The sequence below is a fragment of the Trematomus bernacchii genome, unplaced genomic scaffold, assembly GCF_902827165.1.
Source record: "Trematomus bernacchii unplaced genomic scaffold, fTreBer1.1, whole genome shotgun sequence".
Classification (NCBI taxonomy): domain Eukaryota; kingdom Metazoa; phylum Chordata; class Actinopteri; order Perciformes; family Nototheniidae; genus Trematomus; species Trematomus bernacchii.
Window position 1 is genome coordinate 207,867 of NW_022988043.1, and position 112,323 is coordinate 320,189.

Here is a 112,323-nt window from a genome sequence, read left to right on the forward strand (position 1 = left end):
ATCATCCAGGGAAACGACAGGAATCGTCCTGCTGTCCCGCCGCAGAGCTGTAGTGAGACAGAGCGCTCTTTGTCTCAGGGCTGCGCTCATCGCTCACTGCCTTACACCGTAATGTCTGAAGGAACTTCACATTACACCAGTAAAGTTTGAATACTGAAGAGGACGACTCATTTGAAAATATATTAAGAAATACTCTGTTCTGACTAACCGTTTACACGTTGGATCAATTGTTGAATGCTTCCACTTTTCATTATTGCACTTTATGAGCAATCCAGTGAAATGTAATACGGTTTATTGTACCAGTTGTGTGAGGCTGCATTTTCTTTTATTCCTTTTATTCCTTTTTTTCTCACAGTAGGGAGTACCACTGCTTCTGCTTGGGGCAGCACACATGGACACATGGGCTTTCTGTTTAAAGGGGAATAGATTTTAGTGCAACACAAAACCAGCCGTTAGCCTTCCTGCTGGACCAATTTGAGTTTTTTTTGTGAGTTTTTTTTTGTGTGTGTTTATTGTATTTTTGAGACCAACAAGCTAGTCATAGATATCATTGCCCAAATAGGCTTCAAACAGAACAGAAATTGTATATACTTCTGACTTTCACTCTGGTCTTTTTCTGCCTTAGTCTCCAAGTTTTGCCAGTGGCAACAACTTTCTGCTTTGTTTCAACCCAGTCATTATAACAGCCTTTTGATCATTGCAAATAACAGTGGTTTTCTCTTTTAGATTCTGGTGTGAACTGATTGGTCTCATTATTTGAATTAAACCAGAATGTCCTGCAGGTTGGTAGTTGAACTTTAACTGTGTGATAATGACAACCCGCTGCAGCGTGCCCGAGGGAGACTTTCTATTTTTTCTCTTTGTGAAGGAGTTGTAATAAATATAGAGTTTTGTTTTCTTTAGTCAGATAAAACTATTATTATAACCTAGCTTTGACAATAATGCTTACCGCTTATTTTATATCCCTTTAAATATGAGAAGCTTGAGATATGTCTCAGATTTTAGCTTGACATACATTTTTAAGTTTCTTAGTAAGTTGTGTTATTTCATGTCTTTGCATGTGAGAGTGCTACTTAGAAAGGAACATAAATATATAGTTAGTGCTACCATTATATCATGTATGCCACCCAAGTATTTTAATGGGTCACCAAAACAGATCTTTATTGCAGTTTTACCGAAACATCCTTTAAAATGGTAATTGGAACCAAAGAAACCAAAATTACTTTCTACAGTTGACTGGATTTTCTCACATGGCTAGGAATGCATTATGTTATTATCTTGACTTCCTCTTGGTCAGAGACCAAAGGATCGACGGGCTTTCCACATTGACTTCTCTCGTGTAGGCCTAATTGCTGCCTGGCTTAATAACTGACTCACACAACCATTTCTTTCTGTGGCTGATGTGCAGGGAGAAGCATGACTCCTGTGGGAGGTTTTACCATAGGGACTCCCATACATGTCATAGATCACACACGTTTAAACACATTGGTGCTAAGTTGTCAAATATGACACAGACTTCATTTGAAATATTGTAATCCTGAGTCCCTAGAGTTTATGTATAGGGTGATAACGGCAGAAGGAATGAGGTTAGAGAATTAAATGGTTCCCACAATGCTGCAATATGTTAACTGCAATTGGCAAAGATGTCTGACGTGGAAATGGTCTGGTTCTTGTTATCAATCCACCCGCCTCTCTCTCCCTCTCCCACTCTCTCTCTCTCTCCCTTATACTCACTTCCTCTGTCTTTGTTCCTCTGCCATCCTCTTAGATTAAAGTGGTTTGCTAGAAGGTGGTATACGCAGTGATTCATGTAGTCCGAGCCTGCTGCGCCTCTCAAACAGTCTCCATCAGAACTTGATGCTTTCGCAAGCGATTCGACGCTCTGGTTTTTTCGGTAGGGGGTTAGATCACAATTTAATAAAAACTTGTAATCAATAAAACGCATTTGAGTTTCACAGAAAAATGTGTTTATGTATATGACATGTAGGTTAAAAAGATGTGTGTCACATGGAGGTGTTTTTTTTTTTTGCATCTGGAGTTTGTTGACATGACTAAAGACTAGAGAGTAGAGAGATGTTAAAGGTAGGTAAGTTTGAGAAACCGGCTCGAGATCGCTAGAATTTGAAAATACACAGCCGGAGAAAATCTGCCACTTCCTTATAGAGCCCCTCTTCCAACACACACGAACGCGCACATGACCAATGAGGGCACGAGATAAGTTTGTGCACAGATGGAAAGCTGACAGGCAGGTAGGCCATCCAGTTATTTTAGCCGGGCCGGCTAAAATGATTGGTCGTGCTTTTTACAGTACTACGGCTTCCACAGATGACATTTTTTTTATGGATTTTTTGTTAAAGCACTGAAGATATTTATTGCTATTGGGATGTTAAGAGCATTCCATGGAATATAACAAAAAGTGTATCTCGAGCCGGTTTCTCAAACTTACCTACCCCACCTTTAAGTTGTGAAACCCTACATCTAAAAGTGTGCATTGTAAAGGTGAAGTGTGGAGGGAGAAAAATGAAGCACCAGATGCATATAAAAAAAGAAAGCTAAAGCATGTTGATGGCTCTCACTAAAGGCACCAATTAGGGGACAGCGAGGCAAACCATTGTGTCTTTGTAACGCCCGTCAGACTGACTGACAGTACACCAGCTGTCACCTCCATGACTGACACCTGCCTGTTGATTGGCACCTGGTGCAGAGGACTCCAGACAGTTTTGGTGCAGTTGTCCTCACAATGGCAGTGTGCAGCCTTTTTTGTCCTTTTCATTATTTTTATGTCGTTCGGAAGTCGTAGAAACGAGTCTGTGTGGCATTCAGTTGCTGCTGTCTGGTTATGCTTAAACAAAGTTCATAGTTTACTGTACCTTTGCCAACTCTAAAATACTAATATCTAAAATACTTGTTTGTGCAGATGTTGTGTCCAACATTTTCTTTTGAAATGGGAAATTCTTAAATACGAGACAGACGACAGGGATAGTAAAAGCCTGTACTGTAACCTCACCAATTACATTACAATATGATATGACATCTGATGTTGGCACATGTCTTAATAGAAAGTGTAGTAGAGACATTCAAACTAGGTATTTGACTCTTTTGATTTTCCAATTCATGTTAAATATCTAAAATGTTTGTCTAATTATTTGTGTTTTCACTCATGATTATTGGTTTAATCTCGAAAATGGACACTCGTCTTCTTGCTCAAATATTAGAGTTAAATGTTTCAAGTCTTTTTCACAATTCTATAAAAAACATATTTAAGGGCTCAATTCCATAAATGTAGACAGAAATTAATATTGTAATATAAATTATTATCTCCGTGACTCTTAATACCACATATTAGCATCTGCTTCAAAAATCTCATATTAGTCAGACCCGGGCCTGTATTCATAATTACTTTTTCATCCATCTTCCTTCATGGTAGCTTTTCCTTAGACGGTATCGCAAAAAAGCAAACAAAACTTGATTTTGGTCTGAAGAAATGTGATTAAAATCAGCTCCTGTGCTGTAGGTTACCTTGCTCGGCCTCTCCGTAAAGCTGAAGGGATCAGATTCTGGTGGTCTGGGCCTCCACACTTGGCTCCAAAGGATCAATGTTCATGAGGCAACTTCACTTTCCCACATTTTCTGCCCTAAACAGGGGTTCACTCACAAAGCACACACACGTGCGCGCGCACACACACACACACACACACACACACACACACACACACACACACACACACACACACACACACACACACACACACACACACACACACACACGCGCGCGCACACGCACACACATACAGACAAAAGTGTTTTTTCTCTGTGTCACAGGTTTGGCTATTGTTTGATACTTAAAGTGTGCATCTTTTTTTAACACTGTTTATTCCGTTTTAGTTTCATTTATACAGAGGCAAACATATTGTCAAACATATCAGTTGACTTGACAGGTATTCCTGATTTTCTCTTTTCTGCTTATACTTGAAGATATCTGATGATTTCCTTTAACAGAATCCCAGAACATCTATGGTCATGTGACTGATAAAAAGGCATTACAATCAGAGGAGCTTTGGCCTTCAAAAGTTTCAGTAGGACAGATCCCGCGGGGTCGGAGAAATGTTAAGCCCATTTTATGCTGTCTGAGGAGTCATGGTGCCGGAGGTAGACCACCTTTATAGGTCATGTGATATGTGGGTCATCTTGGGGCCCGCACAGTGGATCCCCAGGATCAAACACTCTTTGACTCATTGGTTTATGGGAACTGAAAGGCAACAGGAGTTCTACAGTTACACATACAGTAGAGACGTTTTACATGGCAGTTAGTGACTTGCAACTTTTAACTTAATGATGTTAAGAAGGTGAAGTAGTAAAATGATACCCATAACTCTAAAACTGAGTAGTTGTTATTATGCTGGGGTCAGGTGGCAAATTCCACTGAGTTTCTGAGCTCCTTTTCAAGTTGTTGGTCTCAGTATGAAACCTGTTTGCTGGAGCTTTGATGGCAACGCATCAGTCTTTGTCAGAGCATGTTATTGATTGCTGTGCAGAAACCATCTTCTGCATACAAGGAGTTCAGGCCTGTCTCAAACTGCTGTGTTGAAGATATATTTTGGACAGATTATCTTAAAATCAATACAATATATGTTTTCCTCTTACCTGTTGTGCTATTTGTCATCTAGATTGAAGGTGGGAGATTCCGGTGATATTGGTTGTAGAGATGTCTGCCTTCTCTTGACTATAACACAACCTGATGGAACTAGGTAGGTGGTGCATAAAGAATACATTTGAGAAACAAAAAAATAATATCCCCTCACAGAAATGATGACACAGTCGCTCAGGATAATCCAAAGACCTTGTTGTGAATTTTTTCATGTAAGAACTGTTTTGTTTTTACCAAACTACACCTCCAAACTGGGTAAGCACATAGAAGAAAGCATGTATCTCAGCATGCATCTGCAGAAGAGGAGCCCATTCACTTTTATATCACAAGCATAAGCCTTATGTCCATTCCTGGATGCACGCCGCCTTCTGTGTAGTGTTAGGGTTGGCGGATCTGTTTTGGTAGAAAGAAAAAAGTTCTTGTTTGAGACTGCTCACAATAAGGACCCCGGAATATCTTGAAAAAACGTGATCATGATTGATGAAACATGATTGATAAAAGAGACATCTTTAGAGGAGATAACTATATCACTTGGCTTCCCACACTAAAACAGTCTAAATAGCAAAACACATAAGAGGAAAACATGTATTTTATTTTGTGTGAACTGCACCTTATTTGTTATTTTCGAATGAAGACTTAATGCCACATTAAGAGGCAGGCTGTTCACATGACATGGGTGATTAGTCAAAATGGATGACCTGTTAACTCCAGCCTTCCCTTTCTGTCTCAGCCGGCACTCATTTCACGTTCTCAGAGTCCGGCTGTCCAGACCAGTCCAGCCTTGCAGAGGATAGATACTGTGGGTAAGTGGTGCAGAGCCCTGAGAAGATTACAATGCACGCAGGTATGGAAAAGGCACTCATGACTTTTCAAAAGGGCCTCGGGCTACAAGGGCAATCTTCTGTGTCAGACGCTTATCACCTCTGCTCCGGCTCTCATGGTGTGAGCGCCTTCAGAAGGGGACACCAATATTTTGAACAATTACTCCGCCCCCATTGACTCCTAACCAGACTTTCCCATCAGTTTGATTCACATGCAGCCTATGTTTCAGCATGTCACACTATAATCATGATACATGTGTAACCTTTTACCAAAGTCATTCATGATGTTGAACTGTTAAGATAAAAAGATAAAAAAAAAAAAAATACAAATTCTGTATTGTGTGCTGTAAAAAAATGAAATGGAAAAATTGCACACTAGCTTTGCTCTCAAATGAAGTAAAGTTTACTTGAAATGTAATTGAAGTTATATGCAGTATAGTGTCATTGGCTTAGTCAAGAGGGTTCACATACATCGCTACTGGAAGTTATAATCAGTGCCTCACACACACACACACACACACACACACACACACACACACACACACACACACACACACACACACACACACACACACACACACACACACACACACACACACCAGTAGCCAATCGTGGTGATTATTAGGCAATAGTTGATCAACTGTGGTCCATCCTCTCCCCCGTGTGGAAAAGACAAGCACAAGGGTTAACAGTGAGCAAGTTGATGACTCTCCTGTTGGATTGTCGTGTATTCTGAGATAACCCATTTCCATTTGAGATTATACATGTATTTAGATGGTCTTCAAACGTTATAATGAAATCCAAACATGATACTTTAAAAACACTAACACATTTCAAATAAAACGTGTGCAAACTATTTATTCTCCAGGTAGACATTATTGATATATTTTTTTCATGTGCGTGGACGAGACCTACAACTGTCCTAAATTGCTAAAAGTTGTTGATGGGACGTTCTCCTTCATAATATTGACAGAAATGTGTTTTTGGAACAACCAGTAGACTGTGACTCAAATCCAACCAGTGACATGTCTGCACCACCCCGTTTCCATTGCGCACCCTTGGATATGGCTGGTGCGCTCTATATGGCATCAACTTGATATTTAATCATCAAAGGCTGTTGAGAAAGAAAGCGATATAAACGTGACTTCCCGAATATAAAAGTTCAATTTTGGCATAATTCATTCTTCATTTAATTACTTTAATGCCATTAAAACATCAGATTTGTAAACCATTCTGAAATAAAGATGTAATATCTCTAAAGTAATGTCACCTGCACAAATGATCGATCTGCGGGATACGGAGCAGTCTGATTGGATGACAATGCACCTCTCAGGCACGGTGCCAAATTAAGTTTGTTCCCCCTCCTCCCAAAGGTGTCTCATTCACTTTTCAGATGGGCACTCTGCCCCTCCTCTCCAGCACTTACGAAATAAGAGCGTGCGTTAAGCAAAATTGAACTTGTTTCTTGCCAGCACTTCACGGTTTCTGTCCCTCCGATCAGAACCAGGATCATCCCGGAGTGGGAACCTGCAGCTCTGGAGCATCAAGGAGAACAGAAAGGTGCACCGGGGAGATAAGTGTTGCGCCGGTTTGGAGTGGACATACTTGGACACATTTTACGCACCTATGTGCTGGGACTAACTGGATTTAAGGACATATCTATCGAAAGTTGTGTATTTTATGGAATAAAACACATTTGACCGTAAGTATTCTTCAGTTTGAAATTAATCAATTGAGCATTTTGCTTTAAACTAGATAATTGACAATGTATGCATTATTTGCTTAGTGTCTTGTATTCTGTTTGATTGTTGATATGGAGCACATATTGAAACATAAAAAACAAACATATATTACAGTTAACTTCTCAGTCCACACACTGTTTAGCACGGACGCACCCAGTGATGCCGTGTTGTCCTCAGATAACCTAAACGGTGTGTCCCGCTACTGAGTGAGGCAACTGGACTTCACAAGTCAGCCCTGCGGATTGGCGACAAGTTACCAGTTAGAAGAGTAGATCCTGAATTAAAACGTTAATAATGAATATCATTATTATAATATTCTATTTAGGCTAGTTGAAAAAGGAACAGGTGTTTTTGTGGAGAAAACTACTAAAATAGAAACGGCAGCAAAAGAGAGCAGATATCAAGTTTTAATCAACTTCCTACAGGATCATCTCGATGGGTCTAAACATTTGCGATCTATTACAGCCCCGTGTTAAAAGTGATGATCTTTCGTTGAATTACTCTTTTTTTTCCGTTTTCCTAGAAACCCTTCTGCGACTGCCTGTAGTTTACGCACATCATTCTCCAAATATAAATGAGTATTATTTACATTAAAACAGGGGGAAAATGCCGTTAGAGATTTACTCTCTCTGTTATTGTCTCTTCAAAGTCTCATTTAATTTATTTTCCATTAGGGTGGGTCCGTTGACTTGGGATAGACTATACAATCACTGCCTTTTTCCCACCCAGAAATATTTGAGATGATGATCTTTTGCCTTGGCCAACTGTCATTATAAGATCTGAGTGTCTCGTTTTTATAGAGTAACACAGTCTGCAGCTCCCTTTGCGACCCGCCACTTGTGTTTATACAGTGGGGTTGAAATGAGGACAGGGGTCTCACTGCTTCTGTCCTCCTGACTACAACATCTCTGTAGTTCGACCCCACAAGAAGCTTTCGTTTTTATTTCTATAGGAACAAATGGACACAATATGCCAGCTTATGTGATGTGTCAGATAAATGTGATGTCCCTTGTTTCCATCGCATTTCAAAGTGTCTGTGTCCTGTTTTTGACGAGGAGACCAATTCATTATTAAGTCAATAAAAATGCTTCAGCAATTTAAGTTTAGATCATGTTATCTAGGTTGAGTATTCATTTTGTAAAAAAAGATTTGAGACTGCTATTATGTTTGTATATTTTATTGATTTGTGACATGTGTTTACACTATTTAATTCCTCTGAAGTGCATGATATCATCTTTAGCAGACTTATCTATTATAATGAAATTGAACACGAATGCACTTAAAACACTGTGAGAAACAACACAAAGGCCATGTATGCATTGTTTCCTAATGCATAGTTTTCATTTTTCCAACAGATGTTGCTCTATATAAAGTTTATCCTGTGGCTATATTGTCTCTGTGAAGCTGCATCTGCAACAAGTAAGTTACATGCCCCGTATCTCTTTCTCAATAACAACTTTTCTACCTCCCTCCTTTTCCCCAAATCTCCCCCTCTCTCTCTTTTTTCACTTTACCTTCCCCTTTCTCTCCCCTCCTATCACTTTTTTTATCTTCCTTGTTTCACCAAACTTAAAGTCACTGTAGACGGTTGTCAGTGTTGCTTAAAAGCGTCACTGTTCTTAAAGTAGCAGACTGTGAAAAGCCCCCTCCAGTCTTTTCTGTGAAACCTGCAAGACTTTACTCAATGCTGAGGTTTGCCTCTCAGGCCGCGTTGGCCCCCCTGGCTCCCCTGGCCCCGTACAGATGGACACCTTTCAATTAGACTCTGCTCGCAGTCTGGAGATAACAGCTGGTTTCACCCCTCATCATAATAAGGCCCTCAGGTAAAGCTCACACAGTCATGCCTCCAGGGCTGTCCCACCACTGTGTCCAGAGCATTCCCCACATTGTTTGCTGTAACCCTGCTGTGAAGAAAGGGAAACAAAGGAGAATCAGAATACCTTTATTAGTCCCACAGAGGGGAAATTTGCATCGTTACAGCAGGAAAGAGCCACAGACAGCTTAATGTTACCTATGTTAAGAAAAAAGTACTAAGTTATGATATAATAAAAATATAATATAAAAAATACAAGTAAAAAAAAAATACTTTCCAAAATACAAATCCTTCCTCTTCACAGAGTAGAGCCTGTTGTCATTTCACATCCCCTTAGATTAATCATATAGAAGTCAAATTGAGATACACTAACTGTGTTGGGGCTTAAGCACAATAACATTTAACCCTGTCTGTCTTCTAAGTAGTGAAATATATTGTGTTTGCTGTGGGATTACATTAAATATCCTTATCCTGTGCTGAAATGTGGGTGTGCAACATCAGTAGCAAGTTTTCAGCTGAGAATAGAGTAGGAGGTCATGAAAAGGAAGATACATATGATTATCTAGTGTGCAGCACACTGATGACATATTTCACTTCTTTCTGTGTGGGTCTACCTGTCATCATCATGTTGGTGAAGGAGGGATTTTTTTTAGAAGGAAAACTAACATGCACAGAACTCAGCTGTGGCCTAACCTGAACTGATGCAATCATGACTCCACTGTTTAACCAATTATCTTTAACTTCATCCAAACATGCTGCAAAGACGCTGCAGTCAGTGTTGAATGTGTTCCCACACCCAGCATTTTAAGGATGAGGTTTGACTTTCCAAGAGCCATTTAAAGGCTATGATGCATGTTTTCTTTTATTAGGCTGGGTGTAGGCGTCACACCCCATCAATGTAAATGAGTCGGGCAGTTTTTAATGTCTATACTTGCAACAGTTAACATTAAAGTAAACAGAAGAAAGACATGTTTTAGCATAGAACAAAGCAAAAGATAATACATAAATAAATAAATAAATGTATATGATTGTAAATGCATTTTTAACCCTTTTGCTTTTTGCCTTTCAGCCCCCAACGCATTATCGATCATCGCACCAGTCACTGGGTCCCTCTCAGGGAAGGTAAATCTTCCCTGCTTCTTCTCCACCATCCCAACCTCAGCACCATTGATCAGTGCCGATGGAATTGCCGTTCCTAGCAGAGATCAATTACGGATCAAATGGACCAAAATAGTTGGAGACGTGGAATCCACAGTGCTGGTGGCACAAAATGGTGCCATCAAAATAGGCTCCGTCTACATGCACCGTGTGTCAGTGCCCAGTCACCCTGAGGATGTAGGTGATGCCTCGCTGACGATGGTAAAGCTGCGTGCCAGTGATGCCGGCACTTATCGATGTGAAGTCATATACGGCATTGAGGACACCCAGGATACAGTTAACCTTGATGTTGATGGTAAGAAATTCATAATATCCTTCCCGGGTCATATCAAATTCTCTAAATTATCTCCCCCAAGATGTTCTATAAAAGTAGAGGGGTTAGCTGCAAGGGTTTTATTATAGTGAAATGCAATACAAGTGGTGATAGATATGTAAACAATATGAGAGAACCATGGGCGCCCTTGTGCTTACTTTGATAGCAGTCGCTACCCACTAGTTACTCAGAATAACCACAGTTTTCGATGCCTTCTTAAAAGAGATGAGTCTTGGGGTCCCTGTCCATACAAAGTACTTGAGTGTTTACATTCCAGTGTTCAGACATCTAAGCCTATAAGTAATTACCCATATATGGATGGTATTCCACAAGTTGACAGAATAAAAGCTATGTTATAATCTCACCAATCCCTGTCATCTTTGGTGCCACCTTGTCAGTGGAGATGTTTCTCTCTGTGGGGCACGCTTTTATTGAATAATACAGTATTCCTTAGTACCCCTCCCCATAAATGATATATATATATATGATGATGCGACATTGGTGCAGTACTCTCCTTGTGGGGGATCCCTACATAGTGTAATTATGTGCACACTATGTGTCACTTGATAAGTATTCTGTGAGATATGACTTATGTTTCGGGATGCAGAAAACATGGGTGGGGGATGCTGGGATAGTTTTGGTTTTCACTAGTTTTCAGTCTGCAATGTTAATTAGGTCTATCAATCATATCCTCTGGGTCTGTTTACTGTCCACAAATATGGGAATTTCAGGGACATGGCATCATCTGCAGTTATCTTGTTCATTTGTGGTAAACTCTAACAGTATTTGGTTTATCCTCTTGGTTTATTGCAAAGCGTTCCCCTTTCCAGAGAAGTTGGGAGACTCAATTATTTCACCCATGGTGTGTGCTTTATAAGACATTTGACATTATTTATGGCACTGAAATTACACTGATGAATTCCAGATTTGTACATTCATGTTTTTATACACAAAACATTTAGTTTCACTTTTGGATGGTCAAGTTTGATCCTATTTCTTGCCAGGTGTTGTGTTTCACTACCGGGAAAGCACCAGCAGGTACACCTTGGACTACCAGAAGGCTGTCGAAACCTGCCAAAATATTGGAGCATCCATTGCTACATATGAGCAACTGAAAGCAGCGTATGAGGATGGCTTTGATCAATGTGATGCCGGCTGGATTGCTGACCAGACAGTGAGGTTAGCTGAGTTTTAATCATCTGCTATGAACTCATTTACTTTAAACAACACTGTTATTTATCTGATGTGTGACATTCTTTGTTCATAGATAAGATGATATAACCTATGATCATTTATTTGTTTTTCTATCCGTTCAGATACCCAATTACAAGGCCAAGGAAGGGCTGCTTTGGCAACCTGAAAACTAAACCTGGTGTCAGGTCGTATGGGACCAGGAAAGCCACAGACACCTACGATGTATTCTGTTTTGTGGACAAACTTGCTGGTAAGTCAGCCATAAATGTGGCTTTTCTAATCCTATAGAAAGGAGGTGTCGTTCAGAGGCAGTGCCACACCCTCTGAGATGAGGAAACCTGCCAAATGATCACAGTGCCAAAGCAAATTACTTTTACTGCTTATAAAACCGATGTGGAAACACGCCTAATTTAGTTCTTTGAATATGGTATTGGTGACAATTTGATTTTTATACATTGTGTTACACCATACATTTTCTCATGTTGCAGAAAATGAGTTAGAGAGAAGCACTTATTGATCTAATTCTTACGCAGGACTCACAATTTATTCCTATAATGGTGTTGAAAAAGTTGGAAACCAAAATGCGATAATGGGGTTTTTTGATTGCACTTGGCAAAGTTTAAGGGAAGTCCTCACATCTCAGCCAGAGTCTTTGAGTGTGTGTTCATTATCCAGCCTCTAACTCTTGTTGGACTCATTTTCACTCACAGCGTTTTATGAGAACTAACATGCCTCTTGATACTTTAACTCCAGTCAGCATTCTGTAGTTGTTCTTGTTATCTGGGATCTATAAAACGCAGCCCTGCTACAGCACAGTTGCAAATCAATTCGTTTCTAATTTGAAGCCATCAGTCAGCATTGTGATTTGTATTTTACATTTTACGAACAGATGTAGACAATGGTGTCAGCCAGGGCGCGTCAACCTTTACATTTGTTTTATGTATGAAGTAAACTGAAACACTTCTGTCTGGCATATTTGCCTTCAGTTTAAAGGAGGCAGTTAACACACCATATGTCTTACACTGGAACTGAACTTGGGACGTGGTTTCATTGGTCTTTAAACTGTAGACACAACACAATCCTCAGGATATTCATTAGTTTAATAATCTTTTTGAATATCTTCTCAGTGACCTACCCTTTATATATTATGGGAAAGCTGCATGTTGTGTTAATGTGGTTTGAAATGCTTTGAAGTTGAATATGTTTTTGACTGGTAAGACATGTCTGAGTGGGAAAAGCATCTCCTTATCTCAATGCCATTGTAAATCAATGGGATAACATCGACATACATCCAAGACTAACTGAAAACATGTAGTCAGCCAGCCATCCTATTTGTAACGTTGTTTTGTTTTAATTGACATCTTGCCTTTCAGTAGACTTTTGTTTAGATGATCCTACAGACAAAGACACATATTCATAGTTGCTGTAGTGCAGTCAGTTTTCAAAGTGAAGACTTTTCCATGAACAGCTAGAGGGAAGGAAACATTGAAGGTGTGAACTTTATCACTCCGGTGGGAAACCTTATGACGTAAACTACAGACACAATCATTGACAGGCTACCACATTGTCTGCATTGCTATCCCACCTCCGATTTATTTAATGAAAGAACTATTGTTGTCCTAAATGTGATTGGTGGGGGATGTTTGTGTCTGTGTCCTGCAAATCGGTGACTTCGTCAGCAGTTTTTTAGGCTGCGTCTGTACTGAAATATCAAACTGATCAAAAAATCTGGAGTTTGAGTTCACTTTAAATAATATACCGTTTAAGCTTTGTTTTTAGTTCAAAATATTGAAAAATGAAATATGGAATGACTTTCTGTCCATGTTTGATACAGAACTGATTCATGGCAATGTTTGTGGAATTATTTGAATACTGTATGAATGCTCTGGGTGTTTGCTCTCTTAAAGTAATCATATTATGTTGCCATGATCACTGAGGATTTGTTGTCATGTTCCTTTTGAGTTAGTGCTTTTGTTAACTGTTCTTTGCATTTTGCCATCTTTGTTTCAGGTGAAGTGTTCTATGCTCCTGTGACCCCTAAGATGACTCTTAAGGAAGCCAGTGCAGAGTGTAGGAACAGGAAAGCTGTCCTGGCATCCCCGGGCCAGCTCCACGCTGCATGGCGACAAGGCCTGGACAGATGTGACTATGGCTGGCTCTCCGATGGCAGTGTACGACACCCTGTGGCAGTACCCAGACTGCAGTGTGGGGGAGGCCTGCTCGGAGTAAGGACCATGTACCGCTACAGAAACCAGACTGGCTTCCCAGAACCAACCAGGAAGCTTGGGGCTTACTGTTTTAAAGGTACAATTACTCACAGTGTCTGGTTGTTAGTATTTAGTTTATTTACCCTACAGTATGTCATGGAACAAAGTGATATCTGCCTCGGTATAGGTTCATTCCTTCGTATAGACACTGACAAAGTGATTGAAGGCACAAACCATTCACTGTTAAAACCAGGCCTGGACTAAGAGGAGTTATGATCTCACGTCTCTATTTGCGTCTGCTCCCCACTTTGATTTTCTGCTCCTTTGCACCGCCTTCCCACATTTTGAAATGTTTACAACCTGTCTCATTTTTTCTCTATTGTTCTAAAAGGAACAATGTATGACTTATTGTGTGTCACATGCCACACTAGTATTACAGATTGAAGAGTCCAGGCAATAACATTTGTCAAGATGGGAGTCAAATCTCTTTACTTTAGAAGCAATGGACATAGCAGTTCTTATTCCAATGCGGGATTAATGACCAACAGTGAGTACGAGTTTGTGAGCAGTCAGTATCTGTCTGAAACCTTAATTAATTCAAGCTGGGCTAATCCATACTGCTTTCTTCTTAAACAACCTCACTTCTGATGTGAAACAGACTACAACTTTTTTTCCTGTTCAAGATTATCACAGCTTTCATTTTAGATAATTTTAACACATTTATAGTCAGTACATTTCTGTAAACTCTTGGACACATTTTCATTTGCATGGGAATTTATCTTTTTTTCAAACCATGGTGACCAAAGGAAGTCAGGATAATAAAGCTATGAGTCCTTATTAATAGTGACACTTCATGGTTCACTGGAGGTTAGCACAATAATGGTAATCCCTTCTCAAAATAAGAGTGTTCTTAACTAATCAGTATCCCCAGGGTGAACACCAAATGATTGCCACCATCTAGATATGCAGCAAAAGTAAATAATACCTCAGCCTTTTTAGTCTCATTATCTAACTCCCTTTACGCCTTTCTCATCTTGTTTGCGCTGTCAGAGTTTGCCCCCTGTCACTCTCACTTGTACTTATCAGAGCAGACGTTTGGATAATGGACACAGCTACTGCTGGACTTCTAAATCCAGTCATCCTTGGCGACCCCTGACCTGGCCTTTCCATCTTTACAAATGAGAGGTTGGACAGATAAGCTGTCCCCTGCCTGGCCATTTACTGCCCCTGAGCTATGCTAGCTCTCGCGGTGATAAGTCCCCATGGAGTTCAGAGGGCACACAAACAGGCCACCCTCACCTCCTGCTCTGTGTATTCCATGTCAACTCTCTCAGTCCTGTTGTATTTACGCTCCTGTCTAAGTGCTTTTCAAGTACCCTTGTTTGGTTGGACCCACTCCATCATTTCCTGCTTTCCCACTCTCAAAAAAAAGTATGTAAACCTACTTCAGTTAGACTACACAGAAAGACAGGGTTAACAGAGGTTGTTGCAAAGGCCAAATCGGGATGGACTGGGAAAACAAAAGCCCCAGTAACAGCTTTGGTGAGATAATGCACTCTCTGAAAGCAGGCCCTTTTTTTCTTGTAAGGAAAAACATGTCTCACCCCTTACATCAGAGATAGTTTCATGAAAAAAGAGGGCTAGTACGTAATGGTCAACAGCTGGCTTTACACGGTCTGTCTGGGCCAGCAAGGAAAGCTTTCTAAGTTTCATTAAGTGGGTGTGAGTAAATGAGAGAGCACGGGAGGACATAGAGGCAGAGGCAAACATAAAGGAAGTAAAGGGATTATAAAGTAGACAAGTTCATTAGAAGCATTCGAAGACCAAAACGGAGGAACGATTAAATCATGGCTGCTGCTCAATGACAGGGCTACATGCAAGTTAAATGTGTAGGAGAGACACAGGGTACAGGAATGACTAAAATAATCATGGCACCTCTAGCAAAACCAAAACACTAGATAACCCAAGGTTGAAATGCTTCCCTGCTACATGTGAATCCTGTTCAAGCAGATCCGGAAATGTTTAAAGTAGTACTGAAAGTGCACTTTAACGTTTAACAGAAAAGAGTACACTTTGACAATAACCTTGTCTGCCGTGAGATAATATTTCTTCAGGAAAATTATCATGATGGCGGCTGTGGCTCAGTGGATAGAGTGCTGGACTTCGAATCAGGGGGTAGCAAGTTCGAGTCCCACTGCAGTCAGCATGTCGTTGTGTCCCTGGGCAAGATACTTCACCCCAAATTGCTCCTGTGGGGATTGTCCACAGTACTGAATGGACTGCTTAACAGAGATAAAATCCTGGCTGAGCAAAAACTTTCTCAACCTCAACGAGAGCAAGACCGAGGTAATCTTTTTTGGACCCCAACCTCCAGCCTCTCCGGTTGATATTCTGGATCTCTCAATAAAAACATACTCCCCTCTGTCATGAACCTTGAAGTGACCTTCACAAGCACTTTTAAATTCGACAAGCAGGTCAGCACCGTAGTAAAATCCTGCTTTTTTAAAATAAGACTATTGGCCAAAACCAAGTCGTATTTATCTTTTAATGACTTAGAAAGGGTTATTAACGCCTTTGTAACCTCGAGACTGGACTATTGCAACACTCTGTACGTGGGTATGGACCAGGCCTCAATTAAACGCCTGCAGCTAGTCCAAAACGCTGCTGCACGTTTGCTGACTGGCCACAAAAAGCGTGACCACATCACCCCAATTCTGGCCTCACTGCACTGGCTTCCAGTTCGGTTCAGAATTGATTTTAAAATCCTTTTATTTGTTTTTAAAGCACTAAATGGGCTGGCTCCGGCCTATATAGCTGAACTGCTCCAGCGCTACACCCCAGCCAGAGCTTTAAGGTCTGCTGACCAGCTGTTGCTGATAGTGCCCAGAACCAGGCTCAAAACCCGAGGGCACCGAGCCTTCGCAGCAGCTGGCCCTAGGCTCTGGAACACTCTGCCCCTCCATGTGAGGTCGGCCCAGACCCTAGGGGTTTTTAAATCTACACTAAAAACACACTTCTTCTCTCTGGCCTTCTAGTTAGAGCGGAGCACGACTCCTGACTTTTCCCTGTGTTTTTTTTAAATATATATCTGTTGTAATTTATTGTCTTTTATTGTGATTGTAGTAATGTGTTTTTATTACATGTACAGCACTTTGGCTCGACGAAAAATCGCTTTTAAATGTGCTTTAGAAATAAAACTTGATTTTGATTTTTTAATTTTTGATTTTGAATGTATGTTAGTCGCTTTGGATAAAAGCGTCTAACAAGTAACATGTAATGTAATGATAGTTTTGGTCTCTCTGATACCTTAACATAATTATTTCCCAACCGTTATCTAGATTAAAGATAAAACTAAGTTTCATAACTAAGCATTGTTTCCATTGTTAAAAACATTATAAAAACAGGACAGAAATGAATGTTAGTATAGGTTATAAACAACATTAGGAGTTAAGAGAGGAAGCCCTCTACAATACAGTTTCTAGGAAACTTTCAACTTTGGGTACTTAAATGTGAAGTGTCACATTGCTATTGCAGCTGTGGCATATTGCTCTTTGACTGCTCTTTGACTCAAGACTTGTCTCACAAACTGTCGGCCTTACAATAAGGTATAACGATGTACATTTGTATCATAATTGTATGTGTAACATTTGATTTAAGTGAGGGGATTGCCATTTGTTGAGTTCATCTTTGCATCTTTCTGCAAATCAGCAGGGCCTTTGGATCCTTAAAGTGTTGTAAACAATTATCTTTACTGCTTTTTTATTGTATCTACTTGTGTGTTCTCAGGAAGGACTAAGGTGATCAACCAGACATCCTTTGTGGATATGTCTGTGGTGGAAATCCTCACCACCACCATCACTTCTCCCACCACCGCCCCTTTGCTGGAGAGTAGCACGACTACACTAACCCCAAAAGCTGAAACAGCGTCAGAGGCAGAAGGGTCTCCCGACTCTGCAGTTCCTACACATATTCCATATATGTTCTCGACTAGCATGTCTCCACCTCTCACCACTCCTGCAGACCAGGAAGAAGAGTTATTCACCATAGTTGCCCCCACAATCAAAGAGGAATATGAAGACCCTGATGATGTATCAGCCACACCAGACGATGACTTAGAAAGTGAAAATGTAACCACTGTGGAATATGATCCCTACAAACATACAACAGAGAGCACTGATACCACAGAGTCAACAGCAAGATCCTACGAAGAGCCGGACGATGAGATAGTTATTGAGATCAGAACAATCCAACCTGATATCCCCATACCAGACGCCTCTCTCAGCACAGAGCCCATGTTTGCAAAGGGGAGCACTGAGGAAACCATTGTAGATCCTGGGATCACCTCGGACCTCACAGACACTCCAACCGAATCAACAGAACTGACCAGTGAGGAAGTGTTCATCCCATCAGAATCACCCTTGACCGCTGAGCTTCATTCGACAACACCATTCCCAGACTACATTGATGAGATTGTGACACAGTTTCTTGTAGAGGCACTACCACCAACTCGACCACCCCAACAAGACCTCTCATCCAGCAGAACAGAGAGCACTGAAGGTACAACTTTCCCCAGAGACACCCCCTTTATGTGTAACACCAGACCTGGCAGTGAGGAGGAGATCACCACCACAACAGGACTGCCAGGGACTACAAACACTGCTACAGAAACCACTCCTCAAACCAAGGATGTAGACACACCTTCTGACATCTACAAGGACGAGACCACATCTACAGCTGCGACATCCGCTATTATTGATGTAGGAACCTCAGCTCAAGATGTGACCACAAGTGTACAAGTATTTGATGAGTCCATCCCTCTGGTGCCAGAGCACAGCGGTGAGTCCCTGCCAGAGGAGCACACAGCAACAGAGTTGGACAAAGAGTTCTTTACATCCTTCCCCATGGCTTCAACGGTGGCTGACAAGACCACCACTCCAGGTACAGAGTCCATCCAAGTGACCACCGCCATGCAAAATGTATCAGGTAAGACATACCAACAATTCATTTGATCTTTGGGGTTTTATTAGCAACATTGTTCTCAATTGAAATGGTTCTAATAATTAAATTGCAGTTCAGATTTGGTTGTGCGAATAGGAACTGGCATATTATGATTATTCAGAACAGTAATGAAATAGTAAGTAATCGGAGGAGGGCCTTCTTAATAACAAACATGTGGGAGATAGTTAAACATTGTCATAAGCTGGCCTGTAATTTACTGTTGTCAAATGATCTCTGCAATCTGGTATACTCATATACTGTGTCCACTTTACTGAAGGGAGATGAGACTTTTTATGTGTTGCTCGAATGTGTGTTGCTGTTTGTTACCAGTTGTTGTTGTTGTGGTGGTTTGTTGTGGTGATATAGGACTTCAAGTATCATTTATTGTCATTATGCAGCACAGTGTTGCACAACAAAACAGAAGTAGTAGTGCATTTTGGAAATGCCTTTTTTAAATGTGCAACAGTATGATAACATACAACAAACAACAGTGAATTATCTGGGCAGATTATGTGGCCAGCATCTTTTCAAAAAAATTAAACATCACATTTTTACCACTGGAGTCCTGCACTCTGTCCGGACGTCCGCCCATCAAGTACAAAACTGTAGCAAAGTTCATGGGACCGTCGTTTTGTATTCTTCAACATACATGTAATGGTACAGAAGCTGGGAGTTGTGCTGTAGGAGGCTCTGCTGTCCAGGGTGCTGAAGTAGAGAGATTGTTTGCTGGAGACAGCCAGTGAAATGTATAGAGGCTGGATTCAACTGACTGTAACTGTAAATGTATACCCATAGGCAATGTATAGGCCCTTAGGTATTTGGCACATGGATGTTGGTTATTTAACCCAGCCAGCTCAAACCAAAGCTCAAGCCAATACTGATACTGATATTTTTTCTGTATGACTTATGTATGATAAAGAAGACTGTTAGCCTTACAGTAGAACCTCCTGCTGACAAGATGGTCTGAAAATGATTTTGACAGAGACAACAAGAAAAAATATGGGAACGATGTCGGGGATAAATGACTCAAATATTCTTGAGTTGTCAATTATGGTATTGAAGACATGACTTGGAGATAATTGTTTCAGCAAATTGGGATATTGGAAATACTTATACAAAGCCATGACTTTCTGCTCAAAAGCTCCTGAAGTTGCATGTTAACAGAGGCTGGATGCTTTTGTTCTCATTTTATTTGCACTCCATCAGAGCTGCATTCGTTGCCATGTTGCCTTTTCCCTGAAGAGCAGCACTTGTTGGTGGGAAGGGATCTGTTATATTTGAAAGGTCAAAAGGGAAAGCGTTGGTAATTAAGCAGTTTTTGGATCTTTGTCTGGAGTTGTGGTAGATGACTGAGAGAGCAGCAATCTGTTCTCCAGGTTATACAAACTCCAAGCTGCCAGTGTGGTCATGAGCACTGTGTATGTGCAGAGGGGTCAGTTAGTTGGCCAAGAGTACCCATTACCAAACTTGTTTGTTTGTGTCCACGTGCAATACTGAATATGAAAGAGATACAACATCTGTCTGTGCGTCTTCTAGCGTGTGTGTATTTGTATTGCAAATCACTATGTATTTGCAGCGTTTCTATCCTTGTGTGTGTGTGCACCAGCTTACTGACAGCGAGCCTGGCAATAACTGAGTTGTGTTGGCAGTCTACCTGAGTAAGCACAGATGCCTGTCTTCAGCAGTGACCAGACACCACCTCACAAGGTGATCTCATCATTAACACAAAGTCTGCCCTCTGTGAGGGCAGCTGAGGCTGACTGAGCAAAGCGAGTGATTCTACAAACTTTTACTGCCACATCATGTGATGTGCCTCAGCTGAGGGACTAAAGGACTTATTTTGCCCTCTCAGTTTGTGTGTGAAAAGGCTTGTGGAAAATATTGTGGCACAGGGATAAGTGTGTCGCCTGGCTGCATGGTAACAAAGAGTAGCTTAATACTGATAGTCGTTGTTTGTGCAGTGTTATTGTCATGTGAACAGTGCCCATGTGTTTCTGATAGACTGAAGACAATTCAATGAATTGTTTACCAAATGTTTATAAGTAGATCTTGTAAGGCGTGCCGACCACAGATGTCACAAAACAATGCACAGAACCACCATCAGTGCTTTGTCATGATTAGGGTTGCAAAGGGGCAGAACATGTATGGGAATTAATGGGAATTAATGGGAACTAACTGGGAATTGAGGGTAATGTAATCTAATTGTATCATATCCAAGCATAAATATAAACATTTTGTTTTGTCATAAGAAAACATCCATGCAAAATGATACAATTAAAAAACATGACATTTCAACAGATTTATTTGTAAGTAGAACAGAAGAAGTTTTAATTATTTTATTGAACAATCATTTGTTTCATTGGAGAACAAAAACATGAATGTTGAGTTAAATATTACTCATCCCCCCAACCCCACTCATTCAAAAATGAACAAAAATGCACCCCCCATCCAAATATCCCCACAAGAAATCATCTGTGCATGTGATGGAGGAATGCACAGTGCCTGTAGGGGGTGTGGTCTCAATAGCCATGCAGTAAGCAGTGTGCTATGTGCATGTGATGGAGGAATGGCATGGATATTCAAGTGTTCTTGAATGGCATCTGTTTGTTTTAGTCAAGATTATGCTAATGTACTTTCCCCAACTATATTTAAGTTTCCTATGAAGAGCCCACCTTCAATTTAGAAAATTCCCAGTTTATTCCCGTTTATTCCGATAAATTCCCGTTAATTCCCATGGAAAGTTTCCATCTTTTAAAATTCCCGGAATTGTGCAACCCTAGTCATGATAAAGCATCTGTTAACATTAATTTGCCATCATTTTCTGAATTGATCCTTGAAGGAAGAGTTTTACGTTTAGGGAGATACACTTTATTACCATTTTGAGACCCATGACTTCCTGGAGTCTCGGCTTGTTGCATCATAGTAACTGGACCCGCCCAATTAATTGTTGTTTGTTTGTTGTAGCTCTTGTACAGAGCCAGGATAGCTGCCTCCTCTTCTGTTTCCGTCTGAGCTCTGAGTTCCCTGGGTGTTAAACAGGTGTCCTTCTGCAGAGCTCAGCTAGTTCAAGTGTTCTTGGTGCAAACAACAATCTGTATCACCATTTGTGGGAAACCGAATAGGGGGACAAGGGGCAAAGTGAAACATAGAGGGAAAGAGAGGAATATTGAGAGAGAGAATGGAGAGAAGTTTGTATACCAAATGATTTCATGTTTTGTGCAAATAATCTTTTCCTTTTCTTTGCTTGTACATTATGCAACCAATGGTAAACAATTGAGGCTCAACAGGAACAAGCTGTTCATTTTAGGATTCACTGTGGCTCTGTTCCTTTTGCCACCTGGCCTAAGCATAATAACACATTTGTCAAAAACAAAGCCCTGTGGCTCACTCTCCAAGGTTAAAAACATGTACAAAAAGGGATGACGGTGAATGAGAGAGATGAAGTTAATTTACCAAAATGAAGGGTTTTTATTTGGGTCAGTCTTCATCAGTGACACGCTACTCTACAGACACATTATATTGACAGTCAGTCCCATCAGGTTTTTCCTCACACCAACCCTTAATTTTCTTAAAAAGAAGTGCATTAACCTAAATCATTTTCTTTAAAAGATGATTAATAATTAAAATGAGTTCAATGAATTGGAGCTTTAATAACCTTTTTTTAGGTGTGTTCTGTAAAGTAGTTTAAGGCCAATATCTTATAAAAAAGGTGAATCATGTCCAGCAAGACAACATCTTGTTTATTTATCTAACTAATAAATGAACAAGGTCAAGGCAATCAGAGGCAAAACCGTGTAGGTGGATGATGATATTGTCTGCTACTGTACAAAGGGAATTGAACACTGCTTCTGTGTTAGTGTTCAAATGAATAGCAGGCAACTGCCGACAACTGAAATCACTTTATCTGTGAGTCTGTGGACCTCTAGTGGATGTTGTAACATTAATCATTCTATACATGTTTTGATTTAATTCTCCTCTTATATTTTACAGTAAGTAGTAGATTGTGAGGATGATGGATGGATTCATATTTTATATCCTACATGCATGGGCATACAACTACAGTATGATATATGCCATAAATGCTGTTGGCATGATGAATCTCAAATAAGCTTCGGATGGCTGTTTGTGTGAATGTTTATAGCTCCTGATGGGCAGGTGACACTTTGTATTGCAGCCCCTGCCACCAGTGTATGAATGTATGTATGAATTGAGGAGTGCTGAGTTGTGTTTAAAAGCCCTGTGAGTGGTTAAAAAAGGAAAATAAAATTGTAGTAGAATATCAACAGGTCAAAGCTGTTAACATTGTTGAATGACTTGGCAATGTCTATGTTCAAAAGGCCTCTTCATATTTGGTTTTCACATCAATTTAGAATATAAATCTTTGAATAGTGGTTTGGATAAAGCTCAGACATTAATATGTTCGAGAAAGATTTATGTGCAGTGTTTCGCAATGTTTGTTTATTTCAATTTCTTTTTTAAATAATGTTTCTGTGGGAATACTCGTAATACTGTGAAAGTTTTGTTGCTGTGCTAACCATATATTTATCATTTTAAATCACAATGGTTTTAGTCACAAATGATACAATTGTTAGACTCTCTCTTTGAAATGTTTGTCTCAAAGGCTAATCCGAGATTACCCTGACTGATCATTTAATTTAATTAGAAAAATGGTGGAGTTCCCCCATGAAATTAGTTTTTTAATTTGTTGGGTGTTTTTCCACTCACAATTAAAAAAACATCTCTTTTATGTGATGTGTGTAACAGTGCGACAATCTTTGATACAATATCAAACCATGACCTTTACTTTCAGATGATTGGCAAATAAATTGTCACAATTTGCCCCTTTTCATTTATTTTCTTTGCAGTTGACCTGGTTATACTACCACAAGATACTCAGTCTCCTGCCATACCAGTTGTGCCTGACCATCCCACCCCCTCCATAGCCGATGGTGAGCCCATCCTGCAGAGTGGAGACCCAGATTTTGCCTCCCAAGCAGCAGTAACCATCACTCCAACGGTTAGCTTTATAAATGGTAGACATGAAATCACACTGGAGCCACACAGCCAGATAGAAGAAGAGGCCAAAGGTACCCAGATTATGACAAATGTGACAACTCTGGGAGCAAGTGATGAAATAACCACAGTGTTTGATTATACCGATCTCCCTGTTGATAGCTCCAATGAATCTATAGAGGAGCAGACGACAATGCTGACCTCTACAGAGATCCTAAATGAGTATGAAACTGATATAATCCCAATAGTCGAATCGACACCTCCTCAGATACTCCCTGGGGTAGATGAACTCACTACAAAAGGCCCAACACAGAATGACACAACCTCTGTTCCAGCCTCAACAATGGAGAACACAGAATCGAAAAGTGCACTAAAAGTTGAAGCTGGCCCAGCTGTCACATACGACACAGAGAGGATGTATAATATCACAGCTACCTCTGCTGACTTTGTTCCTACAGTAACACCAGCTGCATCACACATCACCACAGTAACTAAAGAAACCCAAACCACGAAGGCTGATATGAGAACCACGTCTGTCGTCACCACATCTGCACAAGAAGAGGTAGGCGAGTCAGGGAGGACTCCGCTGTATGTGAAAAGTGACTCATACGTGACTCAGACAGAGAAGCCTAAGGACCAATCCCCTGTTACTTCTTTAACTGAACTTTACACAGTCAGAGATAAAGCAGAAACCACAGAGGAGACAAAGAGCACATCTGCCCCTCCAGCTGCTGAAGACAGCACACAGTCTACATTACAGACTGTGTACACTCCCTTCTCCGATGACGCTGATGAGACAACACTAACATCAACAACTAGTGACTCACAGAGTTCCACTCCAGATGTGGAAGGAGAGAAAGAGACCCAAATCCCAAAAGAATTTGCCTTCAGCACAACAGCTCCTTTAGTATCAAGTAGTTTAACCACTCATAAACAGACAGCCAAGACTGAGATAACACCAGCTATAGATGTACGCAGCACTGAGTCATCAGCATCTGTACCATCTACCCTGGCTGAAAATGTAGAGCGTACAGTCACGAGTCAGGGAGGAAGTACAGCCAGCCAAATGTCTTCAGTCTCATCAGCAGAGAAAGCTACAACTGATGCAATGTCTACACCAGAGGAGGAGGGGTCGGGGGTTCAAACAGTGCAGTTGACAACTGGCTCACCATCAGAAACATCTGCAGGGACAGCAATATCAGGCATTACACATAGAGATCAAGCTACAGGGGAGAGTGAATTAACATCACAAACAGAAACAGCAGGCAAAGATATAACATCTGTTTATTCCACTGGTGAGTTAAAGAAAATGTCAACACCCACCACTATGCATGAAGAGTTGAAACAGGATGAGACAACAACTCCTTCCTCACATAAATCCATTGCAACCACTGCTTCGACTTTATACAGTGCTATTGAAATGATCAAGACAACAATGGTATCTTTCACTGGATATTTCGATTACTCAACACAAAGTGCATCACCAATGACTGAATTACTTGGGGAAACAGTGACTAGTGTGACGGATGAGCACACTTCATCACCTGTGGTGACTTCTATTTCTCCAGTCATTAGCACTGTTAAACCAAATCAGTCTCTTTCAACTGCGGCCTCTACAGCCAAAATCTCAAGCGTAACTGTGGACATAAAACAGACACAAACTCTAACAGTGACCCCAATAAGTAGCATTAGGGAAACAGGTTCATCACATCCCAGCACTGCTCAACAGATTACTGATGACCAAACCTCTGGTATGACATCAAGTGGAGCAAGTGCAGCAGTAGAGAAACCAGTATCAGGAACCACACAATATGAGACAGCTCATACTTCAACAACGGCATCTTCTGCTTTAACCACCGAGATACCAACATCAGTATCACAAGAAATGTCAGAAATCAAAACCACCGAAAGTAAATCAGTCACTTCAGAAATTAGCTCTATTTTCACCCCCACAGATGAGGTGACTTTAGAGGGCCAGACAATATCACCTGATGCTTCAAAGAGTGACATTACAGAAATAACTGTAAAACCGTCAGAGGTAATATTAAGGACTACTGTTTCTCATGACACCAATGGGACCCAAACTCCCTCTTCTGCATTAAACACAGGTGGCGTAGTGACTGGGAAACTAACAGAAAAACTATCCAGTTCACAGGATCCCACAGTTAGTAGCATCACTGACAAAGTTACCATCCCACTGCACACTTCAAAAGCACAGGTTGGCTCTGGAGGTCAAACAACTACATCTTCTGTGTACAGCACTGAAAAACCAACAGAAATGTATGAAGGGACACAAAAAACAGGAGCATCACTACAACCAAGCACATTTACTCCTACTGGTACAACAGAAACAATTTCCTTACCTCCTTTAACACAAGAAGAAAGATTAGGCACACAGACAACTGAAAGATCAAGTGAGGAGTTGGTCACTTTGTTTAGCACTGAGACACCATCAGCAAAGGTCACAAGTCAGACAGAAAAGTTAAGAGACACTACAATGACTGACAAAATCATAGAAAGTTCTGTATTCACTACAACAGATGCCAATGGGTCGGGTGACACAATCCCAGACATGTCTACTCATACATCTTTTGTTTCAGAAACATCATCTCTATACAGCACTGGGACACCAAAGGCAGAAATGTCACCGAAAACAACAAAAACTGTTGAAACCTTTGAGTCAAAAACAATGTCACCTTCAGAAGACCCATCAGTTTTCTCTGATTCTGATATGACAGTAATGAGCGCAGAAACAACGCCTCCAAGTTTGGCCTCTGTTATATCTTCTACTGTTTCAGACATTGAGAAGGAAGATATTGGCACTGCATTATCAATGGTAGAATCAAATCCCTCCTCCAGTGGAGATACCATCAAACACCAAGTCACTGAAGATTTCACAGAAAAGTCAATCATCACAGCAACTACTGTTTCTTCATTGTTGAGCACAGAGTCCCCATCAGTGACAGCATTGGAAGAAACTGACACAATCAATACTTCAAAAACAGCTGTTACTAAAGCTTCATCACTATTCAGTACTGAGACACCAACTTCAGAAACACAGGAGACTGTAACAAGTCAAACTGAAAAAATATCAGCTACACCAGAGACAAGTTCTACAACAACTGATGAAGAAAGCTCAGGAGACAAAACCCAAGATATGTTCCCTCAGACCTTCTCTGTCACAGCTAAATCAACTCCATACAGCACTGAGGTACCAACAGTAAAATCTCCTGTTACAATTTCTGCTGTTTCAGGCATTGAGGATAGAGAGATAAGTGGTGAAACTACAATGGTGGACTCAATTCCTACCTCAATTGGATCAACCCTTAAACCGGAAACATCATCATTGCTTATTCCCACAGGAACAGAGGGTTCTGGAGACATCACTGGTGATTTTGCCCACGAGTCAACCATCAGAGCAACTACTTTCTCTTCATTGTCGAGTACAAAGTCACCATCAGTGACAGCATCGCATGAAACTGAAACAAGTGACACTTTGAAAACAGCTATTACCAGAGCTTCATCATTATACAGTACTGAGAAACCAACATCGGGGTCAGCTAAAACTCAAGATGCTGTTACGACAAGTCTAACAAGTAAAACATCAGCTACACCAGAGACAAGTCCTACTTTCCCAACAACAGATGAAGAAAGCACAAGGGACCAAACCCAAGACATGTTCACTAGTACCTTCTCTGTCACGTCTAAATCGTCTCTCTACAGCACTGAGGCACCAACTTCAGGATCTGTTTTTACATCTTCTGCTGTTTCAGACATTGATAAGAAAGACATTAGTGGTGAAACTACAAAGGCAGAGTATATTCTTACATCCACTGGATCAACAATGAAACCTGAAACATCATCGTTTTTCATTACCACAGATACAGAGAGTTCTGGAGACAGCACTGAAGATTTCACAGAAAAGTCAATCATCACAGCAACTACTGTTTCTTCATTGTTGAGCAAAGTGTCCCCATCAGTGACAGCATTGGAAGAAACTGACACAATCAATACTTCAAAAACAGCTGTTACTAAAGCTTCATCACTATTCAGTACTGAGACACCAACTTCAGAAACACAGGAGACTGTAACAAGTCAAACTGAAAAAATATCAGCTACACCAGAGACAAGTTCTACAACAACCGATGAAGAAAGCTCAGGAGACCAAACCCAATACATGTTCCCTCAGACCTCCTCGGTCACAGCTAAATTAACTCCATACAGCACTGAGGTACCAACAGTAAAATCTCCTGTTACAATTTCTGCTGTTTCAGGCATTGAGGATCGAGAGATAAGTGGTGAAACTACAACGGTGGACTCAATTCCTACCTCAATTGGATCAACCCTTAAACCGGAAACATCATCATTGCTTATTCCCACAGGAACAGAGGGTTCTGGAGACATCACTGATGATTTTGCCCACGAGTCAACCATCAGAGCAACTACTTTCTCTTCATTGTCGAGTACAAAGTCACCATCAGTGACAGCATCGCATGAAACTGAAACAAGGGACACTTTGAAAACAGCTATTACCAGAGCTTCATCATTATACAGTACTGAGAAACCAACATCGGGGTCAGCTAAAACTCAAGATGCTGTTACGACAAGTCTAACAAGTAAAACATCAGCTACACCAGAGACAAGACCTACTTTCCCAACAACAGATGAAGAAAGCACAAGGGACCAAACCCAAGACATGTTCACTAGTACCTTCTCTGTCACGTCTAAATCGTCTCTCTACAGCACTGAGGCACCAACTTCAGGATCTGTTTTTACATCTTCTGCTGTTTCAGACATTGATAAGAAAGACATTAGTGGTGAAACTACAAAGGCAGAGTATATTCTTACATCCACTGGATCAACAATGAAACCTGAAACATCATCGTTTTTCATTACCACAGATACAGAGAGTTCTGGAGACAGCACTGAAGATTTCACAGAAAAGTCAATCATCACAGCAACTACTGTTTCTTCATTGTTGAGCAAAGTGTCCCCATCAGTGACAGCATTGGAAGAAACTGACACAATCAATACTTCAAAAACAGCTGTTACTAAAGCTTCATCACTATTCAGTACTGAGACACCAACTTCAGAAACACAGGAGACTGTAACAAGTCAAACTGAAAAAATATCAGCTACACCAGAGACAAGTTCTACAACAACCGATGAAGAAAGCTCAGGAGACCAAACCCAATACATGTTCCCTCAGACCTCCTCTGTCACAGCTAAATTAACTCCATACAGCACTGAGGTACCAACAGTAAAATCTCCTGTTACAATTTCTGCTGTTTCAGGCATTGAGGATAGAGAGATAAGTGGTGAAACTACAACGGTGGACTCAATTCCTACCTCAATTGGATCAACCCTTAAACCGGAAACATCATCATTGCTTATTCCCACAGGAACAGAGGGTTCTGGAGACATCACTGATGATTTTGCCCACGAGTCAACCATCAGAGCAACTACTTTCTCTTCATTGTCGAGTACAAAGTCACCATCAGTGACAGCATCGCATGAAACTGAAACAAGTGACACTTTGAAAACAGCTATTACCAGAGCTTCATCATTATACAGTACTGAGAAACCAACATCGGGGTCAGCTAAAACTCAAGATGCTGTTACGAAAAGTCTAACAAGTAAAACATCAGCTACACCAGAGACAAGTCCTACTTTCCCAACAATAGATGAAGAAAGCACAAGGGACCAAACCCAAGACATGTTCACTAGTATCTTCTCTGTCACAGCTAAATCGTCTCTCTACAGCACTGAGGCACCAACTTCAGGATCTGTTTTTACATCTTCTGCTGTTTCAGACATTGATAAGAAAGACATTAGTGGTGAAACTACAAAGGCAGAGTATATTCTTACATCCACTGGATCAACAATGAAACCTGAAACATCATGGTTTTTCATTACCACAGATACAGAGAGTTCTGGAGACAGCACTGACGATTTCACAGAAAAGTCAATCATCACAGCAACTACTGTTTCTTCATTGTTGAGCACAGAGTCCTCATCAGTGACAGCATTGGAAGAAACTGACACAATCAATACTTCAAAAACAGCTGTTACTAAAGCTTCATCACTATTCAGTACTGAGACACCAACTTCAGAAACACAGGAGACTGTAACAAGTCAAACTGAAAAAATATCAGCTACACCAGAGACAAGTTCTACAACAACCGATGAAGAAAGCTCAGGAGACAAAACCCAAGATATGTTCCCTCAGACCTTCTCTGTCACAGCTAAATCAACTCCATACAGCACTGAGGTACCAACAGTAAAATCTCCTGTTACAATTTCTGCTGTTTCAGGCATTGAGGATAGAGAGATAAGTGGTGAAACTACAACGGTGGACTCAATTCCTACAAGTGAATCAACCATGAAAGTTGAAACAGCATCGTTCCCAATTACCAGAGATATGGAGAGTTCTGGAGACAGCACTGACACATTCACAGAAGACTCAGTCATCATAGCAACTACTGTTTCTTCATTCTTGAGTACACAGTCAACATCAGTGATAGCATCGCAAGAAACTGAAACAATCAATACTTCAAAAACAGTTGTCACTAAAGAATCATCACTGTATAGTACTGAGAAAACAACTTCAGTGTCAACTGGAACACAGGAGACTGTGACCACAAGTGAGACACCGAAAGCATCAATAACACCAGAGACAAGTTCTACTTTTGCAACAACCGATGAAGAAAGTTCTGTTGACCAAACCCAAGAAGGGTTCACTCAAACCTTCTCTGTCACAGCTAAATCAACACTATACAGCACTGACGCATCAAAAGCCACATCTCATGATACCTCATCTGTTGTTTCAGACATGGAGGATCAATACATAAGCACAACAGCCCCTTTAGTTTCTAGTACTTCAACCGTTACTAAACAGACAGAGAAGACTGATATAACACCAGCACTTGTGACTGCTGATATGTCTATACCAAAGGTAGAGAGTGTAATGGTTCAAACCTTAAATAGTTACACAACTGGCCCAACGTTGCATACTACTGCAGAGACTGCAACATCAAACGCTATAAATACAACAGATCAAGCTCCATGGGAGAGTCAACTAACATCACAAACAGTGAAATCAATAGGCACAGATAAAACAAATGTTCCTTCAACTTCAACACCCACAACTATGCATGAAGAGTTGAAACAGGATGATACAACCACTCCTTCCTCACATGAATCCATTGCAACCACTGCATTCCCTTTATACAGTGCTATTGAACTGATTAAGACAACAATGGCGTCCTTCACCGAATATTTCAGACATTACTCAACACACAGTGTATCAACTATGGAACAAGTTGATGTAACTTATCTGGCTACATCATCTGCCTCAAGCATTAAGGATGAAGACATTAGCAGTGAAACTACAAAGGCTGATTCAGTTCTTACCTCAATTGGTTCAACCCTTAAACCGGAAACATCATCATTGCTTATTCCCACAGGAACAGAGGGTTCTGGAGACATCACTGATGATTTTGCCCAAGTGTCAACCATCAGAGCAACTACTTTCTCTTCATTGTCGAGTACAAAGTCACCATCAGTGACAGCATCGCATGAAACTGAAACAAGTGACACTTTGAAAACAGCTATTACCAGAGCTTCATCATTATACAGTACTGAGAAACCAACATCGGGGTCAGCTAAAACTCAAGATACTGTTACGACAAGTCTAACAAGTAAAACATCATCTACACCAGAGACAAGTCCTACTTTCCCAACATTAGAGGAAGAGAGCTCAGTAGAGCAAACTACTAAAATGTCCAGCAAAGACACTACGGTTCCTACATCTTCTTCGTTGTTTAGCACTGAGAAATCAACTATTCTTTCCATTGGGGAACAAGCCAGTGCTACCACAGCTCAGACACAGAAGTCCTCAGTCTCTGCAATAACTGATAAGACGGAACTAAGTGCCATGGTCACTAAAGCAGCTGAAGATGGCTCAGGTGACCAAACATCTGAAATATACACTGATATCTCTTCTGTCATAAATTTCACAAAACTGCCATCATTTACAGGAGAACCTTCCATTTCTCCATCCTCTGATGAGACACTCACAAGCTCAATGACAATGTCTCCAAGTTGGGCATCTGTTATATCCTCTGTTACGGAAATTGAAGATGATTCTATCAGCAGTATATCTTCAATGGTGGAGTCCATTCCTTCATTCAGTGGACCAACCATAGGCCCTGGAACTGCATCATTGGCACTTCAACCTACCACTCAAGCTGAAAAGTCTGGAGACAGCAGTGTAGATTTCACCGCAGAGTCCTTACTTCTGGCAACCACTCTGTCCTCAATGTTAAACACTGAAACTCCATCAGTGACTGTCACAAGTCAAACAGAAAGATTATCAGCTACACCAGAGACAAAATCTACTCTCTCAAAAACAGATGAAGATGGCTCAGGTGACCAAACCCAAGACATTTTCACGCAGTCTTCCTCTGTCACGTCTAAATCCTCTCTGTTTAGCACTGAGGCACCAACTGCAACATCTCCGGTTACATCATCTGCTGTTTCAGACAGTAAGGATCAAGACATTAGCAGTGAAACTACAACGGTGGACTCAATTCCTACCTCAATTGGATCAACCCTTAAACCGGAAACATCATCATTGCTTATTCTCACAGGAACAGAGGGTTCTGGAGACATCACTGATGATTTTGCCCAAGAGTCAACCATCAGAGCAACTACTTTCTCTTCATTGTCGAGTACAAAGTCACCATCAGTGACAGCATCGCATGAAACTGAAACAAGTGACACTTTGAAAACAGCTATTACCAGAGCTTCATCATTATACAGTACCGAGAAACCAACATCAGGCTCAGCTAAAACTCAAGATGCTGTTACGACAAGTCTAACAAGAAAAACATCATCTAGACCAGAGACAAGTTCTACTTTTCCAACATTAGAGGAAGAGAGCTCAGTAGAGCAAACTACTAAAATGTCCAGCAAAGACACTACGGTTCCTACATCTTCTTCGTTGTTTAGCACTGAGAAATCAACTATTCTTTCCATTGGGGAACAAGCCAGTGCTACCACAGCTCAGACACAGAAGTCCTCAGTCTCTGCAATAACTGATAAGACGGAACTAAGTGCCATGGTCACTAAAGCAGCTGAAGATGGCTCAGGTGACCAAACATCTGAAATATACACTGATATCTCTTCTGTCATAAATTTCACAAAACTGCCATCATTTACAGGAGAACCTTCCATTTCTCCATCCTCTGATGAGACACTCACAAGCTCAATGACAATGTCTCCAAGTTGGGCATCTGTTATATCCTCTGTTACGGAAATTGAAGATGATTCGATCAGCAGTATATCTTCAATGGTGGAGTCCATTCCTTCATTCAGTGGACCAACCATAGGCCCTGGAACTGCATCATTGGCACTTCAACCTACCACTCAAGCTGAAAAGTCTGGAGACAGCAGTGTAGATTTCACCGCAGAGTCCTTACTTCTGGCAACCACTCTGTCCTCAATGTTAAACACTGAAACTCCATCAGTGACTGTCACAAGTCAAACAGAAAGATTATCAGCTACACCAGAGACAAGTTCTACTCTCTCAAAAACAGATGAAGATGGCTCAGGTGACCAAACCCAAGACATTTTCACGCAGTCTTCCTCTGTCACGTCTAAATCCTCTCTGTTTAGCACTGAGGCACCAACTGCAACATCTCCGGTTACATCATCTGCTGTTTCAGACAGTAAGGATCAAGACATTAGCAGTGAAACTACAACGGTGGACTCAATTCCTACCTCAATTGGATCAACCCTTAAACCGGAAACATCATCATTGCTTATTCCCACAGGAACAGAGGGTTCTGGAGACATCACTGATGATTTTGCCCAAGAGTCAACCATCGGAGCAACTGCTTTCTCTTCATTGTCGAGTACAAAGTCACCATCAGTGACAGCATCGCATGAAACTGAAACAAGTGACACTTTGAAAACAGCTATTACCAGAGCTTCATCATTATACAGTACCGAGAAACCAACATCAGGCTCAGCTAAAACTCAACATGCTGTTACGACAAGTCTAACAAGTAAAACATCAGCTAGACCAGAGACAAGTTCTACTTTTCCAACATTAGAGGAAGAGAGCTCAGTAGAGCAAATTACTAAAATGTCCAGCAAAGACACTACGGTTCCGACATCTTCTTCGTTGTTTAGCACTGAGAAATCAACTATTCTTTCCATTGGGGAACAAGCCAGTGCTACCACAGCTCAGACACAGAAGTCCTCAGTCTCTGCAATAACTGATAAGACGGAACTAAGTGCCATGGTCACTAAAGCAGCTGAAGATGACTCAGGTGACCAAACATCTGAAATATACACTGATATCTCTTCTGTCATAAATTTCACAAAACTGCCATCATTTACAGGAGAACCTTCCATTTCTCCATCCTCTGATGAGACACTCACAAGCTCAATGACAATGTCTCCAAGTTGGGCATCTGTTATATCCTCTGTTACGGAAATTGAAGATGATTCTATCAGCAGTATATCTTCAATGGTGGAGTCCATTCCTTCATTCAGTGGACCAACCATAGGCCCTGGAACTGCATCATTGGCACTTCAACCTACCACTCAAGCTGAAAAGTCTGGAGACAGCAGTGTAGATTTCACCGCAGAGTCCTTACTTCTGGCAACCACTCTGTCCTCAATGTTAAACACTGAAACTCCATCAGTGACTGTCACAAGTCAAACAGAAAGATTATCAGCTACACCAGAGACAAGTTCTACTCTCTCAAAAACAGATGAAGATGGCTCAGGTGACCAAACCCAAGACATTTTCACGCAGTCTTCCTCTGTCACGTCTAAATCCTCTCTGTTTAGCACTGAGGCACCAACTGCAACATCTCCGGTTACATCATCTGCTGTTTCAGACAGTAAGGATCAAGACATTAGCAGTGAAACTACAACGGTGGACTCAATTCCTACCTCAATTGGATCAACCCTTAAACCGGAAACATCATCATTGCTTATTCCCACAGGAACAGAGGGTTCTGGAGACATCACTGATGATTTTGCCCAAGAGTCAACCATCGGAGCAACTGCTTTCTCTTCATTGTCGAGTACAAAGTCACCATCAGTGACAGCATCGCATGAAACTGAAACAAGTGACACTTTGAAAACAGCTATTACCAGAGCTTCATCATTATACAGTACCGAGAAACCAACATCAGGCTCAGCTAAAACTCAACATGCTGTTACGACAAGTCTAACAAGTAAAACATCAGCTAGACCAGAGACAAGTTCTACTTTTCCAACATTAGAGGAAGAGAGCTCAGTAGAGCAAATTACTAAAATGTCCAGCAAAGACACTACGGTTCCGACATCTTCTTCGTTGTTTAGCACTGAGAAATCAACTATTCTTTCCATTGGGGAACAAGCCAGTGCTACCACAGCTCAGACACAGAAGTCCTCAGTCTCTGCAATAACTGATAAGACGGAACTAAGTGCCATGGTCACTAAAGCAGCTGAAGATGACTCAGGTGACCAAACATCTGAAATATACACTGATATCTCTTCTGTCATAAATTTCACAAAACTGCCATCATTTACAGGAGAACCTTCCATTTCTCCATCCTCTGATGAGACACTCACAAGCTCAATGACAATGTCTCCAAGTTGGGCATCTGTTATATCCTCTGTTACGGAAATTGAAGATGATTCTATCAGCAGTATATCTTCAATGGTGGAGTCCATTCCTTCATTCAGTGGACCAACCATAGGCCCTGGAACTGCATCATTGGCACTTCAACCTACCACTCAAGCTGAAAAGTCTGGAGACAGCAGTGTAGATTTCACCGCAGAGTCCTTACTTCTGGCAACCACTCTGTCCTCAATGTTAAACACTGAAACTCCATCAGTGACTGTCACAAGTCAAACAGAAAGATTATCAGCTACACCAGAGACAAGTTCTACTCTCTCAAAAACAGATGAAGATGGCTCAGGTGACCAAACCCAAGACATTTTCACGCAGTCTTCCTCTGTCACGTCTAAATCCTCTCTGTTTAGCACTGAGGCACCAACTGCAACATCTCCGGTTACATCATCTGCTGTTTCAGACAGTAAGGATCAAGACATTAGCAGTGAAACTACAACGGTGGACTCAATTCCTACCTCAATTGGATCAACCCTTAAACCGGAAACATCATCATTGCTTATTCTCACAGGAACAGAGGGTTCTGGAGACATCACTGATGATTTTGCCCAAGAGTCAACCATCAGAGCAACTACTTTCTCTTCATTGTCGAGTACAAAGTCACCATCAGTGACAGCATCGCATGAAACTGAAACAAGTGACACTTTGAAAACAGCTATTACCAGAGCTTCATCATTATACAGTACCGAGAAACCAACATCAGGCTCAGCTAAAACTCAAGATGCTGTTACGACAAGTCTAACAAGAAAAACATCATCTAGACCAGAGACAAGTTCTACTTTTCCAACATTAGAGGAAGAGAGCTCAGTAGAGCAAACTACTAAAATGTCCAGCAAAGACACTACGGTTCCTACATCTTCTTCGTTGTTTAGCACTGAGAAATCAACTATTCTTTCCATTGGGGAACAAGCCAGTGCTACCACAGCTCAGACACAGAAGTCCTCAGTCTCTGCAATAACTGATAAGACGGAACTAAGTGCCATGGTCACTAAAGCAGCTGAAGATGGCTCAGGTGACCAAACATCTGAAATATACACTGATATCTCTTCTGTCATAAATTTCACAAAACTGCCATCATTTACAGGAGAACCTTCCATTTCTCCATCCTCTGATGAGACACTCACAAGCTCAATGACAATGTCTCCAAGTTGGGCATCTGTTATATCCTCTGTTACGGAAATTGAAGATGATTCGATCAGCAGTATATCTTCAATGGTGGAGTCCATTCCTTCATTCAGTGGACCAACCATAGGCCCTGGAACTGCATCATTGGCACTTCAACCTACCACTCAAGCTGAAAAGTCTGGAGACAGCAGTGTAGATTTCACCGCAGAGTCCTTACTTCTGGCAACCACTCTGTCCTCAATGTTAAACACTGAAACTCCATCAGTGACTGTCACAAGTCAAACAGAAAGATTATCAGCTACACCAGAGACAAGTTCTACTCTCTCAAAAACAGATGAAGATGGCTCAGGTGACCAAACCCAAGACATTTTCACGCAGTCTTCCTCTGTCACGTCTAAATCCTCTCTGTTTAGCACTGAGGCACCAACTGCAACATCTCCGGTTACATCATCTGCTGTTTCAGACAGTAAGGATCAAGACATTAGCAGTGAAACTACAACGGTGGACTCAATTCCTACCTCAATTGGATCAACCCTTAAACCGGAAACATCATCATTGCTTATTCCCACAGGAACAGAGGGTTCTGGAGACATCACTGATGATTTTGCCCAAGAGTCAACCATCGGAGCAACTGCTTTCTCTTCATTGTCGAGTACAAAGTCACCATCAGTGACAGCATCGCATGAAACTGAAACAAGTGACACTTTGAAAACAGCTATTACCAGAGCTTCATCATTATACAGTACCGAGAAACCAACATCAGGCTCAGCTAAAACTCAAGATGCTGTTACGACAAGTCTAACAAGTAAAACATCAGCTAGACCAGAGACAAGTTCTACTTTTCCAACATTAGAGGAAGAGAGCTCAGTAGAGCAAATTACTAAAATGTCCAGCAAAGACACTACGGTTCCGACATCTTCTTCGTTGTTTAGCACTGAGAAATCAACTATTCTTTCCATTGGGGAACAAGCCAGTGCTACCACAGCTCAGACACAGAAGTCCTCAGTCTCTGCAATAACTGATAAGACGGAACTAAGTGCCATGGTCACTAAAGCAGCTGAAGATGACTCAGGTGACCAAACATCTGAAATATACACTGATATCTCTTCTGTCATAAATTTCACAAAACTGCCATCATTTACAGGAGAACCTTCCATTTCTCCATCCTCTGATGAGACACTCACAAGCTCAATGACAATGTCTCCAAGTTGGGCATCTGTTATATCCTCTGTTACGGAAATTGAAGATGATTCTATCAGCAGTATATCTTCAATGGTGGAGTCCATTCCTTCATTCAGTGGACCAACCATAGGCCCTGGAACTGCATCATTGGCACTTCAACCTACCACTCAAGCTGAAAAGTCTGGAGACAGCAGTGTAGATTTCACCGCAGAGTCCTTACTTCTGGCAACCACTCTGTCCTCAATGTTAAACACTGAAACTCCATCAGTGACTGTCACAAGTCAAACAGAAAGATTATCAGCTACACCAGAGACAAGTTCTACTCTCTCAAAAACAGATGAAGATGGCTCAGGTGACCAAACCCAAGACATTTTCACGCAGTCTTCCTCTGTCACGTCTAAATCCTCTCTGTTTAGCACTGAGGCACCAACTGCAACATCTCCGGTTACATCATCTGCTGTTTCAGACAGTAAGGATCAAGACATTAGCAGTGAAACTACAACGGTGGACTCAATTCCTATCTCAATTGGATCAACCCTTAAACCGGAAACATCATCATTGCTTATTCCCACAGGAACAGAGGGTTCTGGAGACATCACTGATGATTTTGCCCAAGAGTCAACCATCAGAGCAACTGCTTTCTCTTCATTGTCAAGTACAAAGTCACCATCAGTGACAGCATCGCATGAAACTGAAACAAGTGACACTTTGAAAACAGCTATTACCAGAGCTTCATCATTATACAGTACCGAGAAACCAACATCAGGCTCAGCTAAAACTCAAGATGCTGTTACGACCAGTCTAACAAGTAAAACATCAGCTAGACCAGAGACAAGTTCTACTTTCCCAACATTAGAGGAAGAGAGCTCAGTAGAGCAAACTACTAAAATGTCCAGCAAAGACACTACGGTTCCTACATCTTCTTCGTTGTTTAGCACTGAGAAATCAACTATTCTTTCCATTGGGGAACACGCCAGTGCTACCACAGCTCAGACACAGAAGTCCTCAGTCTCTGCAATAACTAATAAGACGGAACTAAGTGCCATGGTCACTAAAGCAGCTGAAGATGGCTCAGGTGACCAAACATCTGAAATGTACACTGATATCTCTTCTGTCATAAATTTCACAAAACTGCCATCATTTACAGGAGAACCTTCCATTTCTCCATCCTCTGATGAGACACTCACAAGCTCAATGACAATGTCTCCAAGTTGGGCATCTGTTATATCCTCTGTTACGGAAATTGAAGATGATTCTATCAGCAGTATATCTACAATGGTGCAGTCCATTCCTTCATTCAGTGGACCAACCATAGGCCCTGGAACTGCATCATTGGCACTTCAACCTACCACTCAAGATGAAAAGTCTGGAGACAGCAGTGTAGATTTCACCGCAGAGTCCTTACTTCTGGCAACCACTCTGTCCTCAATGTTAAACACTGAAACTCCATCAGTGACTGTCACAAGTCAAACAGAAAGATTATCAGCTACACCAGAGACAAGTTCTACTCTCTCAAAAACAGATGAAGATGGCTCAGGTGACCAAACCCAAGACATTTTCACGCAGTCTTCCTCTGTCACGTCTAAATCCTCTCTGTTTAGCACTGAGGCACCAACTGCAACATCTCCGGTTACATCATCTGCTGTTTCAGACAGTAAGGATCAAGACATTAGCAGTGAAACTACAACGGTGGACTCAATTCCTACCTCAATTGGATCAACCCTTAAACCGGAAACATCATCATTGCTTATTCCCACAGGAACAGAGGGTTCTGGAGACATCACTGATGATTTTGCCCAAGAGTCAACCATCAGAGCAACTGCTTTCTCTTCATTGTCAAGTACAAAGTCACCATCAGTGACAGCATCGCATGAAACTGAAACAAGTGACACTTTGAAAACAGCTATTACCAGAGCTTCATCATTATACAGTACAGAGAAACCAACATCAGGCTCAGCTAAAACTCAAGATGCTGTTACGACCAGTCTAACAAGTAAAACATCAGCTAGACCAGAGACAAGTTCTACTTTCCCAACATTAGAGGAAGAGAGCTCAGTAGAGCAAACTACTAAAATGTCCAGCAAAGACACTACGGTTCCTACATCTTCTTCGTTGTTTAGCACTGAGAAATCAACTATTCTTTCCATTGGGGAACACGCCAGTGCTACCACAGCTCAGACACAGAAGTCCTCAGTCTCTGCAATAACTAATAAGACGGAACTAAGTGCCATGGTCACTAAAGCAGCTGAAGATGGCTCAGGTGACCAAACATCTGAAATGTACACTGATATCTCTTCTGTCATAAATTTCACAAAACTGCCATCATTTACAGGAGAACCTTCCATTTCTCCATCCTCTGATGAGACACTCACAAGCTCAATGACAATGTCTCCAAGTTGGGCATCTGTTATATCCTCTGTTACGGAAATTGAAGATGATTCTATCAGCAGTATATCTACAATGGTGGAGTCCATTCCTTCATTCAGTGGACCAACCATAGGCCCTGGAACTGCATCATTGGCACTTCAACCTACCACTCAAGATGAAAAGTCTGGAGACAGCAGTGTAGATTTCACCGCAGAGTCCTTACTTCTGGCAACCACTCTGTCCTCAATGTTAAACACTGAAACTCCATCAGTGACTGTCACAAGTCAAACAGAAAGATTATCAGCTACACCAGAGACAAGTTCTACTCTCTCAAAAACAGATGAAGATGGCTCAGGTGACCAAACCCAAGACATTTTCACGCAGTCTTCCTCTGTCACGTCTAAATCCTCTCTGTTTAGCACTGAGGCACCAACTGCAACATCTCCGGTTACATCATCTGCTGTTTCAGACAGTAAGGATCAAGACATTAGCAGTGAAACTACAACGGTGGACTCAATTCCTACCTCAATTGGATCAACCCTTAAACCGGAAACATCATCATTGCTTATTCCCACAGGAACAGAGGGTTCTGGAGACATCACTGATGATTTTGCCCAAGAGTCAACCATCAGAGCAACTGCTTTCTCTTCATTGTCGAGTACAAAGTCACCATCAGTGACAGCATCGCATGAAACTGAAACAAGTGACACTTTGAAAACAGCTATTACCAGAGCTTCATCATTATACAGTACCGAGAAACCAACATCAGGCTCAGCTAAAACTCAAGATGCTGTTATGACCAGTCTAACAAGTAAAACATCAGCTACACCAGAGACAAGTTCTACTTTCCCAACATTAGAGGAAGAGAGCTCAGTAGAGCAAACTACTAAAATGTCCAGCAAAGACACTACGGTTCCTACATCTTCTTCGTTGTTTAGCACTGAGAAATCAACTATTCTTTCCATTGGGGAACAAGCCAGTGCTACCACAGCTCAGACACAGAAGTCCTCAGTCTCTGCAATAACTGATAAGACGGAACTAAGTGCCATGGTCACTAAAGCAGCTGAAGATGGCTCAGGTGACCAAACATCTGAAATGTACACTGATATCTCTTCTGTCATAAATTTCACAAAACTGCCATCATTTACAGGAGAACCTTCCATTTCTCCATCCTCTGATGAGACACTCACAAGCTCAATGACAATGTCTCCAAGTTGGGCATCTGTTATATCCTCTGTTACGGAAATTGAAGATGATTCTATCAGCAGTATATCTACAATGGTGGAGTCCATTCCTTCATTCAGTGGACCAACCATAGGCCCTGGAACTGCATCATTGGCACTTCAACCTACCACTCAAGATGAAAAGTCTGGAGACAGCAGTGTAGATTTCACCGCAGAGTCCTTACTTCTGGCAACCACTCTGTCCTCAATGTTAAACACTGAAACTCCATCAGTGACTGTCACAAGTCAAACAGAAAGATTATCAGCTACACCAGAGACAAGTTCTACTCTCTCAAAAACAGATGAAGATGGCTCAGGTGACCAAACCCAAGACATTTTCACGCAGTCTTCCTCTGTCACGTCTAAATCCTCTCTGTTTAGCACTGAGGCACCAACTGCAACATCTCCAGTTACATCATCTGCTGTTTCAGACAGTAAGGATCAAGACATTAGCAGTGAAACTACAACGGTGGACTCAATTCCTACCTCAATTGGATCAACCCTTAAACCGGAAACATCATCATTGCTTATTCCCACAGGAACAGAGGGTTCTGGAGACATCACTGATGATGTTGCCCAAGAGTCAACCATCAGAGCAACTGCTTTCTCTTCATTGTCGAGTACAAAGTCACCATCAGTGACAGCATCGCATGAAACTGAAACAAGTGACACTTTGAAAACAGCTATTACCAGAGCTTCATCATTATACAGTACCGAGAAACCAACATCAGGCTCAGCTAAAACTCAAGATGCTGTTACGACCAGTCTAACAAGTAAAACATCAGCTAGACCAGAGACAAGTTCTACTTTCCCAACATTAGAGGAAGAGAGCTCAGTAGAGCAAACTACTAAAATGACCAGCAAAGACACTACGGTTCCTACATCTTCTTCGTTGTTTAGCACTGATAAATCAACTATTCTTTCCATTGGGGAACAAGCCAGTGCTACCACAGCTCAGACACAGAAGTCCTCAGTCTCTGCAATAACTGATAAGATGGAACAAAGTGCCATGGTCGCTAAAGCAGCTGAAGATGGCTCAGGTGACCAAACATCTGAAATGTACACTGATATCTCTTCTGTCATAAATTTCACAAAACTGCCATCATTTACAGGAGAACCTTCCATTTCTCCATCCTCTGATGAGACACTCACAAGCTCAATGACAATGTCTCCAAGTTGGGCATCTGTTATATCCTCTGTTACGGAAATTGAAGATGATTCTATCAGCAGTATATTTACAATGGTGGGGTCCATTCCTTCATTCAGTGGACCAACCATAGGCCCTGGAATTGCATCATTGGCACTTCAACCTACCACTCAAGATGAAAAGTCTGGAGACAGCAGTGTAGATTTCACCGCAGAGTCCTTACTTCTGGCAACCACTCTGTCCTCAATGTTAAACACTGAAACTCCATCAGTGACTGTCACAAGTCAAACAGAAAGATTATCAGCTACACCAGAGACAAGTTCTACTCTCTCAAAAACAGATGAAGATGGCTCAGGTGACCAAACCCAAGACATTTTCACGCAGTCTTCCTCTGTCACGTCTAAATCCTCTCTGTTTAGCACTGAGGCACCAACTGCAACATCTCCGGTTATATCATCTGCTGTTTCAGACAGTAAGGATCAAGACATTAGCAGTGAAACTACAACGGTGGACTCAATTCCTACCTCAATTGGATCAACCCTTAAACCGGAAACATCATCATTGCTTATTCCCACAGGAACAGAGGGTTCTGGAGACATCACTGATGATGTTGCCCAAGAGTCAACCATCAGAGCAACTGCTTTCTCTTCATTGTCGAGTACAAAGTCACCATCAGTGACAGCATCCCATGAAACTGAAACAAGTGACACTTTGAAAACAGCTATTACCAGAGCTTCATCATTATACAGTACCGAGAAACCAACATCAGGCTCAGCTAAAACTCAAGATGCTGTTACGACCAGTCTAACAAGTAAAACATCAGCTAGACCAGAGACAAGTTCTACTTTCCCAACATTAGAGGAAGAGAGCTCAGTAGAGCAAACTACTAAAATGTCCAGCAAAGACACTACGGTTCCTACATCTTCTTCGTTGTTTAGCACTGAGAAATCAACTATTCTTTCCATTGGGGAACAAGCCAGTGCTACCACAGCTCAGACACAGAAGTCCTCAGTCTCTGCAATAACTGATAAGACGGAACTAAGTGCCATGGTCACTAAAGCAGCTGAAGATGGCTCAGGTGACCAAACATCTGAAATGTACACTGATATCTCTTCTGTCATAAATTTCACAAAACTGCCATCATTTACAGGAGAACCTTCCATTTCTCCAACCTCTGATGAGACACTCACAAGCTCAATGACAATGTCTCCAAGTTGGGCATCTGTTATATCCTCTGTTACGGAAATTGAAGATGATTCTATCAGCAGTATATCTACAATGGTGGAGTCCATTCCTTCATTCAGTGGACCAACCATAGGCCCTGGAACTGCATCATTGGCACTTCAACCTACCACTCAAGATGAAAAGTCTGGAGACAGCAGTGTAGATTTCACCGCAGAGTCCTTACTTCTGGCAACCACTCTGTCTTCAATGTTAAACACTGAAACTCCATCAGTGACTGTCACAAGTCAAACAGAAAGATTATCAGCTACACCAGAGACAAGTTCTACTCTCTCAAAAACAGATGAAGATGGCTCAGGTGACCAAACCCAAGACATTTTCACGCAGTCTTCCTCTGTCACGTCTAAATCCTCTCTGTTTAGCACTGAGGCACCAACAGCAACATCTCCGGTTACATCATCTGCTGTTTCAGACAGTAAGGATCAAGACATTAGCAGTGAAACTACAACGGTGGACTCAATTCCTACCTCAATTGGATCAACCCTTAAACCGGAAACATCATCATTGCTTATTCCCACAGGAACAGAGGGTTCTGGAGACATCACTGATGATTTTGCCCAAGAGTCAACCATCAGAGCAACTGCTTTCTCTTCATTGTCGAGTACAAAGTCACCATCAGTGACAGCATCGCATGAAACTGAAACAAGTGACACTTTGAAAACAGCTATTACCAGAGCTTCATCATTATACAGTACCGAGAAACCAACATCAGGCTCAGCTAAAACTCAAGATGCTGTTACGACCATTCTAACAAGTAAAACATCAGCTAGACCAGAGACAAGTTCTACTTTCCCAACATTAGAGGAAGAGAGCTCAGTAGGGCAAACTACTAAAATGTCCAGCAAAGACACTACGGTTCCTACATCTTCTTCGTTGTTTAGCACTGAGAAATCAACTATTCTTTCCATTGGGGAACAAGCCAGTGCTACCACAGCTCAGACACAGAAGTCCTCAGTCTCTGCAATAACTGATAAGACGGAACAAAGTGCCATGGTCACTAAAGCAGCTGAAGATGGCTCAGGTGACCAAACATCTGAAATGTACACTGATATCTCTTCTGTCATAAATTTCACAAAACTGCCATCATTTACAGGAGAACCTTCCATTTCTCCATCCTCTGATGAGACACTCACAAGCTCAATGACAATGTCTCCAAGTTGGGCATCTGTTATATCCTCTGTTACGGAAATTGAAGATGATTCTATCAGCAGTATATCTACAATGGTGGAGTCCATTCCTTCATTCAGTGGACCAACCATAGGCCCTGGAACTGCATCATTGGCACTTCAACCTACCACTCAAGATGAAAAGTCTGGAGACAGCAGTGTAGATTTCACCGCAGAGTCCTTACTTCTGGCAACCACTCTGTCTTCAATGTTAAACACTGAAACTCCATCAGTGACTGTCACAAGTCAAACAGAAAGATTATCAGCTACACCAGAGACAAGTTCTACTCTCTCAAAAACAGATGAAGATGGCTCAGGTGACCAAACCCAAGACATTTTCACGCAGTCTTCCTCTGTCACGTCTAAATCCTCTCTGTTTAGCACTGAGGCACCAACAGCAACATCTCCGGTTACATCATCTGCTGTTTCAGACAGTAAGGATCAAGACATTAGCAGTGAAACTACAACGGTGGACTCAATTCCTACCTCAATTGGATCAACCCTTAAACCGGAAACATCATCATTGCTTATTCCCACAGGAACAGAGGGTTCTGGAGACATCACTGATGATTTTGCCCAAGAGTCAACCATCAGAGCAACTGCTTTCTCTTCATTGTCGAGTACAAAGTCACCATCAGTGACAGCATCGCATGAAACTGAAACAAGTGACACTTTGAAAACAGCTATTACCAGAGCTTCATCATTACACAGTACCGAGAAACCAACATCAGGCTCAGCTAAAACTCAAGATGCTGTTACGACCATTCTAACAAGTAAAACATCAGCTAGACCAGAGACAAGTTCTACTTTCCCAACATTAGAGGAAGAGAGCTCAGTAGGGCAAACTACTAAAATGTCCAGCAAAGACACTACGGTTCCTACATCTTCTTCGTTGTTTAGCACTGAGAAATCAACTATTCTTTCCATTGGGGAACAAGCCAGTGCTACCACAGCTCAGACACAGAAGTCCTCAGTCTCTGCAATAACTGATAAGACGGAACAAAGTGCCATGGTCACTAAAGCAGCTGAAGATGGCTCAGGTGACCAAACATCTGAAATGTACACTGATATCTCTTCTGTCATAAATTTCACAAAACTGCCATCATTTACAGGAGAACCTTCCATTTCTCCATCCTCTGATGAGACACTCACAAGCTCAATGACAATGTCTCCAAGTTGGGCATCTGTTATATCCTCTGTTACGGAAATTGAAGATGATTCTATCAGCAGTATATCTACAATGGTGGAGTCCATTCCTTCATTCAGTGGACCAACCATAGGCCCTGGAACTGCATCATTGGCACTTCAACCTACCACTCAAGATGAAAAGTCTGGAGACAGCAGTGTAAATTTCACCGCAGAGTCCTTACTTCTGGCAACCACTCTGTCCTCAATGTTAAACACTGAAACTCCATCAGTGACTGTCACAAGTCAAACAGAAAGATTATCAGCTACACCAGAGACAAGTTCTACTCTCTCAAAAACAGATGAAGATGGCTCAGGTGACCAAACCCAAGACATTTTCACGCAGTCTTCCTCTGTCACGTCTAAATCCTCTCTGTTTAGCACTGAGGCACCAACTGCAACATCTCCGGTTACATCATCTGCTGTTTCAGACAGTAAGGATCAAGACATTAGCAGTGAAACTACAACGGTGGACTCAATTCCTACCTCAATTGGATCAACCCTTAAACCGGAAACATCATCATTGCTTATTCCCACAGGAACAGAGGGTTCTGGAGACATCACTGATGATGTTGCCCAAGAGTCAACCATCAGAGCAACTGCTTTCTCTTCATTGTCGAGTACAAAGTCACCATCAGTGACAGCATCGCATGAAACTGAAACAAGTGACACTTTGAAAACAGCTATTACCAGAGCTTCATCATTATACAGTACCGAGAAACCAACATCAGGCTCAGCTAAAACTCAAGATGCTGTTACGACAAGTCTAACAAGTAAAACATCAGCTAGACCAGAGACAAGTTCTACTTTCCCAACATTAGAGGAAGAGAGCTCAGTAGAGCAAACTACTAAAATGTCCAGCAAAGACACTACGGTTCCTACATCTTCTTCGTTGTTTAGCACTGAGAAATCAACTATTCTTTCCATTGGGGAACAAGCCAGTGCTACCACAGCTCAGACACAGAAGTCCTCAGTCTCTGCAATAACTGATAAGACGGAACTAAGTGCCATGGTCACTAAAGCAGCTGAAGATGGCTCAGGTGACCAAACATCTGAAATGTACACTGATATCTCTTCTGTCATAAATTTCACAAAACTGCCATCATTTACAGGAGAACCTTCCATTTCTCCATCCTCTGATGAGACACTCACAAGCTCAATGACAATGTCTCCAAGTTGGGCATCCGTTATATCCTCTGTTACGGAAATTGAAGATGATTCTATCAGCAGTATATCTACAATGGTGGAGTCCATTCCTTCATTCAGTGGACCAACCATAGGCCCTGGAACTGCATCATTGGCACTTCAACCTACCACTCAAGATGAAAAGTCTGGAGACAGCAGTGTAGATTTCACCACAGAGTCCTTACTTCTGGCAACCACTCTGTCCTCAATGTTAAACACTGAAACTCCATCAGTGACTGTCACAAGTCAAACAGAAAGATTATCAGCTACACCAGAGACAAGTTCTACTCTCTCAAAAACAGATGAACATGGCTCAGGTGACCAAACCCAAGACATTTTCACGCAGTCTTCCTCTGTCACGTCTAAATCCTCTCTGTTTAGCACTGAGGCACCAACTGCAACATCTCCGGTTACATCATCTGCTGTTTCAGACAGTAAGGATCAAGACATTAGCAGTGAAACTACAACGGTGGACTCAATTCCTACCTCAATTGGATCAACCCTTAAACCGGAAACATCATCATTGCTTATTCCCACAGGAACAGAGGGTTCTGGAGACATCACTGATGATGTTGCCCAAGAGTCAACCATCAGAGCAACTGCTTTCTCTTCATTGTCGAGTACAAAGTCACCATCAGTGACAGCATCGCATGAAACTGAAACAAGTGACACTTTGAAAACAGCTATTACCAGAGCTTCATCATTATACAGTACCGAGAAACCAACATCAGGCTCAGCTAAAACTCAAGATGCTGTTACGACAAGTCTAACAAGTAAAACATCAGCTAGACCAGAGACAAGTTCTACTCTCTCAAAATCAGATGAAGATGGCTCAGGTGACCAAACCCAAGACATTTTCACGCAGTCTTCCTCTGTCACGTCTAAATCCTCTCTGTTTAGCACTGAGGCACCAACTGCAACATCTCCGGTTACATCATCTGCTGTTTCAGACAGTAAGGATCAAGACATTAGCAGTGAAACTACAACGGTGGACTCAATTCCTACCTCAATTGGATCAACCCTTAAACCGGAAACATCATCATTGCTTATTCCCACAGGAACAGAGGGTTCTGGAGACATCACTGATGATGTTGCCCAAGAGTCAACCATCAGAGCAACTGCTTTCTCTTCATTGTCGAGTACAAAGTCACCATCAGTGACAGCATCGCATGAAACTGAAACAAGTGACACTTTGAAAACAGCTATTACCAGAGCTTCATCATTATACAGTACCGAGAAACCAACATCAGGCTCAGCTAACACTCAAGATGCTGTTACGACAAGTCTAACAAGTAAAACATCAGCTAGACCAGAGACAAGTTCTACTCTCTCAAAATCAGATGAAGATGGCTCAGGTGACCAAACCCAAGACATTTTCACGCAGTCTTCCTCTGTCACGTCTAAATCCTCTCTGTTTAGCACTGAGGCACCAACTGCAACATCTCCGGTTACATCATCTGCTGTTTCAGACAGTAAGGATCAAGACATTAGCAGTGAAACTACAACGGTGGACTCAATTCCTACCTCAATTGGATCAACCCTTAAACCGGAAACATCATCATTGCTTATTCCCACAGGAACAGAGGGTTCTGGAGACATCACTGATGATGTTGCCCAAGAGTCAACCATCAGAGCAACTGCTTTCTCTTCATTGTCGAGTACAAAGTCACCATCAGTGACAGCATCGCATGAAACTGAAACAAGTGACACTTTGAAAACAGCTATTACCAGAGCTTCATCATTATACAGTACCGAGAAACCAACATCAGGCTCAGCTAACACTCAAGATGCTGTTACGACAAGTCTAACAAGTAAAACATCAGCTAGACCAGAGACAAGTTCTACTCTCTCAAAAACAGATGAAGATGGCTCAGGTGACCAAACCCAATACATCTTCATGCAGTCTTCCTCTGTCATGTCTAAATCCTCTCTGTTTAGCACTGAGGCACCAACTGCAACATCTCCGGTTACATCATCTGCTGTTTCAGACAGTAAGGATCAAGACATTAGCAGTGAAACTATAAAGGCGGATTCAGTTCTTACCTCAATTGGATCAACCCTTAAACCGGAAACATCATCATTGCTTATTTCCACAGGAACAGAGGGTTCTGGAGATATCACTGATGATTTTGCCCACGAGTCAACCATCAGAGCAACTACTTTCTCTTCATTGTCGAGTACAAAGTCACCATCAGTGACAGCATCGCATGAAACTGAAACAAGTGACACTTGGAAAACAGCTATTACCAGAGCTTCATCATTATACAGTACTGAGAAACCAACATCGGGGTCAGCTAAAACTCCTAGTCCTACTCTCTCACCGTTGATGAGAGAAGAGTCTACAGATGTTTCCCACTTTTCTACCACAATTGAGGCTACTTCTGTATCAGACGCTGAGTTAGAAAGTGGTGATTTTGCTGAACTAGAGGGCTCAGGAGAAGACACATCTGAATCCACAGATAAAACTCCAACAACAACAGCCTTTGATCAACACACAATAATGACCTCTGAGCCATCAATTGCCTCCACTTTTATGGAAGGAGAAAGTTCAAGTGCAGGAGATTTTACAACAGTCCCAACAAGTCCTTTTACCTTAGGAACCTCTCAACCCATGGCGATACCTAGTGTCACTGTGTATACCTTAAAGGAAACCTCCACATTTATTGACATGGAGAGCTCTGGTAGCTCTACCGATGAGGATGATTTGGAATCTAGTACAGATGGATCTGGTGCAGGGATATCCGTGGAGACTACAATAAAACCCCAGAATGAATTTACTGAAGCCACAGATGAGACTGAATTAGATGACAAAGAGAGCACCCCTGACATGTTAAGTGTTGCATCCTCAACTCAATCCAATACACAGCTTACCAAGGAATTTATGACATCAACTCAATCACCACACCTGACAAGCAGTGAGCATTTTATTACTGAACAGGGCAGTGGGGTCTTCACAGATGACTCTACATTGGAGGATGAGAGTTCAGGTGATGATCTTTCTGATGGACCAACTACATTTGAACCAGTCACAAGTCATCCCCTGTCCACAACTGTTGCAGCTAGAAAAGGAATCATGTTATCATCTAGTGCTGTTGCTTTTCCTGAGGAGAGCTCAAGTGACCAAACAACTGCTTTATTGGATATTAATGATATAGAGATAAAGAGTACAGCTTCTTCCCTATTCAGCACAGAGAAACCTAAAACAACAACATCATTTCATGAAAGTGAACCATATGTTTCAACATCTGCTCAAACAGTATCATCTTCTCTCTACAGCACTGAGAAACCAAACATAACAGTATATGCTGTAACATCTGCCCAGTTGGTGAACACGTCTTTATCTGCAACAGCTACATCAACACCAAGTTCAGCCTTCACATTTGGAGAAGCCACAGGTGAAATTGAAACCCTTGTGTCTGTCACAGCAACCACTGATGAGCAGGTTTCCTCACAGTCGGGGGACATTGCTCCAGATACAGAAAGACCCATCACTTCTGAATCGACAGTGCCTTCTGTCTCAAGCATTGGCCAGGAGGAATTTACTCTAGCTGAGCACATAACGCAGTCATCCTATACAACTATCTCCCCCCATACAAAAGAAGCTTCAGTTAGTGATCACTCTGCAATTGACTTCACCACAGAAAGCTCAAGCACTGAACATAAGCAAACTGGAGGCACAATGATGTCCTCCCCTATTCCCTCCATTATATATCAAAGCATCACAGACCAACAGGTTGTCATCATTACTCCCAGTAGCAGCATAGCCAAAACTGACCTAACTGAACAAACACCTACCATGGTCCTGCATGTGTCTAAACCATCAGCCAGCACAACCATCATATTCACAGAGGATGCAAAAGATGAAGATGAGCTTTTCTCTACAGCTACAGACAGTATGAGGGAAGGAAGCCCCACTCCTGAACTTATTACCAAAGATGATAATATCATTGATGCAGACACTATCTCCATAGTTCCCTCTTCTTCCTTTTACCCAACTATTCAGACAGAGGAAGCTGGAGGTGTCACACCAATTACAATGTCTCAAATGTTGGAAGTAACAGAACAATCAGAAGGTTCAGGGACTGATGCCACCTTCTTTACTCCTACACCAGTAACTTTACATGCAACCTCAATCACTGAATTGGCATTAGCCTTATCGTCTTCAGAATATTCAACACCCACTCCAAAACCAACAATTGTGGAAGGTGTAACTAGTATGGAGACATCTAGTGAAGAGGTGGTTACATCTGCACCACAGGCCACTCCAGCTAACACTCTGTCCACACATTTAGTCTCTCAAGTAACCCATTTAACTACACCATATACTGTATTTCCTATTGAGACACAATCAAAACCAGTTCCAGAGCTGGTGGAGAATGACTTTTCAGGCGATGACACTGCTGATAATGTTACTGAGTCTATCACTGAGATTGCTGCTTCATCATTTGTGCCTTCTCAAACTTTAACTGAAACAACAGATTCAAGCTCAATCACACCGGTGTCAAGTGAGGAGTATATGTTCAGCACAGTGGAAAAAGAAAATAACATGACATCCTTACCCACAGCCGGTCCTGACACAAGTCATGGCCCAACAGATGAAACATTAAGTGTGACCATTTCCACGCAAACTGTTGTACCTTCAGTTGCTGCCACACAACTTACATCAGTGTCCACTGAACCTGGCACACTGAGAACAACGAGTAAAGCTTTTGATGAAGAATCTTCAGGTGATGACTCTAGTGAATGGACAGCATCTGAGAAAACAACAACATCTACAGTCTCTTTACTGTTCAGCACTGAAAAACCAACTGTTGCCCCTGAACAAAGACATACAAATGAGGTGATTCCAGGTGAACAAAATCAAAGTATGTTCACTGAGGGCATAAGAACAACAGATAAGGCAGAACACATCTCACCAACCTCACCTGGCACTGCCACAGGAGAGTTTGCAAAGTCACCAGCAAGTGCTCCCTCTTCTCTTTATAGTACAGGGAAACCATCTGTCACTGTTTTGAAAGATGTAACTGATGCAGACACTTCAATTTATCCAACTTCTGCTACAATAACAACTTCAACATTGAAGGTAGAACCAGTAACATTTTCCGTGACCTCAACTGAACCTGCCATGGAGCAGATTGCAATTGCAGTATCACATACTGCTTCCAGTCTTTATAGCACTGAGAAGCCAACTGTCACATCATCTCCTGATGTTACTGTGAAGGATAGCTCTGATGATTACACTGTCACAAAACCTGCAACACAAAAAGATGCTCTTCTGCACAGTACAATGGACCAATTGCTTTCCACAATGACATCACCTCCTCACTACAGCACAGATACATTTTTAATTCCAAGTAACATTGATGTTGTAGGCTCTGGAGATTACCTTTCAGAAACCACAACTGCATCATCTAAGACTTTGACAATCAAGACTGAAAATACTGTGGCCCCTCCACTCTCCCATTATTTCAGCACAGAGAAACCCACCACAATGACCTTAGAGTATAAAACTCAAATGAGTGAGATAACCACAGAGTTAGTGAAAGCATCATCATCAGAAACAGTTTCAACCCCTACCAATGGTGCATTATTAACCCCAGCACATGAAGAGAGCACAAGGGACCACATTACCTCTAAATCTACAAACGAATCAACTTCCACATTGACAGCATCTTCTCTTTCAAGCACTCCAAAGCCTGATGTAATGGTTCAGTTTGTTACTACTTATGTACCTGAACCAGATACGACACAATCTGAGGTGTCCTTCCAACAGGCCCGCTCTGAGATCATGTTCACTCATCATCCACACATTGAAATCTCCTCTGAGAAAACTGTGTCGGCCACAACCAGCCCAATGATGCCAAGTGAGGAGTCAAGTCAGCACTTTGAACCTAGTGATGTGATTTCCCAGACTACAATTACACCCTCATCACTGAAAGATAAAACAGCTGAAGCACAGAGCCAAGCACCTATGACCAACGAAGTTTCAACTGATGCTAGAGGTAGCACAGTTGAAGATAGTAAAACATCTGTTGACGACTCAATAACTTCCCATCTTACTGATCAAACTGTTTATTCTAAAGGGACAGAGCCTTCCTCTGCAGACTCAAGCTCAGTGGAAACATCTGCAGTGAGTTCAAGTGAACAAACTCTAGAAGCAACAGCTTCTTCACTTTCAATGCCAACAAAAGAGATGCCATCCTCAACTGTGTCCTCACTTTTTAGCACCGAGACTCCATTGGTTGCTTCCATTTCTGATGTCACTGATCGAGTGTCTTTTGAAAAGTCATCAACAACATTGCCCAAAACGGTGACAGGAAAGAGAGGAGAGACTGCAACTTCCCCATCCGCCTATCAAAAGTCAACTGCAGTGTCAAGTACATCATCGGAGAGTGAGGAAATCCCTGTTTCAACAGAAACAACTATGAGCATTTTAACAGAAGAAGAAGGTTCAGATTCTGTCACTCCAGCTGTTTCCTCTGTTTCCAATACTATTGATTTGGATATAACCACAAGCACTTTATCACCTGAGATGGCAAACACCCAAACAGATAAACTAGAATCCTCTACATCTGAACAAACCTCAGGTCTGAAGGAAACTGAGACCTTCATCACTGACGCTTATGCAACACAATACCCTGCTGTGACCAGCACTGAAGAGTCACCAAAGACATTAACTTCTGTTGAATCAGGGTCAACAGCTTCTGAAAGTGAAGAGACACAAGATGCAGGCCTAACAAGCACACATCAACCTACTGGTGTTACACATGCAGCAGAAATCTCTATGAGTTCAGAGACTAAAGTAGTAGTCACCACAATGCCAGCGGAACACATTTCCTTTGAATCTACTTCACATGTTCCCTCAAAATCATCACCATCACAGCCTGAAGTCATGGTCCAATTTCTCACAACGTTTTCCCCTGCACAACACCTAACCACTCCCCAGAGGTCATTTGAACAGGCCAGATCAGAGATTGCAATAACACACATCCCTCACACTGATCTTTCTTCTCAGGATACATCACTGACCACAACTCGCCCTATGTTCACAAGTCATGAAGCAAACCAGATTACAGAATCAACAACTGTGCCCGCTACCTCTTCTTCTGTGGCTGAAGCTGTTTCTGCTTCAGTGGAAGATGGGACAGTTGAATCCTTGAATCCTGGTGCAAAGCCAGAACCATCTCCAGATAGAGTTCACCAACCCACCTCTTTAGAAAATATATATGATGTCAATACAGATTATCTCATCCCAGATTATGAAGATCCAAACCTTACCATTGTTGAATCAATTCCACTATCCACTGACACTACATCACAAGACACAGCAGTGTTCCTTACTACACCAGCTGTTGCTCCTCAACCATCTGAGAGTCAACCTACTGACTCAGTAAGCAGTTCTGGAAGTAGCTCAGAAGAAAGGTCTTCGACGAAGTCTCCCGTAGAAGCAGCAGCAGCTATCACTTTCTTGCCTTCTGCTTCAGCTCCCGTCAGTACAGCATCCTCCTCTAGTTCTGAGAGTGGTTCAGAAAGCATTAGCAGCTCAGAAGAAAGCATGTTGATCAAGATAGATAATAATGAAGTTGCGAACGTCACCTCTGAAATGATATCTGCCACGACTAGGTCACCATTTACCCTTAGCACTAGGGCTGAAAGTGGGTCCGTCAGTTCTGAGAGTGCATCCTCCAGCTCTGAGAATGTGTCTGATGAAATTACTACTACAAAGAAACCAAAGATCATCAATACGGAGCAACAGTCCCTGTCCCTAGATGACATTCTGACTGTATTCAAGGTCAATGCTACCACAGCCTCAAAGATAGAGTCCACTAGTGTTGATAGTACCTCTGAGAAAGAAGATGAGAGCAAAATGGACGTCTCTACTTACACTGAAATACCCACAAGGACCCAAACAGAGTTCACAACGGCACCAGCTCAAGCCCAAAGCCATTCAGTTTTGGTTGCATCTCTAGCCACCACTCCGTCATCTTTTTCTGAGGAACAACATAATGACACAACAGTCATGAAAGGAGAACCACCACTAACAGGGGAGGAAACAACTGCAGTAGCTGACATAGGATTCGAGTTGGGGCACACTGTCGTTGGCGAGACTGTCGAAATACAAGGTACATGTCTTTAAACAGCTTATATTCCAATACAACAAAATGTGTATGCTCACAATAATTTCCTTTTCATGCAACTCTTATTTCACTTTTTCATGTACAGACTCGTGTACAGAAAATATTTGTCTCAATGGAGGATCTTGCTTCAAGAGTGGCAGCATCTATACGTGTAGCTGTACTCCTGGTTACAGTGGTTATCGCTGTGAAACAGGTAAGAAACTGTCAATTATTTCTCTCACAATTTCTCACGGCCTTAACTTTGAACCAGGAAGCATCTGCCAAATATTGTTTGAACTATATTTTGTTATTCATTATGTCTGTTTCTTATGTAGATATTGATGAGTGCCAGTCAAACCCATGCCGCAATGGAGGTACATGTTTTGATGCGCTGGCCTCCTTTACTTGTGCCTGCCTACCAAGCTACTCTGGGCTGTATTGTGAAGAGGGTAAGTTTGTGGTTGGTTGGAATGATTCTCTTCTTGTCTTATTTTATTTCAGATAAACCCATTTTTTCATGTCATTATTGTTCTAAATTGGTCCGACTGTTCAGTTAAAATCTCTTAATTTAGTTTACACCATTTTGAAATGACATGATAAAGAATTGTAACCTATGGATAAGTCTTGCATTTGGTAACTTGTTAGGCAATTGTTACTCACGATTGCTGCCCTGGGAAATAAAACAGAAAATATAGACTGTGAGTCACTAATGACACACTCACAATACATCTACAACCTCTATAGAGCATTGTCTTCTGTTTCTCCACTGTATTAGCTGAATCATAAACACTTTAATCATCTCATAACCGCAATCATAAAGTTGTGTCTGTGACACACAGACAGTTAAGGACATTTTGAGTGATCCTCTTTTCAGACATTCATTTCTCAGTGCCAGGTTAAATGTGGTGCACACTACACCTTAGGTATGCTAGACATTGAGTCACTCCTTAAAATGTATTCTGACATTTCTATGTCCCTATATAGTTTTCCAGTTATGGCCACCTTTCTTATCAAATGGGTTGAACCCAGGGCATCATCTGAATTCTGAATCCGATTAGTCTTGACCAGAATCTATACCCTACATTTTGTAGGGATCACTCATCAGTGAATCACACCCGTGCGCTGTACTCAGACACAGATGCTGTCTTAAAAGTTTTGCCAGGAGAACGGGAGAAAATGAAAAAAGAAACAACCCAAAAAAAGATTTTGCCTCAGTGCCTCGGAGGAGTGGAAGGAGTAAAATAATACTTTATATCTGAGGGAAATATACCATTGGTAGGGTCAAGAAGAGGACACTATCAAGGTGTGACAGAGAAAAGTTCAAATGTTTGGTAAAATAATAGGAACATCTAAAAACAATTTAACCTTATCCCAAATCTATTTCATATCGCATCACCTTTTGAGTTTCTGGGTCTGACATAAATTTGCAACTGCATAGCTAATGCCCCATTCATTTTTCTGTCTGTAATTCGGAATCTTGATTTATTGATTTGGTTTTGCAGTCTTGCTTACCTGTGAAGTACTCTGAAAAGAACCATATTCATCTACCTTTTGATGATAATTGGCACTGAATTACATTCCTTCTAGTTTTGCCTCCACCTCCTTATAGTGATGATGTTAAGGGCTGCAATAACTAATCCATAATGTTGTTCCCAGCCAGGTTAGAGTCAGAGATAACAGCAGGCCTGAAGGCTCAGTATACTCAGGTGTTAGAGGTAGTTTGGATGCAGTAGATGAGATAATGTCATTATGTGGTACATCGATTCATGGATGAAAGTAAAATAGGGTTCTTACATTTATTAAATGCATGTAATGTCTATCAATCTGTTGTAAATATGTACCTCATCCCATATTGCTTTCTCTACCATCAGATACAGAAACATGTGACTATGGCTGGCATAAGTTCCAGGGCCACTGCTACAAGTACTTCCCCCAAAGAAGAAACTGGGACACAGCAGAGAGAGAGTGTCGCATGCATGGGGCTCATCTCACCAGCATCCTCTCCCACGAGGAGCAACAATATGTCAACCGTAAGTTAGAAATCACATTTGTAGACTATCAACAAGGGCAAAACAAGATATTTATTAATCCCTCATCATTAAACACCAATTCAGCTTTACATTCAATGCAGGACAATTATTAATCAAAATGCTATCCCTATATCTGTCTTCCTATGTTTGAAACCAGTCCTGGACATTTTTCCAGAGGGAAACGCAATCTGCTGTAATTCACTCTTTCTTCTATGGCAGGTCTTGGACAGGACTACCAGTGGATTGGCCTGAATGATAAGATGTTTGACAGTGATTTCCGCTGGACTGACGGCAGAGCTGTGGTAAGATACTTTCTCACCTTTTTTTGTCTCAAGAAATGTGGCACAGAGACAGGTTAAACATGTGTAACAGCTGTCAATGATAGACACAGTCATCTTGGGAGAGTTATTATTATCTGGGTCTTTGGTGACTTTCTCATGACGTTCTCTCCTGCCTCACATTGTTACACCCTGATGGGTGGCTGCTTTGTTATAGCACATATCGTAAGGTTGTTTTAATAAGTGTGAGTCCAGTACAAGAAAAACAATAGTTTCAAAAATACTTGAAGATTAATCTAATTTAGAGGAGATGGCACAGATTGGAAATGCATGCTGCTCATATATGCAGTGTTTAAAAACAGCACAGAAGTGGAAGCATGTTTAGGATAGTAATCAGCTGCTGAAAATTCCCCTCACTAGATAGGAAAGTTTCTAATTACTATGTGCATCCGTGTCACACAGATAGATGTCCTCACTTTAAAGATAATCATCCAGGAACAGAGATAGGGGAAGCATAGAGGCAGCCTGGGGGTAAAAAGACAAGCAGAGGCTGCCTATGGGGACCCTTGCTCAGCTGAGAGATTGAGGGGGGTTGAGGGTGTGAGTGAGACTGTGTAGAGGGGAGTTTGGCAGGCGTGGACAGGTAGGGTCCCCCTTCAACCCTCACACATATCAGAAGGTCCAGCCAGCAGACAGCCACCCGGGGGAAGGGCTACCAGGCAGGCAGACACACAGATGGACAGCACCTGTGCTTGGCCGCAGAGAGACAAAAACATTGGATGCAGCCCAGGGGATCTGGGTGGGTGGTCACCTCCAGTTGATCTAACTATTAAACATGGATACCTAATAAATAACAGTAACATGTTTGATTTGCAAATATTAAAATATATTTCATTATTATCAACCAAAATTGTCAGGTTGGTGTATCTTTGGTTGTGCGTGTGGGTGATCAAAGTTTGTGTGATTGTTTTGAGTAGGATTCAGGCCTGCTGTGCAGTTGATGGGTCACCCATTTGTAACTTTTAGTGAGCTGAACAGGAAGTCAGTGTGTGTTTTTTAACCATAATGACAGAGTAGCAGAGCCTCAAGGCATGATCGGAGTGGGTGGGTGATGGGGGTCACAGCTTTGAAGAGGCTGTTTGAACCTTGAATGTGCTGAAAGACTTCAGGTAGCAGCAACTCCTGGTTGAATGCCCCACAGCACTACAGCTGTGTGTATACTGTATTACTTTGTAAATGTACATCTGTGTTTGTTGGGATTATTGCAGACTACACATGTAATGCTAGGTATGCAGGTGTGACGTAATAACATTGCATTTATGGTTTTTCATTCTAATGTAGCCCTTTTGGTCAGTACCTGTGGCATTAACTGTATACCGATCATTTCCCATATATGAAGTGACATGTAAGTGTGTTGTTGTTCATTATGAATCGTAGTAAAGGGCGATGGACACTGTCTTTTAGAAACCTGTCAAATCACTGTTATGGCTGCTCATTCCACAGTTTACAATTAGATTTGCTGAACATAGTTGGCAACACCATTTTAAGATTTTTGGTGTAAGTATAATAGACTATATTTACAATCAAAGTTCTTAATTCTCTGCTCTTATTTCAGCAATATGAAAACTGGAGACCCAACCAGCCTGACAGCTTCTTCTCTTCTGGTGAGGATTGTGTTGTGATGATATGGCACGAGGACGGCCAATGGAATGATGTTCCTTGCAACTACCATCTGACCTACACTTGCAAAAAGGGCACAGGTAAAAAGGACTTTTGTGTTAGCACATATCCTCTTTTACTTGACTGGATGCATGTGTTTATGAGAGGAGAATGGTCTTCTTTTACTGTAAAAATACTCACTTTAAATGTTATCATCACCTCTGATTCTCAGTGGCCTGTAACCAGCCCCCTCTGGTGGAGAATGCACGTACCTTTGGTAAAAAGCGTGAGAGGTATGAGATCAACTCGCTGGTGAGATACCAGTGTCGAAAAGGCTTTATTCAGAGGCACGTCCCAACAATCCGTTGTCGTGGAGATGGACGATGGGATAGCCCTAAAATAGCCTGCAATAACCGTAAGTACAAACAATTATATTCTTAGTGTCTCTTACTGTTTAGGATTTTGACAATTACAATACGTGTCTTTATAACTAATACATCCTTTTTTTTCTAACAGCATCAAGCTATCAGAGGAATGTTTTCCAAAAACATCAACACAAGAGTCTCTCCAGCGTAAACAACTTTAAAAGTTGGCCGGACGCAGCCTTTCGTTTTCACCATCAGCGCTACCGGGGAAGAAGAGACAGAACTGAACATAAGCAGAACAGAAAGTAATGCCATTTAACGTGGCACAGCTTCCCCTGGACAAGAACACATGGCTGATGCTTGTGTGAAAGAGGAAAAAGATTCCCCAAGAAAAAGCACATGAGAAAACTCATCAAAAGAAACCAGGCGGATAACCTGCAGCTTTTGTTGCGTTTTGGATGACAATGGAATCTTATGAAGTGCCTTTTGAAAAGATGTTGATACATAACTTTTCTTATCAAGGAGCACAGTTTTATAACAATGCCAATGTGGATGTAATACTTTCAGCTGGCTACTGGAAAAGCAAAAAAGTGTAGCCTACTCATTCTTTTTAAACTGTGGACGTTTTTTATTTTTCCAGCTTATCAAATAATACATTCATGACTGTTGTCTAATGACTTTGTACACCAACTGTTTTATTTAAAATCACCATAAGTGTTCCTTATTCATAGAAAAAAAAGCTGTTGTGAAAATATAGCGCTTATGTTATGTAAAGCAATCCATTATGTTGTCGTGCTGTTTTAAGCTGGACTTCATTTTAAAGAGCATGCATGCATATGCATATATACATATATTGAAGTCCTCACATTTTAACCATGTTTATTCTGTGTCAAGACATCCAAATTCCCACTACACAATTGGAGCCATGGAAATATTTAGAGTCCAGATTATTAACAGGCCCATGTCTGTGATGGAGACCTTCAACTTTCATTAGCTCCATTCGTCAATGGCTGTCATCAATGTGTTGTCAGGATAATGTTTATGAAAACTTTTCTTTACACAGACATTTTTTAAACTTATTAATATTCTTTTGTGTGATTTTAAGCAATTTAATATGAAAGATTGTTCTCTAAGTACTTACGGACAAAGCCTTTATCCACTGATCAAAGTTGATGTCCATCACTACTTTCAAATGAAAGATGGAGGTGTCTCAGCAGCCTGTATCTTCTGCTCATGTGTGTTCAGTGCAAAACTGAGTTGCCACAGCATGTTTACAATAACTTTATTGCAGTTTATAATTACACACCAAATAGTCCTGCTCTCATCTGTTGCTGTTGTGCTGTAGCCTGTGATGGTTTTTCTAGTTTATGCTTTTCTTCGGGACACGTAACCTTTCTGTTATTGTGATCGATTAAAATCAGCCTTTGAGAGAATGTATTTTGTGAAACACTCAAAAAGACTTGAACATAACGGCTGTTTAGGAACAGATGCATATAATTTATTTTCAAGCTGCTCTTGAACTCCTTACTTGTTCTACACTTACAGATACATGTGATGCTATTCCCTGTCCCAGCTGTACTCTTCATATATTTCTATTGTACGATCAAGAGGAGACCAGCCACAATCACAGGTTGTTTGAAGCGAATGGATCTTTAAGGCTAGCAGTGGACCAGAGACTATAGAGGGCCCCATTGGCTGCAATAATGTTCTGTAAAATTAACAACACACTTTTACATGTGTATGTTTGTGTATGTCTCCAGCATTTTTAAAGGGAAACATGTATTTGTTGTGTCTGCCTGTGAATGTCAGTGTGTGTGCCTTAATGTGCACATAACATCATTTTATATTTAAACTGTTTTTTTTTAATTTTATTTTACAATGTGAATGTCTGGGATGTTTGTGAATTCTTTTTAAAGAGCTCAAAGTGTTTTTTCTGCTTTAAATCACCAAAGAAATAAAAATAAATATATGGATATTCTATACTAATAACATTTCATTTGGACTTTTTAAGGAAATGTTTGGGAAATGTATTGGACAGCATTGTACAGTGTTTGAGAGTTGTGTTAAGCAGATATTCAATTAGCAATATGTTTGTTTTTCAGTTTTGTAGCGCTTTTATGGAGAAGCCACCTTTTAACAGTATCTATGTTCAGTATTCAAATAGGCAGTTAAAGAGGTTAAATTAATGCAGATGTCCTCATACACCAAGATACATTTTTTATTGAGTAAGTAGTGTGGTTGTTTCACCAGCAGGTAGCACTATAAGACTAGACCATAACCCTGACATTTTGTCTGCAGAATACCAAAGACAAGGGTAGACCTTTCATTGAATTCTGTAAAGCCACCACACAAAATATAAACATAATATATGGAATTAACACTGAATTCTGTGAATCACAATCAAGCTTTGCAGAGGATCATAACAATGTTCAAAGTAGTGTCGCTTCTTGCACCTACATCAACAAATCAGACACACTACAAGCCTCTTGGTAGACAGACAGTACAGTACATTCAGGGGGAGTGGAAAGGAAGTGGGGATGTGAATGATAGCTAACATATGGAGTTAGAATTGGATTAAGGACGCTTGTTCTGAAATGGCTGATGCTGCAGAACTGTGGACTTGCAATTACAATACAGTTTTCCTTTAGTAGATAACATGGCTGTTTGTGGCTCCTATGTAAAATACTTTTTATGCATTCATGGCCATGCATAAAGGAAACAGATCATTCAAATGGGTGTAAAAACAGAAGCTGCTTTAGTACATTACAATGCACCGCTGTTCCCACTGGCCTCTTTACACTGACTGGAAGTTGTCAGTGATATCCTAATAGGCCTAATATCAAAAAGCAGCATTACCAGAGTAATAACATCAAGTTGGTTTATGTAATCTTCATGTCAGTATGGATTGCTGTGGTTTTTTACTGTGACTGCCAACTCATGTCATTAAGAGCAGACTTGACTTATGATTAAAGGCGGCTACTGGGTGCCCCAGCAGGAGTCATACTCTTACCTCATAAAATGCAGATGTCTCATGGGTGATCAGTGGAAAAACCTGGCCCTCTCAGCCCATTTCTCTCTGGGATTTAACAGGCTTACTTGGTTTGTTTTGGAAAGGAAACCCACCCTGGCTCCTGATTTTTTTTCCGATTTGCCAGGCGTCTAGTTAGATGCAGAGTATCTATCATTCGCTCGCATTGGAGAAGCTTGCCTTTTGGGCTTTCTGAAATAAATCTTAAGTGGAAAGAACAAACATACTAGGTACGTTTTAGAAGGAGATCGGCATTATTCACTCCTTAATCTGCTATTTTCCAGTCACATGTTACTTACTCTGGATGCCTGTAAGTGACAAGCTTTTTGGATGTAGCATTTCCAGACTTCATGGGAGTCAGCCAACATTTATTGGTTGAAGCCACAAAAGCAAGCCAAATAAAATCACTCAGCAATGAAACAGAGGTGGTCCACAAGAGCCTCATTTCACAATTTCTCACCAATTGAACTGTCTGTTTCTAGAATAACCAAACTAAAGGAAAAAGAAAAGTTCACTATATGCTTAAACTGTACAGGCACAAAGTGTGACGAGTATAGTTTACTACTCAAATTTGAGGATTCAATATCATAATTACATTTCTCTATGCTGAAAAAAGTGTAAAACCTTTACTGCAAATTCTCTGTTTCTTCTGTTGCTATCTGCTATAGCTTCCACTGAACAACAAGCTTGCTTCAATGGACTTTTTACCACCACACATTTACATTTCACTGCTGTATAAACCTTAATCTGACCCCATTCCCATGCATTCCCACAAGCAGTCTTAAGCACTGTGTTACTATACCCTTTGTCTAACTTAATGGTGGGCGGGCATGCTGGCACTGAATAAAAAATGCCAAAGAATAAATAAATGTGAGAAAAGTTTAATCTTAAATCCTCTCAACGACATGGGTTCATGCCAGATACATGGCCCCTTATTTGGCAGCTTTAACAATACTGTTTCAATCTGCTTAAACTTCTACGTCCTCACATACTGCATGTAGATTTGGTTGTAGTGGAAATAAAAAAAGAATCACATTTAATGTAAAAGTTGTATTCTTTATTTCGAACTGTTTTGTTGTAAAAAGGTAGCCTACATGGCAATAAGATACAAAAATACCTTCACTTTTTTCATGCACAAGTGTTTACAAATGCACAAATGTGAGACAAGTTTTGCTTTTACAAACAAGTAATCACCATTTTTTCACATGTAGCCTGCAGTAAGTCAGTGCCCAGGGTTACAAAAAGTAAAACACGAGATATCAAATCATTTTTGTAACGGTACCTAAAAAGGGTGCTGTCGTCTAGTTGATTTCTTTATTACCAGATAATGGTTCAGATCATAGTTACTGCAGCATTTAATGAATCGTTAGGGGCCGTCAGTATTACTTACTGTGATATGAAATGCTCTGTTTGTTAGGGAAGGACTACAAATGTGAGACAATCAGGAGTATAAAAGGTTGTGTTCAGGGTATCAGAGGAAAATCTGTACGTATTCTGCATTCACTATAGCTGAAATCGTGCTGGTTTGTATTGTTTTCTAAAAACTAAATTTCACCCAAAATAATCTGCAAGTGAGAGAATTTGTTTTTCCGTCTTTAAAAATAAACATGTCAGCGAAGAAACTATTACAAAATGTTTTATAATAAATGTTAAAACAAGCATGGTTACAATAGTACAACTGTCTTTCAAATTGTAACGAATATGATGTAATGGGAGCTATAGATGCAGAATAGATCACAGTCCATCAAGACATTTCAATTCATTTTCTTGTTAAACAGTACATTTCTCAGGTTGAAAATATGTCTAGAGCTTTACAGGGCAAAAAGAGCTTTACTCTTATAAGAGAATGATCCAGTTTAATGCTGCAATATGAAATCGCTCAATAGTGGTAGTTTTGTTCATGAGTCTTTAATCAATCTTAGGTATTTCATCGATGTGATACTTGATAAATGCATAGCTTATTACGTCTTTTCTTAAGATAATTTTCAAAGCAGCAAATATCATCTGCACATGAGCATGAATGCTATTAATCTTGAACTTCACACATCTGATCATTCAGTGGAGGACAAACCAAACTGAGATAATGTTTCACAACAATCAAGTTTTAGTCTCTGTCACATCACTCATATTAACAGTGTCGCATTTACCCCCAACAGTCTGTTTAAAATGAATGAATGCACAGTAGAGAAAAACAAAACTTAATGGCTACAGAATATTTTGTCAGTCATTGCATATGGAAGTAAGATGTACAGTATTTGTTTTTAAGGAGTTAAAGAGGGTTATCACAGCTTCAGAAAGGTATTGAGCTCATGCTAGGTAAGATCCAAAGCTAATCTGCTTTGTGGTTGTTTTTATTTGTTGTGGTTGTTGCTGCTCTTTGGTGGTTATGACTTCCCTTTTCCTAGCTAAAGCCTTACTGCTCCTTGAAACAGTAGACACCATAAGACTTTTGAGTCTTGTCTGGGAATCCAAGAAGGCGCACTGCAGCTTCGTCGGGGCTGCAGTTCTTGCGGGGCCTGGAAATGGGGTAGCGGACACTTGCGTCAGCCAACCATCCGGCATCGCAGCGATCGTAGCTATCAAGCTTCCAGGCGGAGTACATGTGGCCCACCTTGGCGATCTCTGCACCGTCGTCTAAGCATGCCTGCACGGCCTCATCAAAGGTCAGCCTGTCGGGTTGAACCAGCCAATAGAAACGTCCTGCAGCAGAGAGAGCAAAATGAATGGTCAGGAGAAAATATAACTATTAGTAGGTTTCAAGTAGCGTTGAGTATAGTCTTCCCACATCGGTCTACCAATCTAGGCCATTGATAGCCACCTTTTTACAGAACCATACATTTCATGTGTTTTCTGGTGTAGGAACAATGAATACAAAATGTATTAAAATTAGAGAATGGTTAACAAATAAAAAGAACTTACCTGTGAGAGCACTAGAAAAGCAGAACACGTCAAATCGGCTGATCTGTTTATCACGGCGGCCATAGCTTCTCAGGCCTGGCCCGTTGTTGGTACCTCCACAAGGCCCTCTGGGGTTGTTGATGGGGTACTGTACTGTGCCATCACTGAGCCAACCAGCATTGCACCAGTCCAGGCCGCCCTTCCAGGCATCAAATAGCTGATCAAAGGTGGCGACAGAAGCATTTTGCTTCTGACAGGCCTGCACAGCATCGTCGAAGTTCAGATTGTAGCGGGCAACAAGTGGGGTATATGGGAACACAACGCCTGAGCAAAGCAGAAAAGATACAAATGTACATGTGAAGTGAAAGGCAGTTGTCTCCTACGCCAAACTTTGTATAATATTGGGCTTCTCTATCACTCTGCATGAATTCAAGGATCGTCTTATGTAAACTAAAGGCATACAATGTGCTAATAATTAGACACCAAAGCAATCAGTCAGTTGTTTGAGGACATGGGCTGGAAAACATAGAAAATGTGTTTCTGTTTACTGTTGTTGAACACTATTCAAATGTAATCTTGGCTGAATCATTACTGCAGTTTGGATATAACAGCAGAGGCTGTTTGTTTTCTTTCTTTTTGTTTTACCACAAGAAAAGACAATGTGGATGTTTTCAATAACTCAAGAAACAAAAATACGATGATTAATTCTGATTCATGTTTTATATGGAAATGTATGTGCATGACTGTTGAAAGAACCTATTGTAATCACAGTTGGTATATTAACTCATTCTTAGGCCTATCCCTAAGATTAGTTTCTCAACAGATAAAGAGGATTTACCGTCAATCAGACCACCCAACACTTCCAAGGAAACCTCTTGCATGGAGTCTTCTACTCCGTTGATGATCTCACAGTGGTACTTTCCTACGTCATCCCTGGAGAAGTCAGTTATTACTATGGAGGCATCTTCATTGTCGAGCTCCTGCAAAAAGACACGGTTCTCGAAGCCTCCATAGGTTTTCTTATGGAATCCCATTGAAAGCAGAACATCCTTATTCAGTGCTTCATCATCTTCCACCTTGGTCCATTTGATTCGCATACCAATGTTACCAAAGGCCATGGCATCTTGGGACAGGAGTCTGCAGGGCAGAGTGACGTTGGAACCGAGGTCTGCGTATACCTTAACTGGAAAAAAGGAGAACATTATATAACCTCTTTGAGATTTAGAGTGGTAGTGATATGGCTTATGATACTTGTACATATGCTGGAAAATATGATTTATTCATTTGATTACAGCTCTATTTTAAACTTTGTTTCCAAATATTACAGCCACAAATCAACAAAAAAAAGAAAAAACGACCTTTCCAATGTCTACCTCCTTTTGGTCACCCTTTTTGTTCATATTTCATAATTGTACATCACGTTATGGCATGTGTGTACTGTATGTATTATTGTAAACACAGCATACACTCTTTCTCCCACAAAACGTTCAAAGACTCTTAGTGTATCCTGTTTTGTTTTATTAGATTCAGTATTGGAAAGCAGCCAGTCGTCAGGCCCTGGAGCCAATCCTCCTCTTCAGTCTCCTTCCTATTCTTGTCAATCCTGGTTCTAATAAACCTTTGGTTCCTTAGCAATAACCTTCAAAATAAAGCTCTTATCTTTCATCCGCTGTATCTGATAAGATAATATAGTTAATGATATACAGAATTCAGCTGTCGTAATTTTAAGCATATATATTTTTTGCACTCCTGTCCAGACTAGGCCAGCCTTTACCCCTCTATGGCAGGTCATTTGTTCCTCTCTATGGGTTCCCACAATCTTGCTAACCTCCATGTTTAGACCTCACAGGGCTTGCTTGGTTAAGAGGACCCCAGCCAGCAAGGGGCCGTCTGTGCCGGGCAATAATAAGCACCAGATGGATGGATGTACACAACCCCTGACCCCCACCACCGCAAGTACAGCCTTGAACACTCAACCTTGTAAGTGGAGTCAAATCCCGCCATGCACAGGACTTGTAAGAGAATATGGTAATTATATACCTGAATAAATGAACCTGCTTTGTAGCTATCAGTAGTCTGCAGGTATAACTAGTTAGCTAATGCAACCAAGCCGTTGTTGGAATCCTGGTTCACTGCCGTTGCCATGTCTTGTATTTTCAACAAAAAAAACCTTGCTCTGTTTCAAGTGTTTTTCCTTCCAACTTACTCAAAATGGATGAACTCAGTCTAAACCAGTCTGTTTCTCTTTTTTTATGGATGATGCCACCATTTGTGTTTGAGGCGACGCAGTTAAGTAGAAACACCAAAGCCATGAATTGAATACTGTGTCACTGGCTCCTCAACAGGGAAATGTCTCCCAGATGGGCAATACAGGAACTAATAGGAGATAGGAGCCACTGGCCTGCTACCTTCAGCTCTGATCAAACCATTCCTCCTCCCCCAGCAACCACAGACACACACACACACACACACACACACACACACACACACACACACACACACACACACACACCACACACACACACACACACACACACACACACACACACACACACACACACACACACACACACACACACACACACACACACACACACACACAAATATGGACAATGAAATTGCTTCTAATCAACCCCATGCCTAAACTGGCCCAAACCTCCTCTCTAAGCACACAGTACACGTGTGTCTGGACTTTATTCAGTGGTGCTAAGATCATTAGTATTGAGCTCTCCTGCAGAAAGATTTAATTAGCAGAAGCACTGCTGACATACCTAATATACCCTTCAGTCAAACCTCTTGCCATTTCTTCTTCCACTTCTTTTCAATTTCTTTTCATTACACTGCAAACGTTCTCATATGCCAGACTACTCCTATTACCTCATCATCACACCCAGTAGCCCCATTCACCTCTTGACTGTTCACTAAGACGCCAGGTATTTTATGAGCAGGCTAAACCCCCTTTTTGCCACTGCTAATTACTAATGTCTTCGAAAGCAGATTTTAAAAGCAGTCTGGACAAGGGTCCCCTTGCCCATTCTGTCAGTGAGGAATGACTCACAGCCTCGCAGTGCCTCATAAATTCTCCACATGGGTAGCAGTTGCATGAGGTGCGTTTGAAACCTGTAGGACCCAGAATGACTAATCCGCTCATCAAAGCCCTGGCCAAGGTGAAGCCGATGGTGACGTCAACACCAGCTCACCAGATGTGCAGCTTTCAGACATGTATGCCTTCAAATGTCCACATTTTTAAACATTACTTGGTATTAAAGAGAAGCTGAAATAAAGAAGTTCATTTTGCTGTATTTGCTCTGTAAATGAACAAAAACCAACCCCTGCATGCAGTTTCTAACCCTCTAATGTGAGATAGAAGGGGATTGATTAAACATCAAAGAGCCAACATAATGCTGAAAAAAGCTTGAAATGATTTACTGTTTACAGACCAACTTAATACCTTTTAGATCACTTAATGTTTCTTTGAAAATGGAGAAACCTTGCAGGAACCATTACCTACAGTAATGGTTCCTGCGAGACAGTAGTAGCAGACAGAGGAACAGGCATGTTCAAAGCGATTCCACACTCTTTCCTGCTCCTACAGTTACCAGCAGACATGTCCCACAGGAGAATGTGGCCCCGACCATGTGGGGCTCACTGCACTCATAAAGTAGCAGCCTGTTGTGTGTACTTAGCCTTTCAGGAGAAGGAAGCCATTCTTTTCGTTGTCACACCTCACCCACATCCTATTTATATAAGTCTCTCTGAGGTCAAAGGCTGTGTCAAATTGTCACATTTAACATAAAAATGGCAAGTCAAATCATTCTGAACGGATTCCATCAGAAATCTCTGTGGGGTGCATGCGGCTTGGGATGAAAAGTAAATTAATACGTGGGCATGACAATAAAAAGCCCCGCAGCTGCAGCCAAGACCCGCTGCCATTTTATGACCGAGCACAATTCTCTCTGACTGTGTTAAAGGAGGTAATAGCAAGGGATTGGAACCATCTGCTTCATCGTAACACCAAACTGTAAATTAACAACAACATTACTGTGGTCCAAGTTTACTCAGTGACCTGAATCAACAAAAGTATAATTATGTTGTTAAAAACCCTAAGCATAATTTGCACTTTAGGTTATTGAATGAACAAAATGTTAATTTGGCTCAAATCCCTCCTCTGTGAAAGGATGGAAATCAGGGAGGAATCACTGCATCTTTATGCAACAATGTGCCACACCCACTGACAGAGCATCTAGATGTGGGATGATTTGCGATATCCCACAGCTTTGTTTTGTTCTGGTGCTGGCTTCTTTTGTCAATATGGAAAAAGAATTAACAAGCACAGCTGGGACAAACACAGCAGGCCAACTCCTACACACTTATTCCAATAAACTCTTTCCTCCTCCCTGTCATGCAGGACATGCACAGGGTGTGGGAGTGCATGGCTCTTTTGGGTACACTTTTGCAATCCTCACACATGTACAGCAGACTATCATCAATGTCTAACACTAACACAAATGCAAAAGCACCAAAAATGCTCCGTGGCTCCGTCAACGTCCTCTCTCCTAGCCTAAACACATTTTCAACTGAGCCCCCCGCCCCAACCCATTTCCGGCCAAGCTCCTTTTTCCCACCCAGCCCTAGCAACGGGGCCAAGCCTCAGTACCCAACAACTACATTGAGCATTAGACTTAGCAGACTATTACCTCACAGGGAAAGACAGAGTCATTTGGCTGCTGTTCAGAATGGGGCCCTATACGTTTGGCTGCGGGTCATTAATCTTAACTCTGCTCCTGTCAGGCTGCCTGTTGCCATGGTGGATTTCCACAAGCATCAGCGCCAGAGTGAGTCAGTATCAAGAAAAGGCAACGCCCCTTGAACAAACTACATTGCTCATATGGCCAATAAAAGCTATACTATATGATTACGTTTGCCTGAGCCTTGCCAAAGTGTTTATATCATGCAGACAATGAGGTCATATATAAACATATGGGCACTGTATAGTCACATACACACACACACAAACCTGTGACATCACTGGCTAATGGGAGCATTTCCAATGTTTGTATTAAGTGAGTGATACTTTTCTCCCCATAGACAAACCGTTTCCTCCCGTCTTGGAACAGAGAGAGCTGAGACGCCCTTAATTTGACATCCACTGAGTCAGCTAGCAGGGCTGCTGAAAGCGCATTAAATATCACTCATATGACATGAGCTCCTAGCTTTCTTTCACCACAGCGGTATATATATTCAGGTTGATGCAGCAACCATCTCAGTGTGTCATCCTGAAGGCTGGTGTGAATTTGAATTATAACAGCCTTATGATGGAGTGCAGGTGCTCTGTGATATGGACATCCTTCTAGGGTTTCATTTGTGTGTCTGCCGCAGGAACAAGCAGGACAAACCACCGACAAAATTACAAGAAAAATGAGAGAAAGCCAAGACTTTACTGTGGGAATTTCCTGACTGTTTTGGCACTCTAGTGAGGATTTTTATCCAAAAATGGACAAGTAGTACTAGCCAAGTTTTAGCCACTGAGGAACCTGTGACTAATTTTAGTACAAACAGTAGTATTTGTGGTGTGGTTTTCATTCAGTAGTGTGGGCAGTGAGCCTGAATGGTACTGTTATTTACAGTTTACAGACAGTTCATCCTGTGGTCGTCTGTTTGCAGCTTGTCAATGGTGAGTTACACTGTGTGTGTGTGTGTGTGTGTGTGTGTGTGTGTGTGTGTGTGTGTGTGTGTGTGTGTGTGTGTGTGTGTGTGTGTGTGTGTGTGTGTGTGTGTGTGTGTGTGTGTGTGTGTGTGTGTGTGTGTATGTGTATGTGTGTGTGCATGTTACCCCAGAGACGCCTCTGTTACCTACTGCTACAAAGACCCTGTTGTTACACAAGGCTAAGATGAGGTACCACGTGTTTCAGGTCCTTTACATTTTTTCTTTATGCATGGTGAGAGTCTTGCACACATACAGACATATGCATTCACAATAGTCACAATAGACATATTTAAATATCAAACTTTTTTTATATATGAATACTTTTCTTACCTTTTAGTTGGGATGCAGAGCCTGTTGGCAGACTGAACGCACTGCCAGCCAGGGTCAGGGAGATAATTGTGATGCACAGCAGACTCGTCATTTTCTCTTTTGCACAAAAGGCCCTCTCTAGTAAAAAAATGTAATATATAAACCTTGATAGGTAAAAACTGCACTGAGTTGTCTTAAATATTTTAGGAGTGCCAAATATGAGCTTTTCCAACTTTTTCTCTGCTTTATATTAATTTAGCTGTCCCTCTTTTGTCTGTCTTTATGCAGCAGCCGCCGGTGGTGCTACTGGAAAGTTTGGGCTCCTTAGAGGTCCAGACCAGTGGCTTTTATTGTAGACTTACACGGTTGAGACCACTCCCCCTCCCCTCAGCCCATCACCATGCACAGCTCCATACTGGCTCCCCTTTGCCACATTATTTAGGAAAAACTCCCTTCTCTTCCCCCTGAGAGACCGAAGCATACAGCAGAATTACAAGTTCAATTACCCAGCAGATCATTATCCAGAGTATTGTGTGCATTGAATAGAAGTGAAATTACAATTAAACCATTAGTAATGCAATGCAGAAAATGTTAGACAACTTAGGCATGATCTTTTTTAGTTAAGATATACATTTAAAACTATTTTGCACCACATCCATTGTCACATGACTAGGTATGTTATCAGTTTAATAACTCTGACTCATTCTGGTGTACACCCCCATGTAATCATGTCCCTTTAATGTGTCTTTGGCAGGCTTCAATAACACACACACACACACACACACACACACACACACACACACACACACACACACACACACACACACACACACACACACACACACACACACACACACACACACACACACACAGACACACACACACACACACACACACACACACACACACCCCTCCTCCTCCTTTCCTTCTATAAATATTGCTCTCCTCTTCACTTTATTTCCTCAACCATTCATTCTATACAAACATTTGCAGCCTAGACTTTTAGTTGCAACATCTGTAAACAAGAAGGTAAATGCCCAATTAAGTTGATAGCCAGACTCCCAGTTGGAAAACTTCCATGGTTGCTGTATATATTGTGTGAGCATTTTTATCAGTTTTGTCTGATGCTGTACCAGAGTAACAACAGCAGAGTAACTCTAAGTACATTAACAACCAGCCATGAGCACAGGGAAGCTGTGTGGTCTCTCTTAAAAGTTTTCTCAGCCGCCCAGATTGTCTTAGGATGATGGCAAGACTGGGAGTGGAGCGACACGCTGCAGATGCTGTTCTGGACCTCTCCGTCACTAGAGTTATTACAGCTGGGACAACTCAAGCTGTTTTCTTTCTCTCTGTCTCTCTCTTTCTCCTCTCTGCCCCGTCTGCCAATCTTTCAAACCCCGCAGAGATGTCAACAGAATACATGGTGGGCCTCTGTTGTATATTCTAAAGTCCCAACATACCCTGGGCACATCCTCTCTGCCCCTGCCTCCAAATCCTCTGGAGAACTAAGGAACTGTTACATAACATGGCTAAAGGTCCCAGTACACAAAGGTGAAATTATAAACATACTTGGCTCCAGTGTGAGGGCCCAGAAACTCCAGACACAGGCTGTGAGTTTCAACTGGAGCTGCAATCACCTATGGCAGCATCTGTAAGATACTTCGAGAATATCAAAGCCGATGTAGACCCCAATTATGGCAATTTAACTGTTTACGGCAAGATTGCTGCCTAAAAGCGAGCGCTTCCATACCCTCCAGCAACCAATCATTTGTGAGCACATTATGTGTTAACATGTGTTTGAAAAAAAATACTTTTGTGTTACAATATTCCCATTCAGTCATGCTTGACCAAAAAATACAAAGAAGAATAGATTAGAGCAGCTTTGGCAGTGTTCGTGAAGGGTGTGCATGCATGATGGAAGTGTTACTTGGCTTAACATGTGTAGCCAATCTATCAACAGATATCTAACTCACATTATGAAACTGTAAATATTTGGGCAGTCAACATAATTGTTTTTGAAAGAGCTTGGCGACTACAGTGCTGATTTGGGTTTGGAGAAACTACATGGCTTGCACTCATTGCTGGATTTCTGCTCTGCTTGAAAAACCGCTCAGTCTTCTATTCTGATTAAACATGAGTGATGAAATGTTACATAATGCTATTATTTACAGCTGCCTAAAGGGAAACACGTACAGTACTAATAATGTAATGATATGACTGATTCATAAGCAGTAATGATTAGATAGATAGATAGATAGATAGATAGATAGATAGATAGATAGATAGATACGTTTTTTTTTTCCTCGTACAGGAGTGAACATAATGATGGATTATTGTCCAGACGAAGACCTGACTGAAGAACTTTGACTACATTTCCTTCCAATTTAAGGGAGATTTCACCAGCATTTCCAGATGATTACAAAAAATGATAATGCAAATTCCAATGCAAATCCATCACAATGGGTTCATCAATATCATGTTGGCGTTGTTCTCCACTCAAGTTCAGGTTCTCTGTTTCTTGTGTCACATTTCCTTTATGGGCGCCATGATCACTTCGCCAAGTATGTTTGCAATGTGAATTTTGACATATTGGCTTTTATAATTACTTTTCCGCCTTGGCTTGGAATGCAAAACTTGAAAGTGTTCATAAACAATTGGTGGATAGAATTGCAGCAACTCAAACTAAACTGTCCAATGCAGCAAATACAGTATTCGACTCCAAACAATTAGGAACCCACAAAGTACTTTTAAAAGTAGACTTTTCTCAATACATAGACCTAGCTCTAACCTCAAACATGCAGTATTGAGACATTCTGTTTTGCAAATCTATAGTAGCCCTGAAGATTAGTATTGGCATCCTAAATGAATAGCACTTTTCTGCTTTGGGTAATATTGTGTTAGTACGCCTGTTCATACAAGACATATTGCAGTAGTGAGAACATGTGTATCTACTTTTGCCCATTTCATAATACTGTATAATCTTACAGTATGCATCTGTATGCAAGCACATTTGGGAGTACAGAATGTACTGGCCTATATAGATGTATATTGAATGTCTTGTGACTCAGAGGAGTCCCACCCAGAGACTTCTTCATGGGTCTGCTGAGTCAGAGCCAAGTCTCATGGCCATGAGCGCATTCACAGCTGGCTCTCTGCAGCCTGAGCTCCCAGCTCTTGGACGGACGGTACTATTCCTATTAAAACTTAGCGGGTTTTTGGGTCCCGAGCTATCAGAGGCACAAGGAAAGGATGTGTTCAGCAAAGTGACGGTCAGGACCTTTGGGAGCCTCAACCTTTCCATAAGGCTAGAAAAGGTCAAAGCTGAACATGCATGGGTTATCCCCTGTTAGCCTTATTCACATTAGCCAGTGCCAAACATGTGTTCCTCATTATCTGCACACACGTGATAAGACTTGGAAACTATTTTGTAGATGACGTGGGGATAATATGCTTTTTGCTCCTGGTAATAAGATGAAATAATGAAGATGGTGACTAGGGCTTTAAAAGGTCTGGGTGGGATGAGAAATCAAAAGTGTACATACGTGAGCAGAGCAGTTCTGACGCCATGCAGCTGGTGTGTCACAGTCCCTTCTCAACATTAGATCAGGGAGGCACAGAAAGAGCATGTTTCATGTTGAGGTTTGTAATGGATTTTCTCCGTCATCAAATCCTGAGCAGAGATTGTTTCACACATGGTGGCTTTCACTTGGCTTCTCTGGCCGTTCTATGTGCCATTTCTGTGCAGTGGTTGAATGGTGGACAGGGCGGTAGTGGATGCAGCGTTGTGGAACTGGGTTTTGGTCAAAACCATCAATCTGCGATCTTTGACACGGAAACACAAACAGCACTAAAGAAACCCAACAGCTTCAAATGATTCTTCACAGCCCAGTGGATAACAAATCACTGACATGTACATTGTCCTTTATTTTAGACAACTTGTGTTGTATTTCTCATACGAGTGCCTGGTTTCTTGATACTGAAAGTCACATTTGCTTCAAATATCTGTAAGTCTACTTCAAGAAAAATAAAAAAAGTTTACCTGCAGAGCAGCACTGATTCAAATTGTCCTTGTAAGTTGATTTGGCTGCTCCTTATTTCGGAATGTTAACTAGTTTAAGGAAGACAACTCTAAATCAGTCCTTAGAACCCATAGAACAATAGTAAATCTGTTATATATTTGTTTTGCTATATTACGGCATCATATACTGTAAGACCTGTGTTATCTATCTTAACATGAACACTTGACCACACATTGAACTGCTTTACATCATTACATTCTGCTGTGTCACAAGCAGACATTTGTTTCTGCTTTTCTCTCTGTCTCCTTTTTCACCTCTTCCATCTGATGGTTTGCTTTCTTCTTTCACTTGGCTGCCAAGCACTCACCGGGGGGCATGTGGGTGTATGGCTCCATGTTAGCCACAGCTGCAGAAGACTGTGGGAGAGTCTCCGCAGTTACACAACTTCACTCAAGTTGTGTGAACTCAAAATCATGTAGTCGATGGTGGTTGTTCAGCTTTAGGAGCCTGGATAATGTCCTCAACCATAATTACGTATTTGTTTGAGTAGATAAAATAAATACATCTATCAATTTAAATCGCTTAAGATAAGACATATCATTATTACTTAAAGGTCACCTATTGTGCAAACTCCACTTTTTCATTTATTTTATACATAAGCATGTGTTCCGATCAGGGGGTCACAGGTTCAAACCCCACTGCAGTCAGCATGTCGTAGTGTCCCTGGGCAAGACACTTCACACCAAATTGCTCCTGTGGGGATTGCCCACAGTATTGAGTATGTAAATCGCTTTGGATAAAAGCGTCTAACAAGTAACATGTAATGTAATGTAATGTGTCCCCTCTGTGTAAAGAGATTCTGAAAGTTTCAGGAAAAAAGATTCGCTCACTTTTTGTCCTGATCCATTTATATAAAAACCTGTCTGAAAATGATCTGATGAGATTTTGGCCACTTTATGATGTCATAACAATGTTTTGGCTTGTGTAACCATTAGCCAATCACCAACCAAGGTAACCCCCCCCACCTTATCACCTGAATCTCCTCCTAGAGCTCCATTGTGTTTTTTTTTTACCAAATATCTCTCAGAGGGGCGTGGGGAGTGGCTCCTTATTTTCATCTAAAGTAAAAGACAGAGAATCAGCACTTTTGAAACAGGTCTGAAACAGAGGGGTTTATGGGATGCTACAATGATCTGTTTGGTATTTGGAGCAAAACACTTCAGAGACATGTTTTGTATATATCTGAGACCTATAATATATTGATGAAACACAGTATAAGTAAGGGATAATGTGCAGCGACGCGGTCATTATGGGGAAAAAAACACCGACAGGTTGATCAGGAGCCCGACGCGAAGCGGAGGGATCTAGATCTGCATGAAGGTGTTCTTTTCCCCATAATGACCAAGTCGCTGCACATTATCCCGCTTATTACATGGCCACATTCTCAACAAAGTAATGATATGACTCCCACTATTAATTGAAATGCTTTTATGGATTTAGAAAATGATTTTATTGATTTAAAAAAATAGTTGTATGTATTGATTTAAATTGACATGCATCCGCTAAGGAAAATAGTCCGTTGTTACCGTTTGAAAAAAAAACGGAGCAACGCAACGGCAGGAAGGCGGAGCTTTTTGATTACAGATTTGAAAACATCGTTGCTTGCTTTAAAATTAGCACAATTCATTATTTCAAACCTTGGAAAGTATCTAGATATCCCTGCCCTAATGCCAAAGTAACTGGCAACTGAATATGTGTCGCCGTTTGATGTCTATGTCTGGACCGCTGCGTAAAAAGGAGGGTTTCTGCCAGTTACTTCTCCGCTGTTTTCTTGTCGCTCTTGTCTTGTCAGTTACAGCCAAACTGTATACAGTTCAATCGACCGGACTTCTTTCTGCAGATTTGAGCGTCCTTAACAACGGTCATAAATCCTTGACAGCGGTCTGTCTGTTCTGGATTAACAACGTGTCACGTGTTCTGAATTGACCAATCAGAATCGAGTATTCAACTAAGCCATGTAATAATAGGGGATATCTTTCAGGTCTCAGGCTCGAAAATGACATTCCCAGAACAAATGACCATATCTTCCCTTCTAAAAGGGTTAAATTAATAATCTTTTTTCTCAAAGTAATGATAAACCTGTGAGTTGGATGTAGAAAAGTCAGAATCAATATAGATGTTTTTTATTTTAAAGAAAATTCAGATTGAACATAGTAAAAAATTGTAAATGATAGTGTCCGTCCAAAAATGATTTTTTACTTATAGTGAAAACTACCCTTGGATGATGGGTTAGTAGACTAAAAGCTTTAGGAATCCAACGTACAACATATAATAAGTACCCTGTATCAAGATTGATGCAAAACAAGTGACATTTGACCTTTTTAGAGAGGTTTAGCCAAATAAACCCACTTCTGGGGTCATTTGGGTGGATTTGACCTATCTCTGGCCCCCCTTGGTCGATTTTGATGATTGACATCTCTTTTTAACCGCTAGACCCAATGGAATCGAGGGAAAGTTCCACATACACACACAGGTTACCAAATAAGGAGTGAGAGTGACACGTAGCCAAAACCGGAGCTGCAACACACTCTGTTGGCTACCATTAGCAGCTAATCTTTATTCTCCGATTTTTGCATAAAAATGTAATCATGGATTATCAATAATTTTTTCAAAGTGACAGACACATTGGATTAACCTATGGATTAACCCTCTTATCGTTTTAATTCCATTGAACACGACTTTTGATCAGAATAACAGCTAAGGTGAGCATATCTCCGTGTTTTGCTACCTAAAGCTACGTCGTGTGTTGTCTGTATTTGCTTCCCCTGTCACGAGTTCTGATCGCTCAGTGATGATACTTATATTTCTATAATCTGTGGAATCTCAGGATGTTAGCTAAGATTGTTTGTGCAGATCCAATAAGTATATCGATCGGTATAGCTAGAGTTCTGTGCTAACGGCGTTAAGATTTTTTCGCTCAGGGCTAATTCAGAGGCTCAGCGTTAGCCTTGTGGTTTTTTTTGCTAAAAAAATAAAATATCATCAGCTGAGTTTCTTCCCGTTACATGGATATGAAACATTCATAGTTTATTAACTATTAAGAAGCCCTCAGACGCTGTTTCCTGCAGATGATGCGTTTTTCCCCCCGCCGGCGGGGGGGATGGAGTTTAACAGGTTAAAGGCATTGACATTTGGAAAACTGCATATTTTGAAGAAACAGTAATGCAGAGAGATATTTATGACTTACATTTCTTACAGTCATTATTTCTTATAACTAAATTAGTCATCTGTTGTAAACATTTAACAAAAAGGGTTTTTAAGAGTGAAATTGGCTCACACACGCAAACACACACACACACACACACACACACACACACACACACACACACACACACACACACACACACACACGCACACACGTACACACACACACACACACACACACACACACACACACACACACACACACACACACACACACACGCACACACACACACACGCACACACACACACACACACACACACACAATCACACGTAGCATAACTGACAGATTACACAAAAGTGCTAGTGCACATGACTCAGAGCAGCATACGTGTATCTGAGTCACACCTCACAAAAACCAATGGCCCACAGTCTGCATGCATCGAGAGATTTAACTGGAAGCAGCAATGGATTCATTTGACAAGTGTTTGAGGTAAACTAATGGAGTCTGGGTAACCATAACAAAGTAAGTAACACATTGAGATTGCCATGCCACAGTCATACAGAGAAAAGACAGGCACTAAGTCTCCTTTATTAAGAAAGTGGAAAAGAGGAGAGTTTGTCATCAAAAGAGCATACCAAGAGATGCATAAACCTGCTAGTGTGATATGTGTTTCTCCAGATATCATTGACAATTGCACCTTAAACAGAGCTTCAAACTCAGAATCTTAAAAACTAAAAACCGTGAGCAGTAGTCAAGTCTACGCACCTATAATCCAACATTTCAAATCCAAAGAGCTTTACAATCTGTGCAGCAATGGGTTTCACAGAGAAGGGTTTCAAACTGCGTATTGGACATTTCTTGTGACAGCTATTACATCAGAGAGAACAACATAGTTTTGCTTATACTCTTGCCAAACTTGCTATATTGTTCTCCGGTAAAGCAGTGAAGACATTCAAATCGATGTGCACTGTCAATGTTGCCAATCGGAAATATAACCCAAGCACTACTAAGGACATTAAAAATAGACATGCCAGGATTCATTTATGTGTTTGTTCTCCAACCTGTTGTTGAAATATTTAATACATGTACATTTGTTCCTGTTTCCTAGCCATACAAGTTTCTCCATTGTATTGCATTGCTACAACAGTGTCAGTAAAATCGATACGAAGACATTGAGTTGTTATAATCAGCCGACTGACATTGTTACAAAGGCCCACACATAATTTAAAATTGGCCGTAGATGATGGGGATTAATCGGGGATTAAAGTATCTATCTCAAGCAAGTTTAACAAAAACTGTAACAAAATGGGTTGGAAGATGCAAAACCACTGGCATGTTCCTTTAAAGCAGTATGTCTCTTTAAATATGTTGAGTGGAAAGCTGTATGGTCCATACTGATGGAGCTGTGTAAAAGATAAACAAAACTTTGCCTGGGAAACGTAGATGTAATTACAGTATGTTGTCAAAGCCCACTCCTTTCTCTTGAGTTGTTTTTGGGATGCATTTACAGACCACATTGGCATAGTTTGAGAATATGCAGCTGCCCTGGGAAATGTATAGGTCATCATTTATGGGAAACCATTCTGCATTCAGTTTTCTTCTGGTAAAAGGGAAAAAAGTTAGGTGCTACAGTATGTATACTAATGTGTCACCATCAAAATGGTCATGGCTTACCCACTCTGTAATTGGTCCAGCACAGTATGTTCTTTATCATTACTCATATGTACAATAAAGTAACCTTTCTGAGCATTAGTAAGTCATGTTGAAATGTCTAGAGGAACTATGAAATAATCTAAATGTTGTGCAGTTAAAACTAGGAATATGTTGTCATGCAGGAATAAATGACAAACTTCTGTTTTTACTGAAGAAAATACAGTAAAAACATGTCTTAACTCAATTTCCTGTGAGATCATTATCACTTACTTTCTGGTATTTAAAGAGATCAACGATTGGAGTTAAAATGAAATACAAATATTGATTTGCGAAACGCTTTGTTGAGCCACAGTGAGTCTGGGTGCCAGAATGTGGTTGAAAACAGCTTTAGTAAAGAGGAAAATTCAGCATCAAATGACAATTGAGATATTAAGGGCTGGAGTGTAGGGAGACAGTTAGGGTGGATTCATGGCAGATTATTTCACTCATACAAATGTAATGAATAACACAGGAGCCAGCACTTCAGCCACATGTGCTTCTTATTCATGATGGATTTAACGGCATACATAGTCATACAATCCATGCAGAATTCAGGGTCTCACCCAAATCTCCGGCCAAGGACTTGGGCGGGGTCACTCCGCCACCTGGCATTGAAGCCATCGACTTCAATTATTCTGTTTGCACTTCACTTGAAACTTAAAAAAGTGGGCTTTAAAGTTCCCCTATTTGACTGTTTTTCCTCAATATATTATATGTCTCAGATATATACAAACATGTCTCTGAAGAGTTTGGCCTCGAAATACCAAACAGATAATTGAAGCATCCCATAATCCCCTCTGTTTCAGCCCTGTTTCAAAAGTGCTGATTCTCTGTCTGTTACTTTAGATGAAAATAAGGAGCCACTCCCCACGCCCCTCTGAGAGATATTTGGTTAAAAAGAACACAATGGTGCTCTAGGAGGAGATTCAGGTGATAAGGTGGGGGGGGGGTTACCTTGGTTGGTGATTGGCTAATGGTTACACAAGCCAAAAAATCGTTATGACATCATAAAGTGGCCAAAATCTGATCAGCTCATTTTCAGACAGGTTTTTATAAAAGTATCAGGACAAAAAGTGAGAAAATCTTTTTTCCTGAAACTTTCAGAATCTCTTTACACAGATAAGAGGGGACACATGCTTATGTATAAAATACATGAAAAAGTGGATTTTGCATTATAGGTGACCTTTAAGCATCTATTTTCCGGAGAATGTTCAAACAAGAGCAGCACAAAATGAAAGTATATGGTGCAAAGAAAAAAAAGTCTCAAAGGTTTTAACTTCTCTGACCTTTACACACACTTAGGGACCTGAACACTGTTCAGTAAACCAGAGAATCTGTAGCGATGGAGAAATAATTTCACAGGACAGCTGGGAAGGCGTGTTAGACTTCAAGTTGAGTATAGATCTCCCCCAAGCCGGTAGTAGAGTGAAGTTATAGATACCATATGTTGTCGGAGGCTCAAGGTAAGGACTTGAAGAGAAAAAAAAGCTTTCAAGATAAACTGTATGATTTTTTTCAAGCCATGTGTTTAACAGAGAGCAGTGATTACTCCAGAGCAGTTTACTTCATTTGTAAACGATTAGACATAACACACCCATTCTGTGGGCCAAACATACAGTTAGAAATGATGAGTAAAGTCCCCCAGTTCTCTAATGAAGAGTACTTCTGCAGATGTTTAGAAAAGTCTTTCACTTATTAGCACTTAAATAAAGCTTGTATCAAATGAAATGATTGCCAAATTACACAAATCACCAGGTATTTTAGCTCACAGAGCAAAAACTTGTCAAAACAAAAATATTTGATAAAATACAATACAGTATTCTGACACAGAACGATTTGAAAAGCAATGTATTTCTATTGGTAGTATGTTTCGTGCGTGCACCAAATAATAACAAATTAGAAGGAAAAAAAGATTTTAAAAATACAGATTTCAGTATTCTGAGGCTCTGAGCCCCATTTATTTTCCTCGCGGACGGCAAAAAAAGTCAGACATTATACAATTTAAAATAAAAACAATAATCGTGGCTTGATATTGAGTAAGAAAATGTTTTTATGAACCACACAGCTTCTGGTCTTCCAAGACCCGACCGGACAAAAAGGCGTGGTGCAGGCACGAAACATACTACCAATAGAAATACATTGCTTTTAAAATCGTTTTGTATGACAGGAAAAAAAGGGGGAAATCGTGTTGGTGAACACGAATCAATAGATTACATTTATTTTGTGACTATAACATGAAATGCCGTGAGACTGGGTTGAATAGTACATATACTTACATACAAATACAATATGTTAGTACTTTTTCCAGCTCTGCTTTCATTACATTGATTGCTGACATAAGTCTATTTAAAAAAAGAAAAAAAAGAACTGCAGATAAGCTGTTTTGAAATGTTGATGATAAAACATGCTCAAATGCTGCTCTTTTAGGTTTTGAAGGAGAAGATTATTCAGCACGCTTCTGTTAGCTTACAGAAAATTGCTCACTTTTCAGTCAGATTACATTTTCTTTAAATGTATAAAACGGCTCTTTAAATTCTCCTCAATGGGAACAATGCAACACCAAGCAGGATATCTTGGTTGAGCAGATACAGTACACTGTACAAACAAAAAGGAGACTGACATGTTGTAACAACTTGCTTTTTTATTGCTTTGCAGTGAGAAAAAAACAAAGCAGAAGTCTAAAAGAGTCGAGTAAATGGTTTGGGACAGACACGGTGTATTTTTCAACCAGAGTGAAGTGGAGTTGAGATTTTAACCGTCAGTTTTAATATATGTCAACAGTACAATGCTAATATGCTAACGTCACTGTGTACTGTCAAATGCCACACCATCACCTGCTGTGGTTCCACTAGAAAAGCTTTGATGTAATCATGCAGGTTTAAACTCAAATTATTGAGGCGGCCCTGATGACTATGCAAACACAAGTTTAAGACCGGATCTGTATTCATGATTGATTTAAGGAGCCGTAAAATTCTGCAAGACTTCAGGGTCCTAACCGGAGCTCTGGCCAAGGACACGGGTGGGGACTCGGAGCCACCTGGCACTGTGGAAAGAAGGCAGATATCAACTTCAATCATTCTGTTTACATTTCACTTGTAACCTTAAAAGTGAGCTTTTGCATCTATTTGCAAATTGGAAACAGATGCTGACAAAACAAGAAAAGCGGGATAAAAGCTAAAAGATGCTTAAACAATATGAGACAGTTAAAGCAACTCTGACTTAACAAAACACACACTTCAAACTGTCAGTTAACCATAAAATGTTTAGCGATAAAGAATGAATTTCACAGAACAGCTGGACAAACATGTGCGATGTCAAGGAAAGTAGTAGATCTCCCCTAGAGTAGTACAGTTTAACTTATAGATACCATATGCTGCTGACATAATCTTCCAGATTTTAACCCGTAAATATCAAACATGACAGGAGGTGTATGACTGGATCTTTAAACTCCTCACATTACCAGATAATCTGGGCCGGACATCAACACGGACGACAGTCCCAGGGCAGCATTTTGATTTGATTCTGATTCAGGGGTGTAGAGTTTTTGATAATCCTTTTAGCCGGCAGTTCAACGCCATCCAACACAGTTCCACCCATTGGACTAAACCCAACTCCCCGCTCACCCCCTCCCCTGCCACAAAACATCTCCTCTCACAGAGGATCCTTTGTGTAACAGGAAGCACTGTGAAAAGAGTGCCGAAATGAGAGAGGCATGCATTTGTTCCATCCTCTTCTCTTGTCTGTACTGCTGTACATGAATAGAATAATGAGAAGAAGAAGTAGAAGAAGAAGAGGTATAAGAAGAAGAGGTATAAGAAGAAGAAGAAGAAGAAGAAGAAGAAGAAGAAGAAGAAGAAGAAGAAGAAGAAGAAGAAGAAGAAGAAGAAGAAGAAGAAGAAGAAGAAGAAGAAAAACATCAAAGATTATGATTATACATTTTAAACTGATGCTTTACTTTGACTTTCTCTCATTAATGGTTTCATTGCAAAGCTGGAGCTGTTCCCAGCCTCTCAGGAGGCACATGGTCTGCAGTGTTTTATTTGAAGCAAACTGTGCGGCTGTGAACACACTCCAAGGTTAAGTATGATGGTTTAAGGTCAATGATTCATACTTTGACGTACTTTACACAACACGACAGACTATAAAGTGTTTATAAACAGTTTTTAAGAATCAACTTTCAACAAAAGCAATATGAATCGACTTTTATGCTGTTTAAAAGAAAGGCGCTTTTTAAATCCAAGTTGATATTATTATTATTTGATGTGTCTTAACTCACCCCACCCACCATAATAAATGACTAAACAGGGATTTGATAAATCGTGTTGGTATCAACCCCTGAAATTCCTTGGTGTATCCGTAAAACATCCATCTTAGCACTTACAAAACAAGTTTGTCTTACTCCAGTTGTTTCTGTTAATGCTGCAATGTAAACACTATATCAATGGTAGTGATTTTAAGCAGTCACAGTGCGATGACTAGGGGTTGGTGGGGGGGACAAGGTTTGTGGACCACCCTACAATTCTGTATAGACGGGAAGGTCTATAGGTGAGGTTTGAGACCACCCCTCAAACCTCAAATGGGTTCAGCAACAGTGATAGGTACAATGCCCAGCTGTTCTTATTTTCTAGAAATTTGCAACCACTCAATAAACATGTGGGTTCTATAGAGACCTTTAAGTTGTTATCTGTTCTCCTATATTCTGTAGCACTGGCATAACCTTCTTCTGCATAATGTTCCATTGTTTCCCCACATAATTCAACAAATTAAAAACTTGATTCCAGTCGGAAAGATCACAGATGTATCCCTCTGTGCAAAGCAAAGGATTTAGTTTTTATTTAAAAAGAAAGAGAGTAAGTGCAAGCAATAATAAAGAACTGTAGATATTATCTAGAGTTGTTCTGCAATCAGGTCCAAAAAAATCTGATTTCAGACAAAGCTGTCCAACACTGTTGTGTTCTGGGCAAAGTAACAACTTTTTCTTTATAACAGAGCTGTGCAATATTATTGTCATGCCCATTATTTTCCTATTCACCCATTAACCCTTGCCCCCTTACACCTTTTTTCTTCTCTACCACTAAACATAACACACTCCCTTATACTTCTCCTCCTCCCTTGCCTTTGTGTTGATCACAATTTTAAAAAACAGCGCCATTTTTAAATAAAAGCTCTGAATCACAAAGACATCCGTACAGAACATACAAGGGGGCAAAGGGAGTTACAAAATGGACACATGACTCACTGGGTCTTGAATACAAAAGTCTCTTCATTCACTCCTGTCCTGCCTTTGAAACCGTTTTACAGCTTTGGCTAGTGTATGGCTTTTCTGAATCAGGCAGGCTGACAGTAAAGCCATTTTAACAGTGATGTGCAGCTGCCCCTTGCTGCTTCCCTTCTTCCGGGGTCTACAGCATCAGGAAATAGCTTCCACATGTCGCCTACAGAGGAGGGCAAAAAGAACAATGGGGGTATAAAGAGAGGGCTTGTTCTGAAAGATTGCCTAAAATGTATTATTTCCCCCAGGAATGCTTTGAATTAATGTCTGGTAAGATGTTTTCCAATTCTGACAAAGAAGAAAAAGTATCTTGGATTTAACTCATAACCTGATCCTGCTACATAATCCATGTGTTCCTGTCCATCTGCATGTTCCACAATGTTCTGACTTCTCCAAAATATGCACTACATGTGTCAGCTGCTCCTGTTGACTGCATGCAACTAAGCAAATAGAGTCGCTCGACATCTGTTGTAATTATTTACTTCACTTAGAAGGACCACACCATTTTCACTATACAAAAGTCGTTTTATGGCTAGAGAAAAACAGAGCATCATTGCAACATGTTAGGGCTCCTTTGTGAGGGTATAACAATGGACCACCATCATTGCACTCCCAAATAGGTCATAAAGTGTATGTAATACAAATAGAGACGTCAATAGTGACAAACAATCTTGTTAGGAATCACGGGGAGATCCCTGTGTACCTCCTTGTGTACCTCGCATGCAGTGACTCTGCAGCACATTCCACCTCACCAGCTTTTCATGGGAAAAAATTGCAGAACTAATAAAAAACTTGAAGACCCATGTGTGGAACAGTCAAATTCTTTGTGTTGTGATGGTATATACAATGGGCCAGAGCCCCAACAGTTCACTTCAAAGTACCACTGTGAAACCATAACCTTTGGTGTGTGGAAAGATGGGTGGAGGTCGACTTTGTGCTCACAAATTACAATCTCTCATCTGTCTTGTATAGTAAACCAGATGCACCCAAACCAGTAAAACAAAATTAAAGAGGCCCTATTATGCTTTTTGGGGTTTTCCTTTTCCTGTAGTGTGGTATGTTTTTGTGCATGTAAATGGTCTGCAAAGGCTAAAATACAAAAGTTCCCTCCAGAGGGAGTTTCTCTCCCACACACTCCCCCCTTTCCTTAAATGCCTCGATTGGTCTCCTTTGTTTATTTATGCAACACAATGACATCACTACTGTATGTAACACTTGTGCTTCTATTGGTTAGCACTCCAACACATTTTGATTGCAATAGGCCAAGACCAACCCAAGTCAATTTGATTATACCAACCCAATTAAAAGGCTGAATTAGAAGCTCAGTATGTGCTTTTCGACGGTCTTTCCTTTGTGCACAATCCAGAGATTCTGCTTTACACGGTGAAGAGGTCCCATGGGCTGGAGAGGACATCATGCATTTCCTAGATGAGGAACTGTGGTTTGACCTGTCAGTAAGTCCACGTCACGTTTTGGCCCCTAGACTGTTTCCATGACCTTTCCTACTCCAGCGCTGTCTTCACCTCTGTTTCCTTTTGGCCTTGTAATACTGATGTGTTGGGAATGTTCCCAGACCAGCTGTTACCCAATTCACTGCTCCCATCATCTGTCCACTACCTCCAGCCGTGCAGTCGGTTCCTTGTTAGCGTCATTTTCTCTGGCCATGTTCAGCTTTATCTCTTGCTTCTTGTTAGTTGCTACCCTGTGGTGTTCAGAGAAAGATGCTGATCTCATGTTTTAATAACCTTGGTTTTCATTCAAGTATAAATCATGTTCAAAGCGAAGATTTTAAGTACAGCCTTCATGTTGATATGGATATTGTCCTCCGTAGGTCAATACTTTTTAGAACGTAACTCACTTGGATTTGACCACATGCATGCTGTAGTCTCTGCTGGGCAATAAAACATATTGGCTTCTGAACATCAGGTTCTTTCCAATCAATTCCTCCGCCTTTCCCAACAGCAGGTGGTACAGTATTGTGACAAAAACACATATTTCAGTAAAAACGTGTGCAGGCTCCATGTTAAATGCATCATTAATAAAATATATAACAGAAACAGAGAGAACCAAGCAATTAATGCTTGTTGCTGTCATCTGTCTTGTTAGTTATGGTAACAGGCTGCACAGAGCTCATATTTCTTTCACAGCATCTGACGCAATATGGAAACTCTGATTATGTTTTATGGTTACCATCATGTCAGTGGGTCCAGAAAGACAACATGCATCTTGTTAATCGTTTTGGTAAAAGCTGAAATTCTTGTGTCGTTTGTTAGGTAAGCACTTGAGCAGTGCTTAGTTGTTTTTTTCTAACCAAGGCATTTCAACACCTCCACAAGCTACCAATACAGCATGTGAGGGGTTTAACGTGATGTATGTCAAATGGTATAAAGTTTGAGTGCACAACACCAGGCACATAACCGCAGCAGTGGTAACCTGTCACAAACAGTAAGAGAAGTATGATATAGTTAGACATCAAGAGCAATTTCCTGTGTTCGCAGGGTGTATTAATGTGACAAGAACTGCAGGAGAGTTTCAAGCCTTTATACTGCACCAATAATGCTTTCATAATTACATAATTTAAACAGTCCTGTTGATCACGTGCTCCCTGCCAGTGAACTATATGTATATGGTCAGATGTATTAATGTATGCTTTAGGTTGACCCTTGACTACTTTTGTAATGCTGTAGTCATGTCAACAGGATCCTTTTTGCAAGTATGTCACCCTCCCCTCAACACCATCACTAACACAACCCAGCTCATTGTATAGTGTACTCCTCTCCCTAGACATTTAACTCCATGGAAATTAACAGTCACAAAGTTGGTTGCTCTGTGCTGTTATTATTTATCCATGCTATAGATATTCCCCCTCACATATAGAAAGAGAGCTGAAATGGACCCACTGACCTAGTTGATGTTTTGATTATTATCACAAATACCGCAGAGAGTGAAAAGAAACCAGCTTGCACAGCGGGTGACCGCAGGAAACGGATCACAGTGTCCTGAGTGTAACATATATGAATCAGCAGAGACTGAGGTCATTGCTGTGTCAATCTTTTCTGAGTCACTCTCAGCATGAGCTGCTTAGCTTTGAGGGAGGCCAAGATTCGCTTTCAGAAACAAATGGACCCCAGTAGGCCTCAGCAAGATGACGTAATCCAGCAGTCCTGCCATTGTACACAATCAGGGCTTTAATGTGCATCCACTTAGCAGAGGAAATTGAACTTAAAAAGAGATGGTGACCTATGGATACAGATATATGAAAATTAGCCCTTGAATACATTTGACATTGTAAATTTAAGAGCAATTTAAATATTAAAGTTACTCAAAATATTAGAAAATTACAAATGTATGAAGCAACAAATTAAATCGAGGCAGGGACACGTTAATAAAGAAAATCATATACTGTAAGAACCTCCACGGGACAGAAATAAGCAACATTTCCAGTGACGAACATATTAGGGAGAAGCGGGTGATAACATTGATAGTGTGGGAAAATGTAAACGTGTATATTGCACATGGACTATGATATCTATTTATATTTATAGTTGAGTGTTGTCTTTTAAAAAATGGACCTAGAGTCTCTTCCAATAAAGCTGATGATGATGATATGACACTTCTGTTGAAAATATGACTGTGTTGATTCATTGATTTAAAAAACATTCAATCAATGTGCAAAAAGTAAAAAGTAAACCTAAACCTTCCTAAATAAATGATTTTCCGAACAGTGTGTTCCTTGCATAGGTCTTGCATTGCATTGGAAGCGTATTGATGCCAACTAATTGATGATGGGGGAGGTTTCTTTTGCTTTCAAGATTTGTTGGCTTGGAACACATCTTAAGAAACAACCGCTGCTCTGCTGTGCTGCTGAGAATTACTCTGCTCAACACTGATCCATTGTTACAAAATTGGGGGAAAAAACATTTGGTACCACTTATTTCTGAGGGGTCCCATATGCTTCCTCGTGCATTTAGGGCTGCTTTGGAGGGACACCTGAGATTTGTCTTTATCTGATAATGTTCTGTGGGAATATTTATCTTTATAAGAACAGAGCCCGGAAAGAATAAAACATGTAAAGATCAAATTATTCTTAAAATAAAACATAGTGTCGGCAATTCAAACCTCACATCCAAGCTCTAGGCTCATTGCTTCCCCTTCCAACAAATGGTCTCTGCCCATTGCCATGGTAGTTACCGACAGCTTGTGTGCAGTGCAAACTGACGACAGACTTATCGTATACAATATATCTATATTGTCTGACTAACTCTTTCCGTAAGTTACTTTGACTGTTGTGGTTGCTCACATGCTGTGCAGTTTTTTCCTTTGGAGCTTCCTGTACAAACTCACATGCATGCAACATATGCTGGAACTAGTACCTACACTGGTGTTCTGACGGCTTACAGAGCTTTCACGTGACGCACTAACACAAAAGTAACATTTCCACAGCAGGGGCATTGTACATTTGTGTTGGAGAGGGCTGCTGTTTACTGATTTATCAGGAACAAAAACTGGCACATACTGTACATTGAATCTAATGTCCGCCTGCAGATATTGTGCTAAAGACATTCTGCTGTAGAATGTGTTGAATACCAGGTGTTTGGAAAGTTGCCAGACAATTCTTATTTATGTTTCTCTCTCGATACAACATGCAAAAGCATTCACCATGCACCATCCATCATCTGAGCCAGCTTATTCTATTCAGGGCCAGGGGGGCTGGAGTCCCCCACCTCATATTGTGCAAGAGGTGGGGTAAAACTTCATACAAACAGGAAGCTATACATACTAATACCCATATTAACACCTTTAATTTAGAATTTCCACTAAACCTAAACTGCACCTGGAGTGAACCCTCACTGGGAGAACATGTTAACTCCACACAAAAGCACCAATTGGGGGATTCAAAATCTAGGCCTTTTCCTGTGTGTGACAACTAATTCACAAACCTATAATAAATCAAACTGACCATAAATTACACTAAATACACTTTTTATTATATGTGTCAACAACTAAAGCAGTAATGACACCATAATGAATAACAGTAATCATAAATTAAATTGAATCTCCCAGAATACTTCCGCTCAATGAAAGCAAAAAAAAAGATTAATGTGCGCTGGCCTCTACTGGTCTGATAGGGGCACAGCACTTAATTAACTAAACTAACTCACAAGCTGCTCAATAAGAGGATGGAAGACTATCACTGATCAGACTATCAATTATCAAAGTGTCAGTAGAGGCATATATTGATCCCACCTACTGATCCTGCAACAGGTTTGCCTGATTGACGAAGACGAAGGGAAATAAATGATTTTGCCCCTCTAGAATTCATCTTAATTTTTGTAAGAAATAATATGAAGCATGTCTTAAAACAAATATACATTATTATTTAATACATGTAAAACTCAAAGGTCACATAAAATGTCTTGAAATATAATTGATTTGCTCAGTAGTATGGTTGGTTCAAGTGCCAGAGAAAATCTGTTGCTGCTGTTATAGAAGCATATGGGCAGATTAAGATGTGACACCAAACCGAAACTCTGTTACAAGCTAGAATGATTTAACCACCCTTTTGCAATGATTATTGCACAAGTAGAATTAATGTTTGAATTTTTTTGGAGATGTGAATCACTGCATTATACGTGTGTACACATCTTTATGTTATGTAATGGCATTTTAAAAGGAAGTAAAAATAAAAATACAGTAAAAAGAATAACCACAATTGGTCTACTGGTCTCCTGAATATAGTTTACCAGCATTAGCCAATGTTAACAGACTTTAAAAGCTTTGAAGTGAATAATGGCTAACCTTTGCTTTTTTTTTTCACACAGCTCAAGACTTTTGTGTGACTACCTTGGTACTGTTCCTCACTTTTTGCAGTAAAACCTTCCCAAAATGTGCAGTAAAGGGGCTCCAGAATAGCTCTTCAGAAATATTGTTGTAATTCCTTCAAACAGCCTGGCTCAAGGGTTTCCTCATACATATTTCAGTGCCACTGTTGGGTAATTGTGTCGTGAATTATTTATTTTGTGTCACCACTGCATATACTGAAGTTCTCTAAAATGCCTCCATGATCTCTGGCAGCCAGGTCAATGTGAGTGCTACAGCAACAAAAAAAACACATTGTTTATCATCACAGCCCTGAAACACTTCAGCCACTTCTCAGTAAGAGTGCACGTTTGATCAAGGTTGTATATCAGTATTATTCTCTTTATTGCACAACCCTCAACACAAAGACTATCTGTATGCCTTTACCCCAGTTCTCTCTGGTTTATGACAAGCTGATGCAGTAATTGCTGATGTCACTAAACTAACACTAACACCTATCAACGTAATGCAGATAAAGAACCAAACTGAGTGCTGCAGAGCCTTCTGAGGACCCTCTTAATTCTTGTAGAAGTGACACATTTGTGTGATCTATCAATGTAATGTTCATCTCTGTCTTCGGAGAGCAGCATGACTTCATGTACTGATGGAAAACATACATGAAAATAAATCTGAGCCATGGGATTGCCAATGTATTGGACATGATTACAAACGAAGAAAAATATTGAAATGTACAGTACAGCACATAATGTTCTTGGTCAGTGGTCTCACAGTACAGTATGTGCTGTCATATAAGATAAACTGCTAACCCCAGCAGAGTATTAGCATGAGTTGGCGTTAAATGCATGCAGCTGTGCTCTTTGTCAATGTCTTCTTCTGTTCTTTATGCTCCATAATTATGCCAACGCACAATTCACACAACTGTGCTTTGCTCTTGTAGGAAGTTGCCTTTCTCATACCGGAAAAGTCGTGTGAATGTATAATAAAATGGAACAAAGACTCATATAATCTCCAGAGAAGTGATGATGCATACAGAGAAAGTAAATGCACACCAAGGCTTAAAGTGTAGTCAGTTGTATTTCCTTTGGCATGGTGATAAAACTGCAATGCTGACATTTTCAGTGTTTCTGTGGAGCAAAATCTGGTACATAAACTGCAGTTTGGGATTAGAACGTATGTAAAACACATGTTTGGGAGTGCAAAGGCCACTGACGATTTATATTTACCATTGAGTCAGGGTACTTGGGAATAAGGAGGGAAAACCACTTAAGTTTCTATTGTGATTTTCTGGTTCTTTCACTTTCATTGTCTGTTGGAAAGTGAGAGAGATTTTCATTTAAGACTGAGCTAAAAACACAATTAGTTTTATTATTTTATCATATACCAGAAATTCACAATTCAAATGTTTAATGTTGACATGAAATACATCAATCCTTTTTATTATTATTGATTAACGATACTAAAAATGTTTTTCAACCAAAAAGATGCACCAATGTGTGAAAGTATACTCAGGTCAGGTGACACAGATGTTGCACGGTCCTTGTGTTGCTCAAATGAAATATAGCATTTATATGTCGGATTCTGGCTTAAGCCCTATCGTAATTCCTTCAGCAAATTCCTTGCGTAGCTTGTGGCAAATCGGCAGCTGGGTGAGGAGACAAGATGGATCGCTGGACAGACAGCCAGCAAAACACCCACAGAAAATCTCGGTAAGGCTCCATGACAGGCTGAGTGCAAACATAGATGTGCTCAGTGACACACAAAGCCGCTGACAGATTCATGCATGGATTTAACATGTCTGTGCCAGTGATGGGCACACAAACGCACGCATCAGATTTGTATTCCATGTAAGGTCCTATCAGTGAGGAAACACACTGATGTAATGCATTTCCACAATTCCTTAGCTTATCCCTCAGTTGAATTTAAACACAAACTTAAAACCATATCATTTTCCTGGCAAATAAGCTGTTGAAATAGTGAGACCTTAAACAAACACACTTCTCACTGAAACCATTTCACCCTCTGTTCTGAGTCCTCTATGTGCTAATAGAGGTCCAACACGTAGGCAGCACAACATTGAAATAGACATTTCCAAGATTTAGACATATAGTGTATCTGTGTGTACAGAGTTTAACAGCAAACAAGCTTAGCTACATATCTAACACACATACATGCACAGAGCACACATGAGTTTGTCACAGTATATTAAGCACTGCCCATAAAGGCTGTGTGGATTCAGCTGTGCGTGCGCCAACGCTATGGCGCCAACACAAGGCAGAGGACACCCAGTGCAGTTTTATTACTCCATCAGGTATGGGACTTGTGCAGGGCCGTCCCTGGCCAACATGAGGCCCCACGCAAAGTTATATGATGAGGCCCTCTGTTTTGCGAGCGTCGAGCGGGGGGGGGGTTGGGGTTGGGGGTGGGGGTTGGGGCTGGGGGTTGGGGGTGCGAGTGGCGCCACGCAGCGGCGGAACCGTGCCGCGCCACCCTAATTGCGCATAGGTGCGCCACATTTTCGGCTCAGTTGAGGCACCCTCCGCAAGGTGAGGCCCCATGCAGTCTGCATGATCGGCCTGTAGGGAGGGACGGCCCTGCACTTGTGCACTCAGTCATGGAGAAATATGTCCAACTATTTTTTCTAAAATATTCAACATGAAAAATCTTTAATTATAGACACCTTGCATATCATGTATTCTAACCGTAAGCATTTACAGCATACATTCACACAAAAAAACTGAACGTAGTGCAGAACAAATGAGCTCCAGCTTTGAAAGTGTGTGTGACATGTTCACATTAAATACCAAATGTTACCCTGAGGAAGTGACTTAGTCATGATAATTGGAAGCAAACTTCAAAACAAATGCACAGAGTTCAAAAAGAGACCCTCCCCTGCTTCCTCTGTGAATGTAATGACTTTCCTTCACACTCCCCGGGCACAATGTGACATTCATACCAATCAGACTCAGTCTGCCACAAAAACACTTACGCTGTCTTGCTTTCTTTCTCCCATTTCTTACATCCTTGCTATTGCATTTTATTTTGTATTATTGCCAGATTTTTCAAAAGGACCTTAGAAAAGGGAACATATTTCAATCCTCTCACAAATGAACTCATAAAAAAGAACATGGATATTCTGTTTTCCTAATACATATCTCTTAAGTTAAATGTAAAGAACCAAAGGTTTTAAGTCACTGTAAAAATGAATGTACAGATTTGCAGGGAGAGCTTTTCACAGACCCTGCTAAATTGTTAGTGGAACTGAGAGCAGGGACAATAATCCTGAAGGCTACAAGGTTGTTTCTCAACATGACAACGAAAAACAGCATCAGCAGCCACAGTTTATAGTGCACCTCAAAAATACGACATTTCTGTAAGTTGTGCCTGAGCTGTGCAGTAGAGTCATGACAAATGAGGGGACACTGAGTGGAATCCAGGTGACATCCTTTGGCTGACTGCCTTTTCTCTGCCCACCCAGGGGAGTAATTTCCGACCGTCGAGAGGCTCCTGCACACATTTTTCAAACAGAGAGAGAGGAAGCAGCTGGAATGGATGGCTTTTGATTTCCCATGTGAGCACCTGATGATAGGTCCAGTTTTGAGAAGTTTCATAGATTATAGAACTCTGGAGTTTTCTGAAGACAAGGTGAAATGAACTCTCTCTGGGCAAAAAGAACACAAAACACATCTGGTATGTTAGTCTGAAAATAAATCTCAAAAGCACTTGTGCAAAAAGCATGTTGTAAAAAATCAGGGGGGAGACGACAGAATACATGGTGAAAGTCTCAGATACATGGACGACACCAACCCTATCTTTTCTCTGGGTGAATTCTCCTAAGGATTATCTATGGTTATTTCTGTATTTTTTGACAGGTCGATTGAACAGCACTAGATTGTTTTCTCTTCTAAGATAGGACTCAGAGCCATGGAAAATACTTTGTCTGCTATCATCAAAGGCCATAATCCCTTGTGCTGAGATATATAGACTACTGTCATATGCAAGCAAAGAAAAAGCAAGTGGACATGAGAGGAATACAAGAACATAAAGCTGCAGTAAAAAAGCGTTTTTTAAGATTTATAAGAGCTATTTTTTTGGACAGACCTATCATAAAAAGTCCTGATTACTTTGGCATACTCCTACCATAAATACACAACATTTATAACAGCTTTGTCATGATCAAAGCTCAACCATTAACATAATGCGGGAATAACATTTTTGCTGACTTAAGGAGATTGCAGTTTGTTGACTGCTAAGTAGCCCCTCAGAGTCTCAGTGGATGTATCACCCTCATCATATGGAGAATCGCCTTGGGTAGAGAAGCTGCTGTAAATTAGCCGGTGTTAAAATCCTTTAAAGCTCCTTTTAACTACCTCTAACCTTCTGGCTCAGTGTGTGTTTATTCCCACACCGATTTATATCTGTCAGTAGAATCACCAGGGCGATGATGAGGGATAGGTTCAAAGAATGAGCCTTTCATATTTATATTTGTTCAAGGACAAAGGTCAAACACAACTATTTATTATGTTGCAGCTAGAAATAATCATAATGTGTGGGGGGGGGGGGGGGGGGGGGGAATTATGCTCAATTACTCTTCGTCAAAAAGATAATTATAAGAAGAAGATATATTCATTTTATTATAGATTATGGATGTGATGTTATCATTACTACTACACTATATATAATATACTATACTATTATAAGCTTAACATAGAAATCCATACAAAACATGCTGTTTTCAACTTGATTGCATCCTCTTCTACTAAATCTTACTTTGTGATTTATTTGTGGAATCTGCAGACCAAGTCATGCACAACACACTTATCAGAGTTTGCAACCAGTCACGTGACAGCAGGTCAAAGGCCAAAAGAAGTCAACACAATTCAGTGAAGGTGACGAAGCAGAAAACTTCTGTCAATATTGACTCCTCTTGTTTACCTACATTTTTCCTACTGGGAGACGTGAGGCAGACAATACCGGACAAGGACAGCAGACTCCTCTGGACCTTTCATCCCCCACGCTCACAGGAGAAATAATGAAAAGTGAAGGACAACTTTTTTAGAAATGAAGAAAAGCTCAGCCAAACTAAAGGCAAAGTTTCAATGAAGGGAAGAATGTGTAAACTGGCTTTATCCACCAGACAAGATATATATTTTCTTTCTTTATGAGAAAAATAAATCCTTGTCACTCGCTGAAGAATTGCTTTCAAGAGAAGGTTGTCACAGTGAAGACACAGACTATTGTTCCTCATGGCAAACGTAAGGTCCTCTTCTTCCTGGCTGCGATAGGTGTGTTTAAACGGGCGAATGACAGCATAAGAAAATCACAGACATCCTGTGTGTTACATGCCTAAAAAACAGCAGGAAGCAGACAGCTGTGTGAATGCAGGTAAACGTGTTTGTTCCCTTCCCCTGCTGATCCACCATGGGTATTCCTGTAGATTCCTGCAGATATGAGTCTTCAGGTAGGATGGTGACACAAATTGTATTTGCTGCAGGTCCAAACAAGGGAATAAACACATCCAGATCAAACCATTACACCCTGACAACTTCTCTTTTTCACCCACATAGGATCGTTCCTGCTTAGTGTTGGCCTTATTGAGCTATGATTGGCTGGTCACATTGACCTCAGCACATCATCAATCACAGCCGCCTCCAGGTGCCCCAGTTTTTCTCTCCCCTTATTTGTCTCTGAAGGGCCAATGCCGTGATGGATATCACCATAGGGATATCGTTCATCTCTTCGGGGGCTGGTAATGGGGTGGGACCACCCCCACATTCAGGCACGGAGACATAAGAGAACATAAAGATGTGTGGAGAACAAGAAGGGGAGGGAGAGAGGTTAAACAACAGGCCGTTTAGGGCTTACACTGTATATGGTGATACATCCAGGACTGATGCTCTGCACTGAATAAGATGTGTCAGCCTCTGCTGCAAGTAACAGCTCCTCTATGCTGAAGAATATTGCATCCAGCTCCTTCAATGCCTAAAACAATATTATTGCATTTAAAGGCTCTATAAGAAAGATAAATGGAGTAGATTCATCCAAGAAAAATATATTAATTCAGTCCAATTTGTTGTTCAACATGCACCTCAAAAGAGCTGCTGTGGATAATAAATAACATCTTAACAGCAGGTGGAGCTGTCTATACAGTTAATGGACCCAGAAAGACGCTTTTTATTCTTTCTTCAAATTGAAATAGATAACAATGCATGCGTGAATAGATGCCCTTCCCAACTCCTGTTCAACCATACAGTATGAGCTACATTTATTTAAATCAATTTGATCATTTGGACTGTGGAGGCTGCTGGTTTCTAAAATATATAGAAAACATAGTCGTTAAGAAATTGGGACATGTACACACAATATAGGTTTTGCAAACAGATTCAACACTTGCAAATCAGGGCTGCAACCAACATGGTTTTTGAATAGCAGTTATAATTTTGCAGCCATTTCCTAGTAAAAAAACATCATACATGTGGAGAATTTATGTGAACAGATTTAATATGACAGGTGAGATTAAAAAAAAAGACATCGGGACAGGATCTATCTGATATTGAAGTTAAGGTGGACTTACATTTTTATCAGGAAGATCTTTCTTTCCTCTTCTTCCCACAGGCATTTTAACATCCAAGTGCAGTGTGATCAGGTGCAGTGTGACGCCGTGAACAGCAGATAGCACCATTGGACACATCATGCTCCACTTTTATTTCTCCCTATACTTCATACACATGTTTTTGAGTAAGGAGGCGGGTTGAAAGCAGTAGGAAGATGCAATCAATCTGCTTTTTGTATTTTTATAATGTGTATGCACCTTTCTGACCTGTTAAACCATAACATCACCCTTTCTCGTTAAAATTCTCATTTAAAACAACACAAAAAAGGAAAAACAATATGTATATTCAAAAGAGTTCCTTTGATACCTGAAGTTCATGCCTGTTCTCACGGGGATGCAATTTACAGTACATCAAAGACGCATGGAAACAAGCGAGGGCTGGGAAGAGAGGGGGTTGTATACTTATCTCAGGCAGTGTACTGACAAATACCCACTATGCGGCATTGCATAATGTTACACTGGGGCGTCTCATTACATAAATACATGTATGCTGTAACTATGCTGCAAGAAAGTCAAAGTGTGATGGCATGCACGGAAGATGCACTACAACAGATCTCAGATGGATTGGTCAGGTTCATCAGAGACTCGATCCTTTGAATTGTGCATCTTAGAAAAGCAGATCTTTAGTTTCTCACATACATACACCATTTTCCAGTAAATCCCATTGCTGCATCTAATCAAGAATGGCACCCTCCTTAGCAACACTTTCAGTTACTTGTAGGCCTACTTTAATTGTATTTCCATTGTGCGACACTGCCTTCGCTACATTTCTTAGCAAAATATTACACTTCTTTCTTCTTCTCTAAACATTTATCTGACATTTTTTGTTTGTATATTGGGATTTGACAAACACAACATAAGATGTGGGTTTTTGGTATTGATTCAAATTTAAAACCTGTCGAAATTGCATCTTCAAAATTGAAAATATACTTCATTTGTGCTTTTGAACTATCACATTTTCAATTAAGTTACATTGAATACTTACTGTACTCACTCTGAAGTCTGAAGTCAAACATAATGTCAACATATTGTTTGAATGAATTGATAAACCATTTTTTTCGAAATGCTCCTTTAGCTCTCTTCAGTGGGAGGGGCTTGTCGCTGTTTGATTGACAGCACCTGGCAGGCTGAGCATTGCAGAGGAACTAAAGACAAGGTAAACAAACATTTGCTTCAGCTTACAGTACATGCCATGGACATACAGCTAGTATTTTATTGTAGTTTCGAAGAGTAAGAACCAGGTTGCATTATCCAGACCAAAGTGATGCTTGCAGGTGCGTTTACATGTTATTTAAAATGCTGCAGCTGAGCAGCTTAGCTAGTTATCATCAAACTGATGTTAGCTGTGTGCTTGTCCTTGGTGAAGTTTGGCGGCTAATTTAACACACAATGCCTGACAAGACGTTTGCATATGATTTTAAGTTGGATACAAATAAGACTCAAGCAGGTAAGCTAATGTGAGTTTTGTAAAGTGTTGAGTTGGCTCTTGTGTTAACAGGCCAATTAATTATTGACGCTCCCGGTTTATGCAAATATGATTTTAATTAGAAGTTTTTTATCTAACTTAGAGTCCTCTGATTAATAAATGCAAGGATAGGAAGTGTCAATCATGAAACAAAACATATGTGTTTGTAATTAAGGATACAGTGATTTTAAGGCAGATATGTAGAAGACAAAAGTCAACACATTCAATATTTATTTAAATTTTCTGGAAATAAACTTATATCCTTTTTAGCACAATAAACTCGTCAGCTCTCATGAACATATAACAAATCAATAGCTAACCCTTATGCTTTATGTTTCGATCAAGGTGACCCCAACAATGTCTGTGTGAATTTTAATCTTTTGAGATGGCTGAGAAATATTGTGTTGTTCAGTCTGCAGGAAGAGAGGGAAATGATTTCATTTGAAAAGCAAAAATGGAAATGGACTTGATAATAGCGAATGGATGAATAGGCAAAGGAGCTTGAATAGCGGCTTTGGGTAGAAAGCATTGGCGTTTCAAAGTAAAAAATATATTTTTCTGATGGAGCTTTTAAATTGAACCCTTGACTGATAAAAGACTGGATTTATACATCTAAATTCTGGAAATGTTCCTCTTATGAGATGGATCCATTGGGATTGGGAGAGCATTAAGCAAAAGTATCACTTTTTACCACCCTAACAAGCCATGTTATTCATGGAACAAAAACACATAAGGGCCTTCAAACAAACTTGTTGATGTCTCTTTGAAAAAACAAACAGCATAAAAAAAGCCTATCAACTATCTGAATAAATGTGTCCAAAATAACAGTTGTATCCTGCTGCAACATTCATACCAGGTGATTATAAATTCCATTAGCAGATCTTCCGCTGTGAAAACCCCACCTAATGGTAGTGATTATGCCCGGTGGGCTTTTGGCAGGTTGGAAAGCATCCGGTTAGGCTCAGTGTTAGCACTTTTCTCCCCAAGTCCCCCTGCTGCTCAGTCCAGCTGCGAGGTCAGTGAGCTCCAGCTAAACCTCGGATGGTTTGGTAACAGGAAATCACTTTTTTTTTACCATGATATTAAATGTACACAGTTGGTGGGTTTCAGAGGCTTTCTGACTTTTTCCAGTGCACTGTGGAGACACACAAAGGAGAACATATGGGGATTTAGGTTTTTTCAGTTTCTTGAAATATTTGGACGTGGCTATGTTCATGTTTTCTTTTGTCTTTTAGTTTGTAAATATCTCCTTTTCTATAGTGGATCCCTTCACCTCTTGCTCTGTTTGCTGTAGGGCTGAAGTGGTATTGAGGCACACTCTTAACCCACCCCCTACCGCCGCCGCTGCCTTCTCGCCCTGCATTATTGAACATGCTGCAGCACGACCAGAAGGTAAGACACCACCAAGTCCCACTATCAGGTTCAGTTGTAGTGGTCAAGCTATATTTAAATCAGGGCCAGGGCTGTTCTGAGACAGGCATTGGGCACATTACCATTTGTTAATCTTTGAGTGGATCCTGTCTGCCTTTTAACATCATTGGTGTTGAGTTCAGGGGCCCTAATCCCTATCAACAAGACTTAATGGGAAAACAAATTGCAAATCAACACACCCACAATAAAGCCCTAATGCCCTATATTTTTGGTTTTGGTTCTTTCCCAACAAGACACATAATTAAATTGGCTCATTGATTTTTCTAAATGATCTATGTTTTGAGTCAGGGACATTTGACCCCAAGAAGAGAAAAGAAAAGTGTTATCAGTGCCGCTGTCGGCTAAACTATAGGCCTACAGGACTTGGATCATCAAGCATTTCCTCCTAAAGCCCAGAGCTTTCATCACTTTCACACATGAGTAAGCAAACCATCCAATATGGGGCAGATTTCTGAAGTATCCACACTGCACAGGTCAGTCCATGTCCCGCTGTAGCTCTCGTGATGTCTAATTTCCCTTGTTTCTTTCTTCCGTCTGTCGTTGTATTTGAGGGGTTTCAGTCTTCCAGACCATGAAACTCCAGTTGGGCGTGTGATGCCCATACTTAAAGAACCTTAACGTGGGAGAGGGATCACCGGGAATGCCAAGGCAATTAATCCTATGACTTTCTTTAGGTCACAGGGAGACGTACATGGGCAGAATTTCATCACTTCAAAGAAAGATTGTCCAGAACTAGAAGAAAAAACTATGAAGGGACTTTTATTTATACAATTCATGTCTTTCACTTATATGTTCTTGTTACTTCTAGCTTTTTTCTTGTTTAGTTCAATTTTGGATTCAAATTATGCAAATTGGAATATCCCATTAGACAACACATCCTTAACAATTGTGAGCTATTTGTGACAAGAATATAACTGTGCCATCTGCAGCGATCGGATCATTGGCCTCTATTCAGGAGCAGACACAAAAATGGGTCGCGTTGTGTTTCTCTGTCTTGGAGACTGCAGCTCTGAGAAGGCAGCGCGCTAACTTCTGCAGTATGTACTACAGCGTGAAGAGGGAGAAAACTTCAGCCTAAATATTCCAGTATTTACACACGAGTCATTATCCAATCACTGCCATACACCAATGCACAAGATGATGAGGGGTTTAGTGCGGTGTACTGGGAGACACTGAGCTGTAGAGCGAACGTATGATAAGTGAGCGGGTGTTTCTGTGTGTTCATGATGATACCAGCAGCAGTGACTGAGCTGTTCAGTGTGACCGGAAGACCAGCTGGAGTTGAAGTTAAGATCGGTTGTTTGGTTTTGGCTTCTTTTTTCCAGTTTCTTTAACAGCATCTGCATTCACACTTTGTCTCCATTTTTGACTGCCGTACTCTGTAGTGTGGTTTGTCTCCACCATCTCAAAATTAATTATGAGGAAAGAGTTGCAATCCAAGAAACCACATTATAATAAATCTCAGCTACACGCAATTTGTTCTTGTGACTCAGACACACACCGAGGAACTGACTCGATACAGATAATTAGAGTACCATGATTCAAACACAGATTTTCTCCAATTGTTTGAAAATAAGTGCCAAGTATCTGGTCTTTATCAGAGTTGTTCTGGTGCAAAACTGAAGAATAAAGGTGTTGGCAAAAGGAGCCATGAAAAAATATGTAATTTGTTAAGGCCTTGGGCATTATGTATGGCTTACTTAAAAACCCCTTGCAGCCCCCCAAAGTATTATTAGAGTTGTTAAGGTTGCAGATGCTGAGAGCCATGATAAGGCTGTTTCTGCAGAGTCTCATTTGTTGACATACAGAATTCAGAGCTTTAGGCTGTGAGAATTCCCCAATTTACAATTTGTGACATAGAGCAGCACCGTTTGACTTAGACTCAATGCGTTGGTTTGGCTTTTTCAGCACAAACTGAAAAAAAGAGCTCAGAGTGCAGCTAGCAGAAAACCAGCAATTTGTACAATAAACTAGCAATACCACCATCTACATTAAACTGCATAATATGACTGATCTTTGACTCATGCTGTGCAGCCTAATAGTGGAACTGTAATGATATGTTCTACGCACTTTTTTCTGTAAAAATCTATGATGAACACCATATTTAATGCAGGTTACTTTCCTCAATGTATTGTAGGTTTTGGCGATGCTAGGTTTAATCAGCAATTACTGTATTTTCAAACTACACATTTTGATTAAACTCTATCACCAAAAGCTTAATGGAAAAGCTTCATAAAAAAATCCATTATAACTTTTAATAAAATAAGAGATGCTGTGGATTAAATCATGGCTTAAACCGAAGTTATATAGTTTTCATGAAAGAGGTTGTCTGTAATAATGAAATGACAGACAAAGCTGTCCCATTAGAAGATAACATCTTGAAAGAACCAATGTCTCTACCAAAGAGAGGAGTGGAGTCTGGCTCCTATAGCATCTGCATACTAATCACACTCTCAAGAACAGGCTCTAAATGTGTGTTTGAGCCCTAAAAAGGCTTAATCAGTTCAATTCAACTTCTCACACTTTTTCCTTCTCGAGCAGCGGCAACAACACAATTCTTAAGATTTCTCATTAACTTTTTTTGTTGACTTTCTTTCTTACTTGTTTTTTACTTGTACTTGTACTATATTTTCTTCTTTTAATGAGACATGTTGAAGTATTTTTTTCTTGGAAAAGTGAGAAGATTTCTTCTGTATACCAAAAATATATTTTGTATAATGAGACAGCGGCACTGTTTTATGGTAGTTATGTGTTGTTTTTAAAACCAATCTTCCTGCCTGAAAAAGCATTATAGATAGAATAGATAGATAGATAGATAGAATCGGAGGGATGAAAGCCTCTTTAATGGCCACACATGCAGAGCACACGGCACACACAGTGACATTTGGCCTCTGCATTTAACCCATCCTAGGGTGCGTTTCACTCCTCTTATTTTTCATTTCTTCGCTCCTCGGTCTCGGTATCACCGGAAGTTGATTTGTCTGCGCCATCTTGAGTAGCGTCCCAGTGGCCTTATTTGTGCCGGAGGACCGAGGATCGAGGATCGAGGATCGAGGATCGAGGAGCGATAATGGAGGAGCGATAACCGAGGACCATCCTCCGGTGAAATCCTCAGCCACTCGCTCCGCCCCCTTACTGTGTATCGCTCACTGATTGGAGCAGTTTCCCAGCGGAGTGAAGAAACTACATGAAACTCACGAGAGTCACTCCTCAGTTTATACTGTGTTTTGTTTCAATTAATGTATCATTTAGTTACAAATATGTGATATATCTGAACAACAAAGTGGTCAAAAATGATTTTATTCATTTATTGGAAACATTTTCATGATCACTTTTTTCGTTTATACATTTTGGGTGTTTGTGAGAACAACGGGGACAGAGCTGCTGTCAGACGATCAGCTGTGCGGTGTCATCACAAACGGACGTCGCTTCAAGTGACACTCCGGAGGAAAGGATGTCCCATTGCTCTTAAAACTCATTTCCCTGCTTCTCGTGGTTTCCTTGCGTCTCTCCATGCTTCCCTGGTGGGAGGGACTAGTCGCAGGGAAACGACGAAAGTGAGGGGCGCAAGGATTCCATTTAACCGAAGTGAAACGCACCCCTAGTAACAGGAGTCTGGTACTAGGAGCAGTGGGCAGCTATTGTACAGCGCCCGGGGAGCAATGGGAGTGGGGGGGGGATGTCCAGTGCCTTGCTCAAGGGCACCACGGCAGGGCAGGAAGTGAACTGGGACCTCTCCAAGTAGCAGTTCACACCCAATATTTAGGTCGGGGACTTGAACCGGCGACCCTACAGCTCACAGTCCAAGCCCCTACTGACGGAGCCACTGCCGGACAATTATATAAAATATTTGTATTATATATATTTATTTCAGTATAAAATTAAGAAGACATCTAACAACATTTTATTAAAATCAATAATTTAGTGTAAAGCACAATTATTTTTGGAAATGACCAAAAGTGTAAACCTCGGCACAGTTGGTACATATTTGAAATGCCCATAGTCATTACACAGCCAGGGATTTTGTAGTCTATATTAATAAGTGAGATACATAAAATAACTGAAGAAAAGCAAAACAAAAGAAGAAAGACTATACATATCACAGCCAGCCCAGAAACAGGGTGGAGTCAGCTGAACTGTAATGTAGATAGACATTTCTGGAGGAAAAAAATGATTATTTAGAGTGGAATCCTCTAAAAACAACTGTATAGGCAACCAGGTGTGTGTGCTTTGTTTCTTTGCTAGCAGTTTTGAAGCAAAGTCCCGTACAGGTCAGAAAACTATTTGATACAGAGAGAGTTAGTCACTGAGACAGAGCATAGGTGACAGATATGCATTATGCATGGGAAGGAAAGGAAGGCTGGATATAGAAAGCACACTAAGATATTCACAGTGTTACACATACAGTTGAACAGAGCCACAGTGAACTGCCGCCTGTGCTACTTTATTAAATAGACCGAGACAAGCACATATGCAGCCCATACAGTTTCAAACACATAGGTGGAGAACAGAACAGGTATATATATAAGATGGGACACACACACACATATTCGTGTGAGCTCTTGTGCACAGTTTGTACAGTATATACAGCCCTAAGCCCCCCCCTTGCAGACTGTGCTCCTTCTCCCTGAGGCTCTGAAGACAGTCTGAGGCTGCACTTTAGTGCCCAACAGCAGAGAACAGCTTTAAAAGGAAAGTGTCAGGTCTCTCCATCTGTTCTGTTCTAGGCCAGGAAACAAGAGCTACAGTAAAATCGCTTCAGTGATCAAAAATTACAAACCTGATGTCAGCAGCAGCACGGCATACCCAGCAGTCAGCTGCTTACGTCTCCCACAGCATCACAGAGAACTCCTCGCAGGTCCACATTTGTCCTCCTTTGTTTTCATGATTGATACTGCAGGTAGAGAGTGTGAGCTATCCTCAGTCTGTACCACTGGTGATGTCTCTAATTAGCTGCAAAAGATTAATGATGCAGATAAATTGGCTGTAGGAATGTGTACCTACTCCTCAGAGTCAAGTATATTTATGGAAATAATAGTGTTGTGTTCCCCCGTTCTCTCACGAATCTTGAGGTTCTTAAGTCTATCAATCTAGTGTGTTATATAATGTTTACATACAGTATTTTTTCTCCTATCTCTAATGCTGTATGAGTTTTTGATCTCCGAAACTGAGGCTGAAATGTGCACCCACCTATTGTGTTTGCTTGCTACTGGTGCGCAAGCCCTCACAGTGGCATAGCAGTGTAACATTTTATATTCAAAGGTGTGTTTACCTAGAAGGATTGTTGATCTTAAATCTATCTTTTGAGCTGAATATCTGTCCTTGGGTTTAACATTGCATGACAGAGTAACTGTGCATGTGTATGTATTCATACGTGTGTGTGTGTATGTGTAGGCAGGGGCGCCGCCAGGGATTTTGGGCCCTATGAAAAGATATCACATTGGTTACTTAAACATTTTTTTCTTAATGTTCTAAAATAGTTTGGGCCCCTGTCAGTCACAGGCCCTTAGAATCGTCCTAACTTTTCACCCCCTTACGGCGCCCCTTTGTGTAGGTGGTGCGGCTGCTGTAGAAATTAACCGTGGGCTCCGGCACATTAATGAGAAACACTACATTGCAGAGCACCCTCACTGAGAAGATGTTCAATCCCTTTGCACCAACAAAATAAATTGTTTATTGCTCCGACTGTTTCAGAAAGCATATTCCAGTTTCTCTTTTTCAACACAGTATTCAATAGTAATAACAAGACGCCAACAAAACTTTAACTTAACCAAGTATTCTTCCAATCTTGATCGCTTTGAACTGATAATGTCTGCTGTCAGCTAAAAAATAATATACTGTCTCTTATAGAGGATAAGCGGAGCTGAGTTACTGCGTGAAGCCAGGCATGGTGGAAACAGCTGACATGTGAAACCTATGAAGAAAGAGGCTTAGCTAAGACTCTGAAGACTTTAAACACACGACTTCAGAGAGAACCGAGAGGAATACTTACACGTATACAAACCACAAGTGGACATACTCGAAAATGCCTTTGTGAGGTGCTACCTAAAGTACCGAAGTTAGTGACTGTGCAGAGTGCCTCGTAATTAGTCTTTCAACAGGCTGGACATTGTTAATCTAAATCTCTCTCTTATCTCTGGTTCCAGACGAGGGGAATTAGTGGCCTTCACCCTGCCACTTGGCTTCTCTTCATGCCTCAGCCAATTCTCCCCATTACGGCATTACAGGACCATGTGGCCCAACGCGATACCGCAGCAGACCACGGCTAGCTCGTTAGCTCTATTCTCATTCTGCCTGATGAATGATATGAGCCCTCTGTGGCATCGGCATCCCAGCGACATTGATTTCGTAACTTGAAGGCTTCTTTAATCATGTTAGGATTATAATAGAGTGCTCACTGTGCACATGAGCAAACACACACTGAAACAGATTTTCACTTGCAAGGTGTGTATTTGTAATTCCTCAAGCTTGTTTTCCCATAAACATCATCTGGATTTGCCTTGGCTCAGTTGCAAAATAAATGATCATTTTATACTTATCATTTGCATCTGGCATCCTCCGTAACCATGCAGATAAAGCTAATTAGTATACTTATTAGGCTTTACATGAACTGATACAGTATTTATTTTCCACTGAGAATCAATTTGTGCCTGCAATAATTCACATGTTAAGCTGGCCAAAAGCATTTCTGTCAAATCTCTCCTGGCATCAGATAGTTACATAGCAGCTCATAGTCATTCCATTCACAGCACAGTGATCCCAGGACAGCCTATGCCAAAAACAACAGATAAATAAGTAATGAAGAAGGGAGATGAGAGCAAAACAATGGCATGAATGGAAAATAACATGTGAACATTGAGTTAAAGAAAGATAGATGTGCTTCTTATCTATGAAAGATGTTATACCCCATTCTCGTTCCAATTAAATATATAGCCTTGTCTCAGAAGGATAACACTTTCAGCACGACCCTGCACCAACTGACTGCAATTTCACTCATATTATTTGTATGCAAATGTGTTTTATTCTATCTTTTTCAGTTTGTGAAACATGTGCTGTGATGGCAGCGTTGCTCTCTCTGGCTACATGGAGGAAAATCCCCAGACACACGTCAACCCTTCTGAGCGTCATATCCTCTTCCTTGATGGTGTAAAGGAAACGAGGTGGACGCGTTGAAGGTAAAGCCGCTTTGATTATACAAGAAAAAGAGGTGTACCGCATCAGATGCAGTTATGCAATATTGACAATGCAAACATTACGACAGGGGACTGCAAAGCAATATTAAAAGTAGTAAACCCCTATATTCAAAATGATTTGGCTTTCAGTTATTTGATTCAGTGAAAACATTTACTCCATTTAAACCGAAAATAAACTAATTCCCCAGCCTTGAATGTAATACTGAAGCCACACTTCGTAATCAAAAGTAATACTTGTTTTTTAGCCATGTAATCATTTATACACATTAAGGTATCCAAATGAACAAAAACATTTATTTTGTGATAACCTGGCTTTTCCTTCAGTGCCAACAGCAGGTCAAAAACCTAAACAAATTACACGATTGTTCCTGTCTCATGGTTTCCAAAGGTTGAATCCCACTTACTTTGGTTATGTTTCCTTTTTTGTGTAAGTTCATTTATATCATTTCAATGTATTTCATTTGATGGAACGCCATGAAACTTGGTACACGCATTCAAACCCACTTCAGGATGAATTGTAACCGCTTTGCCGATCCTATTACTTTTTAATGGACCGCTAACGTCTGGTCAAAAAGTAAAAAAATCCTTAAGAATCACCTGTACTTTTTATTTATTGCAAATAAGCAAATGACATGTCGACATTTAGCTGAACAAAATTAAAAATATTAAATACAGCCTTACAAAACTACTAACACTTTTCCACTTTTTTAAAGGAATAACCTCGGCAAGCAGTCTAACAATAGTGAGTATTAGAATACTGATCTAATACTTCTTCATACTACTGGTAACATGTTTTCTTCTAGCACCAAAAGAGACTGGATTCAGAGTGTTAAACACAGAGGAGATGATCAATAATAACAAGGACCAGCCAAAGAGTCAATTTCCGGGAAAAGAGTGTCCCACCCTTGACCTAACAATCAACATCGGCCCCTCTGTTGTTTCCCCGACTCAGACTGCAAGGAATCTGGGTGTGACCCTAGATAACAACCTGTCCTTCACTGCAAACATCGCTGCAACAACCCGCTGCTGCAGATACACTCTTTACAACATCAGGAGGATACGTCCCCTCCTGACCCAGAAAGCGACGCAGCTTCTGGTCCAGGCTCTCGTCATCTCACGCCCAGACTACTGCAACTCCCTCCTGGCTGGTCTACCTGCATGTGCCATCCGACCTCTGCAGCTCATCCAGAATGCAGCGGCTCGTCTGGTCTTCAACCTTCCAAAATGTTCTCACACCACACCGCTCCTCCGCTCCCTTCACTGGCCTCCAGTAACTGCTAGAATCCACTTCAAGACACTGGTACTAGCGTACCATGCTGTGAATGGATCTGGCCCTTCCTACATCCAGGACATGGTTAAACCATACACCCCAGCACGTGCACTCCGCTCTGCATCGGCCAAACGGCTCGCTGCACCCGCACTGCGAGGGCGACCCAAGTTCCCATCAACAAAAACACGTCGGTTTGCTATCCTGGCTCCAAAATGGTGGAATGAGCTCCCCATTGACAGCAGGACAGCAGAAAGCTTACACATCTTCCGGCGCAGACTGAAAACTCATCTATTTCGACTCCACTTCGAGCAATAAAATGACTAACAAAGCACTTATATACTAACAAAGGACTGGCTTATCTAAAGCCAGTTGAGTAGCACTTGAAATGTTTTGGCTCTATGGAACCTGATGTACTTATATGATTCTGTTTTCTTCAAGTTTGTATCTTCTTGGTCGAATGCACTTATTGTAAGTCGCTTTGGATAAAAGCGTCAGCTAAATGCAATGTAATTTCGTGTTGGCAAAGTCATCACAAAAGGCAGAGGAGAGGTTGGAAAAGAAAAGGACATTTCTTTAATCACAGAACTGTAAAGCTATACAATAAAGACATTGGCTGTCCTTAAAAAGACTGGGCAAGACTAAATTATTTTTATCATCATGATTTAAAATAGAAGTGACACCGTATGGCAGAAATCAACACAAATGAATCCTGGGAAAGAGGACACTTCTCCACAGATTTTTCAATTAACAAACTGCTATTCAGTCAGTCAGTGTCTGATACAAACTCATATACAGAGTAAGCAGACAGGTGAAATTAACGATTTGTCAGGGAAGCTCGAGGGTGTGAATGTATCAAACCAGGTGAAGATTTTGAAGACGCAGAGATCAAAGCACAAGGAAAATGAGATAATGATGGATTACAGAGCTAAACACGAGGTTGTCAAATACTGAAGATATGTTAAATGCATAACAAATACATATCCTTTTTGTCACACTAGTTTTCTGTTTTTAGTACCCTTATCTTTATTGATGTAAACATGATATGTTAACATTGGCCATTACATTGTTGTCTGTTGTAGGACAGAGGGGCTGTAAAGATAGGGTGAGCCACTGAAAGCCTCCTAAAGGTTATTTTACTGCCCGTGTTATAAAACAAAGGCAGAGAATCCAAATGGCTCTAATTAAAATGTCATTAATTTGTGGTCTCTTATCAGACCTCACAGACAGACTTAATGCAGGCCTGGGAGGAAGATAGAGGCAGCGTGTTCGCAGACAGCTCCACATGTTGCTACCGCTCTCTCATCAGCTATCTCAATAATGTGATATATACAGTATATGGCTGCAACAGACTGCACAGCTTTTTGACAATTAGCCAATTACATTTCATCTGTGTAATACTGGGATTGGTTTGCAGAATTATTCGCCAGTTGCAAATATCTCATTAAAAAAGTAAATTAGGTTTCATGATCACTCGCTTTGATGATTCCTAACCTTTCCACCTCATATCACTGACACACGTTCACACATGAACACGGGCATGCTGTGATTGCATACACAAACATGCAGTAATGCACATACACATCTCCTATCTGATGCATATTAAGTGGGAAGGCCAGCATTCTAATTTCCAGTCAGACATTTTCATTTCAATGTCATAAATGGAAATGGAGCGAGCGATCTTCTGCTATTTTCTCTGAATAATTTAACATAAAATATACAATAATATAGATCTACGGCTATTTCAATCTTTTGTGGTTTTCGTTCCACAACATGCAGAAAAGCAATATTCCATGTAACATTACAGGAGAGAAATCAAATGCAAAAGACATGAGATTGAAAAAGATACAACAGAGAGAGAAATTGATCATTTTACCACATCACGCTTGTTTGAACAATTAGCTCTCTTAAGGTAAAGTGTACTGCTTTTATCCATTTAAACCTCAGATGATTCTCTTCTTTTCCTTTTTTGAAATAAAATACCTGAGAGTTTAGCTTTGTAGGCATGCAGCCAATAATAGTTTACCCCCATGCAGCTAGCTAGTGGAATATGATGAATGTTGTACTGGCTTGTAACACAAATCAACATGTGACCGACAATACCACAAAGTTAGGTGAAAGATTTCAATTTGGCCATCTAAATGTGTTTTTCATTAGGCCCTTAGTATCCAAGCCTTTACCGGTTAACAATCAATAACTTCTTAAAGGCAAGAATAAAGGTTGAGCCCCTTGGTCTGTCACATAAATTAAAGTGAATCATAAAACTAAATTACACTGTCACATATAGTATGGAAAAGAGGATGACCATATTGGCAATGATACTATGTGTTACAGCTGCATACATAAAATAGCCAGTTTGACATGGTAGGGTAACAATTAGATAATTGATCATGTGGATAATTAATTTTAATTTGATAGATTTTCCCTACATGCTGTTGTCATCTGGGTGACCCCTGTTAGAGTCGAGCTGCTCATTCTTCAATAAGGCCTCACAGTGAGCAGAGCTGGCTGACAGCACCGTGTTCTCATGGGA

The 112,323-nt window shown here is 40.8% G+C and overlaps 2 protein-coding genes across 2 annotated transcripts; one reads left to right on the top strand and one right to left on the bottom strand.

Annotated features, from left to right (window-relative positions):
* Positions 1-9,051: 9,051 nt before the first annotated feature.
* LOC117472541 (versican core protein-like) lies at positions 9,052-61,836 on the top strand. Its single transcript, XM_034117803.1, has 13 exons — positions 9,052-9,106; positions 10,094-10,477; positions 11,500-11,674; positions 11,812-11,939; positions 13,700-13,993; positions 20,325-20,330; positions 55,648-55,755; positions 55,877-55,990; positions 57,413-57,571; positions 57,791-57,873; positions 59,465-59,609; positions 59,741-59,923; positions 60,025-61,836. Exons 1-13 carry the CDS (start codon positions 9,052-9,054, stop codon positions 60,180-60,182), a joined length of 1,992 nt encoding a protein of 663 aa, XP_033973694.1. The 3' UTR covers positions 60,183-61,836.
* Positions 61,837-63,936: 2,100 nt separating this feature from the next.
* LOC117473222 (hyaluronan and proteoglycan link protein 1-like) lies at positions 63,937-72,139 on the bottom strand. The gene is made up of 4 exons (XM_034118740.1): positions 71,837-72,139; positions 66,638-66,982; positions 65,821-66,123; positions 63,937-65,601 (listed from the first exon to the last, which is right to left on the bottom strand). Exons 1-4 carry the CDS (start codon positions 71,925-71,927, stop codon positions 65,315-65,317), a joined length of 1,026 nt encoding a protein of 341 aa, XP_033974631.1. The 5' UTR covers positions 71,928-72,139; the 3' UTR covers positions 63,937-65,314.
* Positions 72,140-112,323: the final 40,184 nt, after the last annotated feature.

Bases quoted from the DNA above. Each gene is read 5' to 3' on its own strand.
- LOC117472541 (XM_034117803.1), top strand. From the start codon at position 9,052: ATGCCTCCAGGGCTGTCCCACCACTGTGTCCAGAGCATTCCCCACATT. The intron at 55,991-57,412 runs GTAAGTTTGTGG...CTCTACCATCAG, and splicing joins TGGGCTGTATTGTGAAGAGG to ATACAGAAACATGTGACTAT. The intron at 57,572-57,790 runs GTAAGTTAGAAA...CTTCTATGGCAG, and splicing joins GGAGCAACAATATGTCAACC to GTCTTGGACAGGACTACCAG.
- LOC117473222 (XM_034118740.1), bottom strand. From the start codon at position 71,927: ATGACGAGTCTGCTGTGCATCACAATTATCTCCCTGACCCTGGCTGGC. The intron at 66,124-66,637 runs GTAAATCCTCTT...TGCTTTGCTCAG, and splicing joins GTTGGGTGGTCTGATTGACG to GCGTTGTGTTCCCATATACC. The intron at 65,602-65,820 runs GTAAGTTCTTTT...TCTCTGCTGCAG, and splicing joins CTTTTCTAGTGCTCTCACAG to GACGTTTCTATTGGCTGGTT.